General features: G+C 40.9%; 1 protein-coding gene across 1 annotated transcript; it reads right to left on the reverse strand.

Moving 5' to 3' along the window:
* Positions 1-14,824: 14,824 nt before the first annotated feature.
* LOC136863465 (fez family zinc finger protein erm-like) lies at positions 14,825-15,979 on the reverse strand. The gene has a single exon (XM_067139870.2). The coding sequence runs from the start codon at positions 15,977-15,979 to the stop codon at positions 14,825-14,827; it is 1,155 nt and encodes a 384-aa protein (XP_066995971.2).
* Between the last annotated feature and the right edge of the window lie 128,200 nt (positions 15,980-144,179).

Raw genomic sequence — 144,179 nt, forward strand, 5'->3', positions numbered from 1 at the left:
AATGTTAGATGATTTGAAATTTAGGAAGAGAAAACAGCATATTCACTTGATTGCCACTTCATTTTTGGTAGCTGTCAATGCAAGGTTACAATGAGCACTTGTAATTTGAAGAATATGAGATTTTTTTAAACTGACCATAGTAAAGTAGCGAGAATGCCATATTCGTAACTTTGTGTTGCTATTTTCATTTTACTATTTATTTTTGACGAACGACGAAGTAACGAATACGCTACATTTACGTATTTTCTGTAGTTGCTTTTTCTTCTGATTACTAAGGTCTTGATGAAAACTAATCAATGGAACCTAGTGAATGTGTCATTGAATTTCTGATATATCTGTTGTTGAGTTTTTGAAATCTCTTTGTTTCCTGACCCATCGTCGCCATAAGACCCATCTGTGTCGGTGCGACCTAAAGCCAATAGCAAAAACAAAATCCCTTTGTTGAATGTTCAGTGAATTGTTTATTGAAAATACTCTTGAAATATTGATAAACAATGCTTTTTGTGTATGTTAAAATTGGAGTTTTGACTATTTGAATCTTCCCACATCAGGTAGGTTATGATTCACAATTACAGAGAGAAAAGGGTGACCATATATAGAAATTTCTTAAAATATCCAATCCACTGTGTTAGTCCTTAGAACAGTATAGAACAAAGTAGTATAGTCTCAGATTTCCTACGTGTTCCGTTATACTATACTTTATGGTGCTGTAATTGAACAGTACAGCAAAGTTTAAAGAGTGGACAACATTCTGAAAAATTTTCCAAAATGTGAATAGAAAGTTAAAGCATCCAAAAGAAAATTATGTATGTAGCTAAACTTTCAACTATTCCACACTACCAACAGCAAACATTCTTGAAAGGAAAAAGGAATATGACTGGATGATAATTGCATTACGATATATCGGAATTTATTTTTTTTCATATAATGTGTAGTAGGATTGTTGCCTCCAAGGTCAAAACTACAGGATTAGCAATGACTCTAAAGAAAACGAAGAATTGTATACTGTGCATCCCTATACTTTCCTACGCAAGAAAATCTTTCCTTTTATACTACCTGCTTCATGTCGCACCAACACAGACATTTTTCGGCTTTGCTGGGAGATAAAAGGTGTGGAAGTGTATGAAAAATTAATTCATTAAAATAAATAAATAAATAAATAAATAAATAAATAAATAAATAAATAAATAAATAAATAAATAAATAAAAGTAGATAAGTAAAGCATGTCTATGGGGATAGGTGGATTCATTCTTTCCTTTCCAACCTCTTTCGCTGATATTTTTGAAAGGCAGTGACTATCGTAAGTGAAGTGCAATGCTTGTTTTAACTGTCTGTGGCTATAATAATGATTCAACTGCTACTCACGTGTAGAGTGAAAGGGAGAATAACATGGCGAATATTGTGAATGATTTGAAATTTAGGAAACGAAAATAGCATATTCACAAGTTTGCCACTTCGTCTTTGGTACGTAATTGAAAACATACGTTATACGCAGTTTAAAGGAAGGAATATGCCGAACTTTATTCTAATAAGGGCCTAGTCAAACTGAAGCTACTCTGACAGTTGTAACGTCGACCGCTGTCGTAGCCAAGAAGCGGGGAGCGGACAGCAGGGCTCCCACCACAAAAAATAAGGTTTCCTGAAACAAGAGCGAGATTCAGCCGTTGTTTTACGAACAAATTAAGAACTTTCGACGAAATTTTAAATTAACGTAGCGACAAAGAATCTACTAGCATGGCTCAGTAGGGCCATATTTAATTCTCGATGTCTGTACTGCTTGAAGGAGCTTGAATGAAATTAAAGCACTTAGGATTGTGATGCGCGGGAATATTTCCCTGTAGACGCCTCAGTATTGGGAATATAACTGTGTGTTGACAAATATCAAGAGACGAGGAAAAGGGCAATTAGCAAGGGATTACTCTGTAGGGGGCCGGAACGTGACCACGGAGATAACGGTGGTCACGGCCAGAAATAGTTGCAAGCTTACAACATCGTGTTAGCTTTTGTACATCGGTTCCAGGAAACAACAATATCCCAGGGACCCTGGCACGGCATGGTGGCGATTGTCGGGTTGTACCGTGGTCGAGAAATGGGCTGTATTTAAGATGCAGTGTTGCGAAGACTGTGACAGGATTGTGAGCTACACGTTAGTTCCTCATTTTGTGCCATGATAGTGACATTGTTTGAAGATGGACCGTGTTTTCCATAAAGAAGCCAGAACTATGTACATCCTCGGTAAGATATGAAAAATTTTTTTTTTTTAACTTCTAACAGCAGCACTAGCATGTAGAAGCAAGACAAGTGGATGCGTGCCTAAGTTCTACAGGTAGGCCTGTCTGTTTTGTCAAATGCCCGGGGACAGACTGGAACCTGAAATAGCACCATCAAAAAGTGCGGGTAACAGGTTTGTAATTGGCAGGCGTGATAGCTCAGTTCCGGCCATTCTACCTTCTCATCAAGACGGCCGAGGCTTGAATCGCAGTCGGTGCATGCAGATTTTTTAAAATGGGAAGTCACGTCCTGTTGAACGTAGATCCCGTCTCTTAGCTTAGTACTTTTGAGCCCTCACTGCATCATTTATGGTGGTGTATTTTGAAAATCCAACCATTTTTCGGGTTTATCTTGTACCTTAAATGGTGTGTGGATGCAGTGACGTACCCAGAAAATAATTTCCGTTGAGGGCAGGGGGGGGGGGAGTATTAGTCCAGGCCAGTAGCGTGGATACGACTTTCCCTTGGGAGGGGATATGAAAAAAAAGCCGGTCGTCCGAGTACGGTGACGGATCTTTAGCAGATATTTATGGTTTGGATGTTACCATAAACTATATCCGACAATCGAAACCATAGTTCCTGTACTCTTAACATAAACCGGCTGCAATATTGAAACTGTTCGTAAAATTAATATCATTCTTCGTTTGTGAGAAAGTAGAATCTTCATTTGATTTGTCTTCTTAAAAAAAGGAACCACTTTGGAACGACTTCCAGGTCGTAGATATTTCGATTACGGGAGACTCAAGGCCAACTCTATTTCACCCACAAATAAGGCTGAATCTTCCCCATCCCATGTATTTCTTGACTCTATCAGTTGCAGGAATCGCATGCAGGATGCCTTAAGTCAAATAAGAAGACCTAGAAGTAAACAGCCGGTCCTGTGGTGTAGAGGTAGCGTGCCCGTCTCTTACCGGAGGCCCCGGATTCGATTGCTGGCCAGGTCAAGGATTTTTACCTGGATCTGAGGACTGGTTCGAGGTACACTCAGCCTGCGTGATTATAATTGAGGGGCTATCTGACGGTGAGATGGTGGCCCCGGTCTAGAGAGCCAGGAATAGAGGCCGAGAGGATTCGTCGTTCTGACCATACGACACCTCGTAATCTGCAGGCTTTCGGGCAGAGCAGCGGTCGCTCGGTAGGCTATGGCCCTTCGGGGCTGTTCCTGGTTTGGAAAAGTAAACAAGGAAGCGACAGCCCTGCAAGGTACTTTAGCTTCCAGCTGATTCTTCCGTTCGGTGTGGTGCATTTAGGACAATTGGAAAATGTACGAAATTCTCCTCATAAAGCCTTGTAAAAATATTAACTGCATCTATTTATAACAAATGCCTCTTTTTTATGTGGCTCAGTTGGTTGAGTCACTGTTCTTCTGAGTCTGAGTTCGCGGGTTCAAATCCCGGCTAGGGTCGATGGTTCTTGAAAGGGTGTTTTAATGGCAACAGCTCCATGTCGTTGGTTTCTTTCAGAAATAACTACCATACTCCTATTGACGAAAGAAGCTCTGCACTATGACGGCCTAAGTTTGGAATAACCACGGGGAGGGGGACCCCAAGGTGTCCAGACACCCCAGGAGTTTTAAGGAATGTACTTGTATTAAGCATATTATATACACTCTTACTTGGAGCCAAGGATACTCATTTCCTTATTAGGTATTCTATACCACCTAAACTCTCTGGTAATTTGGACACGTATCAAAATAATATTCTGGATGAAGAAATACCTTCATGCCTCCCCCCCCCCGCCCAACCGAAATCCTTGCTACGCTATTGACGTCGTCCACTTCAGATGTAACCCAAGGTAAGTCGAAGTAAATTTAATGGACTATTCTGTTGAGAAGAGACGATTTATAATATCGCACAGAAAGGTTTTTTGCTCTCCTGAACTGTTGGGAATTTAATGTTCATTAGTTTAACATGGTGGTGACGACATGTCCAAGAAATACATAACGCCGGAAGCAATGTTCCTTGTCACCGTTGGCGCACTTCATGAACGTTTGCTGACAGCCATCGTCCGAATCACACTGCTTTTCAGCTTCAAACACTCTGTAGGGTAGTATCTGGAACCTCTGTGGTCTGACGCTGAAGTCATCATAGCATTCGATAATAATCCAGGGATATCTAACGAATTATACGAAGACAGGGAAACAAAATGTTTATGAATTATATACATCGGCAATGAAGTTGAATCCCTTGAACAGTATTAAGGACGCAACGATTTTCAGTCCGCTTCTTCACAGCCTTGAGCCGCTGAAAATAAAGCACATCGAGTGGCTGAAGGTAAGGTGGAGTCGAGGAGGGATGATCCCGACCACAGATCGCTATACATATATGGATTCTATCACAATATGTTCCGGTCGAGAAACTGCGTATGATAAGATGTTGCGACATGCGCTATTTCGTGATTACGTTGGACTTCCAGATCCCCTGAACAAAATGTTGTAAATTTAGCATGTGGAACGTCTGGGGATTTTATACAGCACTGCTGCCTTGTCGTGATGGCACCGATGCCGGGAATCGAACCAAGATATATTAAGTCCCATAGCATATATTAAGTTAAGGAGATTAGAATTGAACTAGTGGATCCCCAGTACAGGAGACCACTAGGAATGTATAAACGAAAGGATAAAGAGTTTTCTTACAAGAAGAATTATGGTTATTAATTGTGTAAAATGTGCTACTTTATATTTGAAACATTTAGAATTGGATATGTGAAATTACTTGTTCTTCAAGTCCTGCTACGGAAGGCTTATGAGTAACTTGTTATTGAGTTGTAATCTTATCTATGTAAACTGACCAAGGGTTGAGTAAATGAACAGTGGCTAGCTACAAGCACAAATCCATCATTCAGAATAATTAGCATTGGGAGAGACAAGGAAAGAATACATGACTCATGGAAGGATGGAGCATCGGAAAATCTCCACTTCATGGCAAAACATTCCACTCAGTGAGAGATATGAGTTAGGCTGAGTGAGACAGAGAATAAGTGGTTCTGAGATTGACCACCATAGCACCACCTACTGGAGAGGGATCCCAGTTGGGGGTAGACTAGTACTAGGGTGGGAGTTCCCCCTCTCACTAGTTAGCAAGGGCCAGACCAGGATATATATACAAGCTGCCGAGGCTTAAGGGATATCTTTAGTCTTGGACAGGAGAACGCTCTACGTAGGTCAAGAACGTCGGTAATAAGACTGGAGGTGCTTACATTCAGAATGAGAGAGAGGAGTAGGACATAGCCGCGTTAGAAGTGATATTGGAAAGACTTAGTCTCTCAGACAGTAGTGGGAGATGCGGACTTAGGCTTAGAGACAAGCTAGAGGGCAACTCTCAGGTTTTCAACATAGACTCTACCCAGGTCGGAAGTCAGTATTCTAAAAGCTTCCGGAGCAGGCACATCACTGAAGTATGCTGTAAATAGACATTGTAAATATGTACGGTAGTTGGGAAGTCAGAGTTGAATTCAAATATATATCATATTAAATGGGACTCAGTACTTCATTTAATGGTTCAGGGCACCCAACCCACAGATTCTCCAAGCCGCTCGGGAGAACAAATCGTCCAGAACATCTCGGGACAAGGTGAGTCACGACAGCCTCTTAGATATCACTCCACTAACTTCGTCGACCATAACAGATATATTTATATCCTGGGTCAGTGCACAAGCGGACTGCAGTTATGGTGTTAGGCATCTGACTTACAACGTAATGTGTGCATGTCTGAAATGCAAACGTAAACCACAACTTACTTCGATTACTGATCGCCGAATCGAATCAAGCTGCTGCGCTACCTCTACCGTATATTATAGCGGACAAAACTTGATAAAGAAAATTATAGGAAATATACACTCTCTGAAATTACATTCCAGCGTTCGTAAATTACTATCTACAATTTTTCTTCTTATTTTCTTCCACTTTTCCCTCACCTTGTCGTCGCACGCATGGACTTGACCCTGCTTTATAGCCAGACGCCCTTCCCGACGCCAACTCTATTTTGTTCAGTATTGTTTGTTTATGGTGGTTCGTACTTGGTGTGTTGTGTATATATGAAGAGGTGTTCAAGACAAACACCCTGTCCTAGAGCCACAGCAATTAACCATACGCGGCTAAATACAGATCCAGCCCTCTGAACCGAATATTTACCAGTCAGCCAAAGAGTTAGACCCCATAGTTACCTATTAAGGAAGGCTAATGTGAATTGTTAGGCAGTCCGACTTATTAGCTGAACGGTCAGCGATGAAACCTTCGGTTCATAGGGTCCCGGGTTCGATTTCCGGCTACACAATTCGCACCTGCGGCCTCACAGAGTGGGAAAAGCGGTAATAGAAAAAAAAAAAGAAAATGTGAATTGTAGTACAGCGGAAGTAATACAACGTACTTACCTTACAATTCTAACTCAAAACTACTTACCTCCGATTCACTCCAAGGAGCAGCTTCTCTGCGACGTCCCAGTCACGTGGCGTTGGGTTGTTTCTGGAACCTTTTTATGAACTTCTGTATAATTCAGATGTTCACTGAGCTTGGGACAACAAGGGCCAATTCTGATGTGGAATAAGCCCTGGTGTGAGTCTGAATGAGCTGTATTCAGACTATTAATGACAGGTGTGTTAGTTACTCGGTAATTATCATGTATTCTGGAGATGGTGTGTTTGAACCCCATTGTCAGGAGCCTTGAAAACGGTTTTCCATGGTTTCCTATTTTTCACTATAGGTAAATGTTAGGACTGTACCTTGGTTAAGACCACAACCACTACCTTGTCAGTTCGTTCAGCCTAGCTGAAAACTGACTTGTGTTCGTGTGACGCTAAACAGTCAAAAATAAAGCACAGCTATGACATTGTGAGTAAATGTTTGGGAGGAAATGTTTATAATAACATTTCAAGGAAAATAATAAATTTGTTTTTTCCGCTTTGTGATGGATAGTAGTCTATTTTATCGTGTATATGTATATAATATAAGACCATGTTACCTTGCCTTGGTGGGGAGACTTGCGAGCCGTAGGTGCAACCATATCGGATAGCTGTCTGTCGAGAGAGCACACTAACAAACGGTTAATCGAAAGGTGGGGGAGTAGCAGCCTTTCGGAAGTAACAAGGGCGGTGGTCTGGATGATTGACCGATATGGTCTTGTGATAGTATTTAACTTGCCTTAGCTGTGTTGATAATGGTATACGGCTGAAAGCAACGTGAAACTACAGTCGTAACTGATTGCTCATGACATGCAGCTCTCTCTGTATGAATGAATGATGTGCAGATTATGGCTTATTCCCAGGTAAAATATTCCGGAGGTAAATTAGTCCCCCATTTGGATCTCTAGATGGGGAGAGCCCGTGAGGGAGCAATCATCAGGAAGATGAATGCTGAGACTCACCGAGTGGGAGCGTACAATGTAAGAATTTTGAATAGTTGTGGTAGGTTAGATAATCTGAGAACGGAAATGGATAGACTAAAGTGAGGTGTAGTTGTTATAAGTGATGTTGACAGGAAGAGTAGGATTTTTGGTCAGGAGACTACAGAATTATCAACACAATCAAACAGGAAAAGTGCTGGAGTTGGTTTAATAAGAGATAGACGATTTAACACAATATGTGAAAGGAGACGAGAATATTTAGTTATTGTGACAGAAAATGAAATGGCGTATGGCTTTTAGTGCCGGGTGTGTCCTAGGACATGTTCGGCTCGCCAGGTGCAGGTCTTTTGATTTGAATTCCGTAGGCGACCTGCGCGTCGTGATGAGGATTAAATGCTGATGAAGGTGACACATACACCCAGCTCCCGTGCCAGCGAAATTAGCCAATGATATTTCAAATTCCCGACCCTGCTGGGAATCGAACCCGGGGTCCTTGTGACCAAAAGCCAGCACGCTAACCATTTAGCCATGGAGCCGGACAGTGTGACTGGAGACTGGAATGCAGTGGTATGCCAAGGAAGGGAAGGGAACGCCGTAGGACAATTCGGACGGGAACATTGGAACGAAAGAGGAAGTCGGCTGGTTGAATTCTGCACTGATCATAATTTAGTCCTTGATAATACTTGGTCCAAACACCAAAAACGACGGCTTTATACGTGGATGAGACCTGGAGACACAGGAAGGTATCAGATAGACTTAATTAGAGATTCAGAAACCAGGTGTTGGATTGCAAGACCTTCGCAGGAGCTGACGTGCATACTGGCCATAACTTAATGGTCATTAAATGTTATCTGAAGTTGAAGAAATTGAAGAAAGGACGGAATGTAAGAAGATGGAATTTATATAATTTGAAAGAGTGTGAGGGATTTTTTTTAGCGATATGTAGAACAAGGACTAAATGAAAAGGATGAAAGAAGATGATGAAGAGTGGACAGTCACGAAGAATGATGTCAGTAGGATTTTGAAAAAAAAGTTACGGTGAAAGTTAAGATCAAGTGGGAATCAATGGATAACTCTGGAGATATTAGACCTGATCGATGAACGACAAAAGGACAAGAATGAAAAATATGAGGAAGGAAGAAAAGAATACAGGCGATTCAAGAATATCATAGATATAAAGTGCAGGACAGCTAAGGAAGAATGGCTGAAAGAGAAGTGCAAGGATGTTGAAGGTTGTATGATTGTAGGAAAGGTGTTGCTGCATGAAGGAAATTCAAGGAATCCTTTGGAGAAAGGAAAACTAGGTGTATGAATAATAAGAGCTCAGATGGAAAACCACTTCTGGGAAAATAAGACAAGACGGAAAGGTGGCAGGAACATATTCAACAATGGCATGATAAGATTCTGGAACAAGGTGAGGCTGTTTGATGCTGGTGAAATGGGAGAACCAATTTTGAGGTCAGAATTCGACAGAGCTTTGAGATACACAAATGGGAACAAGGCACCTGGCATGGATGACATATCTTTAGAATTACTGCCTGCCTTAGGAGAAACCAGCAGGGCAAAGTTATTCCATTTAGTGTGTAATATGTATGATAAAGGAGAAGTGCTGTCCGATTTGAGAATGAGTGTTGTTATACCTATTCCCAAGAAGTCAGATGCTGACAAGTGTGAAAAATACCGCACCATTAGTATAATATCTCACGCTTGCAAGATGTTAATACATATTATTTAGAGAAGAATGGAAAGACAAATTGAAGCTGAGTTGAGAGACGATCAGTTTGACTTCAGAAGAAATGTAAAGGAGATCAGAAAGGAATTCGGAAAAGGAATCACAATCCAAGGGGAGGAAATCAAAACTCTGAGATTTGTCGATGATATCATTATTTTATCTGAGACTACAGAAGATCTGGTGAAATTGCTGAATGGTATGAACAGAGTCTTGAGGAGGGAGTACAAGATGAAAATAAATAAGTCCAAAACAAATGTAATGGAGTGCAGTCGAACGTAGTCAGCTAACGCAGGAAATATTATATTACCTAATAAAGTCTTAAAGGAAGTACATGAATATTGATACTTGGGCAGCAGAATAACTAATGATGATAAGAATTAAGGAGAACACGAAATACAGACTAGCACAGACAAGGCCTTTCTTAAGGAAATAAATGTGCTCAATTCATACGTTGATATACTGTCGTAAATTAAAAAGACATTTTTGAGGATATTGCATGGAAGTGAAACACGGGTGATACCTAGCTCAGAAAGAAGCTTTTGAAATGTGGTGGTACAGAAGAACGATGAAAGTGAGATGGGTAGATCGAATCACGAATGAAATGATACCGAATTGAATTGGTGAGAGGAGAACGATTTGGCGAAATTTGACCAGAAGAAGAAATTAAATGGTAGGACACATCTTAAGACAATTGTTCTCTTTTTACAACTTGCTTTACGTCACACCGACACAGATACTTCTTATGGCGACGATGGGGTAGGAAAGGTCTAGGAGTGGCAAGAGTGGAAAGGAATCGGCCGTGGCCTTAATTATGGTACGAATGGGAACGGTCCCGGCATTTGCCTGGTGTGAAAATGGGAAACCACGGAAAACTACCTTCAGAGCTGCAGACAGTGGGGCTCGAACCCACTGTCTCCCGGATGCAGGCTCACAGCTGCGCGCCCCTAACCGCACGGCCAACTCACCCGGTCACATCTTAAGACACCCAGGACTTGTTCAGTTGGTTTTTGAGAGAAGTGAAGGTCTGCCATTCCGCATTCAGGAAAGGAACGAGAACTTTAAATAATATATTTGTTATGAAAATAATAATGGGCAAATATGTAAAGGGAAAAGGTGGTAAGTTATACATTGCAGCTATCGATTTACGAAATGCCTTTGATTCTATCAGCAGACGGGGGGGTCATTGCGAAACTGGGTGGAATAAGGCTGTCACACAAAAATATTACTGCTATAGGAGGAGTACTTACAGGGCTTAGATGTACGATTAAAGTGAAGGAAGACTCATAATAGGAGAAATACAATCAAATACTGGACTAATGTAAGGGTACAATCTATCACTTATTAGGAACATATGTACAACGTATTTTTGACCATTTGTTATTTTTGTTATTTACTTCCAAATTTAATAAATTAATCACAGTGCAAACTGTGAAATCCATACAGAAAATTGACAATGATAAACGAGGTAACAGATAAAAAGCTAATTGATTACGAGTTTTGGCTAGGTAACGCTAAGAAATGTTTTCTAAACGACACGTATTATTATTATTATTATTATTATTATTATTATTATTATTATTATTATTATTATTATTATTATTATTATTTCAGAGCATTATTAGTTCTTGGAGGTAGTGAACTACCTGCTTAATTATTGGTCTTTGGAATCCAGTAACATGAAACGTGCATCGTGAGGAAAGTTATTGGAGCACTACTGACGGGAGAAGATAAAGAAAAGTCATTATTTTTGCTAGCTCATTTTTAAACAAGATTATTGAGGCTGTTATGATATCTCAATAGGCAGGATATCTCGTTTTATCCGTAAACTTAAAGGAGTGGGGAAAGGAACAAGGCTCGTCTTACGGTGTCATATAGACTATATGATACCAATAACAAAATGATACAACATTTGAAAGTGTTAGGACAGTAAAGACAAGGTTTATGAAGTTCTCTGGTGAAGTACAATCAACAATATACTCTCTTGTACTTTCACTTAAATATATGTTCTTTATAGTAATTGAAACATTGCATGTTACAATTTATCACAGAATTCAAATATTTGGCATTTAAATGATGACATACCCAGCTATTCCCATTTTTTAATGAGAAGTATTTATGTTATAATCCGTATTGTAAACTTCTTTAAATCTTCTTGCTGCTGGGTGACTTTGTAACATGTCCTTTCTTTTTCAGACCAAGAAAGGTAACTTAATCGGAGGAATACATTTATATTGGAGTTCATTGGTTTTGGCCTTATAAGACGGAAGTAATCTTCCTTTATTTTTTGGCTGCAGTTGAGTATGTAATTTGTATTAAATTAAATGTTTTGGAGCTCTGTCTTTGCTTTGACGTACAGATCAGTGATCCTGCCTCAAAATATCGACCATTCCATACATTCTGTTGTTGACTTTAGATAATAGTTATTCTTCCTATGAGGGCATCGTTTCAATTAACAACCACCTCTCCTGCTAATGAAACTGATTTCATAACTTGTTCTATACCCTGGGAAAATTATTTCGACCAGTTTTCCCCTCAACAGTTACGTCGGTTTCTTCGTTAGCGTTAGTCAGATGAACATAATACATTTCATGCACCAAGTATATGACGAAAGTACTGTAATGTACGTTCAATTTTGGCTTCATTACATCATTTCATTTCATTAAATCAATATAAATTAATTAAAGGTCGATCTCCCTTGATTTGAAATAATAACAATGTCCACTTCATAATAGATGGGAGAAATATGATTCTGTTCTGTACAAGGAGAAAACGTTACATAGTTTGACTAACATTACATTAAGGAAGCATTTTTTTGTTGACGTCTTTTCATATGGTTTAGAATTCTCTTCATTGTTAAAGCAATAGAACTGCACTTTTCGTTGTAACAGGAGTAAAAATAAAAAACAGAGGTCTCCTTTGGAAATTAATAACTTTTAGATGTGGTGGGTGGTCTTTCACAGCATTCAAGGCTGACTCACAAAGAGGAAACTTAGAGTTATATTGACACCGAACAATAACAAAGAGTTTACATGATGAGGGATTCAGCATTTAGAAGCACTCAAACCCACTTGGATTCTTCACATATATTCTCAGTTCTCTTACCAACGCATTCTCAAGAAAACTGGCGTCATAATGAAGCACTATAAGCGAAATTAACAACCTGTTCTTCACATTAAGTTATCACAGGGGTTGTGAACGAGGCTAGCTTATATATTTATTTCTGGAACAGAACTGCCTTCTGTAAAATAAAGGTACGTTATACTTCTTATTTGTTGAGACAGGTATCCGATATAGATGGTTTACTGTAGATATGTCATTTTCACATAGAATTTCCTTTGAAAGCTGTTTCTGTTTGATACAATTGCAAAGCTCACTTATGATAAGAATGCAAGCAAAGAGAGTGCAAGATGACTTTCTGAAATTCTTTTCTTTTGGATGCGAAATTTATTGCACGACTGTGTCTGAGGCATTTTCTACCGTTAGTGTCCGGAGATATATAGTTGCGCCGTTGCCGTCTTAATCTAGTTTCATTGCTGTCCTCAGTTAATATAGAAGAATTTCCAACTGCTTCGCTTCCATTTTATAGTCAGCTGAACATTGTTTGTAATTAGTATTCCACATACAAAAAGTGAGGCATACCATTCCAGGAAGAAGTTACATATGTTACAGAATCTAAAAGGAATCCTCTTCTGGTTCTTCACTGCAGATATTCCATGTTAGTTCCATAGTCACCCTACTTGTTAAGAAATCCTCAGCGATGGTCATCACGGTCAATTATTATGGAATCATTCTTAAATTTAAACTGATAACATGGAAAATATTTTCCCTGAGATGCAGTGTATTGAGAAAAGGAAACTTTACATCAAATACAGCTAACTTACACAACGTTCGCGCAAGAAACATCTAAATACAGTATCGGAACATTGATTTTTAAGCAAGTGGAAAATAGTGGCCAATTTGATGCCTGAAAGTTAACTCTAAAAGTCAGTTAATTTACCTGCTGAATGCACAAGTATGCTGTACTTGATGCTTCCTTAAATAAATTCATATTGTTTTCATCATTGTTATCAAACGTTCCCTTTCTCTAATATTAAATAAATATTACACTTTACAGAGATCAGTTGAGGTGCATTTCCTAATATTCATCAGTTACAGAAACAACATATCCCTGGTTGAAACCATTTCTTTCCCTATTGCACTTAACTTTGAAGTACTGCACATACTTCCAAAAACTATATATATATACATACACATATTCTTCCAATAAGTCATTTTGATCAACATTCAAAAAACTGAATTGATTTCGCATAACTTTTATTCCATAGATGATGTGGCATTTAACATAAAACTTTCATTCTGAAGGGCCAGAAAGAATGAACGAACAAGGTTAAAAATTTGGGAATTCTTTACTCATCAATGACGAAAGAGTATTGCAAGGATTGTTTTTTTTTTAATTGTCTTTTGCAAACCAGATATTCTACTCCTTGTAGGTAATCGCAACCTACACTTGATCAAGGTACTGCATTCCTCCTTTTAGAAAACACGGTCACATAATTTTAAATACACCAAAGGACTGGGCTGAGAAAGAATGACGGGTCAGTTAAATACACACTTGCTTGATCTTTACATATATTTGTGGAGTGTGGAGACAAAGAGTGCTCCATGCAGAACACGAATGATATGTGTTGTACGGGACTTGGAGTTCATTCATCTTCTCACTGGAAGAATTACAGCGGACTATTTCCTCTTGTTTCACAGTGATTAATTTTCTTCTACAAAACTATAGATACCTAGTCCTCAAATGTTCGATAGACTAGAGACAAGCGTCCGTGTCCCTTATTTCTATATAGACTTTGGTATTATGGCGTAATGATACGATCACGCATTTTAAAACAAATAGTAGTTTCCGTCACTTTATATCAAATAATTGTTCGACATAATAAAACATTTTTCTGTCTGTCTTTATAATAATCTATGAACACCGTACAAGTAGGCATCTATTTACAAGTCTCGTTCTCACATTGTTCTTTATTAAAGCACCATATAATGTACTTCGTCTTGTATATTGCACAATATTACCCGGTACCGGTCGGGTACGCTATTGTATAGATGAAGGCTGAAGCTGGAGCGGCTTTTCTGCCAGACTGGAGAAGTAGAAGATTTAATCCTACGCCACAATGGAGCCTTGGCTCCCGCTGTTAACGGGGGACAATCAATACACGAAGCTAGTGGGGCTTGCTCGATTGTGCTACTTGCCCGCCTGCCAAGTATTCATAGCAAGGACCGTATGACGGCTGGAAAAAGTCGATCATTTTTCCTGAAAAGCTCTCCTTGGGTTATTTTCTATAGTGAAAGAATTTCGAGCCTCTAGGCGTTTTACATCAATGTGGCAGCCTCGATGAATCGTCGTGTTATTTCTCCCCAGTAAGAGTGGTGGGGTGGTTGTCGTATTAGTCTTGGCGTTACAGCACAGGTGGCTGGGTCACAAGATCTTGGAGATGTAAGCCGGGCCCGGAGGTGGTAACAAGAAGGGCGCCAGGAAGGCGTGGCTACTGCCAGCGGGGACGGCTGGGAACGAGGACGGTGGAGCTGGGCCCAGACTGCTGCCCGGACCGCTCGCTTCATGCAGTTTTCGCATGTGCTTTTTCAGATCAAAGTTTCTGCAAAAGCCTTTCCCACAAATTTTGCAGGTGAAGGGTTTCTTGTCGTTGTGCGTATGCATGTGAAATGTCAAGTTGTAAATCTGATGGAAAGCCTTATTGCAAATCGTACACTTGTAAGCTTTCTCGCCGCTGTGTGTCAGTTTGTGGTTCTTGTAATTGCCTTTTTGGTGGAAACCCTTACCACAGTACTCACAAACGAACGGTTTATAACCCGCATGTATTCTCGCATGCGTGTTGAGTGTCGAACTGCGGTTGAAGGCCTTGCCACAGGTGTGACATTTGTGCGGTTTTTCTGATGTATGGATGATCTTGTGGCGACACAGCGTCGACGCCTGTCTAAACCCCTTTCCACATATCTTACAAACGAACGGTCTGGCTCCTGTATGAACTGGCATATGCCGTGTAAGGTTGTAATGTGCGTTGAAGATTTTACCACATTCGGGGCACGTGAAACTCTTCTGTTTGCCGGATGCTGGAACACCCTGACTGGACCTTTTAGTTGACACTGTATCTTGGGTATCTTGAGGTTTGGGAGAACGCGACTCTCGTGGTACAACACAACCCACCGTTCCTGGACCGGAGTTAGAAGATACGTTAGGAGCCCCACGAACTTCAGGAACGGCCAGAGGCACTGGGGTGGGCTCAACTCCAGAATTGCTGGTCGGATAGGAGACCCGCAGCAGTTGGTTGGGGTGATAATACAGGAGAGGGTACTGCTGTAGAAAGTCTTGAGGCCGAAAGGTCGGAACATATTTCTTGAAGGCCGAGTCCAGCTGCACTGGGTACGGCAGCTGCGGGAAGGAGATGACTGGCTCTGCTACACGCTTATTGTCCGGCTCCATGATTTTGGCGATGGAGAATGTCAGCGACCGTGCATTGGAGCTGGAAGAGCTCGGTCGGCCGCGCTCCGACGCCACGGTCGCGGCGCTCACTGAGGACTCACTGGGCATCACGCCGGTCTGGAACGGCTGCATCACAGCACCCCACGCTGGAACGAAAAACCGCCATAATATAGCACAATGCTAGGAAATTCATTATATATAATTCTAAACAGCGTTTGATTTTGTTTATGGACACTCCATTAAATGAAATATTTGCTATACTGCTGAGCTACAACTTTTTTAGGATACCATAATTGGCCTTAATTTAGTATAGCCTACTTTACATTAGTTTCTTTTGTTTTTGTAATTAAAACTATTTGAACTATTGACCTGTTCCTTCTCTATAAATCCTCCTGGAGTTTGTATTTCATTTGTGGTCAACAGAGTTGATTGAACGATCTCGTACAGTCCCACTAACTACTTTTACGGTTTTCAGAGATGCTAAGGTGTCTGAAATTTGTCCCACAGAAATCCTCTTGCTTGCAGGTAAAATCTACTGGGACGATGCTTGTGCATCTCCTCATACCACAGGACTGAGTCGGGATCGAACCCGCCAACCTGGGTTCAGAAAGCCAGTGCTCTACTGCCTGAACCACTGAGCCCGGCGTGTTGAATGTACTGGCATAAGTGACGGAACATTAACTACAATTTCAAGGTAGTGCTGCATCTGCAGTTGTTCCATTTGTGAGTTGAAATATCAGTTTCTTGTCCACTGAACATTCTGGCGAAATGAAAATCGCACGTGTCTGTAAACCAAGGAAGTTCTGGTTTGAGTCCTGGCAATGTAAAATATTTTAAATTCAAGTAAAAGTAAGAAACAGTGCAGCCCACCTTGTGGCCATGATCGTGCTCTGACACCGTGGTTAGCCGGTTCGAGTCCAATTTTTCAAAGAAATCACCATTAGAATGTTTTTGCTATTCGCTTTATGTCGCACCGGCACAGATAGGTTTTATGGCGTCGGTGGGATAGGAAAAGCCTAGGAATGGGGAGGAAGCGGCCGTGGCCTTAATTAAGGTAGAGCCCCCGCATTTGCCTGGCGTGAAAATGAAAAACCACGGAAAACCATCTTCAGGGCTGCCGTCAGTGGGGTTCAAACCCACTATCTCCCAGATGCAAGCTCACAGCTTCGTGGCCCTATCCGCACGGCCAACTCGCCCGGTCATTAGAATGTAGGGTAGGAGAGGCGGTGGTAAACAGCTTCTTTTTTTTTTTTTTTTTTGCTAGTTGTTTTACGTCGCACCGACACAGATAGGTCTTACGGCGACGATGGGACAGGGAAGGGCTGGGAGTGGGAAGGAAGCGGCCGTGGCCTTAATTAAGGCACAGCCCCAGCATTTGCCTGGTGTGAAAATGGGAAACCACGAAAAACCATTTTCAGGGCTGCCGACAGTGGGGTTCGAACCTACTATCTCCCGAATACTGGATACCGGCCGCACTTAAGCGACTGCAGTATACAGCTTCTAATCACTAGATTGAGTGCCATGAGCTTTGTTTCTATTCCTAACCTTTCTCCTCGCACTCCGGTTAGTAACCAATGTGGGAAATTACAAAATGAAAGTAACCGAGATAAATTACAATTACCTGAGAAACATTTTACCCAGTTAAAATTACAAATTACTTTTTCAAAGAGTAATCAGTAAATTACAGTTACTTCACAGAACGCCAGTCGTGAGGAAATCACTGACAGTTTTTCACGTGGGGAGGGATACAAAGTTTGGAAGGAAAAAGACACTAATCCACTTCTTTATAGCATAGAAGCATTAACGGGCTATCATCACTAAGCAAGACTAAAGAGACTTTCAAAATGTCTGCTCCAAGAGAAGATTACATATCACATTCTTGTTTTAAATATTCTCAGGGCAAACTAGTTCAAAATGTTTATCCAAAACTTGTCGACTTATTACACTTTGAACATAAAAATTTTGCTTCATTTTAACAATCATTATTTTCGCAGTATGTCTTCTATACAGAATGTTCCGAAACATGTATTAAGTACTCGGGCGGTGGGTAGCGCACCGAAAAACATATCACATCACATGTTTGTCCTGGTTCTGATCTAGTACGTGATTACCAGTAATCCTAATCACAACGTGTTGCAAGTGTGCGCCGTATCCATGGCTTTATGGACCTACGTTTGACACGACGCCTTGCGAGTTCTGGGGCTCCAAAGTTGGCAAAGTCTACATGCGATGCATCCAGAATGTAACAGGTACTAAAGTGTAAGAATTAAAATGTAATTTCAAGGAGTAAATAACGAGTAAAAAATACATTTCGTGAAAATTAACGATTACAAGTTTTAAAAAAATACTGAAAAGTAATCGTTTCTAGTAATTCGATTACTTTTGCTCAATTACTTCCCAACTCTGGCAATAACTGCTAAACCATCGACCGTAGGCCACAAGGGACTTCGTGTGCTACCCTCCCCCGAGTACTTACAGCATGTATCGAAACACCCTGTATAGAAGAATTAATGTGAGATTAAACATTGTTAAAATGAAGCAAACCGAGCTCGATAGCTGCAGTCGCTTAAGTGCGGCCAGTATCCAGTAATCGGGAGATAGTGGGTTCGATCCCCACTGTCGGCAGCCCTGAAGATGGTTTTCCGTAGTTTCCCATTTTCACACCAGGCAAATGCCGGGGCTGTACCTTAATTAAGGCCACGGCCGCTTCCTTCCACTTCCTAGGCCTTCCCTATCCCATCGTCGCCATAAGACATATCTGTGTCGGTGCGATGAAAAAAAAAAAAAGCAAAATGTGTATGTTCAAATTGTAATAGGCCTAAGTAAACAAGATGTTCATCATTATTCAGCATCAACAACCATTTCAGTTGCATCACTCCCAGTTGAAATGGGCAGTAGTAATTTGCACTGGAAAAAATAAACGAAGAATTACTTAGCATGCAAACTGCACGGGGAAGCGAAGACGTAAATTGCAATGAGGAAACATGATAATTTTTCGATTTGCATTCAACCTTCGAAACATCTTATTTCACTTCAGTATCATAAGGCCATTTAAAACCGCCCCTATATCATACATACAGCTACTTTTTCAATAGTAGTCATATTCGCTTTTTTTCTTTCTCCCTTTCTTTTCTATTACTTAAATTTGAAAAATATGACCACGTGCTTGTAACGAATTCAAATCAATTAATTTGGCGCTGTTCATAGCAAACGATTTGGTTCTGAAAGTATACGAGAGAGTCATTTCTTCTCGACCGACATTGAGGATTTATGCCCAAAAGTGTTCACTAAATGCATGAAGATAACAAACTGTACAATTTACCTCCTCACGTATTACTGATGTAGTGGAGTTTACATTCTGGATTATAGACCTCCAGTGCAATTTACAATCGCCGGTTGGTACTATCTGATATATATATATTTACAATTCCGCTTTAAGTAGTTTCGACACAAAAAAGGTCTTATTGCGACGATGATACATGAAAGGGCTAAAGGTGGGAAGGAAGCGGCCGTGGCCTTAATTAAGGTATAGCCAGAGCATTTGCCTCATGTGAAATTGGGAAGCCACGGAGAACCATATTCAGCACTGCCGACAGTCAGGTACGAACCCACTATCTCCTGAAAGCAAGCTCATAGCTGCGCGCCCCTAACCGCACAGCCAACTCGCTCAGTTAATAAAATACTTAGGCAAGTATGAGGTGGTTACCGCGGTAGTAGGCCTACTGTACTTATCAATCAATCAGTCGCTACTGATCTGCAGTCGCCCAGGTGGTGGATACCCTATCGGTTGTTTTTTCCTAGCCTCTTCTTAAATGATTTCAAAGAAATTGGAAATTCATTGAACATCTCCCTTGGTAAGTTATTCCAATCCCTAACTCCCCTTCCTATAAACGAATAGTTGCCCCAATTTGTATTCTTGAATTCCAACTTTATCTTCATATTGTGATCTTTCCTATTTTTAAAGACACCACTCAAACTTATTCGTCTACTAACGTCATTCCACGTCATGTCCGGCTCGATGGCTAAATGGTTAGCGTGCTGGCCTTTGGCCACAGGGGTCGCGGGTTCGAGTCCCGGCAGGATCGGGAATTTTAACCATAATTGGTTAATTCCACTGGCACTGGGGCTGGGTGTGTGTGTTGTCTTCATCATCATTTCATCCTCATCACGACGCGCAGGTCACCTACGGGAGTCAAATCAAAAGACCTGCATCTGGCGAGCCGAACTTGTCCTTGGGCACTCCCGGCACTAAAAGCCTACGCCATTTCATTTTTTTCATTCCACGTCATCTCTCCACTGACAGCTCTGAACATACCACGTAGTCGAACAGCTCGTCTCCTTTTTCCCCAAGTCTTCGCAGCCCAAACTTTGCAACATTTTTGTAACGCTACTCTTTTGTCGGAAATCACCCAGAACAAATGGAGCTGCTTTTCTTTGGATTTTTTCCAGTTCTCGAATCAGGTAATCCTGGTGAGGGTCCCATACACTGGAACCATACTCTAGTTGGGGTCTTACCAGAGACTTATATGGCCTCTGCTTTACATCCTTACTACAACCCCTAAACACGCCCATAACCATGTGCGGAGATCTGTACCCTTAATTTACAATCTCATTTATGTGATTACCCCAATGAAGATCTTTCCTTATATTAATACCTAGGTACTTACAGTGATCCCCATAAGGAACTTTCACCCCATCAACGCAGTAATTAAAACTAAGAGGACTTTTCCTATTTGTGAAACTCACAACCTGACTTTTAATCCTGTTTATCACCATACCATTGCCTGCTGTCCATCTCACAATATTATCGAGGTCATTTTGCAGTTGCTGACAATCTTGTAACTTATTTATTACTCTATACAGAATAACATCATCCGTAAAAAGCCTTATCTCTGCTTCCACTTCTTAACTCATCACTGATATACATAAGAAAGCACGAAGTACCGGGCGAGTTGGCCGTGCGCGTAGAGGCGCGCGGCTGTGAGCATGCATCTGGGAGATAGTAGGTTCGAATCCCACTATCGGCAGCCCTGAAAATGGTTTTCCGTGGTTTCCCTCTTTCACACCAGGCAAATGCTGGGGCTGTACCTTAATTAAGGCCAAGGCCGCTTCCTTCCAACTCCTAAGCCTTTCCTATCCCATCGTCGCCATAAGACCTATCTGTGTCGGTGCGACGTAAAGCCTCTAGCAAAAAAAAAAAAAACAAAAAAAACACAAAGTTCCAATAATACTGCCTCGAGGAAGTCCCCTCTTAATTATTACAGGGTCAGATAAAGCTTCGCCTACTCCAATTCTCTCAGTTCTATTTTCTAGAAATATAGCCATCCATTCAGTCACTCTTTTGTCTAGTCCAATTGCACTCATTTTTGCCAGTAGTCTCCCACGATCCACCCTATCAAAATGCCTTAGACAGGTCAATCGCCATACCGTCCATTTGACCTCCTGAATCCAAGATATCTGCTATATCTTGCTGGAACACTACAAGTTGAACTTCAGTGGAATTAATTAATTTCGCAAACTTGTCTCATGTAATCAAAAATAATGCTTTCCCAAAGCTTATATGCAATGCATGTCGAACTGACTGGCCTGTAATTTTCAGCTTTATGTCTATGACCCTTTCCTTTATACACAGGGGCTATTATAGCAACTCTCCGTTCAGGGAGATAAAAGTTCATCTGGTTCCTTGGCAAAATAGTTTGTTAGTTTATTAGCCACCGACCACCACAGCAACTTGCAATAATGAACACATTCCTCTGGATAGGCTTGGTGTCAGGAAAGTCATCCGGCCGCCAAACTAAATTTAATCCACATACAATGCCGAACCCAAGCAAATGAAAATCTCCGCGGAGTAGGGAAGCAAGCAAGAAATCAGTACTTTTTCAGGAGAGAGGAAAATTATTTTTGTGGTGTACAAATGTGTTCATCTATCAAACACAATACGTATTTTATTGTTATAGCCTAACTTAAGGTTTTAAAAATGATGTATGAATTAAAAAATAATACAATGGAAAATAATCTGTAAGTATGTCTTACGTTTGTATATAAGGGAAGGGAAATCCTTGGAACAAAAATGATAGGAAATAATGTTAGTGTAGTAATGTAAATTACATTTAAAATATTTAAAAAAAATATTTCAACATATAGACGTGATTTCGTCTATGGCCTTTATTTAAATGATCTATTACACCTGGTGATGAACCAACATAAGCACTGTCCACCATCTTGTCTGATGTTCCATCCTTACACCATGGAGGACGAAGTTCTGCTGGCTTTAAACCAGCTTGCAGATCAAATGTGGCTAGTGGCTTTACGTCGCACCGACACAGATAGTTCTTATGGCGACGATGGGATAGGAAAGGTCTGGAAGCGGCCGTGGCCTTAATTAAGGTACAGCCCCAGGATTTGTCTGGTGTGAAAATGGAAAACCACGGAAAACCATCTTCAGTGCTGCCGACAGTGGGATTCGAACCCACTATCTCCCGGATGCAAGCTCACAGCCGCGCGCCCCAAACCGCACGGCCAACTCACCCGGTAAGTTCAAATGTAAGACATAAGATGACACCACAGCATAGAGGCGTGATGGTACACCCTATTTGCATTGAAATCTCACTTTTCAAAAAATGTTTGGTTACATCTTTATTCCGGGGAGGTCTTCAATTGGGAAAAGACCAGGAAGGAGGAGAAGAATGCACGTTATGAATCACGCACTTAAGATATGGGAACTATAAAAGTAATTTTTACTTATTCGTCTTACGTTCCACTAACTAATTTTACGGTTTTCGGAGACACCAAGGAGGCAGAATCTGTCCCGCAAAACCCACCGACGTGAAACTACCGTATTTCAGTGCTTTGAAATGCTACCGGACTGAGCTGGGACCGAACCCATCTCTTTGGGCTCAGAAGGCCAGCACTCTACCGCCTGAGCCACTCAAACTAGCTGAAGAGGAAGTACTTCTGGTCCATATACTTGTATGTAGGAATAACAAATTGGAGAAATGTCTTAGTATTTATTGAATGGAATGCATATCCGTGTGAAATACGGATTACAGACCGCAAGTCGGGAAGATTGCAGAGTGGACTGTCAAGGTCCGACAGTTTAAATCGCACGAAAATATTCATGGACTCCTTTTTTAATCTCCTCCAGCCTGTTACTGATGATGCCATAAAGGAAGCGATACGGTTGAATGACCAATTCTGTGTGTATGTTCTGTATGCCGAAGGATACAGTAGACGATAGGGGAGGAAAAGACAAATATTTACTCTCTCCAGGACGTAACGTCGAACCTTGTGACACATCCACTCTGTTTCCCCGCAGCCATTATCCGTGAATACCGAGAGCGTCTCCTTTTTAAACATTTTTTTGTTCAATTCCATTTCGTAATGAACGTAAACGTGAAGTGTCGGGATATTGTTCATAAGACAAAACGCCAGAATATAACCTTTTGTGTTTGCTACACCACACAGCTCGAATCACGTTGAAGATTGTCCCCCACCCCTGTCCCTGCAGTCCCGACAACCCCAGCCCTGTTGATCTTCAATTGTGACGGCCCAATGAATGGGATAACTTCCGCAGCGCTAAGCGCTAGCATTGCACGCCACAATAGCGGCGCATCACTCCCTCGACCATCAGCACCATTCAATTAAGTCTCTTTCCCCTAGTCGGCCGTGTACATGCCAGATGACGACATATGTTCTAGGGCGTTTTACCACATTTTGTTTCAGCCTATAGTTAGTGCTTATGCTGATTCATAGAAAGATAACACGTCACAATGGTAACAACGTGTCATATCGTAACCTTCAGTAGGCAGCTCCACGTGGCTACATACGAACTTGGCCCCAGCGAGAATGGTTATCCTAATTCTGCCCCAATACCTTTACTATCTCAGCCCTGACTATGCTCACATAACGTCTCGGATGCCCTTATACGTACACAAACAACTAATTGAACAACTACATTTTAAAAATGAATATAAAGGGATAGACTCCGAAACCAGTGTATACCGGGCGAGTTGGCCGTGCGCGTAGAGGCGCGCGGCTGTGAGCTTGCATCCGGGAGATAGTAGGTTCGAATCCCACTATCGGCAGCCCTGAAAATGGTTTTCCGTGGTTTCCCATTTTCACACCAGGCAAATGCTGGGGCTGTACCTTAATTAAGGCCACGGCCGCTTCCTTCCAACTCCTAGGCCTTTCCTATCCCATCGTCGCCATAAGACCTATCTGTGTCGGTGCGACGTAAAGCCCATAGCAAAAAAAAAAAACAGTGTATGGCATAGTTCCAGTGTCTTCTTCTTTCTCTACCGCTTTTCCCAAACCTGTGGGGTTGCGGGTTCGAACTGTATAGCGCATGTGTTTTTTGGCCCTGTTTTACGACAGGATGTCCTTCCTGACGCCAATCCTATGTGGAGGGATGTAATCACTATTGCGTGTTTTTGTGGTGGTTTGTAGCGTAATGTGTCGTCTGAATATGAAGAGGAAATTGTTAGGACAAACACAAACACCCAGTCCCCGGGCCAGAAGAATTAATCAGAGGCGATTAAAATCCCCAACCCGGCCGGAAATCGAGCCCTGGATCCTCTGAACCGAAGGCCTCAACACTGACCATTCAGCTAATGAGTCGGACAGGCTAGTTCCAGTGTATGGGACCCTAACTAGGATTACTTGATTCGAGAACTGGAAAAAATCCAAAGAAAAGCAGCTCGAGTTGTTCTGGCTAATATACGACAAAAGATTAGCGTTACAAAAATGTTCCAAAGTTTGGGCCTGGAGACTTGGGAGAAAGGAGACGAGTTGCTCGACTAAATGGTATGTTCCGAGCTGTCAGTGGAAAGATGGCGTAGAATGGCGTAGAATGGCATCAGTAGACGAATAAGTTTGAGTGGTGTTGGAATTCAAGAGGACAAATTGGGGCCAATGTTCGGTTACAGGAAGGGGAGTTAGGGATTGGAATAATTTAGCAAGGGAGATGTTCAATAAATTTCCAAATTATTTACAATCATTTAAGAAAAGGCGAGGAAAACAACAGATAGGGAATCTGCCACTTGAGCGACTGCCCTAAATGCAGATCAGTGGTGATTGATTGATTGATTGATTGATTGATTGATTGATTGATTGATTGATTGATTGATTGATTGATTGATTGATCGATTGATAAGTAAAATTCGCAAAAGTGTTTTGGGCTACCACTGCTAAAACCCGGAGAAGTGGTTGACAGTTTTGCCGAGGATTTTGTTTCACGGATGCTAAACAACACGCAAGTGGAACCAATTTATAAGTACACACTGGAAACCTACTGCATATAGACCAGAGGTGCTCAGCTGGGCGCCCGTTGAGGCTAGCCCAGTGCGGCCGGGCTGGCGTGACGTAAATGCAGGCAGCTTACGTAGCAAGCATATGTCACAGTGATGCGAGAGAGCGAACAAACTCTTCAGGCAAATGAGGGAGCATTGACGTTCGATTGTGATTGGGGTGCAGTATTTAAAATAAAACGCTATAATCGCAACAAAAATAATCCTGACTTTTTCAAGATATTCCGGTTGGATTTATACTCCGCTCGATATAAACAGTCAGTTTTATTTTCTTACATTAATTCATTCAAATTTTATAATTTTTATGTTACAATCTACAAAGGTACAGGGTTTAAGCGTACAAGCTACGATTTACAATTAGTTGGATGGGAATGACAGTATTTCCATTTAAAAATGTAAAATTCCGCGTTATTCATTAAGCAAAAAATGATATAATTACATAATTCAACAAGTTTACTGCTTGACTTTGTACAGTGCTGTAGTGTTGTGTGACTTTCCCTGTTCACTGAATTTCTGAAAATAATATTTAAAATTTAACGGGCGTCCGATGATAATAGGTAGCCTGTAAATGGCGAGAGGAGTTTCATCACGAGTGGAGGCATAGCAGGATTAAAGTTCAACAACAATGTAATTGTACCTACCAGATAGATGTGCAGTATACCTGCAAATAAATAACCTCACTGATTTTATTACCAGTAAGCCTGATTGGAATGTTGGTGAGTTTATCAAATAATTCAAACCCAAACAACCACAACCCACAGCTTATCCACCTTAACTCCATATTATATAAGAAATATTTCTAAAGCAACTCTTGAAATGTAATAGTGAAAATTGTAATTCATTACGTACATTATAAAAATATTTGAGGTTGTAGGCCTAACTCTTTATTGTATCCGGTCAAAATACATAAACTGTCATGAACATAAATAACTTATTCCTGACAACGTAAATTGAAAATGGCGTGGATTTCTGCCTCTATTTCATACTCGGGTATCGTCGCAATGATCGAGAGTGACTGGGAGAACTTCGCCCAACCCTCACGGCCTGTGACGTAGCCGCAACGTCACTGTTAGCCCGCCCAAGTACTGTGCCAGGCACCCGCGGGACGGAATGCCCAGCGTGAGCACCTCTGATATAAACGGAAGAAGTCCCTTTCCTCCAATAATGCGGGCAGATTTCACTGCAAACACCATGAGCACCACAAACAACCACTTAGAAATATTTGAAAATTGTTCAGTGTAAGATAAATATGAAACTGTGAAAAAAAAAATACATAACGAGGCTTTTTTGCTAAAGGCTTTACGTCGCGCCGACACAGATAGGTCTTATGGCGACGATAGGAAAGGCCTAGGAGTTGGAAGGAAGCGGCCGTGGCCTTAATTAAGGTACAGCCCCAGCATTTGCCTGGTGTGAAAATGGGAAACCACGGAAAACCATTTTCAGGGTTGTCGACAGTGAGGTTCGAACCCACTGAACGCAAGCTGAGAGCTACGTAACCCAAGCCGCGCTGCCACTTGCTAGGGGTCACTTAAAATTAGTCATTCAATACATTTTCACTTTACATTGTAACTACATTTTTACAACAAATTAAAAAATGCAGCCTGGCTCCTTGGATGAATAGTCAGCGTAATGGTGTCGGGCTCGGATGGCCCCGGATTCAATTCCCGGCCGGGACGGGGATTTTAACCACGTCTGGTTAATTCCTCTAGCACGGGGACTGGGTGCTTGTGTTCGTTTTGATACACATCCTCATTTACATACAGCACACTTCATTGCAAATCATCACAGAAACATACAATAATGAATACATCCCTCCACATAGGATTGACGTCAGAGAAGGCAAGCGGTCGTAAAACTAGGTTAAATTCATACATTATGCTGGCCCTACGTAGTTGAGGAAAGGCCAGGAAGCAGAAATAGATGAATAATAATAAGAAGAATAAGATTAAAAATAATAAGAATAAGATGGTTTATAAAATGTACCTAAAATGGTTTTAACCATACCAATGCTGACGGTCGTAAGTCCAATGCGAATATTGGAAACCACGGAAAACCATCTTCAGGGCAGCCGGCAGTGGAGTTCGAACCCACTATCTCCTGAATGCAAGCTGACAGCTACGTGACCCAAACCGCCCAGCCACTAGCTAGGTCTAGTCTGCATTAGTGATATTGCTGATTTTATTATGCGGCATCTAAGAGGCTACCTATTCGAGACAATAAAAGCATGCTCGTTTCATACGGAAGGACAAAAGTTCGATTCCCTGGGAGGAAGTTAAGAAATTTATACTTGAGATTTCTACTTCTAGACACCTCTACTTCAGGTATTCACTCAGGCTTCAGCAAAAGTAAATTCCAGACTAATTACTGCGTGCATAGGGCTGACCACTCTACCTCACTAAGTACCGAAGTTACGAGCCAGCATCTTACATTCCTCTGATAGTCTGATATCGTATTGAGCACCGTTGGAGGTTGTAATCTCTTTCGGGTTATGTTCTCCTTAAAGAAAGAGGCCTGGCCCTAAGTTCCTGCCCCAACATTTGCATGGTGTGGAACTAGAAACCAAGGAAAGCCATCTTGAGAGCTGTCAACGGTGGGGGTCGAACCGATCATCTCCCTAAAGCTATAGGAGTGTAATCTGACGTTCATTTTTTGCTATTTGCTTTACGTCGCACCGACACAGATAGGTCTTATGCCGACGATGGGATAGGAAAGGCTTGGGAATGGGAAGGAAGCGGCCTTGGCCTTAATTAAGGCACAGCCCCAGCATTTACTTGGTGTGATAATGGGAAACCACGGAAAACTATCTTCAGGGCTGCCGACAGTGAGGTTCGAACCCACTATCTTCCAGATGCAAGCTCACAGCTGCGCACCCCTAACCGCACGGCCAACTCGCCCGGTAACGTTCATTGATACTAGAGGTCAGAAATATCCACTTCAGGCAAGGTAATCTATGCAGCCCTCAGAACTACACAGTACCGGCTTACACGTGCATATACACAAAATTAGTCACCACTGATCTGCATTTAAGGCAGTAGCCCAGGTGGCGGATTCCCTATCTGTTGTTTTTCTAGCCTTTCCTTAAATGACTGTAAAGAAAATGGAAAATTATTGAACATTTCCCTTGGTAAATTATTCCAATCCCTAACTCCCCTTCCCATAATCGAATATTTGCCCTAATTTGTCCTCTTGAATTCCAACTTTATCTTCATGTTGTGATCTTCCCTACTTTAAAAAACACTCAAACTTATTCGTCTATTAACCTAGTAACGTACTAACGTAGGCGTTGAATTACTTTTATGAGGATACTTATATGTCAAAAACTGAAGATTTTACAGACATGAAGATTTGTATTTGGAATTTTCTTTCTAGGTAAAGAAACACATAATCTTTTGTCTTTGGAAAATCCACTTAAGGGGCTGAATTAATTGAAAAATTAGATGAATTATTTGTATGAGGATACTTATATCTCATAAACTAAATATGTTACAGGCATAAAAATTAGTATTTGGAATCACCTTTAAAAATAAAGAAACACGCATTTTTGTGGGGGGTGGGGGGAAATCTACTTTGGGGCGAGGGCGGTGAAGAAAAGGATTTATTCTTTTATATGAGGATACATATATCTCAAAACTGAAGATGTTACAGTCGTGATAATTGGAATTCGGGAGCTCCTTTAAAAATAAACAAGTTTTTTTGGTTTTCGGAAAATTCACTGAAGGGGGAAGGGTGAAAGGAAGTGAAAAATTTAATTCTTTTTATGGAGAAACTTATATCTCAAAAATTTAAAGTTACCCAAGTGAAAATTTGTATTGAGAATCACCTTAAAAAATAAAGAAACACGCATTTTTTGGAGGGAGAATCAACTTAACGAGCTGGGTTGTAAAATGAGTTGAATTCTTTTTATGAGGATACTTATATCTCAAAAGCTGAAGATGTTAGATGCATGAACATTTGTATTTGGAATCTTCTTTCAGAGTAAAGAAACACGTATTCTTTTGTCTTCGGAAAGTCCACTTAAGGGGGGTGATTGAATTGAAAAATTAGTTGAATTCTTTGTGTGAGGATACTTATATCTCAAAAACTAAAAATGTTTAAGACGTGAAAATTGGTATTTGGAATCTTCTTTGAAAATGAACACGCATTTTTGGGGAGGGGGAATCAACTTAACGGGTAGGAAGGGGAGTGAAAAAGGAGTTGAATTATTTTTATGAGTCCGGCCCCGCGGTGTAGGGGGAAACGTGTCCGCCTGTCAACCAGCGGCCCCGGGTTGGATTCCCGGCCGGGTAGGGGTTTTTAATTGTAAATGATTGATATCCCTGGCCTGGTTGGGTGTTTTTGTCGTCCTTAATGTTCCTTTCCTCACATTCAACACGTTATACCTCCGCCATGTACATAATAAACACAGGTTCCTCACATATGGTGTAAGTAGTGGCAAAAGTTATTCCTAGGTCGACGCCGCGAGCAAAGAAAATCCTTATATCTCAAAAACTGAAGATGTTACAGACGTGAAAATTAGTATTTGGAATCTCCTTTAAAAATGAAGAAACACGCATTTATTGCTTTCGGAAAATGGACGTAAGCGGGGTGGGGTTGAAAAGAAATATGCAAGGAGTTGAAGTACGTTTATGAGGATACTTTATCTTAAAAACTGAAGCTGTTACAGACATGAAAGTTGGTATTTTGAATTTCCATTCAAAGTAAAGGAACAGGTATTTTTTTTTTTTGTTTTCGGAAAGTCCACTTAAGGCGGGAGAGGGGTGGAAAGAAGTGAAGAAGAAGGAGTTGAATTACGAGTATACATTTATCTCAAAAACTGAAGGTGTTACAGACGTACAGGCATGAAAACTGGTATTTGGAATCTCCTTTAAAAATAAAGGAATACGTATTTTTTGTTTTCGGAAAATCCAGTTAAGGGGCTGAAAAGAAATGGAAAAGCGGATGAATTTTTAAAATGAGTACCGGTATATCTACATTATATGTAAAAACACTGAACATGTTAGAGACAAGAAACTTGGTATTTGGAATGTCATTTAAAAATACATGAACCTGTACCTTTTTGTTTTCGGAGAAGGTAATTAACAGGACATGAAAAGAAGTGAAAAATAGTTTAATTATTTTTATAAGGATACTTATATCATAAAAACTGAAGATGTTACAGATGTGGGAATAGATATTTGGAATCTCCTTTAAAAATATAGAACCGGGCGAGTTGGCCGTGCGCGTAGAGGCGCGCGGCTGTGAGCTTGCATCCGGGAGATAGTAGGTTCGAATCCCACTATCGGCAGCCCTGAAAATGGTTTTCCGTGGTTTCCCATTTTCACACCAGGCAAATGCTGGGGCTGTACCTTAATTAAGGCCACGGCCGCTTCCTTCCAACTCCTAGGCCTTTCCCATCCCATCGTCGCCATAAGACCTATCTGTGTCGGTGCGACGTAAAGCCCCTAGCAAAAAAAATATATAGAAACATGTATTTCCTTTTTCATCGGCCCCGGAAAGACAGAAAGAATTGCTGGTTTACTATACAAGAAGGCGTAAAGGCCCAATAACACTGCCTTTGAGGAGCGAATGAGCTAAGATAAACATGTCAACTCAATGAGTGTCAAATTGTCTTTTTCCTTTGTAATTCCTGTGTGCTACCTGGCGAGTTGGCTGTTCGGTTAGGGGCGCCCTGTTGTGAGCTTGCATTCGGGTGATAGTGGGTGCGAACACCACTGTCGGCAGCCCTGAAGGTGGTTTTCCGTGGTTTTCCATTTCTACACCAAGCAAATGCTGGTGCTGTACCTTAATTAAGGTCACGTGATCACTTCCTTCTCACTCCTAGCCCTTTCCTATCCCATCGTCGCCAAAAACCTATCTTCGCCATAAGACCTATCTGTGTCGGTGCGACGTAAAGCATATTGTAAGAAAATGTTAGCGTTCTCGGCCATGACTTTAGTATCAAAATACTATGGCACTCAACCACTGTAAGAAAGAATTGCCTTTATTTTCGTCAATATATGCCCAATTAAATTAAAACACTTGAATACATTCGCGAGCACTGTGAAAAGAAGAATTGATATGTTTTGCATTAAAATACGCACGGATATCAAACTTGAACGAAAGAATTTATGACAACACAAGGTGACCTTCACTAAAAACACAGTAAGTCTCTTCATGCTTCATTTAAAGGCATACCCTTTTACCGAAATATCATACTATGATTTCTCTTCATATAATTATGGGATATGGGAGAGAAATTCAATGGCATAAAATGATGAATGAAAATAAGAGACGGAAACAATGTTTACGCTTACAAAGACTAGTAAGTTATGAATATTATTTCTTTCTTTTTTCCTTTCTTTCTGCCTTTCTTACTTTCTTGCTTAATCCGTTTATCCTCCAAGGTTGGTTTTTCCCTCGGACTCAGTGAATGATCCCTCCTCTACCACCTCAAGGGCAGTGTCATGGTGCGTGAGACATATGATCGGTGATTCAGTTGGTAAGGAGGACCAGTACCTCGCCCAGGCGACCTCACTTGCTATGCTGAACAGGGCCCTTGTGGGGGATGGGAAGATTGGAAGGGATAGGCAAGGAAAAGGGAATGATGCTGCCGCGGCCTTAAGGTGGGTATCATCCCGGCATTTGCCTCCTGGAGGTGAAGTGGGAAACCACGGAAAACCACTTCGAGGATGGCTGAGGTGGGAATCGAATCCCTCTCTACTCAGTTGAACTCCCGAGGCTGAGTGGACCACTTTTCAATCGAACCCGGGTCTCCGGCGATGGCAACTAACCACTCCATCACAGAGGCGGACTAAAATACTCTTAAAAATCGAAAAAGGAAAAGAGAAAAGAATAATGTACCTGTAATATATAAAAATAAAATATTCTCATAAAATCATAATAAACTGTTTTAAAGGAACAAAGTGCATATTTAAGAAAACAGCAAATAAATAAAATGAATGCTTCCTACAAACGAAAATAAAAATGTCCTCTTCATTGAAGACATAGAAATGAAAGCTATAGGGCCTACCTTTTGTATATTTCTTTCCTTTTTTTTCCTTTTATTACAAGTTGCTTTACGTCGCTCCTTGATAGATAGTTCTTATGGCGACGACGGGATAGGAAAAGTCTAGGAGTTGGAAGGAAGCTGCCATGGCCTTAATTAGGGTACAGCAGCCCTGAAAATGGTTTTCCGTGGTTTCCCATTTTCACACCAGGCAAATGCTGGGGCTGTACCTTAATTAAGGCCACGGCCGCTTCCTTCCCACTCCTAGCCATTTCCTGTCCCATCGTCGCCATAAGACCTATCTGTGTCGGTGCGATGTAAAGCAACTAGCAAAAAAAAATTAAGGTACAGCCCCAGCATTTTCCTGGTTTGGAAATGGGAAACCACGGAAAACCACCTTCAAGGCTGCCGACAGTGGGATTCGAACCCACTTTCTCCCGAATATAAGCTCACAGCTGCGCTCCCCTAACCGCACGGCCAACTCGATCGATACATATTTCTGTTTTATATACTGTATTCTTTGAAATGACTACTCATATTTATTCAAGGATTATTCTTTGACTACCTGTAACTATGGAAACAATGAGATTTCTTCATAATGAAATCACAGTTAATTGGTTCCTTGATTAGGAAGAGCCGGTGTAGTCAGATTGTTTAGTTATATAAACATACACTCATTTCCCGAGAAAATGCCAGTCCAGTAGGAGTGATCAGTGAGTGGAAGACGAACGCATGTGATGTTCCGCTTGTCATTTCTCTATCCTCAGAGTTGGCCAAAATCTACGCCCAAACACTACCTGTTTCCTTTATCACCTCGAATTCTTCTGATCGGTAGTTTTACATTTTCTCCGTGCTATCAATAATCTCTTGAATTCGTTATTACAAATCTTCTAATTATCATAAAGACCTTCGTTATAAACTAATGGACCAATCTGCTTCAAACAGAACATTGGCCCTTAAGGCGGCGGCCCTGATAACACAGTATTACATTAAATTAGCCCCATTAACTCCGTTAGACTGTTCAGTTAGTTGTTATTGTTAACATCATGACATTAAATTGGATATAAATTGGTATCAACAAGAAGGAATTGATTCTCATTGACTGTTGAAGTGAACACGCAACATTGCCAAGTGAGCAGTGATATCAGAGCTAGTCTGGCCATTCTGCTGAAGCTAATATCTGATTGGACAGGAATACAAAGCTGTACGCTAAAACACTACATACTAGAAAATTCTACATTCTAAGATCCTAGTTGGTAATAAGAAATTTTCCCATAGTAGAGACGTTACTTGAGATGAAAATCATGAATTTGGTGAGTTATGAGGTACGGTTTTCGAACTTCTTTCGGATGTTCATATACAAACGCAAAAAGTTGGGAACTCGAAACCGTAACTCTATCTTCAAGCCGTATGGTCAACCAGTTCCACTAAGATGGTCTAAACGAAAACATCGCACTTAAACTTTGTCATCCTATGTAGCTAATCGTCTCTCAACACAGGCCCGTGGGTGTTTCCATAACACAAATTGATGTACATCTAGTATATACCTCAACACTTCGAATACACTATTCATAGTGAGTGACCACTTAAAAATTACACTGGTATTAGAAATTAATACCACACAAACATACACAACACACGTTCGGCAAATGCGACTTCAAACACCGAGATAATAACCTAACAAAAAATAAGAAATACACTAACTCATTGTTAAGCAACCTTAACTGTGGCCACCCCCTGGATGGGTGACCACTTACTCTCACTGCAGATGACTGTCTAGAACAGAAGCAAGACTTGTTCAATTCACAAGCACTCCGGTACTGTGCTTTAAACACCAAATATTGGACCACTGTAAATACATTTCCAATTATATTCAAATATCGAGTCCGGAAACCAACCTCCCCATTCCTTACCTCCCTTCAGCAAGGGTTAGGGGAGAGGGGAAACAGTGGAGAATTAGAAGACAATGACTCCACTTCCCTTCAGTGGGATAGAGTGGTTAGCTTTATGCCCAGGGCTGCCTTTGCCTTGAGGAGTTTACCTTATACTCATTTGTAGAGTTGGCTGAGGAAACCCTAAGGCCATGTGCCTCTCTAGAAGAGGAAGTTTCATTTCTGAATTTTTTGACCTCCAGACAGATAATTCCCACGTCCTCCCTAGTGAACCGAGCCCACCATTACCGTCTTCGCTAGGCACCCCTTCGCCTATATTAAATCCGTTGCACCACAACATATAGGACCTTGGCCTGCTCGGCCTGCAATTACTGAAGTTCCCCCTGATCAGCGTGATGACAATCTCAGCTGTACTGCTGTTCTTTCTTGATCAGGTCCACTGTCTCTCGTGTCAGACAGCTGCTCAGCTGCCCTCACTGGGGGGATCGAGCACCGTTCTTGCCACAATTCCAGAATGAAGGTCCCTAGACTGGTCGGAAATTATTATTATTATTATTATTATTATTATTATTATTATTATTATTATTATTATTATAAAACAACATCTTTCACACGAGCATGTATAATTTATCTTGTGTTTTAATAATTAATACGCCAGCCCTCTGTGTATGTAGTGTGCCTATCCAGAGGTCCGGGTTCGCTTCGAGCAAGTCTTGGGATTTAATTTCTGGACTGGGGTTTCTTCTTCTTCTTGCTGCTTCTTAATTTAAGGGGCCTAACATCGAAGGTCATCGGCCAAGGACTGGGATTTGGAATAGGATTCACTCACCCGTTGAGACCAATGAAGGAGCTATCTGATACGAGAGACTGCGGTTCTGTCACGAAAGCCAAGTAATACAGCTGTGGATGTCATCATGCAAACCACGTGGAATTCCAAAATCTGATGGCCATCTGGCTGGGTAGCAGCTGAATTGGTAGGCAAAATCCCACAAAGGGCTGTTGCGCCGCCGGTTTGTTTGTTTGTTTGTTTGTTTGTTTACTATAAATACTACAAGTTCTTCTTCCTCTTCTACTTCTACTACTACTACTACTACTACTACTACTACTAATAATAATAATAATAATATTAATAATAATAATTGTACCGGGAAGTACACCTCAACCCCGAGTATTTAAAAGAAGCGCCTTAAATAATGTTATCTATCATACAAAACTTGAAACAGCTAGTGCAGGAAGTTGGGACATTGATCAACAGATGTCACTACTAAAGAGATAGATTAATGTGACATTTTAAGGTTGCCTAAAGTGACTAAATTTCTTTTGTTTTTGGTTGTTTGCCACAACTATTTCAAGAAGTTTTGGACTTTTCTCCATAGATATCTCTATTAAAAAACTGATGTCATGCACTCTGGTGAAAAGTGGATCAACTCGTAATTGAAAGAAATTTTGTGTTCATGGGTTTTCTGATCTGAAAGGACTTTCTTAGTTTTAGATATTTCAAAGTTTGCAACCCTTCTTATTCATCCCGCCAACGTGGGATTCTAAACAATCACAAATTTCATGTATTTTTTTCAGCCAATCATTCGCTTCTTGTACCTATTTTATCCGCCAATAAAAATGAGAGGGTGTGTCCGGTTTTAGTCCAGAGCCTTCTCGAACCCTCCTCTCGGGTATAGAAGCTGACGCGTTTTCGAGTTAATTGTCTTCCTGATCGTCGTCTTACTGAGTGTGTGTGTTAAGACAGGAGGAGGGGGCCTCATTCTTCGGCAGGCAAAACATCAGCTAAGGTAATGGTCAACAGTTTTTCCATCTAAGTAGTTATCTCCGCAAGCTGACCCGAGGAGAAGGTTCCAGTCTTTAACGATGTAACTGTCAATTTCCTAAAATGGAAAATTCTTCCTTCTAATGTAAAAGTTCACGTAAGTCGAGTACTTAAACTGTAATCCAGGGATAGTGAGTGCGTTACCCTCTCGATTTCCACTTTCAATTAATTTTGAGGTGACGATGATTTTGTAACCGTTTCCGCTTGTAACTTGTAAGTTAACTTGTCCATCTAGTCACCTCAGTAGTGTGGGATTAGCCTCTGTATCATCGGGCCACAAGCCCGAGAAGGGTTTTAACCTCTTAATTTCAAGGAGTGCAAGTGTCCGCCTCCGTACATTTTGATTTTGGGGCCAGTAATTATACCTGTTCATTTCCGTAAGGGCGCAGTAGAATAGGTACGAGATACCCCGGTGTAAACTAATCTATATGGTGTTGTAAATTGTAGGTTGTGCCTAGAGAGGCCTGAAGGTGTAAGTTTATTGAGCAATGACGGTCTAGTAAAAGCATGGTTGCCTTGAGTACGCTGTAAGAGTTTTTGAGAGCGGTCTCCTTGGCATAAATTGTAGAGCATTGAGGCTCTTTCCTTCAAATGTAAATATATTTGTGTGATATTGAATGGTGCTTTTGGAAGGCTATATCTTGTAACCTCTGGGGCAATAGTGCTCTTGATAATTGTAATAAAAAATTTCCTGTAAAACAATTGGGAAATTCGTCTCCTTGTCTATCTGTCTAACGCAACAGTTGCGATATTGGGATCTTGGTAAATGATGGGCTTGAAGCTCAAATGATAACTAGTCTTTTCTAGGTTTTTCCTGTTTTTTCCTATTTTGTACTTAACTACTTGTACCTGAAATCTTGTTGTTTGTTAGAATTTGATATCTAAAAATAAATATGACCTTTATTTTAAAGTCTTAAATTAATCTTGCCGGGCTGAGTGGCTCAGACGGTTAAGGCGCTGGCCTTCTAACCCCAACTTGGCAGGTTCGATCCTGGCTCAGTCCGGTGGTATTTGAAGGTGCTCAAATACGACAGCCCCGTGTCGGTAGATTTACTGGCACGTAAAAGAACTCCTGCGGGACTAAATTCCGGCACCTCGGCGTCTCCGAAGACCTTAAAAAGTAGTTGGTGGGACGTAAAACAAATAACATTATTATTATTTAAATTAATCTTTGACTCTCGTAGATAGACCCATTCCAGCCCGCACCTTCTTTCACCTCTGTGATTCACAAAAAAACGGTAATAACAATAATAATAATAATAATAATAATAATAATAATAATAATAATAATAATAATAATAATAATAATAATAATAATAGCCGGGCTGAGTGGCTCAGACGGTTGAGGCGCTGGTCTTCTGACCCAAACTTGGTAGGTTCGATCCTGGCTCAGTTGGGCGGTATTTGAAGATGCTCAAATACGTCAGCCTCGTGTGGGTCGATTTACTGGCACGTAAAAGAACTGCGGTACAACATTTCAGCACTTCGGCGTCTCAGAAAACCGTAAAAGTAGTTAGTGGGACGAAAAATAAATAACATTATTATTTATAATATAATTTTCAATATTTAAAATCATATTTCATTTAAAAAATAGTTAGCGTGCTGGCCTTTGGTTAGAAGGGTCCCGGGTTCGATTCCCGGCAGGGTCGGGAATTTTAACCATAATTGGTAGATTTCGCTGACACGGGGTCTGGGTGTATGTGTCGTCTTCATCATCATTTCATCCTCATCATGACGCGCAGGTCGCCTACGGGAGTCAAATCGAAAGACCTGCATCTGGTGAGCCGAACTTGTCCTCGGACACTCCCGGCACTAAAAGTCATACGCCATTTCATTTCATTTTTTCACTTCTCAAGGAACCATCCGTAAATAAGTTTCCAGCTAGGAAAGTAGACGGGAATCAACTCCTAGCTTTGGTTCATTGTTACATTTACAACTAAATTTATATCTACAATAACTAGACTAGTAAAAAGCCATGCATGGAAAAATATAAGGGGCAGTAGGAAAATATCTTCTAGGTAAATTATTTAACCTAAAACCGAAAACGTTGAAGTGGATATAGGTTTACCTAAAACGTCTGCTGTTTCCTGGTTGGAGGAATGGAATAAAAATTTCCCAATTAGATATGTTCAACGGCCAGGGTGTTAGAGGGCTTTCCGATGTGTTTTTCCAAAAAGTCGGCATTTTGAGATTTTTAAAAATTAACTCAGCCAAAGCCTTCCAGTGACTTAAACATTACCGAGCGAGTTGGCCATGCGGTTAAGGTCGCGCATCTGTAAGCTTGCATTCGGGAGTTAGCTGATTCGAATTCCATCGCTGGTAGCCCTAAAGATGATTTTCCGTGGGTTTCCATTTTCACACCAAGAAAATAAGTAAGGCCACGGCCGCTATAATCCCATTCCCAGCCCATTCCCATCCCTCCGTCACCGAAAGTCTTCGTTGTGTTATTGCAACGTTAAGCAAAGGTAAGAGAGAAATAACTTAAAAATTGTTTACCTAAGCTCTGTAGAAGCGTTAACGAGCCTTTTATATAACAGTATATTGATGTTATGCATTGTTGAAACGATAAAAGTAACTCATAGCCTTTTAGGATCGGCTAATACTAGACAATGACGTAGTACATGAAACTCAGGAACATGTTGAGCAAGGAAAATTTAGCTGTTCATGGCTGACCTTCACTACAATGTGATAATAATTATAATTCATTGTCGTTATCTTCGCAGACTTTTTTAAATCATTTTTTGAGTGGACATCATCTCCAACTGATACTGCGACATCCAGAACATACCAGAACATACACCTTTGAAGATGGGAATCAAAATAATAAGGTGGAATTTTTAACAGCATTCAACCCAGAAACAACATCGAACACACATATATGTACAACCTACCTGGTGTATACAAACTCAAAACAGTGAATATAACAAATTCTACATTTAGAAAAATAATTGAAACTTCAATGCGAGCTACACAAAACACACAACAAAGCACTCAGTTAACATAGAATCGGTATTTGTCAACACTTACTAAACACAGGACACGTATATGCAGACATGAAAATAAACATGGAAATTTTTCCACATCAGCCCAAAGGGTCACACACCACTAACATCTTGGAACAATTTAAAATTCTTACACACACCGTATCTAAAACTACCAACCTACTCAATGAACACACACTATTCATATCACATACATTACACGGCCATATTATAAAATATGCCTTTATGATTGCTGTGTTCTTAACAGACATAAATAATCCAGTGTTCCTTATCCGAAAGCCAGATTCTGATTGTGAGTACGGCCGCTGGAAAAGCGATTGAAAGCACTCCTATGAGGTACTTCACTTTCCAATGTAAGCAGCTAATTTTGGATAATTAATCGTACATATTTCTTTTTCAATTTGTCTTTACATCGCTCCGATATAGACAGGTCTTACGGGCGACAATGGGGTAGAAAATGGGCTTGGACTGGGAGGGAGGCGACCGTGGTCTTAGTTAAGGTTACAGCCCAAATATTTGCTAGGTGTGAAAATGGGAAAGCACAAAAAAACCATCTGTAGTGCTGCCGACGGTTGAATTCGAACCCACCATCTCCAGAATGCAAACTCACAGGTACGCGACCCAAACCAACCGGCCGGAAATGGAATCTGAGACCATCTGAAACGCAATCCTCAACGGTGACCCTTTAGCAAAGGATAGGGATAGTAATAATAATAATAATAATAATAATAATAATAATAATAATAATAATAATAATAATAATAATAATAATAATAATAATAATAATTTCCTTTCTTTCTTTCTTTCTTTCTTTCTTTCTTTCTTTCTTTCTTTCGTTCTTTCTTTCTATCTTTCCGGGGCCGATGACCGATGTTAGGCACCTTAAAATAACAAGCAAGCATCATCATCATCTTTCTTTATTTATTTATTTATATATTTATTTATTTATTTAATAATTATATGGACTCCATTTTAATGTCATGCAAAAGACTTTAAGAGTCCTCGCAGTGCCGTGAATTTACCTTGAAATGAGGTTGTACAACGCGCCTTTACACAGCCTCTACTGATACGAGTTTCTCACATTTAAACACCCATAAATGCCACCCAGTTTCTTCAGGACCGTATTCACTGACTTTGAACATAGAAGCTAAGAACTCAACCAAACTACGTTCCCCAGTTCCCTTATATAAATCAACTAGCAGTTACCCGCGGCTTCGCTCGTCTGGATTTTGTAAATTGATAAAAGTAATTGTCCCTCGGTGCTGCACTAAAACATTATCTGAAAATTCCTAAAGTATAAAAACTCACCGAAAAATTGAGTTTGATTTTACTCCACAACCTTTTTGTAAACCACGTTTGTGGCATTGTTTTTTGAGGTTAGGATGACCAGGCTACTGCCGTAGCTAACTCTTGAACATGGGACATAGAACTGTTCATGTGAGTAGTCCTTCCTCAAGGCGAAAACAAAAAAAAATACGTGTTTCTTTACATTTAAGGAAGATTCCAAATACCTATTTCCACATCTCTAACGTATTCAGTTTTTGAGATATAAGTATCCACATAAAAAGAATTCAACCCCTTTATCGGTATTTCCCCTCACCCCACTTCCCGGCCACCTAAGTGGATTTTCCGAAAACAAAAAAATACGTGTCTCTTTTTTTAAAGGAGATTCAGCGTTTGAGATATAAGTATCCTCATAAAAATAAATCAACACCTTTCTCAATTCTTTTCATGCCCGTTAAGTGGATTTTCCAAAAAAAAATATCTACATGTTCCTGTATTTTTAAGGGGCATTCCAAATACCAATTTTCACGTCCGTAAGGTGTAAAGTTTGTTATATATACTGTAGATATAATCTTCTCTTCTTCTTAATCTTTTTACCCTCCAGGGTTGGTTTTTCCCTCGGACTCAGCGAGGGATCCCACCTCTGCCGCCTTAAAGACAGTGTCCTGGAGCATGAGACTTTTGGTCGGGGATACAACTGGGGAGAATGACCAGTACCTCGCCCAGACGGCCTCACCTGCTATCCTTGAACAGGGGCCTTGTCGGGGGATGGGAAGATTGGAAGGGATAGACAAGGAAGAGGGAAGGAAGCGGCCGTGGCCTGAAGTTAAGTACCATCCCGGCATTTGCCTGGAGAAGTAGGAAACCGCGGAAAACCACTTCGAGGACGGCTGAGGAAGGAATCGAACCCTCCTCTACTCAGTTGACCTCCCGAGGCTGAGTGGACCCCGTTCCAGCCCTCATACCAGTTTTCAAATTTCGTGGCAGAGCCGGGAATCGAACCCGGACCTCCGGGGGGGTGACAGCTAATCACAGTGACCACTACACCACAGAGACGGACGTAGATATACTCATTTCTCAAATTCACCCAGTTTTTCAATTATTTTCACCCCCTCAAGTGAGTTTTCCGAAAACAACAAAACACGTCTTTCATTATTTTTAAATAAGATTTCAAATACCAATTTTTACGTCTGTAACATCTTCAATTTTTTAGATATACTACGTATGTATCCTCATAAAAAGAATGTAACACAATCTTCACTTCTTTCCAAAGCACCCCACCCCCTCCTCTTAAGTGGACTTCCCGAAAACAAAAATACGTGTTTCTTCATTTTTAAAGGAGATTACAAATACCAATTTTCACATCTGTAACATCTTCAGTTTTTGAGACATAAGTAATCACCATTAAAGGATTCAACTACTTTTTCAGTCCTTTACATTCCCTCCCCTTGCCTCCGTAGCGTAACGATTAGTGTTATTAGCTGCCGTCCTCGGAGGGCCGGGTTCGATTCCCAGTACTGCTAGAAATTTAAGAATAGCAGGAGAGCTGGTATGCGGTTGAAATGGTACATGCAGTTCACCTCCTTTGGGGGCGTGCCTGAAGAGAACTGCACTACCTCGGGATGAGGACAATAGTTTACTTTACTTTTACCCCCTCCCCGTAAGTGGATTTTCCGGGGGAAAACTTGTTTCTTTATTTTTAAAGGAGCTTTCATGTACCAATTTTCACGTCTGTAAAATCTTCAGTTTTTCATAAAAAGAATTCAACCTCTTTTTCAAAATTTCACCACCTTAAGTGGATTTTTGGTCCGCCTCTGTGGTGTAGTGGTTAGTGTGATTAGCTGCAACTACCTGGAGGCCCGGGTTCGATTTCCGGCTATGCCACGAAATTTTAAAAGTGTTACGAGCGCTGGAACGGGGTCCACTCAGCCTCGGGAGGTCAACTGCGTAGAGGTGGGTTCGATTTCCTGGATGTGGATTTCCCTGGTTTCCCACTTCTCCACCAGGCAAATGCCGGGATGGTACCAAACTTAAGGCCACGGCCGCTTCCTTGCCTATCCCTTCCAATATTCCCATCCTCCCGCAAAGGCCCTGTTCAGCATAGTAGATGAGGCCGCCTGGGCGAGGTACTGGTCATCCTGCCCAGTTGTATCCCCCGACCCAGAGTCTGAAGTTCCGGGGCACTGTCCTTGAGGCGGTAGAGGTGGGATTCCTCGCCGAGTCCGAGGGAAAAACCGACCCTGGAGGGTAAACAGATAAAGAAGGAGCAGAAGAAGGAAAGGTGGATTTTTGAAAACAAAACAAAAATACGTGTATCTTCATTTTTAAAGGAAATCCCAAATACATATATTCACGACTTTAAACTCGTAAGTTTTTGAGATGTAGATATACTCTTTTTTAAATTCAGCCTCCTTTTCACCCTCTTAGCGAAGGAATATCCAAAAATCCTCCCTTTAGTGAGCACCTACTCTCTAATATAAATGTATCCCCAAAATTTAATTTCTTTATGTTCAGTAGTTTTGGCTTGGCGATGATGAATCTGTCAGTCAGGATATGCCATTTTACATATACTTCTTCTTCCTCTCCTTTATATGTTTACCTTCCAGGGTCGGTTTTTCCCTCGAACTCAGCGAGGGATCCAACCTCTTCCGCCTCTAGGGCAGTGCCCTGGAGCTTCAGACTTTGGGTCGGGGAAAAAAACTGGGGAAGATGAACAGTAACTTGCCCAGGCGGCCTCACCTGCTATATGAACAGGGGTCTCGCCGGGGGATGGGAAGATTGGAAGGGACAGACAAGGAAGAGGGATGGAAGCGTCTGTGGCCGTAAGTTTGGTACCATCCCGGCATTTGCCTGGAGAAGTGGGAAATCACGGAAATCCACTTCAAGGATGGATGAGGTGGGAATCGAACCCACCTATGCTCAGTTGACCTCCCGAGGCTGAGTGGACCCAGTTCCAGCCCTCGTACCACTTTTAAAATTTCTTGGCAGAGCCGGGAGTCGAACACGGGCTTCCGGGGGTGGCAGCTAATCACACTAACCACTACACCACAGAGGTGTTTATTTTACATATACAGTGTGATTCAATATCGTTTGTTGCAGCCCAACTAAGGTGCACATGGTTATAGGTGTGCTATTCTGCTGCAGGCGAAATGTATGGTACTAATGTTCAGTGAGCACATTTTGCACACGATTCTGAACCCCTGTGAAATGTTATATCATCATCATCATCATCATCATCATCATCTGTTTACCCTCCAGGTTCGGCTTTTCCCTCGGACTCAGCGAGGGATGCCACCTCTACCGCCTCAAGGGCAGTGTCCTGGAGCTTCAGACTCTTGGTCGGGGGATACAACTGGGGAGTATGACCAGGACCTCGCCCAGGCGGCCTCACCTGCTATATGCTGAACAGGGGCCTTGTGGAGGGAGGGGAAGATTGGAAGGGACAGGCAAAGAAGAGGGAAGGAAGCGGCCGTGGCCTGAAGTTAGGTACCATCCCGGCATTCGCCTGGAGGAGAAGTGGGAAACCACGGAAAACCACTTCCAGGATGGCTGAGGTGGGAATCGAACCCACCTCTACTCAGTTGACCTCCCGAGGCTGAGTGAACCCCGTTCCAGCCCTCGTACCACTTTTCAAATTTCGTGGCAGAGCCGGGAATCGAACCCGGGCCTCCGGGGGTGGCAGCTAATCACGCTAACCACTACACCACAGAGGCGGACTGTTATATCATCCGTTCGCAAAATATGTCACCTTGAAATCATGTAGTAACGCATTTTACCATGTAACTAAGTTAATGTGTCGTGCCTCGTGACCGGGTGTAACGAAGAGGGGAATCAATGCATAAAACTAGGTAACAGTATCTACATACATGGCGTATGTACTCTGCTCTCGTCATACTACCAGCATGCTTGCAGCAGTGTAGCGTAGCGCATGTGGTTAGGCGTTCGCCTCGCGATCGACGGAATGTATCAGCGGCGATTCGAATCCTGTATCGTTCTCGTATTTTTGCATTGGTATGATGTTTAATTACGTAAGCACAGGCCCACGTTTGCCACATTCAAACAGTAAAATGACGCTGTTATTCATCTTGTGCCCTGCGCATACTCCACTGGTTAGGGCCTGAATGTACTGTAATCTCTGTTGTCATTCGGCATGTTTTCCACAGAGGAATACGTTGACATGCTCCTCATTTATGGGGAAGTAAGACAAAACGCATGCGAGGCACTACGTCTGTATGAGGAAAGTTGTCTCGACTGGCGACACCCGGCTGCTACGACATTCCGCCGTGCTGAAAGACCCCTAAGGACAACAGGCGTTACTTCCAAACAGTCACCAGTCCGCGATAGGCCCTTTACATCGGGTGAAACAGAAGAGGCCATTCTGGAGGCAGCTCGTATTAATCCGCACCTCAGTACAAGGGCGATTGCACGATAGGTAAACACCAGCCAGCTGTGCGTCTAGCGAATACTGCATGAACATAAATTTCACCCATACCATCTTGAGCTACACCAAGAGCTCCATGGGCGGGATTTAGAAGCTCGAATGGAGTTCTTTCCGTGGCTATTGGGCAGGTATATCTTGTTCTCGGACGAATCGCGCTTCCACAATAATTGGAACGTCAATAGCCACTATGTGCACTATTGGAGTCCGGACAATCCTCACTGGGTGCCACAGGCGGCCCATCAAGTACGATGGGGAGTGAATACTTGGCGTGCTATCTTGGGGGATCGCTTGATTAGACCTTATTTCTTTGAGAGCCATTGGACGGGCCCACGAAACCTGCACTTTCTGCGTCAGGAACTCCCACTGCTCCTGGAGAATGCGCCCTTTCAAGATCGTTTGACGATGTGGTTGCAAGAGGATGGAGCTCCACCACATTCGACTTTGCCCGTTCGTAACCATTTGAACGAGGAACCTCCAGGGAAATGGACAGGACGAGAAGGCCCTGTTTCTTTGCCTGCCAGATCACCGGGTTTAACGACGTGAGGCTTCTCCTTGTGCGGACATTTGAAGAACGTCGTTTACACTCAAGTGCCGGAAAACCCCGACCAGCTCCGGCAACTCATCACGGACGCCTGCCGATCAATTATGCCTGGAATGCTTCAGTGCGCAAGATGATCTATTGGACACCGGGCCCGAATATGGATAAACCAAAACGGCCATCACATCGAGCATTTGCTGCGATAAAACATTGTCAGGGCAGTTGTGTTCCTATTATTCTAGTCTGTATATTTCCGGCCTGCTAACTAATCGGTCCTTCTTAGGGCCACAAACAGATTCATTCACACACAATTTGCATGAAAGCGGCTGTTGAACTTACGATGCTTGCGGTACGTATTAAACAAATATTTCAAAATTTCGCATTTTTCGACCCCGCTCTTGAACCTCGCACCTGACATGCAGTTCCTCTTCGCCGCGTTTTTACCACCTACTCTATGGGTCTGTACGCCACACTCGGCAGCTTATAGCAAGTATTAGGTTCACTGCGGTCACAGTATCAATTTAGTGTTTCGCCGGCGTGTCAGGTTCATATGAACTAGAAGGCACACGCATGTCTTCCAGTGTTTAATACGAGTATAACATTAAGGCGTCCTATCATGGTGAGGTGGCACATACCAAGATATCCGGTTGCGTTGTCTGAGTATACCGGCAGGGCAGATGTTTTCAGGACGGAGTGAATATTGTGGGTTGCATAAAACTACACTGGAAGGGGTGGCTGAATCACGCTGTATGTAACAAATATAACGCACATTCAAATGTCATCTTAATCGTCACTGGTCACTGTCCGGAAAGCCCCTTGCTCCTTTCAAAGGTGTACCACAAATTTAAGACTGATTTGAAAGGCCTGATCAGGGTCCAGTCACCCTTGTGAGGATAACTGCGAAGCTATCTAATTCTTAAGTATAACCACATTGAGAGAATTGTGACCTGTCTTATTGGCCCTGCCCCAGGGAGAGGGAACTGGAGTCGTTGACTTCGACAACAAACCTCCAAAATCAACAACCCTCATCATCATCATCACAAGAGAAGACAGCAATAGGTTTTCAGCCGGAGTTCTCATGAATACTTTAGCACTGTGGGGTTTGTCCTGTTTTCTTTAAACATTATTTGTATTTACATTTTTATTTATTAGTTTTGACTCTGTTCAAGATCATTTAGGACCGGGCGAGTTGGCCGTGCGCGTAGAGGCGCGCGGCTGTGAGCTTGCATCCGGGAGATAGTAGGTTCGAATCCCACTATCGGCAGCGCTGAAAATGGTTTTCTGTGGTTTCCCATTTTCACACCAGGCAAATGCTGGGGCTGTACCTTAATTAAGGCCACGGCCGTTTCCTTCCAACTCCTAGGCCTTTCCTATCCCATCGTCGCCATAAGACCTTTCTGTGTGGGTGCGACGTAAAGCCCATAGCAAATAAAAAGATCATTTAGGAGTTAGACAATGCTGTAATCTTTCATTTTTTGGTTCATAGTTTACATGGATCATCTACTGAAAGGTATAAAGTGGCAGGGGGGATTTTTTTTTTCTAGTGGTTTAATGTCGCACTAACACATCGAATGGTTTTCGGTGACGTAAGGATGGGAAAGGGATAGGATTAGTAAGGAAGCGGTCGTGGCCATAAGTAAGATACAGCCTCAGCATTTTTCTGGTGAGAAAATGGGAAACCATGGAAAACAATATTCAGGGCTGCCAACGCTGGGATTCGAACGCACCATGTCCCGAATGTAAGCTCTCACCAACGCAACCCTAACCAGGTGGCCAACTTAATCGGTGGGCAGGGATTCGGTTAGGTGGAAATTTATTAAGCAGTTTGGCCTGTGCACACGATTTGGTCTTAATGGCAGACTGCGCTGAAAGCCTGCAGTTCAATATCTTGGAGCTTTAATATAGGTGCAGTAAGTATGAAATGAAAATTAGCTTTACCAAGGCTAAAGTGATATCAGTGGGGAAAAACCTAAAAGAATTGATTGGTATGCTGGGAATACAAAACTGGAATAGGTAGATCATTTCATGTGTTTAGGATGTATATTCTCCCTGGATGATAATAGAATAAGTGAGATTGAATCAAGGTGCAACAAAGCTAATGCAGTAAGCTCGCAGTTGCGATCAACAGTATTCTGTAAGAAAGAAATCAGCTCCCGGGCGAAACTATCTTTACTCCGGCCTGTTTTCAGACCAATTTTGCTGTTCGGGAGTGAAATCTAGGTGGAGTCAGAATATCTTATTCATAGGCTAGAAGTAACAGGCATGAAAATAGCGAGAATTATCGTTGGTGCAAACAGTTGGGAACAATGGCAGGAGGGTACTTGGAATAAGAATATAAAGGCTAAGTTAGGAATGAACTTGATGGGCGAAGAAGATGGAAGAAAAGTAATATTCCTGTTATTAATTTCATAAACCGGCTTCGGTGGTGTGATCATGTGAGGCGAATGGAGGAGGATAGGTTACGTAGGAGAATAATGGACTTGGTCGTAGAGGGTAAGAGAAGTAGAGGAGGACCAAGGTGACGACAGTTAAGTTCAGTTTCCAATTATTTAAATGAAAGAGGTGTGGAACTAAACGAGATCTCAGAGCTACAGTAGTTACAAATAACTTAGAGGATTGTGGATTCGGTTAGTAAATTCACAGAGGTTTGCTGACTGAACGCTGGATGTCATATCATTCTACACTGAAGATGTATGTATGATCGCTCACATCCTCATTCCAAATACATCCTGCAATTATTCCTAACTGTTTGTGTACCGGCGATCATTATATCTTTACATGCGGCGAAGTTGAGGCTCTTGGAGCTCTCTTAAACTTAATCATATTTTGTTTATAGGTTAGATTGCCTCATTATTTCAAATTAATAATGTGATGATGATGAGGAGGAGGGAGAGGAGGAGGAAGAGGAGGAGGAGGAGAATGTAAAAAGCGAATATCATAATACTGTACATTGAACCATTCCATATGTTCAACTAAATAACTGTGCGTAATAATGGCGATACTGACCGGAATAAGAAAAAGCGTGTATCTTGAAACATAATATTAATGTTATTCGTCATTCCAACTAACTACTTTTACGGTTTTCGGAGAAGCCGAGGTGCCGGAAGTTTGTCCCGCAGGAGTTATTTTACGTGCCGATAAATCTACCGAAATGGGGCTAATGTACTTGAGCACCTTCAAATACCACCGGACTGAGTCACGATCGAACCTGCCAACTTGGATTCAAGAAACTAGCGCCTTAACCGTCTGAACCACTCAGCCCGGTAACTTGAAACATAGCATGTACCATTGCATTGCTTCTAGAGTTACGTAGGTGACTGATGATCTTCGTGATTTAGTGCATCGTAGTACAAGTATGAATCCATTATTGCTCAGAATCATTTGTTATTTCGAACAGTTTTTCTTGTGAAGTAACAAAACTTCTACGGCTGTGGAAGGATGCTGAAAACTGATGGCAATCTCAGTGGCCACAGCATTATAAGAGATGCCAGACAACGGCATTACACTAACTTTTAAAACATAAAGTGAACTTCCCAAAAGAAATGTTGGTGAGATATTAAAACAGGAATTAAATTTAACAACAAATCCTACGTATTATACCATAAGAAACAGAGTTGTTCAGCTGAACCCAGTGTGACCGGGTTCGCATGTCTGAAACGCGGGTAGTTTACGTACCAAGCGTATGCCACAGTCAAGCGAGTGAACTGTGACGTTTGATGCTGACTACGAAGCTTTCCCGCACCATTCAACGAAATGTAGAAGTACAGTGTTTAAAAAAATACACAATCGTAAAAAAACTGGCCTTTTAAAAATATTTTGGTTTGGTTTATACTGCGCTCGATGTTAACAGATATGGTTTAATTTTCTGATATTTACAAAGAAGACTGACTCGTAACAAGTTTCGTTACGATGTATAAATATACGGTGTTGAAGCGTGCAAGCTACGATGTACACATTCTTGACTGGGATGACAGAATTTCCACTAAGGAAAGTAACATACTGTTATTCAATCTGTAAAACATAATCTATTTACGTACCTCAACAAGTTTAATGCTTGATTTTGCACAATGCTGTAATGCTATGTGACTTACCCTGTTCATTGAGTTTCTGAATATAGTACTTAGGATGTCCATCGATAATAGCTAGCCTCTAAATAGCCAGTGAGTTTCATCACTAGTGAAGACAGTTGTCTACTATCCAAGTACAACCATGTAATTACAATAAAAAGTAGATGTACAGTACGTCTTCAAATAAATAATCTAACTAATTTTATTCTCGGTAACATGATAGGATTGTTGATTAGTTTATCAGATTTATTTAAACTCAAGTAAGAACAAGCCGAAGCTTATCTGCGTTACTTGTTATATAAGGAATGTTTCTAAATGATACTCCTCTTGAAATATAATAGTAAACATTGTAATTCATTACGCAGGGTACCAAAATATTTCGAGGTATCGGTAAACTCTTTATTGTATCTGGTCAATATATGTACACTAAGCAGAACAGAAATAACTAATGTCTTACATCGTAAGTTGTATTGAAAATTACCTGGACTTCCGTCCACTGGAAATAAAAAATATAACGCTATTCTGTTAATACTCAAGTGAACGTTCACCGTTCACTGACCTTCACGACCTGTGACGTAACCATAACGTTGCTATCGCTGAAGCGCATGCGCTGATCGCTCGCCCGCCCACTTGCATGCTGTCTGCCCGCGGGAAGAAAAACCCAGCGTGAGCACCTCTGAGGCTATGTATGTAGGCCATAGGCAGGCACAGCAGCGAGTTCAGGCAGGTAAAGAAGCAGAGTATAACAGCTGCTAGCACGGCTCTCAGAGACAACGAATGAAGGGGTGGGTACCCAAAAAAATATTTAAACTTCGTACAGTTTTATTGTCTCGTTCTATTCAGTGCAGAGAAAAAGAAAATAAGTTATTTTGTGTACCAACACCATGTGCTAACAGTAAGTAAATGCATTTAATTATATTCATTTCATTACGTTACGCGTAGGACACAAAATTCATTATTTTGACATGTCATAATTAAATTAGCGTTCCCGTCTGTTACCTGGAGGCCCCGAGTTCGGTTCTCGGTTAGGTCATGGATTTTTACCTGGATCTGAAGGCTGGTTCCAGGTCCACTCAGCCTACGTGATTACAATTGAGGAGCTATCTGACGGTGAGATGGCGGTTCTGGCCGAGAAAGGCAAGAATAACGGCGGAGAAGATTCGTCGTGCTGACCACACGACACCACCTGATATACAGGCCTTCGGGGCTGTTGTACCATGGGGTTTTGTTTGTTTGATAACTAAATGTTTCTTTGACTACTACCTGCACTCATAGGACTACTGTAGGACAATATAAAAGCTTGTTTAGGAATACAGTATAAACAGGGAACGACAAAGGAACTGCACGATAGTATTGCGAAAACATAATATAGTCAGCCAGGTTCACTGCTGTGGCTTTGCTTGAGCTTTGACTCCGCATATCGCCATCTACTCTTTACAGCACAAACTATTAGAAGTCAGCTGCTCTCGGCTCTTCCCACGCTCCTGCCGTTAGCTGAAGGAGCGGGGCTCTTATGATGCAGACCCTCTCAATATCATACTACACAATGTCACATCTGTACTACGCAACAATATTGACTTTAGCATGAAAGATTGCGACTGAAATATATTTAGAACAGATGCAAATACGAACAGTAATGCAAACTTAATATTTTAATGGTCTAATGGAAATACTTAAGTACTTTGCATTCATTTTCACATTCAGCCTTGCACCCATGCATTCATACGAGCTAGCTACGCCCTTAGGAGGAAACGCCAGCAGGATATTTTATAATTAGTAAAAAAACCGAAAAACCAAACCCCAATGACTAACAGCCCTGATGGGCCTTTGCCTACCAAGTAACCACTCCTCAGTCCTAAGGACTGCATATTACGAGGTGACGCGTGGTTATTCTTGGCTTTCTAGACCGGAGCCTCTACCTCAACGTCAGATAATTCCTCAATTGTAATCACGTAGGCTGAATTGACCTCACACCAGTCCTCATATTCAGATAAAAATCCCAACCTGACCGGGAATCGAATCCGGATAAGATGCAGACATACTACTCCTACACCACGAGGACGGCTTTATAATACTATTAAATTAAATTCTGAATACTTAAAAAACCTCCAGCTTCTCATTTTCCCCTGGGATTTATTATTCTCGCTCATTTCCAGCGCTAAATCCCAACCACAGAACGACAGGATCCCTTAAGTCTAGAAGATAATAAAAAATATGCGTTAATAGACGCTGTTCTTGCTAAGTTTTCCCCAAGTTCACTTTTGTTTGTATGTTTGATTGAGTCGCTGTCTCCGTAATTAATTCTCGCGATTGGAGTGGTTAGCCAACTCGCAAGCCCCATTCAGGCTCTGAATAGCGGCATTGTCAGTGAAAGATTGCCACCAACTCCACATGAAGCCATCAGCTAGATCTTGATGGACTTAGTGCTTTGACTTTTCTTTTATTTTCTTTTACGCAACTTGGGGTATTCTTGGCGTCTGGTGTGCTGGATGTGAACTCCAAGCTGAAAACGTATCACACCAAAAATGATGTCGAAAATAATTCTTTTTTCCAAAGTTCATGTATGGAACACTTTGGTTTGAGTAGTTTGTGTCTAAATTATTGCTATATTATAGATGTGATAGCAGAGTGAATCATCACTGGCTTCACACTAAGGCATCCGCGGTTCGTTTGACAGTCAAGGCATTTGAGATTTTGAAAATGATAAGTCATGTTCTTGAGGTTAAGTTTCTACGTAAAACTAGCGATCCCATGGCTATGAAGACGATGCCAACAGTCTCATTAGACTAAAAGCTTTCTTTCTTGACTCATCTGTCCATAAAGTCCACGTCACCCTCCCCCAGGGGTTGGCAGTGCGATGCTCGTCGGCACCATAGTGACCTCTTAGCGTATTGTAGGCACCCAACGTACTGTATATTTTACAATGTTTTACATTTTATTTTATATATTTTCGTTTGATAAATAACAAGATGATTGTCGAGTATTATTTCAAATTAAAACTTCTTCTTCTTCTTCTTGCGTTAGGGCCTACTAGGGACCACATTCCAATTTCAAACCTTCATCCTTTTTTGTTGTTCCTTCCTTTTCTTCCAATATTCCTTCATTGTTTCACTATGTTTCTCTTTTCTTTCTTCAGACCACTTTGTGCCGGTTTTCTTTGCCTCCCTCCCTTTGAATCCTTCCATCTTTAAAACTTTCTTCTTGAAAATGTATCTTTCCAATACTTCTTCTTCTCTGATGTTGTTTCTTTCCAAGTCTTTCTTTTTTGATCTCTTGAATCCAGGTGGTTGTTGACTTTTTCTTCCAGAGATACGTGAAGATCTTTTTGCTTCGTCCATTGTGTAAATATGTCCAAAAATAGCAGTCTCCTCTTCCGTATTATTATAGATTTGTTTTCTATGTCCTGATAAATTTCGTTATTACTTCTTAATATACAAAATTCTGTAGCTTTTAGAGGGCCTAATATTTTTCTTTTTTGTACTTCCAATCTTTCAAGTTTATGATTGAGTACTAAGCATTGTCTGGCATATTAGCATTCTGGTTTCACAACTACAGTCGTCTACCCTTGACGGGGCACGGCGGTGTTCATGATTTTACTGTCCTAGTTTTTCTGTGGAGCAACATTCCGGCAACTTGACGTCTCCCAAAACCATAAAAGTAGTTGGTGGGACGTAAATTACTTATTATTATTATTATTATTATTATTATTATTATTATTATTATTATTATTATTATTATTATTATTATTATTATTTATTTACACAATTTCCTTTCTGTCGCACCGACACAGATAGGTCTTATGGCGACGATGATGGGATAGGAAAGGGCTAGGAGCTGGAAGGAAGCGGTCGTGGCCTTAATTAAGGTACAACCCCAGCATTTGCCTGGTGTGAAAATGGGAAACCACGGAAAGCCATCTTCAGGGCTGCCGACATTGGGATGCGAACCCACTATCTCCCGGATGCAAAATCACAGCTGCGCGCCCCTAACCGCACGGCCAACTCTCCCGGTAAAAAAATTATTACTATTATTATTATTATTATTATTATTATTATTATTATTATTATTATTATTATTATTATTATTATTATTTATGATGCTGCTTGTTGTTTAAAGAGGCCTAACCTCTAGGTCATCAACCCCATTATTATTATTATTAAATCATATTTACGAACTATACCTCCACCCTATAGCTGTCATTGGAGAACTTCATATCTGATTGGCCAAGTAGTCATTCTTTTTAAAATAAAATGACGGAGTGGTATCATAGAAAATGAGATAAGCTGCGACCAATTGCAGACATGCCTATTCACTACCATAATGGATATTCTCGTCTCATCGCAATTTATATAAAATAGCCTAGTTTATTCAAATTATGGCGATAGCTCACATCATGTAATTACTACTATTATAGCGTTCAATAAATATTTGAACTGGGCCATAATCCCGTAACAAGTACCTTAAGGAGTTTTTCGGATTGAAAACTTTCGGTCTCCTTGCGAATACATCATTTTGCATATTTAATTTTTATTTTTATTTTTTTTGATAGATAGAATGATTCGCAAAATGTGCACTCTTTAATTATCTATGTGGAATTATGAATGGTAGATACACCTGGCTTCTTAGAGCAGTGAGGGTTCAAATCATCGTTTTTTCTAAACTTTATATTTTCATTTTGTACTGGGATAGGCATAATTTATGAAGAATTGACATTTCTGATATCTCAGTTACCCTTATAATGAAATTATAATAAATGAAGTAGACATAATAAATATCACAACCTACAGCAAACACCAAATACGAATAAATGCATTGTGTATCCTACTGTCGGCATTTTGCTGGACCCATTCTATCAAGTAATAGGTACATACTCTACTCGTTGGGAATGGTTACCACAATCGGGAAAAGTGGTATGATTCAATACACTGAAGTCGTTGCAGAAATACAAATCTGTCTATAAATTCTATTAATTTTACGTGTATTTTAGCTATTGTTTTAACGTCGTACTTTCACATCGAAGATTTTTGGCAACACATGGATACGAAGGGGCTAGAATAGTGCCTGCAGGTTCGAGCCATAGTTCTTGTGCAGGCTACCTCTACGTGTAGGGTGATGACTACGTGGATATGTACTGCTCTACAGAGAAATAAGATGTAATGTTTGAGAGCCAAAATGCTTATACCAAGATCGATTTCCTGGATGAAGACTACTGGTTTTCTACACTTTTCCAAGGTTTAAAAGACGCTGCTTGGAATGATGTCCGTCGGAAAGGAACTAGTGTATTTGGGACCAACAGTGATGTCTGATGATAGCGAAGAAGCGAAGAAAAACCCACACACCAGCTCATAAGCCATAGCACGTGCTCTGAAAATCGATGATGCTTGTTGTTTTAAGGGGCCTAACATCGAAGGTCATCGGCCCGCTCTGAAAATCAGCCAGGCGTCTGAACCGCGCATATTGCATCGCAATAACTGGGCAATAATTGTGCTATTTGATAATAATTACTGTTAGTTTTAATTATTGCGCCTCACGTGCGATTGAAAAAATATTTAAAATATTATACCTCCGAACAAAAGATACAGCATTGGGCCATTAACGCCCTCAGTTACGGAGATGCTGATTGCTGGTGTTCTAATACAGTAATATTCAGTGTCAACGCAGTTTTTTTTATTAAAGCGGAGCGGTTTTTTTTGTGGTTTTATGTAGACTATTCGTTCATTTTTACCTCCTTATCGCTCGTCTGTCAGTAACGAATACGTATTTCAATATATGTTCCTACACTAGAAGTTATTATTGGACGACACAGATGTTCTCACGTTGGGTTTTGAACTGCAGGATTGCTTAAATCCGAAGAAATAGGGGCGGGTGATTTACAAAGTATAGTGCTCATTAGCTGAGCAATTAGAAACTCAATTCCATTGTACTAGCTTCAGTGTCCGGCTCGTTGGCTGAATGGTCAGAGTAGTAATCTTTGGTTCAGAGGGCTCCGGGATCGATTCCCTGCCGTTTTGAGATTGTAACCTTAAATGTTTAGTTCCATTGGCTCGGGGACTGGGGTTTGTACTGCTTCTGATATGACTGCAACCCACACACCACACACAATACTATCCTCTGCTGCAAAAACAAGCAGTTCCCATACACGGCTGTTTATTCTCACCCTTACTAGAGGGTTTGCCTTACAAGGGCTGCACTAGGCCAGGAATAGTCTCACGAATTGAAACTAGCTTCACTGTCAAAATACAGACCAAGGTTAACAGATTTTTATCTCGACACCTACTTCTGTACAGTAATAACGGCGTATGGCCTCCGAAGAAGTCCGGTGCAGGTCTTTTGAATTGACGCCTCGAAGCGACCTGTGCGTGGGTGAGGATGGTGCCCTACCTATGATGAACTGTAATATTGAAGACGACTGGGAATCGAATCCAGGACTCCTTGGACCAGAGGCTATTACGCTGACCATTTAGCTATGGAGTTCCTTATAGTGATCTCTAGTTATAGCCTATTTCTGACATCAGGTTGGCTGACGCTAGATAGTGTCAATTAACGATATCGGTACTTAAATAAAGTCCACAGTTATATTCATGCTAATTCGAAATTGTATTAAATAATTCCATTAAAGCCTCCGTGGCTCAGAATGCAGCGCGTCCACCTCTCACCGCTGGGTTCCGTGGTTTAAATCCTGGTCACTCAATGTGAGATTTGTGCTGGACAAAGCGGAGGCGGGACAGATTTTTCTCCGGGTACTCCGGGTTTTCCTGCCATCTTTCATTTCAGCGACACTTTCTAATTTCATTTTTTTCATCTGTCACTCATTAATCATTGCACCAGAGGAATGCGACATGCTTCGGCAGCTGACATAATTCCTATCCTCGCCGCTAGATGGGGCTTCGTTCATTTCATTCCTGACCCGGTCGAATGACTGGAAACAGGCTGAGGATTTTCATTAAATAATTATCTTAATATCTTCATAAATTAGTGTTAACATAGGCCAACTTTGTTACATGCCTCAATATTTGAGGCTCAACAATTTAAGACTGTAGAAACATTAAATTACACTTAATACCAGTATAGTTGGTCCGTTATTGGACGTTATAAATTTTCCAGCTAACTCATTCCTGGTTCCCATCGTTTCGCCCCAGTGTGCTAATTTGAACTAATCAATTGGTAAATAGCACACCTACCAAGACGCACGGCTAGTGCATACCGTGGAGGCCAGTGCGTAGGCTACTTGGAGCCACCGGCAGTGCCGATTTTGTTTATTATATTTAAAATAAATTTGTTATCAACTTATCAGTTCTTCTTTCTTTTCTTCTTTTTCTACCGTTTTTCCCACACTTGTGGATTCGTGGGTGCGAACTGTGTTGCACATGTGAATTTGGCCTTGTTTTACGGCCGGGTGCCCTTCCTGACGCCAACCTTATATGGAGGGATATAATCACTATTGCGTATTTATGTGCTGGTTGGTAGTGTACTGTGTTGTCTGAATATGACGAGTAAAGTGTTGGGACAAACACAAACACCCAGTCCCCGGGCCAGAAGAATTAATCAAAGGCGATTAAAATCCTCGACCCGGCCGGGAATCGAACTCGGGACCCTCTGGACCGAAGGCCTCAACGCTGACCATTCAACCAATGAATCGGACTTGTTCTCAACTTGTCACTAATTCACAGAAAAGTAAAAGATGAAAATGCAAATACGAAAACGGCATTGTGCTTGGCACCCCCAGAGTGAAATACATTTTGGAAAATAGCTTAAAACGTCTGCATCTAGTCTATAACATTTCCATGTTTGCGTAACTATTGCAGCCCACATGCACTCTACTTTTATGGCATATTCATGTCTATATCCTCTCGTTCAAGACTTTCTTTAGACTCTTCCCTCCATTAGCCTACAAGCTTTATAAACCTATAAGTTTTGTTCAGAATTCATCAAATTGACTTCTTCACAACAACACGAGTTAATCTCTCTCCATTTCTAAACCTGTTAACCTATCCCCCATTCATCATCATTCATTTAACAAGACACCAAATGTTTAAAGTGTCTGTTAAGTATATCTACGTCTTTCTCTCGGACTGCAACTATCGAGCTCGGTAAGACATAGACACTTTTTGAGACTGACATCGAATCACTTTGAAAATTTGCTGCAGCTGGTTTCTTCTGCCATACAGTGTCAGGACACAGTTTATCGAGATGCATTACCTGCCTCTATAAAGCTTGAGTTAATGATCAATTTTTTTGCAACTAGAAAGGGCCACAGGACTCCGTCACTTTTTTCTCAGTACCTAAACCAACTACTGTATACGCAAACTTGCCTGAAGTAATTCATGTAATTTATGAAAGTCTTCAAGACCACGAGTTTCTATTAATATTGTTCTAATAGTTATTACATTCTATTTCATTAGTAACATCAGTATTTGACTTATTTTCTTAAAGGGAAGCAATGGAATAGGCCATCTATAAACAAGTCAATTATAACAGTTAAAAGGTTCCAAATGAGGAAATATAAAGCAATTCAGCTTCCCTACTACTAGTCCTTAATGCTCTCCACTTCCCTTTTACAATGAACTGGTACGGGAGAGAGTGCCAAAGAAAATGAAAGGGTGGTAGTAGTGGTGGCGGCGAGGAGGGATAGCAAATAGCTCGCCTTCAAATCCACTATCGTGCTTCAAACACTAGGTCTAGTACTGTCCCAGGATTTACGTAATGGTTGTAGCTCTGTCACTATAAAGGTAGACACTACCCTAGATTCTAGCCTGGGGCCGATGACCTTCGATGTTAGGCCCCTTAAAACAACAAGCATCATCATCATCATCATCAGATTCTAGGCTGATGTTTACTCGGCTTAAGAAGAGTTCTCCGCACATCAAAACTAAACAAAATGTGCATCTGTTTTCCAGGGGGAGTGTTGAAAATAAAAGAGCAGGGAACTACTGAGCAAGAAGAAAGAAAACCGTACGTGAGAAGTATAACGTATATTATTACTTCTCCCTCCTTTTGTATGATTTACTCCCAAAACTAAAAGGAACTGCTTAGTATTTAGCACGCTGAGAAAACATGTCAACGTCAGAGCTGAAAACACATACGCATACTTCTATGTTATGGTAATCATTGCCAAACTACATTCCCCTTGTTCTCATTACTGACAATGGCTTGGAGCTGCACGGCAAGTCACTTCGCTATTCAAAAGCCGACCTACTCAGCAGGAAGCGTCCTATTCAAAAGTAACATAGAAATCGCGTATTTCCCGCTTGACCATCGTTTCCTGTCTATAGCAAAGTCTTGCATGGTATTTCGTGAGCCGAGTTCAGCGGTGCAGTCAGCCAATCGTTGTCCTGTTCACAAGAAAGTCGGTTCGTTTCTCCCTGATGTCACGTAAATTACACAAATAGTCGGCCGGCCTGGGTTGCCCAGATGGTAGAGCGTCGGCCTTCTGAAGTCAAGTTGGTGGATTCGATCCCGGGCTAGTCCGGTGTTATTTGAAGGTGCTCAAATATGTCAGCCTCGTGTCGGTAGATTTACTGGCATGTTAAGAAACTCTTGCTGGACGAAATTCCGGCACCTCGGATCTCCTTAATCTTTAAAAGAGCAGCATTGCATAGATGCAAAGGAAAATTTACCTGCTTGCTATATATTCTCTTAGTCTGCTGTGCTTCACAAGTCAGCGAAAGTGTAGCTTGCAGATGAACTCGACTAGATGTCGCTAGCATAGCAATATAGTATAATGATGTTAATGCGTCTCTGGATTGATAACCTTCGCTGTCAAGATAACTGTTTTTAAGTGTTGAATCAGGTCGATTGGAAGAAATCTGGAGTGCTGTAAAATAGCGTATTATCAAATATGTTATTATTCTTTAAGTAGCCTATTATAACTTACGAATTTAATACTGAATAGGTGGAACTTTAATAATAATTTGTTTTTAAGAATTATTTTTAATATGTTTCAATATTATTCTCTAAGTAGTATCCGGCTCCATGGTTAAATGGTTAGCGTGCTGGACTTTGGGCACATGGGTCCCGGGTTCAATTCCTGGTAGGGTCGGGAATTTTATCGATCATTGGTTAATTTCGCTGGCACGAGGGCTGGGTGTATGTGTTGTCTTCATAATCATTTCATCCTCATCAAGACGCGCAGGTCACCTACGGGCGTGAAATCAAAAGACCTGCACCTGGCGAGCCGAACATGTCCTTGGACACTCCCGGCACTAAAAGCCATGCGTCTTTTCATTTCATTTTCATTTCTAAGTAACAGGCCCTAAGTGTTCCTCTTTTGTTTTTCTTTTTCTTTTTCGGCATTTACAAACTCTGTGTTGATGTAACCGTATATTTATATACCTAGACAGTGAACGTAAAAATGATTAGTAAAACGATGTTTATCTCAGAGAATTCCTTAACATGGGGTCATGCCCTAAGATTGAATTGTGGTAGTAGACACGGCAGCTAATTGTACAGCTATGAATGTATGCAAAATATTAAAACTCACAATATTTTGACTTTCAATCGACAATTTTTTAAATATTTTTTAATTATGCGTTATTTCTGGAATGAAAAAATATACTTGAACGAACTAATAAATTGCGCATTTAAAGGCTATTTCTTTGCTGGTGGTTTCAACTGCGCATAAACACATCGAAGGTCTTCTGCGACGCAAGCATGGGAAAGGGCTAGGATTGGAAATGTAGCGGCCGTGACCTTAATTACGTTACAGCCCCGGCGTTTACCTGGTGTGACAATACGAAAACATGGAAAACCATATTCAAGGCTGCCGACGGTGGGATTCGAAACCACCAACTCCCAACTACGAGCTCACAGCTGCGCGCCCCTAACCGCACGGCCAACTCGCCCGGTCCTTCTATCATCGTTATTTATTATACATTTTTTTGCTATTTGCTTTACGTCGCACCGACACAGATAGGTCTTATGGCGACGATGGGAAAGGGAAGGGCTAGGAGTTGGAAGGAAGCGGCCGTGGCCTTAATTAAGGTACAGCCCCAGCATTTGCCTGGTGTGAAAATGGGAAACCACGGAAAACCATTTTCAGGGCTGCCGACAGTGGGGTTCGAACGTACTATCTCCCGAATATTGGATACTGGCCGCACTTAAGCGACTGCAGCTATCGAGCTCGGTATTTATTATACTACCCAAGTAGTAATCTTAACCCCGCTCCAAATTACAATACGGCAGTCGATTTTCAGAAATAATTCACACGAGTGAACCTTACTGTATAGTAAAGATAGGGGAAATAATCACAGGAAAATGTAGTTTCAAGATGCTTCTCAAAGACCATGAAGGGTCCTGGAGAAGTGAAAAGCAATGTTTTCCACTTCCCATAAACATGCCATTAAGTGGGATAGAATTGTTACTTCTGTGTCCAGACACTTGGTACTCACTTCTGTTGAAACCTATGGCCGTATACTTCTCCAGAATTTGACGTCTCGTTTATAAATTTGTCGAAATCCTTGTGGAGAACAGAACCCACAACCTCCCCCGTGAAGCGAGCACTCCTTTACACAACCCGATATGTTCAATGTAGGGAATAAACTTTCATGCAAGACAGTTACCAATAAGTTGATCTGGAAAGGATGAAAAGAAGGAGTTCGAAGTAATGCCACAAAGTTCTAATTCCTGCGTAATGCACTGAGCAGACTACGTCGAAACACGCGTCCCACATAATCTGCGCCAACGAAAATAGACGTACGAACCTTGAAACGTAGAAGCACACTGACTTAGCAAATGTCACGGGATAGTCACTTAATAGCGTGTGGGGCCTCCTCTTGTAACGTTCCAGACGTTACAGTGTAATTATGTTAATTTTATTATGTGTAATTAATTCAGGAATTTAACGTCATGATATTTATTTTGGTATGTAATTGTATTATAATTCATGTTTAATCATTTGCTCACTATCATTTCATTACTTTGTAACTACGACCTGTAAACGAGGGCTGAATATCCTCATATTCACTTAGATTCTTGCGACAGTCGGTTAAAATTAACTTGCAGTAGATTTCCTTTATCTTGCCACATCACCGAGGAAGTTGGAAGGACAAATTTAGACACCAAGTTCTGAGAAATGCGAGCACGTGTTCACGCGTCCTAACGTAAGCTACCGTATTTCGACCAGAATTATTCGAACTGATCAACGCCTATATTTTCAAAGGAGCGTCATGTTGCCATGGATAATGAGTGAATGGACCAATAGAAGAACAGTTAATATCAGAGTTAAGACCCGTCAACTCTAATATCTGGAGTGGGGAGAGACGTGTCATCTGATTGGACCACGTGTAAGCGACCTGTAATTAGCGCGAGAGAAGGTTATAAAAGGACGTGTTGGAGCTCGTGGCATCACTTATTCATTCTTATTCGCTCTCTACATTATTCTACGAGTTATTCTACAGCTTCTACTTGATTTTCTACTTGATTCTTCGTCTCGATACTTAGAAATTCTGAATGAGGGATGTAGAGCCACTCTCATCAGTAATTACGTACAGCACGGCTACAAGACCGGTATGAACCAGTCTAAGTCAATAGGTAGTATTAATCTAGATAGAAATGAAACTACAGAGAATATTTTCAGTAAAGTTGGAAGGATTCTTAATTGAGTATCCTCTCCAAATAACCCAAGGTGGTTCTACTAACTATGACTTAGGGCTTATCTCCAATATACGGGATAAAGCATAATAGGGAGTGTTAGTTTTGAAGTCATCTTCCAATTAGTGGTGGGTGCAATTTGCAAGGCAGGAATGGTACTTCGCTGCAGATGAAGAGATATCAAAGACGACCGATGATGTTCCCGCTACAAGGAGGGAAGCTTTCCAAGGACCAGCAGAACAAGACGACATGGTGAGCAAGCGAGTTAAAGATATTGCAAGTTTTCGCGAAGTAGAGTCATTCAATTTTTTATTAAATTCATTTTCTATTTTAAATTCAGTTCTCGTTAAACCGTCGTCATTTATATTAAATATAATAAATAGTATTTTTCTAGTTTACTTTAATCAATTTGCCTTAATTAGCCTTTTAATTTCTAATTCTCCTGCTTAATGATTAGTGCACTATCACCTCACCCCTGTGATAAGAGTCTGTCCAAGCTTGATTATAAATTTTATCTTTAAGTCCTCAACTTAAAGATTGGCGCCCTTTGCTTGCTTGGTTGCATTTCTCATTTGATGATTGTTCTCCGAGAGGGGAAGTCACATAAATGCCGCTCCAACGTGTGGCGAGAAAATCATTAAGTACGGAGCAGTTAATGACAGTAACGATATCAGAATTCGTATTATGGGCAAAATTTGGATATCCACGTTTCATTAAGAGTGTTTGATTGTGGGAAGGGTCATGGCTGATCAGACGAAAGAGGAGAGGATGTTGCGCAGTGGACGGGCGATAAAAGGCAATAATGTATTGAGTTCAGAGGAAGAGCTGTGTAGTCTTGTAGAGGAAATTGAAGATAGAAGTGTAAGTAGTATGGAGAGTGAAGGCAAGCAGAAAGAAGTCAGTATGGAGTCAGATGATAGTAGGATGGGGGGCGAAGCGGAAGTAAACACTAACAATGAAAGTAATAATAATGATCAGTTAATGGGAATGATGCAGTTAATGTTAAGTAAGATAGAGGACAGTAAATCTGAAATAAAAAATGAATTGGAACAAATTAAAACAGATGTAGAACAAACTAAATCTGAGCTTAAAAGTGAATTAGAACAAACTAAATCTGAACTTAAAGAACAGTTAGAACAAACTAAAGCTGAATTAAGCAGGGATATGAGGGAAAATAAGGAGGAAGCGAATCGGAGAATGGACGAACACAGTAAGCAGTTACGCGATCTGGTGGTAAAAAATGAACATTTTAGTAAGCGATTAGAGGACCAGGAAAGTGAATATGTACGGCAAGGGAAAAAGGTAGAAGAAAAGTTTGCGGAACAGAGAAGTGAATTCCTGGAATTAATGGGGAAGGAAAACAACTCTACTAGGGAGGAAGTAATGAGGCACGTCACTAGTATTGATAAGAGAGTTGAGACTCAAAGAGGGGAAATACGGGTATTTAAAGACCACGTCCAACAAGAGATTGACACGGTAAAGCTTAGAATAGAAGATGAGACCCGGGCAAGGGAAGAAAGGTTTGCGATAGCTGAAGAGAATAAGATTGAAATTAGGACATTGAAAGAGAAGCAGGTTAACTTGGAGAGCGAAATTGATAAGAGAGACAAAGAGGTAGAATGCCGGATGGAGAAAGCAGAAAATCAGTTAAAACAGGTGGCAAAGGATAAACAGGTTTTCACGGGAAGGCAATGTCTAGGAAATAGCTACATTAGGGAAATTGAACTACCTAAATTTAATGGGAAACAAACGAACCCGCTAGATTTCCTTAAGATGATAGAGAAACGGTTTGAAAAGCGTCTAGAGGAAGGGTCTATGGACTGGGAAGACGTTATGGAAAATATTGACCATGCTTTTGTAGGAGAAACTCGGTCTTGGTTCATGGTATATAGGCAGACGATGACGAACCTGAAAGAATTCAGAAATAAATTTAGAGAGAAATTCTGGAATGAAGCGATACGAGCTAGGGAGAGAGAAAGGGTGGTATTTGGGAGGTACAAACAGCATGAGGGAGTTACTATGACCGAGTACTTCCTGGCACATGTCATGATTTGTCAGAACTTAGATGGTATAACCGAGGGGTCTGATGTAGTAAGACTACTTTTGAGACATTTTCCGGACAGGGTGAGAGAAGCGGCCTGTATGCAAAAAGTTGGAACTATTCAGGAGATGGAGAACCTACTAGGCAGTTTTGATGCTTTAGGTAACCTTAGGAGTAGAACGGAGAATATTCAGAACTTTAGTCATCACAACGGAATGAGACATAACGGTAGTACACAGAATCACGAAACTCGCAATCAGTTCAGACCTCAGCAGAACAGCAGGAGAGGAGCATCTGAATATAGGACAGGAAATTCCCAACGGAGGCCAGAGCAATGTACTAATGAGTCCAACGTCAATACACAAAGGGAACCTTTAAACTAACTAGAGGCTGTAATGTTAGGTCAGAATTCCAGCCTAGTGCGAAGGTAGCGAAGTGTCTTGCCATGAAAGTGTTACCATATGACCTCGATGTTAGAGACGATTTGTTGTATGAACCCGAGCAGAATAATGGAGATTCAAGTAATAAAGTAGTCAATCTCGTGGTTAAATTGAAAGTTTGGGGGGCGTGGGTTAAAGTTTTGATTGATTCTGGTAGCCAAATATCATGTATTAGTTCTCAGTGGTATGAGTCATTAGTGAAACAGGGTATTCAGTTGGAGGAAATGCCTGTTAAGTCTACTTTCATCATTACGGCTGTTGGAAAGAGGTCTAAGCAAATTTGTAAACAAGTAGCTGTCCCGATCTGTATTAATAATTTTATTAGCGTTCAGATATGTTTGGTAATTCCGCATTTAATATTTGATCTTATCTTGGGATCTGACTGGTTAACGTTAAAATTGGCTCAGTTAAATTACAATGATCTAGTGCTAAATTTGAGGTGGAATAATGAGGATATTAAGGTCAAGTTTGAGGAGGAAATTCAGAGGAAAACGGAAGTTAGTACAGTGTGGAGAATGAAAGAGGTTTCTAAAGTAAATGAAGAGGCTAGTGAGGGCCTGAAGTTGTGTCAGTTGTGGATTCATGAGGATAAGATATGTGGCTTGAAAGAAGCCGTAAGTAGTAATGAGTTAAATGAAATCCAGAAGGACAAGTTATATGAAGTGTTGTGTGAACACGTAGAGATTTTTTTCCGAGAAACCTGGTGTTACCCATCTGTATGAACATTCTTTTTCTGTGCTGGATAAGACTCCATTCAGCGGACCGCGGTATCCGATACCACACAAATATGCAAAAGCTGTAGAGGATCAAATTCAAGCTATGTTAGCAGACGATGTGATTGAATTATCAAACAGTCAATATGTTAATCCCTTAATTGTCGTGCCTAAGTCTGATGGATCAATACGTTTGTGTATTGAATGCGAGAGCGTAGTGAGAGTGTTAGGTTTGCCTGAGGAACCACCTCGTAATGCTGAATTTTACGTCCGACTGGCACGGGAGAACCTGATTAAATCTGGAGATAAACGTAAAAGGCAACAGAAACGTAAGGTACGGGATAACTTTGAGGTAGGTGATATGGTTTTGGTGAGAGTTCCCATGTTGTCAAACAGTGAGGATAAGGTAACGAAGAAATTTTTTCTTTTATATCAAGGCCCGTATAAAGTACATAGAAAACTTGGACCCTGTGCTTACAAGTTAGCGGATGGCGAGAGCGTAATGAATGGTTCATATAACATTAGTAGTTTAAGGAGATACCTGTCGTGTGAGGTGGCTGAACCGGATTGTGAGATATAGGTCAGTAACTCGGGGAAGTTGCTACTTGTTATGTCAGACTACGAGCGGTATGTGTTTACGTCTCAATCGTGGTGGTATTTCCTAGTTGTGTTTGTAAACAAGGGAGATGTTTTGTGTGGCGGTAGATTTACGCTCGTTCATTGACGATAGATCATCTGTTTTCCGTATGTGAGGCCATGAAATTTTATATATATTTGTTTTCTGAGATGTTACAGAAGGCTAATTAAAGCTGACGACGGCAAATAATTAATTTTCCCGTATGTGCATTTCTAACTTGCAATAATTTTACCGTGAGCTTAAATCACGTGTGTATTTGTGTGAAGTGTATTACATCCTGCTTCAAGATAAGGTTGAAACATTCGAAAGAGTGATAAAAGTGTAAATTGTTTGTATCATATGTTTTCCATTTTTTTTATGTAAAAGATTGGAAGAGAACGTGTTACTGCTATCTAGCAAAGAATGTCGGAAAGATGGGGAAAAAGGACAAAAAGACACTCGGCAGAGTTTGTAATCTGAATTGTATATATTATGTTATATTCTCTAGGATAATCTTGTTTTTTTTTTACAAAAGTGAAAAGTTGCTTATGATGGGCATAATTTAGCATCTAAACCTCAAGATGAACTGAAATAACAGACAGTCGCAATGGGAAGCAGTCTAAGAGAGATATGGAAAGAGTGAGATATAATTAATTGTATGAAAATAATGTCGCTCGTTATGGGCAGGTAATAGAGGTATTTCAAGTCAATGTGGGAGTAAGTGTGTGAGTTCTCAACTCATGTGATATTTGTTAAGAACTCATGGGGGCGTATGTAACGTTCCAGACGTTACAGTGTAATTATGTTAATTTTATTATGTGTAATTAATTCAGGAATTTAACGTCATGATATTTATTTTGGTATGTAATTGTATTATAATTCATGTTTAATCATTTGCTCACTATCATTTCATTACTTTGTAACTACGACCTGTAAACGAGGGCTGAATATCCTCATATTCACTTAGATTCTTGCGACAGTCGGTTAAAATTAACTTGCAGTAGATTTCCTTTATCTTGCCACATCACCGAGGAAGTTGGAAGGACAAATTTAGACACCAAGTTCTGAGAAATGCGAGCACGTGTTCACGCGTCCTAACGTAAGCTACCGTATTTCGACCAGAATTATTCGAACTGATCAACGCCTATATTTTCAAAGGAGCGTCATGTTGCCATGGATAATGAGTGAATGGACCAATAGAAGAACAGTTAATATCAGAGTTAAGACCCGTCAACTCTAATATCTGGAGTGGGGAGAGACGTGTCATCTGATTGGACCACGTGTAAGCGACCTGTAATTAGCGCGAGAGAAGGTTATAAAAGGACGTGTTGGAGCTCGTGGCATCACTTATTCATTCTTATTCGCTCTCTACATTATTCTACGAGTTATTCTACAGCTTCTACTTGATTTTCTACTTGATTCTTCGTCTCGATACTTAGAAATTCTGAATGAGGGATGTAGAGCCACTCTCATCAGTAATTACGTACAGCACGGCTACAAGACCGGTATGAACCAGTCTAAGTCAATAGGTAGTATTAATCTAGATAGAAATGAAACTACAGAGAATATTTTCAGTAAAGTTGGAAGGATTCTTAATTGAGTATCCTCTCCAAATAACCCAAGGTGGTTCTACTAACTATGACTTAGGGCTTATCTCCAATATACGGGATAAAGCATAATAGGGAGTGTTAGTTTTGAAGTCATCTTCCAATTAGTGGTGGGTGCAATTTGCAAGGCAGGAATGGTACTTCGCTGCAGATGAAGAGATATCAAAGACGACCGATGATGTTCCCGCTACAAGGAGGGAAGCTTTCCAAGGACCAGCAGAACAAGACGACATGGTGAGCAAGCGAGTTAAAGATATTGCAAGTTTTCGCGAAGTAGAGTCATTCAATTTTTTATTAAATTCATTTTCTATTTTAAATTCAGTTCTCGTTAAACCGTCGTCATTTATATTAAATATAATAAATAGTATTTTTCTAGTTTACTTTAATCAATTTGCCTTAATTAGCCTTTTAATTTCTAATTCTCCTGCTTAATGATTAGTGCACTATCACCTCACCCCTGTGATAAGAGTCTGTCCAAGCTTGATTATAAATTTTATCTTTAAGTCCTCAACTTAAAGATTGGCGCCCTTTGCTTGCCCATCGGCACAGTGCAGTTGAAATCGTGATTCGTCCGACCATATCACGTTACGCCATTGTTCCAATGTCAACCCCTGGTGACTGGCGACAAATGCGCGTCGTTGTGCCCGATGACGTTGGGTTAACAGTGGCACCCGTGTGGGGTGCCGGTTCCCATACCCCATAGAACCCATGTTCCTATGGATTCTCCACTGGGAGACGTGTTTAGCACGGCCAGTGTTGAATGGAGCCATGATTTGTTGCACGGTTACCCGTCTGTCACTATTGACAATCCGTCTCAGATGTCGCCGGTCACGATCATCGAGGGTGGCTGGACGGCCGGTCGTTCGTCTGCTGTGGACGGTGACACCCGCATTCAACCATTCACGATACAACCTGGACACGGTTGATCGTGTGAAGCCGAATTCCCGCACCACTTCCGAAATCGCACTTCCCATCCGTCGGGCACCGACCACTATACCCCCGAACGGTATCAGCTCACGACGACGTTCCACGTTACACCTGTCATATGCACAGCCATTGCTCACAAGGTCTCCTATACAACTGCCGCTGGGACAGGGGGCGTGTGTTGCGCAGACAACACACCTGCGCATCAGTGCTCCGCTATCCCATGACATTTACTCAGTCAGTGTATATTGTCAGTGGATTATGACAAGGTTGGAAGCCACCTATATCTTTATTATGCCACTGACTGAGACCTTGCGATTTATTCGTATAGGCCTAATGTTTTCAGGGTAATTAACTTTTTTTTGTGGTTTTTTTACGTGCATCGACATAGATATGACTTATGACGACGATGGGATAGGAAAGTGCTAGAAGTGGGAAGGAAGCCACCGCGGCCTTAATTATGGTACAGCCCCAGCATTTGCCTTTTGTGAAAATGGGAAACCATGGAAAACCATCTTCAGGGCTATTGACAGTGGGATTCGAACCCACTATCTTCCGAATGCAAGCTGATAGCTACGTGACCCTGACCGCGCGGCCACCAGCTCGCTGTGTAGCTAACAAAATGAAACGATAATGTAGGCCTATCTCACCCGCAACACGAGATGTGAGATAAAGATGAAGATTGATAGTTACAGGGGGATCAACAAACAAACTAGTACACTACAAATACCGTTGAATACAACCATAGCCCACTTATCAGTAATTTCAAACGTATTTAATCAATGTTTACAGCTGGACTTCAGTCTGCCTCTGAAACAATGATCCAATTGTGGTTTAATTTGATAATCTTTTGAATATTAAATTATATACAGTAAATGTGATGTGCTGTTTCCCATTTTAACCTCTCCCTTCATTTGTATAAAAGACCTTGTATATATTTAACTTTTTCTTCTTAGTTTTTAACCTTCAAATAGAATAAAAGTTTATTCTGTCCAAATTATTAATAATTTGATAGTATTTCAAACACATGTGCATGTGATCGATATTGTTCCTACATTCAAACCCCCGTCCCTATTTTCATAGAATACCATTTTGAACTTCTGTTCTTCTTAATTTTAAGGTTTAAAATCATTAATTTTTCTTTATTCTTACTTTGTGATTGTCTGTCTGTTAGGTCATCAGCCCAGAGGCTGGTTGGATCCTCAAATTGCACCACCAAAGGTTATGCGGTTATACGGAAACCCCAAAAACCAATGGTAGCACCAAAATGAGGCGTACTAGGCAGGATGAGGAGTGAGGTAGTTTGCCATTCCTTTCCTCACTGGGTCAGAAAGTACTATTGCAGCACGACTGACCCTATGAGCAGCACCTTTCATAACACTCAGAAGCACTAGTCATGCTCTGAATGTCATTACTCAGCACTACCCATACCCCAGCAACTTCCATATTGTCACAGCCATGGATGTTTACTGGGACTTCGGTGGAAAATACACTTTACTCCGGCATGTGCCAAGAGATGGATGCAAAAGTACTGTATCCATCAAGAAATGACAGCAGGCAGACTTTGTGATTAGCAATAATTTTTAGATAATTATTGTTTTAAGTGCTTTATTTATAATCAATCCTTGCTGATTTTTGGCACACAAACCCATTTTTGTTTCAAGAAAGTGGTTCATGATACATTAATCAAAGTAGTGTCCTTAAGAAGCTAGAACATTTTCCCAATGTTCGGGTAAAATAGATTCCACAGTAGAAGATTACATGTTGCTTTGAGGTGATCGAGCCATTCTTGGATATTTGTGAAAGAACGGAAATGCTGCTCAGAATACCATGTTGTAGCGACCGAAGAAATTGATGATATGACGAAGCAATGTCCGGAAAATAGCGCATGTGGGGTAAGACATCCCATTTAAGTGCCTACAAGATTTGACGATATGCGGTCTGACGTTATAAGGGAAAAGAATAACCTTGTTAAGTATTGTGGAATATTGCGGGCATTTGTCGGCGAGTGCACGTTTTAAATCGAGTAATTTTCGTCAGTGTCGTTCGGTATTGATGGTTTCGCTCCATTACAGCTGCTCACAATGCATGACACTTACTTGGCGGTGAGGTTGGCTGTTCTCCGGGCGGCACCCATGATTTCTTGCGCCTAGGATTGGCGTAATAAATCCAGTTTTCATTACTAGTCATTACTATACAGTATGTGAATCCGTTTAGTCATTGCAGCAGCAATTCATAAATAATTGAATGTTTAACAACGTCTCTCGTGCGCGTAGAGGCGCGTGGCTGTGAGCTTGCATCCGGGAGATAGTAGGTTCGAATCCCACTATCGGCAGCCCTGAAAATGGTTTTCCGTGGTTTCCCATTTTCACACCAGGCAAATGCTGGGGCTGTACCTTAATTAAGGCCACGGCCGCTTCCTTCCAACTCCTAGGCCTTTCCTATCCCATCGTCGCCATAAGACCTATCTGTGTCGGTGCGACGTAAAGCCCCTAGCAAAGAAAACAACGTCTCTTTCCCACAATTCACGTGGGATCCGGTTCCGAGCTTCTGGATCATTCTCATTCAGAGGAGTGTTAACGGTTGATTCATCGACATACATTGTTTCTGAAAAGTCTTTGAGAATATGACGTGAATCATCTTCCAGTAATGCTTGACCAGGGTGCTCTTTGTTCTTCACGTCAAAATCGTTGTCCTTGAAGTTTCGAAACCCATCTCTGCAAGTTTTCCTGGTAGAGCGTGCTCCCAATAGCCTTCCACTGGTAAACGATGACTTTCAACATAGGATTTCTTGAGATGAAAGCAGCACAGAAATGCTTTCCGCAAATACTCCCTTTTGGTAGGAAAGCTGACATCTCCAATGCGATAAATCTTGTGTTCTTTGCAATCCGACCGCCTGCCACACGCTGCTTCTACGTACATGCACAGTATCTTTCGGTCCAGTTAACATCGCAAAATTGCTATTCACTATTGGGCAACAGCGAGAATGAATTCAAGTAATGAAAATTCACAGCCTGTTTCCAGTCATTCGAACGCGTCAGGAGTGGAATGAATGAAGCTCCCATCTAGCGGCGAGGATAGGAATTGTGCCGGCTGCCGAGGCCTGTCGCACTCGTCTGGGGCAATGATTAATGAATGACAGATGAAATGAAATGATATTAAAAACTGTTGCTGGAATTAATGATGACAGGGAAAACCGGAGTACCCGGAGAAAACTCTGTCCCTCCTCCGCTTTGTCCAGCACAAATCTCACATGGAGCGACCGGGATTTGAACCACGGAACCCAGCGGCAGCGCGCCTGAGCCACGGAAGCTCCAATTAATTCAAGTACCTTCAAGTATTTGTTCTATTTGAACTGTTTTGTTAAAATGTTATGTATTGTTAGTGTAATCAGAATGTAAGCTCCGTTGTAGTTACATATAAACAAAAAATAAAATATTATCACACTGAAATCATCAAATTATTGGAAATTGCTCATGTACTTTCGCATCAAAATAATTTCCTGAAGACGTTTAAGCAACCCGCCTTCCACGCCCTTTTGTTAAAACTGTGTATTAGACCAACTTGCAACTTGCCTCACGTCTCTCTATAACTGACACTCAATAAGGTACGGAAGTGCTATATTTAATACTACAAGCCTTCTACGAGCTCTGCTATAGATATTCGTAGATTGTTCAGCAGTATTTTAATCTTCAAGTAGCCTATTACCCCCTGTGGGTGGGGGACGCACATGAAGAATACACCCGCGGTATCTCCTGCCTGTCGTAAGAGGCGACTAAAACGGGCCCAAGGGGCTCTCAACTTGGGAGTGTGGGTTGGCGAACACGGGGCTCTTAGCTGAGGCCTGGCATTGCTTCTACTTACTTGTGCGAGGCTCCTCACTTTCGTCTATCCTGTCCGACTTCACTTGGTCAAGTCTTGTTCTGTTCCGACCGCGACGGTATTAGAGCCTTCGAGGCCTAGGGAGTATTTTATTTTCACGCCCTTCGTGGCCCTTACCTTTCTTCATAAGATAGGCCTACTTCATTTTTCGAAGTGATGGATCCCTTCTTTTTCTTTTTCTCTCTGTCTACCCCCTGTGGGTAGGGGATGCAAACGAATAATACACCCATGGTATCCCCTGCCTGTCGTGAGAGGCGACTAAATGGGGTGACCAAGGGATGATTGTATTAGAACCATGAAACTAATTTTGATTACTGCGGTGCCATCATGCGGGGAACACCAAGGGTCGCCTTTACTTGCGGGTAGTACCAATTAGGTACATCAGAGGTTTGTGGTTAGTAGTAGCAGAAAGTGGTTCACTGGGGGGTTTCCAGTACCCGTGATTAGTATCATTGTGAAAAACACCACGGGTCTGGGCGTTGCCTGTGATTAGTACCACTATATGAACGACACCGTTGGTCTGCGTTGCCTGTGATTAGTACCCACTATATGAGGAACACCACGGGAATACCGGCGTCCGTGATTAGTACACGTAGGTGAGGAACACCATCGGTTTGTGTTGCCTATGAGTGGCGCCATTATGTGAGAAACACCATAGGTCTCTGCGTTGCCTGTGCGACGTACTATACTTGTGAGTTGTACCATCATGTGTGGAATACCGTGAGTCTACGCCACTTTTGATTAGTACCCCCAACATGACAAATACCATGGTTCTACTTTACTAGCGGTGAGTACTATTATGAGGGGCCGTTGACCTGGATTTTGGACCCCTTTAGCCAACAAGCCTCCTCGATTCAGCATTGTGCATTAGAAGTGGTCCCTGGGTCAGTAATACTATTTTCATGCTAGTTTTTGGGTCGGATCCACTAATTGTTTTAATTTCACATCCCACCATTCATTCTTCATGACATTTTTTATTTTAGTCAGTGGATGATTTTGAACTTTTAATTTGTCATTATATTTCATACCATTAGTGGCCGATGACCTAGATGTTAGGCCCCTTTAAACAACAAGCATCATCATCATCAATCTTCTAGTATTAACTACTAACGATTGTATTCAAAACCAATGATCTGCAGTTAGGGCTGTCGCCCAGGTGGCAGATTCCCTATCGGTTATTTACCAAACATTTTCTCACACATTTTCAAAGAACTCTAAAATGTATCGAACATCTCCCTCGATAATTTATTCCAGTCCCTTATTCCTCGTCCTATAAATGAATATAAGTTATGCCCCAATTTGCACTCTTGAATTCCAACTTTATCTTCATATTATAATCTATCTTACTCTTTAAAGCCCCGCTCAAGATTTTTCGTCCACTTATATCATTCCACGCCAACTCACCACTGGCAGCTCGAAACATACCACATAGTCGAGCATCTCGTCTCCTTACTCCCAAGTCTTCCCAGCCCGAAGTTTGCAACATTTTCGTAACTCTACTCTTTTGTCGGAAATCACCCAGAAGAAATCGTGCTGCTTTCCTCTAAATTCTTTTTCAGTTCTCTTATCAAGTACTCCTGGTTATGGTCCCATACACACAAGGTATACTTATCTTGTCCTCTTAGGCTCCCAGATATGGTATATGATACCTTGGTTTAGAAATTCATTTTGCCACTGACCGTGTTTTAGAATCCGGAATTCATGGCATCATATACGATATTTCATGTGGAATGCTATTTTTACATGGTTTAAAGTTTTATCATCTCGCTGATGGATGTTAGAGGTACACAAGATGAATGCTGATGACTATTCATTCCCTGGATATATACAGTATAAATAAAGGCAAACATATCTTAATTTCTTTCTTTTCTGGGTGTTTTGATCTCATATGTATCAATTAAGCATGTTAACCTTATTAATTATACTGGATGACTGAAACATGCATAATATACGAACGGTATACAGTTTGGAAATTAGTTTATGGTATTTCTGGGTTATGGCATAGCCAAGTTAAAATGTTGACATTACTTTGACAATTTTACTTCTCACGTGTAGGACTCAGAGATGACGAAGTGGCCGCTATAGCGAATCAGAGAGACCCACATGTATCTGATTTTGAATCTGAAGACAGCGAAGATGAGTTTGAACAGAATTTTATGCCCAAGTTACTGCAGTGCAATAAAAATAGTATTTTTTGTAGTAAGTATGAAGATCGTAATGCTGTGGTAATTGAGTTCTCTACCACGGAAACAAGTGAATTATTCTGCCATTCTATTTTTACATTGATCTTTGACATATTATTGCCAAATAGTTGTTTCCATTATTGTTATTGGATGATTACGAATTCTTAACTCCTCAGACCCATGGGAAAACACAATCGGTTCACTCGCTCGTGTGATCAGTATTACCAACTAAATAACATGTTTCGAAATTAACCATTCCAACACGATGGAGTTTTCAGAAACTTCAGAGGTTATTGAGCAACAATTCTTGCACGATTACTTAATAAATGTATACGTAATATAAACTGCATTTTTTCAATATTTCAATAAAAGGACTCGTTTTATACCAGAGTCAACAGGTGTAGTGTTAGCTCTCCAACTGGAAAGGCTGAGATTCAGTCCTCACAAGAGGTCTAACGGTCCCGCACTTCCCATGCTGAAGTAGTAACTTATAACATTAGGAAGGGGAGAGAGGCTCGTGGATTAACCACAGATTGCTTGGCCCCTACCTAGGGAACTAAGTGTTTCATTACAAGTCAGCTTCTACTCATGAAACAAGATAAATTACACGTAAATGTACTCCTGTGACTCACGAAATGCATTGTCTCCCCCTGCCCGTTCCTCATGAATACTTTCAAGAATTCTCATCAGTAGACATTATATGATCTCACATGAACCGGGGGTACTAACGGTCAGCGCATTGATAAGGACAGGGAGCAACTGCAGTGACTTTTCAGATGTGGAAGTTCCGTTTCTGCTGAGAAAATTATTTCCTCAAAGTAAAGAAATACATGGTGATCGACAAGTTACGTGACGCTTGGCAAATTCACGCTTATGTTATTTGTTTTGTTGCAGGTGGCTATCGTTGATAACTGGGTACAACAGAAACATGGTATACGCACTGGAGAAAATAATTTTAATTTTGGAAGACTACATACGCAGTTTAAATTACGCAACCACCCGTGAGCTCTTTGCAAATGCTCACCCCGAAAGGCACCTCCGAATAAATCAAGCATTAAACGTCATTACGATAAATTAAAGAATCTAGGAACGTGCCACTCGAAGTGGCAGACCGAGGACAAATTGACGGATATCCGAGGCACAATGGTGAAGTGTCCAGAGGAATCACTCTGTAGGTTGTCTGATCTAGTCTTACGGCACAGCGCGTATCGTTGTGAGGAGATCGTTACACATGTTTCCGTACCAAGTGAAAGCTTCTCATGAATTATTGCCAGGTGATGCCAGCCGTCGTTCTGAATATTGTCATCAGTTCATGGAACATGTTGTCCTCGGACACTCCCGGCAATAAAAGCCATACGCCATGTCATGGAACATGTGACACGGGATGGAGAGGAATTGGACGCCTGTTGTTGGTCGAACGAGGCTTGGTTTCACCACGTAAATGCACAGAATACGCTTGAGTGGTTGACTGAAAATCCTCATGTGCTGCATGAGTCTCCCCTTCATGTCCAAAATATCGGCGCATGGAATGCCATGTCGCGAAAGAGACTTTTCATTCTCTTTCAACGCAGCGACCAACAGTCTACGTTATATTGCGCTGATCAGGCAATTTTTCGTTAATCTGACGGAGGAGAAAAAGGAAAGGACATGGTTTCAGCAGGACAATACAACCTCACCTACTGCTCGCGTTACCATGGAGAACTTGGAATCGGTGATACCAAGGCGCATCATTTCTAATGCACTGTCGCCAGCTTGATCTCCCGATCTTTCTCCCTCAGACTTTTTCTTATGGGTGTACGTCAAGTCACCAGCGTACTGTACATCACCCATAGTCAGAATTTGGAAGACCTAAAGACCAATGTTAAATGCGCTGTGGACAACATTTCACGTGGAACGCTACGGGACGTGTTCATGAACATGATCAGAAGGAAGCACAAGTTATTTTAGTACCTCCATGGGTTGTGTAACTTTTGCCTCACAGTGTATATACGGAACAGAGATGGAATAGTTGGACATTTCAGTGCTTTATGTTATTTAACATTTCCCCACATTTTATATTTCATCTGCATTTCCTTAGGTTCATTACGGCCAGCCCCGTGAGACAGAGCTAACATCCCTGCCTCTTTCTCAGAGACGTGCAGAGCGGCGCACTTGTGGATCAGCGAGATGCAACACAGGTTCATTATTGGAATGCAGGACATTCAGAGGTCTTATGCCTAGTGTGAAAATCGGAAACCACCGAAAACCATCTTCAGGACTGCCGATAGTGATTCATTTCAAGTGTTAGAACGTCAAAGATTAAGTTTTGGCTGACCATTGATGGAAAATATTTCACAACTCGGCGAGTTCTACAGAACGTCAGACATCTTTTCTGAGAAATATATGAAGTGAATGGGGCAGCCAGATAAGATTTATCATGCAGGAATATTTGTTTCGCGACAAACACGTTGCATACAAAATATCAGCTTGTAAGACCGTATTTTAAAATAAGGACTGAAATATCATTCTCTCAGGTGCTTCCGTTCTGTATCTATTATTATTATTATTATTATTATTATTATTATTATTATTATTATTATTATTATTATTATTATTATTATTATTATTATTATTACTGTCCGACTCGTTGGCTGAATGGTCAGCATACTGACCTTCGGTTCAGAGGGTCCTGGGTTCGATTCCCGGCCGGGTCGGGGATTTTAATCTTCATTGGTTAATTCCAATGGCCCGGGGGCTGGGTGTTTGTGCTGTTTCCAACATCCCTGCAACTCACACACCACACATAACACTATACTCCATCACAGTTACCTACACATGGCAGATGCCGCCCACCCTCATCGGAGGGTCTGCCTTATAAGGGCTGCACTCGGCTAGAAATAGCCACACGAAATTATTATTATTATTATTATTTATTATTACTATTATTATTATTATTATTTCTTCCCTTCCTTCTTCCTTTTTTCCTTTCTTTCTTTCTTTCTTTCTTTCTTGCTTTATCCGCTTAATTTCCATAGTTAGTTTTTGCCGGACTCGGCGAGGGATCCCACCTCTACCGCACCAAGGACAGTGCCCTCGAGCGTGAGACTTTGGTTCGGGCATACAACTGGGAGGAGAACAAGTACCTCACCGAGGCGGACTCATCTGCTACGCTGAACGACCTTCTGGTGGGGATGAGATCGGAAAGGATAGACAAGGAAGAGGGAAGGAAGCGGCCGTGGCCTTAAGTTAGGTACCATCCCGACATTTATCCCCTGGAGGAGAAATGGGAAACCAAGGGAAAACCATTTCAAGGATGGGTGAGGTGGGAATCGAACCTCCTCTACTCAGTTGACTTCCCGAGGCTGAGTGGACCAAGTTCCACCCCTCGTACCACTTTTCAAATTTCGTGGCAGAGCCGGGAATCGAACTCAAACCTCCCAGGTGACAGCTAACCACACTAACCACTACACCACAGAGGCGGACATTATTATTATTATTATTATTATTATTATTATTATTATGTCCAGCTCCTTAACTGAATGATCAGAGTAGTTGCCTTCGGTTCTGAAGTCCCGAGTTCGATTCCCGTCAGGGTCGGTTATTTTAACCTTAAATGGTTCATTCCCTTCCATCAATCAATCAATCAATCAATCAATCAATCAATCAATCAATCAATCACTACTGATCTGCATTTAGGGCACTCGTCCAGGTGCCAGATTCTCTATGTGTTGTTTTCCTAGCCTTTTTCTTAAACGGTTGTAAAAAAAAAATGGATTTTATTGAACATCGCCCTTTTGGTTATTCCAATCCCCAACTCCCCTACCTATAAACTAATATTTGCCCCAATTTGTCCTCTTGAATTCCACTTTTATCTTCATATTGTGATCTTTCTTACTTGTAAAGACAGCGCTCAGACTTATTCGTCTACTAATGTCATGCCACGCCATCTCTCCACTGACAGCTCGGAACATACCGCTTAGTCGAGCAGCTCGTCTCCTTTCTCCCAAGTCTCCCTTGTCTCGGGAACTGGGTGTTTTTGCTCTCCCCAACATGCTTGCAACTCGCATAGGTTACCACACACACAACACTACCCTTTACAAGGGCTGTATCAGGCTAGAAGTAGCCACATGAAGTTATTATTATTATTATTATTATTATTATTATTATTTGGTGACGTTTACTAGTAGTATTCGTTTCATTATGAGTTAAAGGTAATGGGGATAGTGCACATATTTACTACTTCGGGTAAATATATATTCTCCTACATATTTCTGATTCATTATCTCGTTTAAAGTCTTTTTTTTAAGATTTTAGGCCATTTTTAGGCATTTATTAGGTTATCAAAATCCGGGCCCTGTCTATCATCATCATTACAAATTGCATATGAGAACACACACACGTAAGTTACAATGTTTTAGGATTTCACGTCCCAATTTGTGTTGTTAAAAGGTGGCAACCCTGGTCATGCATAATACTACAAGAACTGCAATGAAGCAGGTTTTTGTTCCTCATTTTGTCATTACAAACTAGGCCTTGCTTGTTTTCAAAATAAACAGTATGTAGATCAACAACAGCCTGAGTGGGTCTGTTCACAAGAAAGCTAGCAGTCATACCCCAGTAGATTAACAAGAGAATGTTGGGTGACGAGTGTGGATGTTGATTGAAGTAAATATTTCCGTCCTTGATGAACCCCTACCACTCGACACAGCCTGCACGTTCTGGGACTTCACATGAGCAGCCTGCATTGGCTGACCCTCCCGAACCCTTCCCTCGCGTGTCCCCCCGCCCCAACCCACCTCTCACCAGCAACAAGAATCTGATACCTAACTGTGACTAAGCGCTCCTATTTGTTCATATTTAATAACCGGGATATGCCTCTTACCTTATCTGTTCATACATCAGGGAAAGGTTTTAATAATGCTTCAGTTAAGCTTCCACTTGATATGACCAACTGAGAATGATATATTACCTCACAGTATCAGCCACTAACATCACATTCGTGCCCCGGTTATGAAAGGAAAATATCCTCTCAGGAATTTCGATAATAAAGTGAGAGAGACGGGAGTGCTGCGGACTTCATTACTGGATGGGCGAAGTCAGGTTGAATCGTGTTCTCCGTTCAGCTTACGAACAATTCACATCTGTGCAATACAACTACCCTATCATTACATGAGTGGTCAGCGTTTGGGCCTTGGATTCAAAGGATTTCGGGTTCGATTCTCGGCCGGCTTGGGGTTTTTAATCCCGTTTGGTTAATTCCCCTGACTTGGGGACTGGGTATTTTTGTTTATCCCAGGAGAACCCTGTTCATATGCACACAATACACCACACTATAAACTACCACAAAAACTCATAATAGTAAATGAATCCCACCACATAAAGTAGGTGACAGGAAGGACATCCAGCCGTAAACTGGGACAAATCTACATGCGCGACACAATTAGCACTCTTGACCCCACCAGGCTGTGGGATAAATTGTAGAATAAGAGGAAGAATAAATCCTAAATGATCTACAAATTGTTAACATTCCTTAACATACAATACACAATATTCATTCAAGGCATTCGAAAATAACAGTGTATACCTAAGGTATTGATGATGATGATGACAGATTATCCAATTGTTTTTCAAGTATTTGTATAAAAATTAGGTGAGGGAAAATATTTTCGGCTAGCCAGTTTCCAGTGTAATTAAAATTTTATATGAGGCGTATTTAGCTTCCAACAATATTATGAGCAATTGGCACCGAGTTGTAATTTAAATTACATTTGAGGATCCAACCCACCTTCAGGTGGTGGATGATTTTTGTTTGTTATTCACTATTTTGTGTATAGTGTGTGAACAGCTTAGGTCAGTTGGTGTATAACACGAAATCTAGGGACACTAGTTTACAACCAGGTCATACTTATGGATCCAAAGTTGGTTATTCTTGAATTGTGATTTGTATGCATAATTAACTGAGAAATAGTTAAATGTAGTCATGTGATTTCTATAGTTGGTAAAATGGAAACCGAAAGAGTGTAGGCCTATGCATTTCACAGTTTAATATTTTGATGTAAACTGACACACGTATTCGAAACTGAACCTGTTGAGTAAAACTGGACTTACTGGTGTTTGTCAATTAACTAATTAACTAATTTTAATTAATTTGTAGGCCTATTACATTTTTGTCACATTGTTGGTATTATTCGGTGATTAAGTAAATATTGTGTTCTTTGAACTGATTATTGTATTGGTCACTATCATAACATTTTCAGAAAATTATGTAAATTAAGGTTGATTTTGTTTCTGGTTTCTTAAATTCAAATTTTACCCAGTTAAGGTTAGTTTTAGCCATCAACAAGTCTGTGATATAAAGTTGCATCCATACTATTGAAATTACATACTGAGTCAAGTTTCATTTCATTTATCTAATTATGTCGAATAAATACTTTTTTCTTTCAGTTATTTAATTAATCAGATATTTAAGGGTTGGTCACGATGACTACGAGCTAAGAATTTATAAAGGTTATGACAGGACTGATTTTTAAAGGAAATAGTTTTATTGCGCAGACGCGAGAGGGCTTATTTGTGTGCTCAATATCAACATTTCTTCGTAAGCTGAACGGAGAACGTGATTCAACCTGACTTAGGATTACCATCCAATAATTAAGTCTACTACACTGCCGTCTCTCTTATTTTATTATCGAAGTTCCTGAGAAGATATTTTCCATTCATAACCGGGGCACGAATGTGATGTTAGTGGCTGATACTGCGAGGTAATATTATCATACTCAGTTGGTGATATCAAATGGTTACCTTATAATCAAGTGTGTGAATTGAGTTTATCAGTGATTACAAATAATTAATATTTGAATTATTGTTCAATTTTGATTTATTTTTATTTCATGAGTAATTGTTTGTCTCGTTATAATAACAATGTTCAATCAATATTCACGTATAAATTAACAGAATGTGAAATAATTCAAATAATTATGATAAATATAAAGTCAAAAGCGATTTTTTTAAAATTATCAAAACAGTTGAATGTTAATTTCAAACAATGTTATTATTTTATTTTGAATTAGTCTATTATATTCAAATTACATAATTTAAGAGTTTTTAGGAAGATTCGCGCTTAAATTGTCGAAAATAATATCATTGTGAACATCCTTTTTTAATTTATTATTTTTCATTTATCGAGTTTGATCTTCTTAATTTCTTACTTTTCAATGAATGAATAGTTAAAAGAGACGAGCCTATTTCATTTCTGTAGTTTAACCGTGGTTATTAGCCTTCTTGCACCCATTAACTGACGTGTAGGCATACTGCGCCCTGAGGTGAAGAGGAAGGACCCATTTTTTGTAAGTAGAGAAAAGCGCCGAGCTAACATCTACAAGACCCGAGTCATGCTGTAAGTATTAAAAGGGTGCAGTGTGGTTAATTGTTAGTGCTCGGGAACTAGGTGTTTGTGTTTCTCCCAACACGTTCACACAACACATCACACTACCAACCACCAAAGAAACACCCAATAGGGTTGGTGTCAGGAAAGTAAAACTTGGTCATATACACATGTATGACATAGTTCGCTCCCGCAACCCCACCAGCGTGGGAGAATTGTGAAAAACATTTGTCATCAAGAAGATTCATAAATTAGAGGTTCTGTATACTCCTTGTTCCGGGGCATCTGTGGAACACAGAGAGGTGAAAGAAGGTGCCGGGGTGAATGGGTCTATCTACAATATCAAAATTAACTTAAAACTTGAACTGAACGTTGTATTTCTTCAAAAGCAACAACTTAAAACATTTTCACTTGGTGAACATAACAACATGCCAGGTACAAAAGCAAATAAGGGTGGAACATCCCAAGAATAGGGAATTTAACAACTTTGGGCTTCAAGCCCTCGATTTACAGTTTCTGAGCTACGAGCTCAACTTTACAAAATTTCAATTAAAAATGAGGAACAATTTAGTCAAGGGCAGAAATCCCCTATTTCAAGAGCACTTGCTCCCTAAATTACAATATCTAGCCTTCCAGAGGCAATCTTTACTATTACAAAACTTTGAAAAGAGCTAACAGGCTCTCAGTTTCCTCCAGCCTACTCAAAGCAACATTACATCAAAATCTTACAATCTCTTGCCTCACAAGGCACGACTAACAAATTGAAATAGTTTTACACAGGGGTATCTAGTACCCAACCTACAGGACCTTTGCGAAAAAAAGAACAGGTTAAATGAACGGCCCAAACACAAACTGAATGGAGGCGTACACTGCGCTCCCAGATAATGAAAAATTAAAACCTACAGGGCTCTCGGCCGATGAAACAGGGGCTAGTCCCAAACTACTGAGGTGGCTCGCATGGAAATAACTTTAATACATTACAGGAAGAAAACAGTTATGAAAACGTAGTCACCTCAAACCAAGATGAAGGGGAGCTCGAGAGGGTAACTCACTCTCTATCCCCGATTTACAGTTAAAGACTTTATGAAATATTACATTAGCCGAAAGAAGATTTACATTTTAGAAAAGTTGGTTACATCATTAAAAATTCGAACCTTCCCCTCGAATAAGTCTGCGGATGTAGCTATAGAAAATAGGATTTAGGTGGCCATACCTGGCTGATGTTCTGCCTGCCGAGGAAAGAGGCTCCCCGCATCCTGCCTTAACACACACACTCAGAAAGACGATGATCAATTGACAAGGTAGCCAGAAAGCCGCAGTTGATATACCTTCAGGGAAGGTTCGAGAGGATTTTGGACTAATCCGGATACACCCTCTGAATTTTATTGGTTGAACTCAAAGGTTACACTCAAAATTGAACAGGAAGCCTGTGATGGGCTGAAAATGAATAACCGAAATTTTTCATTGACCAGATTCAAAACTGGCGGAACGAGGCAGTAGTGTTGCAACCCTAGAATGACATAAAAAACAAATAAAAGTTGGGAAAACCTATAAAAACAAAATTTATTTCAATAACAGCTTCCTTTACCTTGCACCAGAGTGCATTATCATAGTTTTTTGGTAGTAAAATCTGTGGAAAAATGTCCAAACTTCTGGATGTATACTAAAACAAACCAAGGATAAATTCAATCAGTTTAGGAAACTTCAAATTAACGCAATTACTTAATATTTCAGTAGTGACATCTTCTGATTAAAGTTCCAAGTTCATGTAGTATCAGTTTCACGTTTTGGTCGATAGAGGAGTTCATTAAGGCGCTTATTTTGAATGAGCGGAGTTGAGGTGTACCTCCCGGTACACTCCTGAATCTGACAGACAAAAATGTAAAGTGCTTCAGATTTCCATGACACATTCGTCTGTAGGCAAATTTTATTTCATCTTCAGCAACTTAATTAATATGACAGGCAGCGTTTAGAGTAACTTGTAACTAATATTAGATCTACCATTTAAACTCGTAAACTGTGTAAGTGTATCCTTTGATTGACAGGGTGTAGATGAACCTCTGTATATTAGGTATCCAAGAAATGTCTATGATAATGTGCCCCTTTCTTTCAGGCGTGCATATACTCAGAGACTTAGTATTTTGTTTTGCTATTGGCTTTACGTCTTATGGCGACGATGAGATAGGAAAGGCGTAAGAGTTGGAAGGAAGCAGCCGTGGCCTTAATTAAGGTACAACTCCAGCATTTGCCTGGTGTGAAAATGGGAAACCACGGAAAACCATCTTCAGGGCTACCGACAGTGGGATTCGAACCCACTATCTCCCAGATGCAGCTTACAGCCGCGCGCCCCTAACCGCACGTACTTAGTATTTCAGCCGATCACTTTTTGTGTCAGGAAGTGTACAAGAAACATAATCGGAGTAACGACCTGAGTGACACGTTGTTCTGTGTCAAGACAGGACATTTGAGGGCGTTTAAATGCAACAGCCCCGTGTCGTTGGCTTTTAGCGTGTTGAAAACTCCCAGGAGGCAAATTATCCGATATTCTGGTGTCTTACAGCAATTGAATGGACATTTAAAGTATTATTACTATTATTATTATTATTATTATTATTCCTAGCCTTTCCCTAATATATTTGGGTCGGCAATTGACGTGGATTTGGGCCATTTTTACGGTTGGGTGCCCTTCCGGACGTATTCACTTTTACGTGTTTCTGTAGTGGTTGGTAGTGTTCTGAGTTTTCTGTAGACGATCCATCCTAGACGTCATACATAAAGGATTGAAAAGTGCAAGTTATTTAGAACTTTCTCTAGGTCACGCTGCAAAAAAATGGCCGAGATACAATCTTCACTGACATTGCGTGTGTTGTATCTGGTTCCACTAACCTATATAGTATCTTAACCACCATTCTCCTCTCAACTTCAGATATCAATGCGTATTGTAAAGAATAAAAAGAATAGAACGAATAAAACACGCTGGAATAAAAAACCTAACAGACTTTCGCTTTATTTACATTCCTTTGGGATGAATGGCCTTGACCAAGATGTCTATACAGGCACGCGTGCCAAGTTGGGAGCGCGCAACTTTTCTCCCCACATCTGCCCCGTTCATTTGACCAACGGTAACTTACGCCCCCCGCTGAATGGAACTTGGCGGCAAAACCGTTAGGACTATAGAAAGAGCAATGGCACGCGTCGTACCGCGTCTTAAGTTTCAACGTCTAATCCAACCTACTTCCTCTGCATTGTGACGCCGATCCCGAAGAAGCGGGCTGGAGCGGAAGCGAGACCCCAGTCTGAAGGACACGTGCGCCATAGCACAGCCCGTCTTCCTGCTCTTTGTACATTACTGGCCCGGTGTCACTTCTCTGCTTCTTGCCTTCATTCGTCGGGCTGGAGAAAAAGACCAGACTGCTGCTAAAATTTCTCAGGTTTATCTTCTTGCGGGCTGGGGAAATGTGTGTCCTAGTTGTAGTTTGTTGAGAGCTGTAGTTGTATGTGTAACTCTATTTGGGTCTAGAATTGGACCTGTGTCCAATGGCACTGACTTTGGGGGGCAAGGCGTTTTCTGCCTCCCCCCCCCCCTCCAGCAATGATCTTAGGGGGTAGAGTGCCATTTTGCCTCCCCCTCCCCAAAAAAGTAGAGCTTGGTAGTCTACGGAGGCTGCTAAGGCGTTAATTCTGGAGAACGTGATTGATGGTTTTATACCAAGAAATAAGATTAGAAAGCGGGCATTTCTTCAGAGACCGAGCTCGATAGCTGCAGTCGCTTAAGTGCGACCAGTATCCAGTAATCGGGAGATAGTGGGTTCGAACCCCACTGTCGGCAGCCCTGAAGATGGTTTTCCGTGGTTTCCCATTTTCACACCAGGCAAATGCTGGGGCTGTACCTTACTTAAGGCCACGGACGCTTCCTTCCCACTCCTAGCCCTCTCCTGTCCCATCGTCGCCATAAGACCTATCTGTGTCGGTGCGACGTAAAGCAACTAGCAAAAAGAAAGAAGAATTTCTTCAGAGAACTACATTTCCCAGTGCAGACAGTTCAGACGGTACAGCTGGTGGTAGAGCTTTTCACATTTCATATCATGAAATGAACAATATAAAGTAATAGGATATTTATTAGAAAAAGCACAGCATTTATGAAGCAACTTCCATTATTTTCCTTGTGATTATTTTTCATGGCTTCGTACATAAAACATTCCTATACAATATTTTTATTTATGAGTGAAGTTCTATTTTTCTGTATAGCTGTGGGTGTATTATTGAAAACCCCGTGCATAAAACTAGTTCAAAAATGTATTTGAGAAACAAACTCTACTTTGTTCTGTTTTTGTGTTTGTGAATATTGTTATTATATAGGAAAGAGTGCATTAATAGTTGTTCCTTATTTCACATGCCTGTGTTCATGTTAATCATGCCCCCCACCAGCCACAATAATTGCCCGAAGTCAACGCGCCTGCCTGTGCCTCAAAACTTGAACTTCTGTTGACGGTTGTGATGACATTGTTGCTTAAGGATCGATTTCAAGAACAAGTCTTCGAGGCAAACTCGACTTTTTTTTGGCCACCAGAGTCACCAGTTTCCCATTCATAGTCGAGACTTTGCGGAAAGTAGACTTTGCGCCAAAGTCGCCCATGCCCCGTACTTTGACTTCACTAAGTCGATTGTAGGGGGTAATACAATGGCGGGCATTCTAAACATAATCCAGTTTCTAAAATATTTCGAATACTTCCAGGAGATTATCCAAGCTCCGCATATTCCTCGTCGAGTTATAAGAGATGTGCAAACCCGGCTTGAATTTTGCAGGGACAACCAATTCAACATTAGGTACACATTCTATAAACGAACTTACGATGTTCGGCTAATGACGGAAATTCGACGAGGATCACCTATTCCTCCAATACAAGTGCTTTAAGTTATTATGCCGTCAGTGAATGTGAATTACTAGAATAGTTAATTTATTATTTATTTTAATGCTAGTACACAAAACTTATTGAGGTCATGTTAAATGAATAAGCGCAATGTTCTAGTTATAGAACTAATTTATTATTTTGTTATAGGCAATTTTCCACTAGTTTCTGGTTATCTGCGAAGTCAGCTAAACTACCAGCAAAATAACTAGAAGAGTATATCTACCTACTGCCAGGGAAAGACCTCAGGTTTTTTAAGTCTTCTTCTTCTTCTTAATCTGGTTACCCTCCAGGGCTTGTTTTTCCCTCGGACTCTGCGAGGGATGCCACCTCTACCGCCTCAAGGGCAGTGTCCTGGAGCGTGAGACTGTGGGTTGGGGGATACAACTGGGGAAGATTATCAGTACCTCGCCCAGGTGGCCTCACCTGCTATGCTGAACAGCGGCCTTGTGGGGGACTGGAAGACTGGAAGGGATAGACAAGGAAGAGGGAAGGAAGCGGCCGTGGCCTTAAGTTAGGTACCATCCCGGAATTCGTCTGGTGGAGAAGTGGGAAACCACAGAAAACCACTTCGAGGATGGCTGAGGTGGGAATCGAACCCACCTCTACTCATTTGACCTTTGGAGGCTGAATGAACCCCGTTCCAGCCCTCGTACCAATTTTCAAATTTCGTGGGAGAGCTGGGAATCGAACCCGGGCCTCCGGGGATGGCAGTTAATCACGCTAACCACTATAACACCGAGGCGGACTTTTATGTTTTCACAAACTGAAAACTTTCTTATTTTCTTTTATGATTGAGAAAATAAAAACACGAGAAATTACGATACGCTAGGCCTGATCGGATATAACTAAAAGTGCTTGACGGAAGTTGCTCTTCTCTTGTTTTCTATTATTATTATTATTATTATTATTATTATTATTATTATTATTATTATTATTATTATTATTATTATTATTATTATTACGGACATTATCATTGCCAACCTCAAATACAGTTCATAAAATCTCGACTTTGCAAAGTCTACTTGAGCCAAAGTCGACTTTGGAGGTAGTAGCGTCTATGAAACAGATTAGAGCAAAGTTAGACTTTCCTATCAAAGTAGACTTGGTAAAGTATCCGCTCAAAGTCTTGTTCTTGAATACATCCCTAAAAGAAACTATTCTAAAAGTGTCGGGCGAGTTAGCCGTACGGTTAGGGCCGCGCAGCAGTTAGCTTGTATCCGGGAGATAGGGGAAAGTCGGGAGGTATCGGACAGTTTAACTTTTCTGCCATAATTTGTTTATGGAATAGGAAAAAATTCATGTAATGCATTTTATAAGCATCTATATTCTTGTATCAACGTACTCACTAGAATATATTTAATCACAATTAAAAACACGGATAATATTAACAAATTAAGGAGGTCATTACACTTTCGTAGGTTTGAAAAATGGAGGGTGGTATCGGACGGTCAATCTTTTTTAACAAAAATTTATTTTTTCACATTCAGAATAAAACAAATTAACGTTTAGCCATTCTGAAAAAATCACACTAATTAGCGTTGAAGATTCGTGATGGTTAAACAAATATTTAGTCACAAGATCATTTAATTTATCAAAAATAAGTCCACTTGCTCCTTGTTGAAGCCTACTGCTCGCTGCAAGCTGATAGACTCAGCCGTCCTCAAACGGAGGTCTTAATGCCTCTTCATAAAATCATAAAAAGGGTCTTTCCTGCCATCATTTTAGTTTTATTAAACCTATGTTCAGCTCTCGATTCCTCAGCAAATTGATGCACAAGTTTTAAAAATTATGTTTTGATGAGTGGCATGAGCTGGCTATCGGGGCCTTGATATGCATGTACAGGTCATTCTCTTCTTCATCTGAGAATGTTCTCTGAAAATTCTCACTGTTCGCCGTACACGCTTTTATTGGAATCTCTTTACCAGCTTCAAGAGCTTTAATTCTATCATATAACGTGCTTTTGTGGAACAGAGGAACATTGACTGGCCTTTCTAATACTCATTCTATTGTCCCTGACACTATTCACGGCTAATATTATATTGCTTTCTTCCCATTATCCTCGTATCTTCCCCATGATTACCTAAAACAAAGGATAGTACTATCAGTAACCCGGACGGAACTGCAACCTATGTGTCCGATACCGCACGCCAGTTTTGTGTCCGATACCGCCCGATTGACTCCCTTAAGAAGCAACTGGAACTGAACGAGAACGTTCGAAAAGAAACTGATTCTAACCCACGATATTACAGAGTAAGGAATACTGCTTCTGCTAATGTACTTAAAGTTCAATGCAACTTATTCGCGTTGCTGCTACTTCTTGGTAAAAATAAATCCGTGCCGGCCGAAAATCACACAAAGGACAAAAATACACCACCACTCATAAACGACCCTGCCTTTCGACTGAATAGGATGTACCCACCCGTCAAACATGCAGGCGGACCTGTGAGTAGCTAAACAGGTTCTGCCACATGCTGCTAACAAAGACATCTGTGAATTGTCCGATACCAGCCGCCGTCCGATACCTCCCGACCTTCCCCTAGTGGGTTCGAACCCCACTGTCTGCAGCCCTGAAGATTGTTTTCCGTGGGTTCCTACTTTCACACCAGGCAAATGCTGGGGCTGTACTTTGATTAAGGCCGGGGTCGCTTCCTTCCTACTCCTAGGCCTTTCATATCCCATCGTCTCCTTAAGACCTATCTGTGTCGGTGCCACGCAAAGCCAATGGTAAAAAATAATCTAAAAGTATTTCTGCTAAAGGACGGGCGAAGGTCCTCCAGCAATTTCAGGGACCACGGACAAACTCGACCAGGCACAGTTTCCTTCTTGACTTTCCCAACATTTTGGGTTCGACACGTGTTTTTGTTTAGGCCCAGTTTTACGGCCGGATGCTCGTCCTGGCTCCAAACCTATGTTGGGGATGTATTCACTGTTGCATGTTTCTGTAATGGTCGCTAGTGTGAAATGTTCAGAGTAGATGAAGAGAAGTGTATTAAGACAAATAGGTCTACAAACACTCAGTACCCGAGTCAGAGAAATTAGCCATAAGCAGTAAAAAAAATTCCCGGCCTGGCCCGAAAGCGAACGCAAGGCCCTTTGAACCGAGAGCCAGTACGCCGACCATTCAGCCAACGAGCTGGACGTATAGATTAACTAGTCTTGCTGAGTGGCTCAGACGGTAGAGCGCTGGCCTTCTGACCTCAACTTGGCAGGTTCGATTCTGGCTCAGTCCGGTGGTATTTGAGGGTAATCAAATACCAGCTTCGTGACGGTAGATTTACAGGCACGTAAAATAAATCCTGCGGGACTACAGTCCGGCACCTCGGCGTCTTCGAAAACCATTAAAAGTAGTTAATGAAACACAAAAACAAATAACATTATTTATCACCTCTCAGGCTCACTTTTGCTTGGAAATAATGTATTATTATTATTATTATTATTATTATTATTATTATTATTATTATTATTATTATCACAACTAACCACCAGCAGCGTTATCATTAATCGCTCTGTTGAAAGTTACATCCATCGAAATAATAATAATAATAATAATAATAATAATCATAATAATAATAATAATAATGTCCACCTCAGTGTGATTAGCTGCCACCCCCGGAGGCCCGGGTTCGATTCCCAGCTCTGACACGAAATTTGAAAAGTGGTACGAGGGCTGGAACGGGGTCCACTCAGCCTCGGGAGGTCAACTAAGTAGAGGTTGGTTCGACTCCCACCTCAGCCATCCTCCAAGTGGTTTTCCGTGGTTTTCCACTTCTCCAGGCAAATGCCGGAATGGTACCTAACTTAAGGACACAGCCGCTTCCTTCCCTCTTCCTTGGCTATCCCATCCAATCTTCCCATCTCCCACCAAAGCCCCTGTTCAGCATACCAGGTGAGGCCGCCTGGGCGAGGTACTGGTCTTCCTCCCCAGTTATATCCCCACGACCCAAACTCTCACGCTCCAGGACACTGGAGGGAACAACCAACCCTGGAGGGTAAACGGATTAAGATAATAATAATAATAATAATAATAATAATAATAATAATAATAATAATAATAATAATAATAATAATAATGCCTCTGTGGTGTAGTGGTTAGCGTGATTAGCTGCCACCCCCGGAGGCCCGGGTTCGATTCCTGGCTCTGCCACGAAATTTGAAAAGTGGTATGAGGGCTGCAACGGGGTCCACTCAGCCTCGGGAGGTCAACTGAGTACAGGTGGGTTCGATTCCCACCTCAGCCATCCTGGAAGTGGTTTTCCGTGGTTTCCCACTTCTCTTCCAGGCGAATGCCGGGATGGTACCTAACATAAGGCCACGGCCGCTTCCTTCCCTCTTCCTTGCCTATCCCTTCCAATCTTCCCATCCCTCCACAAGGCACCTGTTCAGCATAGCAGGTGAGGCCGCCTGGGCGAGGTACTGGTCATTCTCCCCAGTTGTATCCCCGACCAAGAGTCTGAAGCTCCAGGACACTGCCCTTGGGGCGGTAGAGGTGGGATCCCTCGCTGTGTCCGAGGGGAAAGCCGACCTTGGAGGGTAAACAGATGATGATGATGATAATAATAATAATAATAATAATAATAATAATAATAATAATAATAATAATAATAATAATAATAATAATAATAATAATAATAATAATAATAATAACTTGTGAATTAGGTTCATGGACGGTTCATGTATTAGTATGCCTGTATTCGAGAGATCGTGGTTTCGAACCCCACCGTCGGAAACCCTGAAAATAGTCTTTCTGTGATTTTCCATTTTAACACCAGGCAAAGGCGGCTGTTCCCCAAGTATCGCCACAGCCTCAATGCCCAGTTCTAAACCCTTCTAGCCGAAAGCCTGTACGTGCTAGTGCGACTTTAAATAGATTGCAGAAAGAGACATATTATTTATTTAATGCTCGACTCGTTGGGTGAGTAGTCAGTGTACTGGCATTCGGTTCAGAGGGTCACGGGTTCGATTCTCGGCCGGGTCGGGGATTTTAACCTTCATTGGTTAATTCCAGTGACTGGGGGTTTTGTGTTTGTGCTCTCCCCAACATTCCTGCAACTCACACACCACACATAACCCTATCCTCCACCACAATAACACGCAGTTACCTACACATGGCAGATGCCGCCCACCCTCATCGGAGGGTCGGTCTTACAAGGGCTGCGCCCGGATAGAAATAGCCACACTAAATTATATGTATTTATTCAATGTTCTTTCTTTTGCTATGGATTTTAAAAGAAGCCGATTTTCACAAATTTCTTGAAAGTGCCGCAGATCAGTGACACTCATTAAACACCTTCAAATACTTGGGATCTCAGCCAGAACCGAACTTGTTGTCTTGGGAACAGAAGAAAATGCCGGCTAATCGTGTCCGCCACTGAGCTCGGTGTAGTTTAGAGAAATTCGAAGTAATGCACACAATGCCTGTTGATTTCCAGAAATCTTCATCGCGTTTACACTGTGTTCTTTTTCAGGTATTAAACGCATTACTAAAATCAAATAAGGCAAAATGACGTCAGTCAACTACACTATTTCTATGCGAATAATAGGCTTATGTCTGAAAAAAATGGACGCGAAAATTCAATGACACACAATATGAACAATATATTACATTTAACAAATAGAAATTCTGATATTACAGATTCGCATAATGGAAACAATATAAACTGGAATAATTAAGTTGATCATAACCTTTCAAGTGGCAGTGAACTGGAAACAGCACAATAACGTTACACCTTATGGACCTGGCATTAACAAAGAGAAACAAGAGAAGTTCAAATAAACTTTCATTACATTAGGCCGTGTAAACTCGTGTCCTCACCCCGAGGTGGTGCAGCTATTTTCAGGCACACCATCAATGGAGGTGAGCTGCATGTACCATTTTAATCACACATACCAGTTTTCCTTCCGTTCTTAAATCTCAGCCAGTACCGGAAATCGAACCGGGGCCTCAGATGACGGAAGCTAATAGCAATAGCCCTTCTGCTACGAAGGTGGACTGCATGTGCAGTAGCACCTGCCGAAGATATGTTAGGTACAGAACAAAAGTCACCAACCTCACACTGGTCATTCAATCGCTGTTGAGCTATATTGACCTCGACCTTTCTTGTTCTGAGCTTCGGACAGTACATATATTATAGAATGCATACTATTCTGCCGTGGGCCAATCCAGTTTTTTTTACTATTTACTTTACGTCCCATCGACACTGATAGGTCTTATGGCGACGATGGGATAGGAAAGGGCTAGGAGTGGGAAGGAAGCGGCCGTGACCTTAATTAAGGTTCACCCCAGAATTTGCCTGGTGTGAAAATAGGAAACCACGGAAAACCATATTCAGGGCTGCCATTCCAATTGAACAATATGGTCGTGAAAGCGAATATTCAATTATGAATCAATTGTTGCTTATGGATGATACATTAATAAGTTTAGAAGACATCAGATCTAGTTTCGCTGTTCTTGCTTTTAGTTAGTGTCATGCAACTTCGAGGACATCAGCCGCGTGTACTCTCTCTCTCTGTGTGTGTACGAACATATAAATTTTTAAGTTTTATTTCCAAAATTGTTCAGTTAATTCTCGTTTTAAAAATGTTATCACTGTTCCTTTTTTAATTAATGTTTCACTAAAACGAATGAAGAAGAGGAGAACTTAGGAACAGCAAAAGACCAGCCATGGCCACTATAGTCAAAGCATTAGCATGAAAATGCATGAAATATCGTCTCGACGGTGTTAATGGAAGAAGGAAACCAAATAGTACGTCCGCAGTTTCGTGAAAGTATGGCTAAATTTTATTATTACAATTCATGGTGCAGAAAAGTATCATTTCACTCGGAAAATCTCACATGCATTGACAGAAATACGACCAGAAAACCCCTTAGGGACCACTGAACTATCATGTGAAGCAGTCGGCTTTCATTAGTGTCTGTTATTTTCAGGTGATAAGGGGGTTGTGGATGTTACACAACAAAATGTCTATCATAACATCATCAATTTAAAGAAACTCCTCGCAATAACGAACTCCATTGAAACCTTACAAATCAGCTATTCAGTTCCGGACTGTTGGCGGGCATTGCGTGTATTCATTACGCACATACTCCAGGTATAATTAGAGTCACTAATCACTCTGTCACGGTGAATCACCGATCTGATTAAGGATACCACAAACCGAAAACAGAAATTATCTTCGCATTAGATGAGGGAGCGGTGAAGTAGGGCGTGTTAGTGACATGACGGAAGGAGGGGGCAAGCTTATATGCACATACAGATGGAAATCGCCCTTCTGATCTTTGGTGTGAAACTACATGAATAACAATACCACAGCTGCTAATCGGGGGGAAAACAGCAAGCCAAGTGACACACCCCACAACCCCACTTCTCATGTTTATGGATACATGCAATCGCGATGGCTTAAACTACATCATCGTCTTCACTTATCAGCTTAAAGGCAAACACGTCTCCACTCACAGATCCATCGAGTAAAAGCAATCATGTAACAAACAAAACTATTACTGTTGTTTAGTAAAGTAGGGCCCACGAGAGTTGAAGTCTGACGTTTAGCGCCACCGGCGAGAAAAAGTTAACTAACGCTGCTCGAAAATGGCCTGTTGCTATGGCAACGATAACAGAGTTGCAACATTTTAGGACGCTATCACCACGTGGGTTGGCTTGCTCTCAGTCACTTTTGTCATTCATATTCTGACTGATTTCTTTTCTCGATGAAGTATCGTCTTCCTATTGTCTTTATTATAGCGTAGATTATTTCTTAATTGTACAGGTACCGTTAACAATCTGAGTTAAATAATAAAAATCTATCAATGTGGGTAGTGTTGTTCTATTCTGTGATTAACATGTGCATTTGTTGAGGTTATTGTCAGAAACTGATGATTTTGTCAGTGATTATGAAACCTTTAATATATATCGATAATGTCGTGTTCTGTCTTAAATGCTGGAATTATTAACACGAGCTTAGGAACCGGTCAAGGTAAATGAATTGTATTAGGCCTAGGCCTACATGTTTTATTTAACACTCAGCCTGTTTGAAAGGGTGGTAGGCTGCATATGGAGGTAACTATGACAACGCAGCGTACTTCGTAGTTACAGATTTCGCCGCTCACCTGTCAGACTTCAACTCTCGTGGGCCCTACTATAGGGAATATTAGGAGCTGGGTTGCATCAGACATGCACAAACTACAAGCCAGAAATGTGAGAATTATAACTCTCATGTGTTAACTCATTAACCACCGGCGTATTTTGCATAAACATTGTGTTTATGTGGAGGGGCCGAACTCTGTATTACACAGATACGTGGGTTCGAACTCCACCGTCGGCTGTCCTGAGAATTTTTTTTTCTGATTTCCCATTTTCACTTCCAGGCAAATGCCGAGATAGTTCCTATGCACAGGCCACAGCCGATTCTTCCTAATATCTTACTCAGTTTCATTCACCGTTACTTATTTCAGTTTCATTAGCTCCCCAACTGAGGTTGGTGTCAGGAAGGGCATCCAGCCCTAAAACATGCCATATAAATTAATCTCATCTCATTCCCGACCCTGTATCAAGAAACGTGACTAAGGGGTAGAAATAATAATAATAATAATAATAATAATAATAATAATAATAATAATAATAATAATAATAATAATAATAATAATAATAATAATAATAATAATAATATTTTATAACGATTTTTATTGAATTTATCACTTTATATTAAATAGAAGGTGAAGCAAATTGCCACTTTTTAAACACATAGGCCTACCCGATAGTAAGGTTTTTATTATACATCTAGTACAGAAGGGGTATTCCATGTGAAATAGGGCTGCAAAAATTGAAGATTTGCGACAAAAATTGATGTCTCAGAACATTAAAGTTCTTGGAGGTAATCATTTTTCTTCAATATCATCTTCCTTTGATAAAAAAGTTTTCGAATATTAAATGTTGAATGCAGTATCTTTTTCGTCAGTCAACGTTCCGCCGAAATACTAGTCTATGAACAAACTATTTTGTTTTTGTTGTTGTTGTTGTTGTTGTTTGGGTCATCAGCACATAGAGTGGTTTGATGCAGCCCTCCCTGCCACCCTACCCTAGTCTACGTTACTACTACATCCTACATCTGCTGTAATTTGCTTGTTATAATCATGCCTTGGTTTTACTCCCACCGTTCTTATTGCCTACACTTCCCTCAAAAACCAACTGTACAAGTCCTGGGTGTCTTAAGATGTGAACTATCATTCTATTTCTTCTTCTGATCAAATATATCCAAATCGATCTCCTCTCAGCAATTCGATTCATTATCTCTTCATTCGTGAATTGATCTACCTTCAGCATTATTCTGCAACGCTACATTTCAAAAGCTTTTATACTCTTTCTTTCTGAGCTAGTTATCGTCTACGTTTCACTTCCATACAATGCCATGCTCCAGACGAAAGTCTTCAAAAACATATTTCTAATTCCTATATCAATGTTCGAAATGTATTAATGATAGGAAATGTGTTTCGTTACTGTGGTAAATACAATGCTACACAAAAAACAATAATAACTCTCTTAAGAATGTAGTTATTTATTAACATGTTCTGGAAACAAATTTATCAATTTTGTCAAAAATCTACCAATTTCAAAAAAAAAAATTAATGTCACCACGGTTTCCTCTTTAAAGCAAGCGACAGACTGCGTTTATACAACTTTTCCTGTAAATTGTATGAAAGTGAATGTATTTACGTTTTTGATTCTTGAGCATTAACTTTATGCAACCCTACACGAATCGTAACCGAAAGGAGTTTGCAATCTCTGCGCACTACAGCAGAACACGCGTTGCGAAGTTACGCGCATTTTGAGGGAGCTCAGCCTCACCAAAGTAATAAACACTCTTTCCATCGGGAGATTCTACTGTATGCCAATTGAATCAGTCATTTGTAAAACCACGTGAGTCCACCTTTTCACGAAAATAAGTTATCGGTACTATAACAGTCTCTGGAGGTAGACGTATCATTTCCAGTATAAAGAACTTCAGTCATTACTAGGGCCCGTATTTTTAAAATGCATATGCGCATATGCAAATGCATATTTTGAAGGTTAGTGCAGATTTTGAACTTAAGTGCATATACAGATATATTTTTCTCTTATGTTGTGATTGATTATCCAAGATTTCTAAACGAAATGAAAAATCTAATGAACTCTGTATGTTGTACATCCACTGGCAACACGAGAAGCCTTTCCCGATCAAGGAAAGTGCTTTCAGTGTCGCAATACAAGCAGGTAGACGGATAAAGACCCTTTTCACAACAGCTATTTCCACCGGAACCTATCAAGATGGGGAACTTGGTTATCTGCAGTATCGTTCTACCAGGAGAACTTTAATCAAGTAAAAGATGTACTTAAAAGTATTGATGATAGTCATACTGCGTGTGTTTGTGAAGCAAAGTGCGCATTTGAATCTGAAACTGTATATAAAGATATGAGTTTCATCTATGTACATTATTCATCACTTTAGATGGCGATTAAGGACGTAGAAACTCGCGGCGCACCCCTACACGAATCCCTTCAATTAAATCAAAACACCATTGTTTCTTTAAATGATGTTCCTGGTGAAACTGGAGAAAAAGTTAAAAGGAAACTCAGTGCGGTGTTGGACTCAAACCCAGGACTGAAGAAGTTAAGTAACTACATAAGTGGAATCAGACAGTCTTTGCCGAGCAGTCAGTGCCAGTGTACTAGTGTTGCCTAGTTACGTCCGTCGACGTAGAACGCTCATTTTCAACGTAAAAATTAATTCTGTCCGACAACAGAAAGTCACTGACCCCTGAAAACATTGAAAAACAGTTGATAACCTACTGGCATACATCATTTTGCAAGTAATTTAACTGTTTGTCAGTTTAGCACTGAGTTAAAATTAAATAATGCGTTTGTAAGTGTATTCTGTTATATTTTTAGAGCATATTTTCGTGCATATTTTCACGAAGCACTGCTGTATCATGCACGCTCCCGCTGTTGTGGAAACATCAACATGCCCCACAACGGGCGACTTAAACGCACTCTACAGTGTGCTAGCAGCAGTGCCAGACCTGTAGCTCAGATCCTTTCAAACAGAACAAAGATGGCCTAGACCACCATAGCTCAATTGGTAGAGCAACCGATGCGAAATCGGGAGGTTGTGGGTTCGGATCCCACTGGTGTCCGGCTGGCCATTTTTGTTCTGTACTTAACATCTCTTCAACACGTACTACATGTACGTAACACGACCTAATACGTTGAAAGTCTGTTTCGATCAACCTATATTAATGGATTAGTAAGTAATTGAACTCGTGTCCTCATCCCGAGTTCGTGCAGCTCTTTTCAGGCACACCCCCAATGGAGGTGAGCTGCATGTACCATTTCAACCACATACCAGCCCTCCTGCCGTTCTTAAATTTCTGGCAATTCCGAGAATCGAACCCGGGCCTCCGAGGACGGCAGCTAATAAGACTAACCGTTACGCTACGGAGGCGGACTAGTGGATTAGTGACGGGATGTCACTCAAGATACCACCACTGCCTACAGAAAAAGCATATTCTTCACCGGTGCCCATTCACGAAAACAAGATGCAGGACATAGGGAAGATCACTCAGTAAACCCCACATCAACATGTTGATTTGAATAACAACATATTGCAGAAGCCGATACACTCACAAGCCATGGAGACAGAGGCAGTAGATTATTAAGTAAACTGAATGTGTTTTGTATGGATTTGTAATTTTTTGTGTAGGAAAAGGAAGCAATTATTCACTTACTGTTGGTGTACACTTACACGTTTCCACTAAACATATGGCGGAATGGTTTCAATACTGTGTAAGAACTTTACAATGCAGGTTGCGAGGCTGTTATGAATGATATGAATTGACGGGAAAACGTAAAATAAAGTATCTTATTGTACCCGCTCAAAGCCTGAGTCCCAACCAGCATTTATCCCAGGGAGTGTTACGGTCCGAATCTATCGCAACTAATAAACAATAAAAAAATATATATTTTGAGATATAAGATCTCAAACTAAATGTAAGGGCGCCATCCAATCAGTACTACAGGGTTGAACGGGACACTCTAATCTTTAACTTTAGGGCTCATCATCAAACATACAAATTATATATATATATTCAGATCAAAGGAAAATTATGAAGGCTCCATCCTAGGGATGGGGACGGATATTTAAACGGTCACCAAGGGTTTACTATTTTTTTTTTTTTTTTTTTTGCTAGGGGCTTTACGTTGCTCCGACAATTTACTATTCTACAAGAACAAGAACCTGGAACTGTTTCCTTGCAAATGCTAAAGGAGCATTTTATTTAAGTAAACAAAATAATTTTTACATACAATCAAAATCTGTTGACCCTTGATTTGCCGGTAATTTGGCAAATTATTCCTGAAAAATGATTACATAATATTTATTACTTTTGACCACCCTTCCATTTGGGTGGCGGAACCGTTGATATCTGAAGGTATCAGATTTACCTTCGTTAACACCATGACCATATTTGGTCGTGGACCAATTACCTGTTGGCTAAGTGGGCGCGATCACATGAACTATGTTATCGCCTCCACTTTGATTGAGATGAGACCAACCCGGGAAACTACAAACTCTCCCCGGGTTCCTAACCAAGATATGCTAATCGTTAGTTGAAGGAAACGACAAAGCGACTCTAACCTAATGGCCCAGATGTAGGGATTTGCCTTCATTTTACAACTATTAACTTAACATATTATTCACAACACTTGACATTATTACGTTAATTCGCCAGCTGACTTCCCTAGTATCATTCATCATCAGCATCCGAAATAATAAAATAAAATAAAAAATATAAAAATATTATTATTATTATTATTATTATTATTATTATTATTATTATTATCAACATTATTATTAATAGTGGAAATCGTGATTATCGTAACCCGTAATCATCCTCGCTATAATACTTCAACTTCTCGCTCTTATTATTCTCATCAAAAAAATAAAAATAAAAAAGTAGCTTCCTTTTTTATTCTTCTTCTTCTCCTTCTTCAAATATTCTTATTATTATTATTATTATTATTATTATTATTATTATTATTATTATTATTATTAGTAGTAGTTAAAAATCTCAAATTTCTCATTTCAACTCCCAACATCATTATTGTGTCAAAATATAAAAAAGTAAATTCTTCTTCAAAAAAAAAGTAGCTTCTTTTTTTAAAAATATTATCATTATTAAAGTGGTTTGAAAATTTCAATATTTTCTATTCAATTCCCACCCTCATTATTGTGTTCATAAATAAAATTCAAAAAATTCATCTTCTTCTTCTTCGAATATTTATTATTATTATTATTATTATTAATTTTAAAAAATTAATTTCGCTTGTTACACGGTAGTCCACTCTTAATATGTTTAACGCATAACCTCTTTTACAATTCCGATTTATTTTGGCACTAATCAATCCAGACATGATTTACTTGGAATATTATTATTAATATTCTTATGCTTTCGAGAATCTTTATTTTTATTCCCCATCTTTATAATTTAGTCAGATACGTTCTCTCCCAAACAGAAATCACCAAGATCCGAATTCACATCGGTCGGGACATAATAGTGTTCGAACCCGCAATCTTATTTTCGTACTGTCGTTAATTCATGGAGACTATATGCTCCTAAGACAATTCTCAAATCCCATAACACCTCGCGGTTGGGCAAATACCTCCAATCTCTGCAAGTGTTAAATTATTCCTTCCTTTTCCATTTTGAAGTTCATTTATCCATCGGAACTCTTCAAAACATTTTCACTAATTAACCCTCGGTGTGTGGACTCTATTCTGCCACTCAATACACCGGTATATAAATACAACCTCTATGTGGGCCTTAAGATCCATCTATTTCTTCATCAACATCAGTACAATTCACTTTCATTTCGGGCCGGATTTCTGTCCCACAAACTCCAAATCTCAACTTTTGGCTCAAATCACTCTGGGCCTCAGACATAGCGTGACCATATTATCAAAATGCCTATCCCGTTTCTACCAAAATAATTTATGATTATTATGGAGTCCAAAAACGTTAAATCAACAATTAGAGTTAAAATCAGATTCAATGCCCAAATTAAATATTCATGCCACATAATATCTCCACATTTAAATTACTTTGATTTGCAATCATTCTATCCAACTAGGCCCGTGCCTTTATTCTCAAAGATTATTATTAAACACGCCTTTACACATTACCCAATATTAATGTTATACTTCGACACTTGTACAGATTATTATTATTATTATTATTATTATTATTATTTTGTCCACTGGCGAACTTTGCGATATTTACAAACAAATCAATGGACTTCATTCCGTCCCACAACAATTTATATCACTTGGCAACCCTACCTCTGGATTATCTTAACAACAGGCCTTAATATCTATAAAAGTTCCGATACTGGAAAAACATTTTGGAAGCACTTCTAAATGAATATTAACATTATCTTTACGTGAAACGTGCTCCGTATCATATCAAACAACTCAAGCACTTGAATGAACAACTCAACCCTACTATACTCTGTTTAATAATCAAAATTATGATGAGTGCTCGATCTAATCATGTACATATTAATTTGTCCCTTTGTCTATCTATCTTTGAATTTATACGAGCCGGAAACGGCTCGTTTCACAATCAAGTTACCATGATAAAATAATATGATTTCCTCCCCCTAACGATAGCAATCTACAAATATTTGAAAAGGTTACTCATCTCTTTTTTGTAGTCTGCTAAGCCGGACGAGAAGCACAGGCCCCGTCCAGTCTTAGCCCTGCATTCCACTGGTATTCATGCCAGCTTGAAGAATTAATCCTTGACCCTTTTCAACTTTACACATTTTGAATAAAAAAAAAATAACTGTTGCACTCTGGAATAATTTCCACCCTAAATTCTACTCACAAATTTTACACTCTCGGCCTTGTATCTAGCCCACTTAATGTAGATATACATTCTTCATTCCTTTCCCGGACACTAGGAACATGGGATACCTCGGGATCCCCTTTACAACGGCCCGTGCGCGCACTTGAATTTCCCATCTCACGTTCGTGTAGCTGACCAGGTATCAGTTTAGAATCGACTGTTTACTAGGTGACATAAACACTCGTGACCGTTCTCACGTAACGCACTTCCTAATCTGTTGGTAGAATCTCACACTCCGTAAGTTATGCTTTACTGAGTCCTGTCTATTTGAAACACTTCATACTAGTATACTGCTCAAGACTGTAATATGAGCTACATCACGTCATGAATCACTGTACTATGTAACAATATAATACTTCGAACCGTACTCCACGAATAAGTACACACACGCACTCCTGGCGTAATCACGGCTCGAACAAATTATCAGAAGTTGTCACGCACCCCAGGCGTGGTATCCGCTCGAGCGCTTTGTCCAAGTAGTTTTTAGTCCTTGTCCTCGACCTCCTATTTATACTTGTATCCCCTCTCTTCCGAGTTCAGAGGAGGTCATCTTAGGACGCGCAGTCCAGATATCTTCATACGACAATTTGCGGTTCGGCCCTTTGCTTAAATAAGATATCCAATGATGTAATTATGATCTCAAAGGCTCTATACCAATTCTCAACTATTATCGTTCGCTGGTAAGTGATATATTTGCGAATTTAGCTGCCGTATCCCGGCCTGGGATTTCGCGCTCTATTGTGGCGTCCTTTGCCTCCAGCCAATCATCGGATAGCATTCATGAATTCTCAGAATTACACCATGCAATCTCCCGCAATTATTAAATTTTTATAAGTTTTATAATATAGTAAGGCTCCTAAATTCCACCTTATTCTAAATTGATATCTCACTTCCTTCTATCAATTTAATCCGGGGAGTTAGCCTCGCTAGTGCTTCTTACAATACGAAGTTGTCGCCTTGCTTTGGTCAAGTGAATTTTTCCATTGGTCCACCTAAGCCACCTGACCGGGAAGGCTCATATTTTTTCTTCCAGTGCCAACCCCGCGTTCAACTCGCGCTAGTACATGGAGATACCCTGCCTCATTTCTTAGAAATCTGCACCCGGCACTCTGCGCTGTTGCTACTACCTATTCTGCCCGGGGCTATGACAACTTTCCGCAACTAGTCAACAACTCGTGCCTTTCTCTTTCCCCCTTCGTCACAATTTCTGAGAATTCTAATTCTGCCGTTCATTGTGTTTGTTAATCTCAGTGGAGACAATAGTCTGTCCATGTTTCACCATACCATCTCGGCCTGGCCTGCTCTTACTGTATGTACAGTAAGATATTCTTTATTCTGAAAATGAAATATATATTCCTCAATAAATAATTACAATTGCATGACGCTTATCACACCTCCACCAGGGCGCATTATATTGTATTGACCAATACAAATTGATTCAAAACCTAATAATATGTTGCATAATATTGTATTAGATTTATTGTGCTGTTGTTTTGGTTGCTTGTTAAAACAACAAGAGTCCATGAAATTAAAATATATTTTAAGGTGACATGAAGTGAGATAACCAACATACATTGCTATTGTAATGAAACATATTCATTTGTGGACTTCCCATCAAAATTTCACAGAGCTAACTTAAAATTCATTGGCTATAGAGAGCTTTTTCTGTTTTTCTCAAAACTTACTTTTTGTGACTCATGTGATTTTACAAATGACTGATTCAATTTCGAACAACTTCAAGAGCATCAGACCTAAAGTTACCGCATTTTCTCTCAGTCACAATCCTTTGTTAATTTTTTTATTCGTACATCATCCACGGCCCCATAAATTTGACGCACAGATTTATTTCAGTTCCGAAACTAGAAACACTGTCGTATTCATATGTATTTCCACGTTTGGAATGGCGTTTTAATGACGATTTGAAAAGTATTTTGAACAACCCGCGTGACTTCTGTATGATTGAACAGCCTACATTAGACTATATGTGTGAAAATAAAATCTCATTCAGTCACCATTAGGTTATTCCTCACAAATACTATTGAAGTTACAGTACGTAATACTCGCATTTCTTATTGTATTTCCTTGTGTACATATAAAGAGTGACCTTTGTATCTTGACTGCCAATAATAACTTCGTACTGGAGTTCCAAATGAAAAAGTGTTTCATACAATAACTGGACGGGCGAATTAATACTTCTGGTGATTAGCCTTAGATCATTATTTATTAGTGAGATGTGAGCACTAATATCAGTTTTTTAAATGGTACTGAATACGTTTTAGTCAAAATTTCTATGAAGCGCTTCAAGACCTATTCAATAATGTACCGCGATGTATACATTTCATAAAACGAACATTGAATACGAAACAGAAAATAGGGTCCATTCTGCCCGTTTGTAGTCCATATGGGTACTGCGAGGCGTAGAATATTCACATTCGATGTTCAAAGTGGTGACCATTGGCAGCGATACACATGTTCAGTCGCAAGATGGATGACAACTCTAATCAAGCGTTGCCTGCTGGTGTGTTTTACAAGCACACAAACTTCTGCATGTTCTATGGAGTTAACGACATAATCTCGATTCGCAGCGCCATTGAGACCGAGCAGGCCACTTAAATGATCCACCACGACCAATATACCTACCAGGATATTTTCGGTCCGGATCTGGACTTGCACATACGACATTATGTGCTGGGCATCCATCATGCTGGTACCACATTATCACGAAACAAGGGCCTATAACTTTATTGCCAACCATCCCACGCCAGCCGTTAACTCGCCATTGACTCTAATGGCCCACTTGTCGAAGCATCACTGTCTGTTATGTTCTCCGCTTTCCCACAAGCTCGCCTCCCCGTGCTCCCCAGTGATCACTCCCTGATTGACATTCTCTCCACAAGGAACGCTAGTAGGTTGACCCTCGCAGCAGCGTTTCCTCGTCAGTCGGCATTCACTGCTCTTGATGTTACGGATGTTTTGATAATGTACAGTAAAAGATATAGTGCTGTTTCTAGAAGTGTTTGCGTAGGTTTTCTTTCTTTCCTTTTTGGTACATATTAAAATCTGAATCGGCGTATTTCAGTAAGTTGTTTGAATTCGTAATTCTCAATTGTACCCGTAGCAGGGTGTATTAATTGAGAGTTTCTTTAACTTGAATCATTCCGCATGCACTTGCAATGTTTACCAATTAGCCATAATATTTAACTGTCGTAGGTAATTGACAACAACCGAAATGGTATAGTGTTGCGTTCCATACTGCAAAATTAAGAGTGGAAAAACTAAAGGTATTTCATTCCACGAATTCGCATGTAATCCAGACCTCAGACAGAAATGGCTTAATGTAATTTATAGACATTTTTGCGCCTAATTTAGAATCAAGATCTTCTCGTGTATTCGGAAAGCATTTTCTTGATTTGCACTTTCATCCTGGCCTGAAAATTAAGAGGTTGAAAATGCTTTTCCCAGAATATATGAAGATTATCCCGTTTACAAAGTTCCTGAACAAAGTCATGTAGGAAGAAAAATTAATAAATATGACAAGAGCCTTGGAATGAAAAGAAAGAGAAATGATGAAACAGTGGATATTGCAATCGAAAGTGATGTTTTTACTACTGAATGAGAATTAAAAATCTTCTCAAACATCAAACGAAGGGTAACTGATTGAGATGAGAGATAATCTTAACACGTATATCGAGCTTCAGACGGAAAACAACGATGAAAATATGTGTATTCGAGCAGGAAAGCACGTGTCTTCTCTTCGACTACAGCTGTGGAGTGCCAACATGAAAATAAAGAAACTAGAAATGGAACTGAATGCCAGAAAAGACAAATGCAGCAAAATGATAATTAGTATCATGCATCTTTGATATTCTTAATAATAACGAGCGTGATCCTACAAACGCAGAATGTTAATTTATTTAGAGCAAGGTCTAAATTTCGGCAAGAAATCACCTAGATGGTCAGAAAACGCAGTAAAGCACTGTGTGGTGCGGGAATTAAATTCCCTAAAAGGGTACATTTAGGCCGGGAATAAATGGTTTAAATTGCCATCGAGGAATACGCTTAATCGCTGTATTGGAGAAATATTATGTGAGACAGGCATTACACATCCTGTTCATTAGAATCTGAATTAATGAATGACGTTGAAAACATGTGCTCTTTAACTGTTGACTAAATGTCATTGAGGCAAGAGTTACAGTACGATAAGAAGTTAGACACACTTTTTTTGGTGTGAACATGTCGTAGCCCTAAAGATTAATAATGCCTCCCCGGAGGTGCCCACTTAGTAAGTTAGTAAGTTAGTAAGTTACGGCAGTTATTGCGAACAATTTATTGTGTTTTTTGATATGCGGTTTTTGTCTACTCGTTAGAGAATTCCTGTGGCGTAAGTTTTCTCTGAAAGACTTTCGGGTGTAGATCGTCAAGCTTTAACACTGTGGTAATGAAACGTGTGGATACTTGTGGGTTTGTGACTTTAAGAGTAGTTACTGATACTCATAAGATAAACGCAAATTTGATGAGAAGATTATCCATCGGAAAGGAAATAATGCACCGAAGATGCCATCCAGAAGACCAAGTCAGACCCGGTTTCTGGCTTCCAACCAATGCCATATCCTGAAGAATGTTAGAAACACACTGCTAGGAAATAAAATAAAATAAATAAATGGAGAATATTTCAACCATATTTATCAAAAGCAGTGAAAGGAAATTGTTAAGCCTGTACCATTTTAAATGGGAAAAATGTCGCACCATCCAACTTCGAAAAGATCAATATGAAAAGGGCGAATGAGATATTTTCTACTGAGTTGATAACTGCTTTAAAGTGTCTGGAGGACAATTCCACGCATTTTAAAGCGCAAGCCTTTCAGAATTGTAATGTGCCTTTAACGTTCTTGAAAGTAAAAATACTATTGGTTTGATACTCGTGATGTGAGTAGTTCTAATTTCCATCAAAAGCAAGGGGAAATGCACATCGTAGACAGGGAAGACGAGAGGCTATCATGGTTGGAGAAAGAATTTCCGGCGTACCTGGCACAGATCAAAGAATCCTGCGATAAACTGGGGATGGATTTGTGTTTAGTAAAGATACTTATGAAGCCATTCTACTGACTGGTACTTCAAGAGTTCAGTGTATTAAGTATCTGATAGTTTCTCGGCTTCATTTTGTCCTTACAAGAGCATTTAACAGTGACTCGAGTGAAAAAATTTCAGCAAATTACGGCACATTTCATGAAGCAATGACATGTTCGATTATAGAACAGTTGTATTCAGCACATACCACGTATTAAAAACAGGCTTATTTTCAATGGCAACCCATTCACGAAGAAGGCTGATGATGATGATGCTTGTTGTTTTAAGGGGCCTAACATCGAAGGTCACCGGCCCTCACGAAGAAGGAAGGAGAGACTTACAGATAAAGTAGAAGCAAGTGGGACAGGAACTGAAGAAGGCTACAGTTCCGGATTCAGGGAAGAATATTTTAAACAACGTTAAATAATCCCCAAGTAAGTTCAAATATCCACTTGATTCTTTTGCTATCTGAATGAAATGTCTTGTTATTTGCTTTACGTCCCACTAACTACTTTGACGGTTTTCGGAGACGCCGAAGTTCCGGAATTTAGTCTTGCAGGAGTTCTTTTACGTGCCAGTATATCTACTGACACGAGGCTGACGTATTTGAGCACCTTCAGATACCACAAGACTGAGCCAGGATCGAACCTGCCAAGTTGAACCACTCATCTCGGCAAACGAATTGTCTTAAGGTAAGTATAATTTCCATGCAATAACGCTTGGGTAAATTTGCAGGTCTTTGGGTCGTTACAATGGAGCAAACAACAATGACATACATAGGATGTTTTTATAGTTCTGCAAGTAGAGGAATAGATAAACTGTGAGTTTTGTCCTGGTGTGGTAGGTAGAAGTAAAATAACTTCCCCACTAACAGATCTTATTTACAATATTAATGTAACTTAGTTAATGTAAATGTGAGGCTTTTCAGTCTGTCAAAAGCACTAATTAAAACACATATAACATGCCAGTCAAAAATACGCACTGTTAAACAAAGAATGGCATGTTTCGTTCTAACAAATTCTTACAAGTTCTGACAAGTTCTTAACAAATAATTTACAAGAGGGATACTTTTGACAAGCTTTATTACCCTACCGAGCACCTTGTGCGGATTATGACAACAATTTTTCTGTTTGTATATGAAGCGGGGGCATTAATGTCCAGTAGAGCGTGTGAAACGTTGATTGGAATTGTTCTTCCTGTTTTACACGAATCAACTTCACCGAAGTGCGCATCATCTGACGGTTGTCATAAAAAATTTGTTGAGCAAGCTTATTTGTGAATTACATTTCCAGTTTTTCTTGATAAAATTGGCGGCAAAGAGAAAGAACGCTTTGAACATGATGAATACAGTACCTCAATAACAAGCCGATTTGTCGGAAGGTACGTCGTATTTAAGCCGTGCGCTGTGCTGTAAGAGGGTCAACCTGCTAGCGCTGCGAGGTGAGTAACGGAGAAGTTTAGCATTACTACTTGTACGGGCTATTAGTTTTAGTGGGGAGGCGTTAAAGGCATAACAGACGGCAATAGTCGAAGTCATCGTGGGTTCTAGATAGCTCGTCGTATTCACTTGGCCTGAGTTTGAGAGCGAATATTCATCGGTAAGAAAAAAAAACCATCCGAACAAAAGGTCAGGTTGGCGCTAATTTGATGCTGTGCCCATTCACAGAACTCTACACCATTCTGGATACCATTCCCGTGCAATTTTGTAATACTTAAGGTACGTGTTGTAATGTTAAGCTAGTAGTAAGATCAGCCTATGCTATTGTAAACCGTACTGTTAAGTACTGGAAATACTGAAGTTGTGTGTGAATTTGTGTATGATGATCCTGGATTTAGAATGTTAAACTGCCGGGCTCAGTGGCTCAGACGGTTGAGGCGCTGGCCTTCGTACCCCCAACTTGAAAGGTTCGATCCTGGCTCAGTCCGGTAGTATTTGAAGGTGCTCAAATACGACAGCCTCGTGTCGGTAGATTTACTGGCACGTAAAATAACCCATGCGGGACTAAATTCCGGCACCTCGGCGTCCCCGAAAACCGTAAAAGTAGTTAGTGGGACGTACAGTCAATAACATTATTATTAGAAGGTTAAACTAGTGGTATTTTTAAATAATTTCTTTCCATGGAACTGCTTGTTGTAGGCCTACTCTTGTAGTTGTAATAGTAGTCTAGTAGTAGTAGTAGTTGTTGGGTAATTGTGTTTTAACTTTATTTTAATATCACAGTTCCGTACGTGGTCATTGTCACCGGGTTATTTACCAATTCCGATGTATTTGTTGATAATAATAATTATTGGTAAGTGTAGGCCTACACGATAGGGATGGAAAGTGTAACACTCAAGGATGCGATGTGCACTCATTTCTGGAATACCGAGCTCGATAGCTTCAGTCGCTTAAGTGCGGCCAGTATTCAGTATTCGGGAGATAGTAGGTTCGAACCCCACTGTCGGCAGCCCTGAAAATGGTTTTCGGTGGTTTCCCATTTTCACACCAGGCAAGTGCTGGGGCTGTACCTTAATTAAGGCCACGGCCGCTTCCTTCCTACTCCCAGCCCTTCCCTGTCCCATCGTCGCCATAAGACCTATCTGTGTCGGCGCGACGTAAAGCAACTAGCAGAAACATACATACATACATTATCATTATAGACTGTTATGCCCTTCAACGTTCAGTCTGCAAGCCTCTGAGAATTTACTAAACGTCGCCACAATCCTCGATTTGCAACTAGTGTTGTCGCCTCATTTAGTTCTGTACCTCTTACCTTTAAATCGTTAGAAACCGAGTCTAACCATCGTCGTCTTGGCCTCCCTCTACTTCTCTTACCCTCCATAACAGAGTCCATTATTCTCCTAGGTAACCTATCCTCCTCCATTCGCCTCACATGACCCCACCACCGAAGCCGGTTTATGCGTACAGATTCATCCATCGAGTTTATTCCTAAATTAGCCTTTATCTCCTCATTCCGAGTACCCTCCTGCCATTGTTCCCACCTGTTTGTACCAGCAATCATTCTCGCTACTTTCATGTCTGTTACTTCTAACTTATGAATAAGATATCCTGAGTCCACCCAGCTTTCGCTCCCGTAAAGCTAAGTTGGTCTGAAAACAGACCGCTGTAAAGATAGTTTCGTCTGGGAGTTGACTTCCTTCTTACAGAATACTGCTGATCGCAAGTGCGAGCTCACTGCATTCGCTTTAGGACACCTTGATTCAATCTCACTTAATATATTCCATCCTGGGAGAACACACAACCTAAATACTTGAAATTATCGACCTGTTCTAGCTTTGTATCACCAATCTGACATTCAATTCTGTTGAATTTCTTACCTACTGACATCAATTTAGTCTTCGAGAGGCTAATTTTCATACCATACTCATTGCACCTATTTTCAAGTTCCAAGATATTAGACTGCAGGCTTTCGGCACAATCTGCCATTAAGACCAAGTCGCCAGCATAGGCCAAACTGCTTACTACATTTCCACCTAACTGAATCCCTCCCTGCCATTTTATACCTTTCAGCAGATGATCCATGTAAACTACAAACAGCAAAGATGAAAGATTACAGCCTTGTCTAACTCCTGTAAGTACCCTGAACCAAGAACTCATTCTACCATCAATTCTCACTGAAGCCCAATTGTCAACATAAATGCCTTTCATTGATTTTAATAATTTACCTTTAATTCCATAGTCCCCCAGTATGGCGAACATCTTTTCCCTCGGTACCCTGTCATATGCTTTCTCTAGATCTACAAAACATAAACACAACTGCCTATTCCTCTCGTAGCATTTTTCAATTACCTGGCGCATACTGAAAATCTGATCCTGACAGCCTCTCTGTGGTCTGAAACCACACTGGTTTTCATCCAACTTCCTCTCAACGACTGATCGCACCCTCCCTTCCAGGATGCCAGTGAATACTTTGCCTGGTATACTAATCAATGAGATACATCGATAGTTGTTGCAATCCTTCCTGTTCCCTTGCTTATAGATAGGTGCAATTACTGCTTTTGTCCAATCTGAAGGTACCTTACCAACACTCCACGCTAATTTTACTACTCTGTGAAGCCATTTTATCCCTGCCTTCCCACTATACTTCACCATTTCAGGTCTAATTTCATCTATTCCTGCTGCCTTATGACAACGGAGTTTATTTACTATCCTTTCCACTTCCTCAAGCATAATTTCACCAACATCGTTTTCCTCCTCCCCATGAGCTTGGCTGTTTGCATCACCACCATGATGATTTCCTTTTACAATGAGAAGATGTTCAAAATATTCCCTCCACCTCTCCAGTGATTCCCTGGGATCTATTATGAGTTCACCTGAATTACTCAAAACACTGTTCATTTCCTTTTTCTCCTCCCTTCCTAAGATTCTTTATTACTGTCCAGAAAGGCTTCCCTGCTGCCTGACCGAGCCTTTCCAGGTTATTACCAAAATCTTCCCATGACTTCTTTTTGGATGCAACAACTATATGTTTCGCTCTGTTTCTTTCATCTACGTACCAATCCCTGTCTGCCTTGGCCCTTGTTTGGAGCCATTTCTGATAAGCCTTCGTTTTACGTTTACAGGCTGCTCTCACTTCATCATTCCACCAAGATGTTCGCCTTTTCCCATCTTTACACACAGTTGCTCCTAGGCATTCCCTTGCTGTTTTTACTACAGCATCCCTGTATGCCACCCATTCACTTTCTATATCCTGAACCTGCTTACTCTCTACTGTTCGAAACTTCTCACTAATCATATTCATGTACTTCTGTCTAATTTCCTCGTCCTGGAGATTTTCTACCCTTATTCGTTTGCAGACAGATTTCACTTTCTCTACCCTAGGCCTAGAGATACTTAGTTCACTACAGATCAGATAGTGGTCTGCATCATCGAAAAATCCGCGAAAATCTCGTACATTCCTAACAGATTTCCTGAATTAAAAGTCTGTTAAGATATAGTCTATTATGGATCTGGTACCCCTAGCCTCCCATGTGTAGCGGTGAATAGCCTTATGCTTGAAGAATGTATTCGTAACAGCTAAACCCATACTAGCACGGAAGTCCAGCAAACGCTTCCCATTCCAATTAGCTTCCATATCTTCCCCACATTTACCAATCACCCTTTCGTATCCTTCAGTTCTATTCCCAACTCTCGCATTGAAATTGCCCATTAGCACTATTCTATCCTTGCTGTTGACCCTGACCACGATGATCACTCAATGCTTCATAAAACTTGTCAACTTCATCCTCATCTGCACCCTCACATGGTGAATACACGGACACAATTCTTGTCCTAATTCCTCCAACTGACAAATCTACCCACATCATTCGCTCATTTACGTGCCTAACAGAAACTATGTTGCGTGCAATTATATTCCTGATAAAGAGTCCTACCCCAGACCCTGCCCTTCCCTTTCTAACACCCGTCAAGTACACTTTATAATCTCCTATCTCTTCCTCATTATCTCCCCTTACCCGAATATCACTTACTCCTAGCACATCCAGGTGCATCCTCTTTGCTGACTCAGCCAGTTCTACCTTCTTTCTTCCATAAGCCCCATTAATATTGATAGCTCCCCATCGAATTCCATTTCGTTCGTCAAGTTGTTTCCAAGGAGTCCCTCGCCTGTCAAATGGGAGTGGGACTCCATTACTCCCATAGGTCCGAGGCTTGCTTAAAGTGTTCTGAGCTCGGTAAATTCATGAAGCAGGATGCTGCCCTACTTGCACATAGTCCAAGTGAGGATCTCTCCTCTAACGGGTTATGGACCACCGGTGAATTGTATAGTCCTAGCCGCCTGAGCACAAGGAGGGCCACGACTCAGAATATGTCCGAGATGCCCACTCCCATTCCATAGCAGAAAAAAAAAAAAGAATTTCTGGAATGCGAATTTCGACTTCAAGTTGGCGTGTGATGCTACAACACCGAGAACAGCAATCTCGGCAACTTCATCTGTGTGAGTTCTACGACGATTACTTTGCTGTGGGTTAAAATTACCCGTTTCACGAAGATTCACGTCTGGACGGTGTGTTCTAGTCAGGGTAGCGTTGCTCCACCTAACTAGCATTATGCCTTCCTTCAACATAATGAAGGATGAGTGAGTAAATCAAGCGGTTGATAGTGGCAACACCGGGCGAGTTGGCCGTGCGGTTAGAGGCGCGCGGCTGTGAGCTTGCATCCGGGAGATAGTGGGTTGGTATCCCACTGTCGGCAGCCCTGAAGATGGTTTTCCGTGGTTTCCAATTTTCACACCAGGCAAATGCTCGGGCTGTACTTTAATTAAGGCCATGGCCTCTTCCTTCCCACTCCTAGGCCTCTCCTACCCGACCGTCGCCATAAGATTTATATGTGTCGGTGCGACATAAAGCAGATTGTTAAAAAAATGTACTTTGCAGTAACCTAATTATTCAGCGTGTGAAACAAGGTTGCCATCGATGCCTGGAGTGTTCGAACGTGTCCAACAATCAACGAGGCGGCGTGTTCAGACGTGCATTCAAAGGCATGGCGGACACTTTTTGTAGGCCTGTCACTTGTATAGGCATATACTGTATACTGATGTACTCTACCTAAAGTTGACGAATAGTTATTCATGACCTTAACACTAAATCATAACGTGTTTGGAAGAGATAAGATCGTCTATTCTGTAGGAGAAAAACGAGTAAGCCTATGTAAAAGTTTGAGTACTTGTTGCATGCTGATGGCAACACCAACCAAACACAAAATAGATAGATCATTTCTGCTACTTGCTTTACGTTGCACGGACACAGATAGGTCTTATGGCGATGATGGGAGAGGAAAGACCTAGGAATGGGAAGGAAGCGGCCGTTGCCTTAATTAAGGTACAACCCCAGCATTTGCCTGGTGTGAAAATAGGAAACCGCGGAAAACCATCTTCAGGGCTGCCGACAGTGGGATTCGAAACCACTATCTCCCGGATGCAAGCTCACAGGCGCGCGCTCTTAACCACACGGCCAACTCGCCCGGTATAGATGTTTTTATAGGCGTAGTTAGAGCCATTAGGGCATCTCTTACATTAAACCAGTTACTGTACGCTGGTATCATGATTATTGCTACCGTAATTAACACATTTTTGAACAGGACTTTACGAGCTTCAATCAAACTTTGACCAATACATACTTAGTGTGATGTGCATTATTATTATTATTATTATTATTATTATTATTATTATTATTATTATTATTATTATTATTATTATTATTATTATTATTATTATTATTATTATTGTTATTTGTAGTAGTAGTAGTAGTAGTAGAAGGGCTTATTATTATTAGTAGTAGTAGTAGTAGAAGGGCCTATTATTATTATTATTAGTAGTAGTATTAGTAGTAGTAGTAGGACCTATTGTTATGATTAGTAGTAGTAGTAGTAGTAGGGCTTATTATTATTAGTTGTAGTAGTAGAACGGCCTAGTAGTAGTAGTAGTAGTCGTAGTAGTAGTAGTAGTAGTAGTAGTAGTAGTAGAAGGGCATATTAGTAGTAGTAGTAGTAGTAGTAGTAGAAGGGCTTATTATTATTAGTAGTAGTAGTAGTAGTAGTAGAAGGGCCTATTATTATTATGATTATTAGTAGTAGAAGGGCCTATTATTATTATTATTATTATTATTATTATTATTATTATTATTATTATTATTATTATTATTTCTTAATCTGTTTATTGTCCAGGGTTGGCTTTTCCCTCGGACTTAGCAAGGGATCCCGCCTCTACCGCCTCAAGGGCAGTATCCTGGAGCTTCAGACATCGGATCTGGGGATTCAACTGGGGAGAATGATCAGTACCTCGCCCAGGCGGCCTCACGTGCTATGCTGAACAGGGGCCTTGGTGGGGGATGGGAAGATTGGAAGGGATAGACAGGAAGAGGGAAGGAAGCGGCCGTGGCCTTAAGTTAGGTACCATCCCGGCATTTTCCTGGAGGAGAAGTTTCAAACCACGGAAAACCACTTCCAGGATGGCTGAGGTGGGAATATCGAACCCACCTCTACTCAGTTGACCTCCCGAGGCTGAGTGGACCCCGTTCCAGCCGTCGTACTACTATTCAAATTTCGTGGCAGAGCCGGGAATCGAACCCGGACCTCCGGGGGTGGCAGCTAATCACACTAACCACTACACCACAGAGGCGGACATTATTATTATTATTATTATTATTATTATTATTATTATTATTATTATTATTATTATTATTATTATTATTATTATTATTATTTACATGCCTTTGCTGGCGAGATGTAGTGTTTACAGTGCACTATGTCTTCTGGTATGGGCTATATCAAATTTGTTACTTTCATTGACCTGTCTCAGACTCATCCTTGGCTTTGACAATATGAAAGTGACTGAGGTATGAGTGATGCTAGTAACACCATTGCTTATGCAGCCACTCCCTGTTATGAATGGTGTGAAAATATCGCTCATAGGGTCGGTTGGTGCATGCATTTCAGTGGGCTTGGCAGACTGATATGTAATAGCAACGGCTGGCTCGGTGAGGAAAGCAACGGGGAAGCTACGTCACTCCTCATTTCCCTAGTACGCCTCTTCAGTGACGCCTAGGCTATTTATGACAGCTGTTGGTGGAGCTGCAGAGGATCAAACCAGCCTTCGGGCTGAATACCCAACAACATACTGTACATACATTATTATTTACTTCATCCGCTTACCGTCCGGGGCTGACTTTTCCCTCAGACTCAGCGAGGCTTCCCGCCTCTACCGCCTCAAGGGCAATGTCCTGGAGAGTGAAACATATGGTCGGTAATACAACTGCAGGATAGGACCAGTACCTTGCCCAGGTGGCTTCACCTGCTATGCTGAACAAGGGCCTTGTTGGGAATGGGAAGACTGGATATGGGGCGAAGAGGGAAGGAAGTGGCCGTGGCCTTAAGTTAGGTACCATCCCGGCACTTACCTGGAGGAGAAGTGGGAAAGTACGGAAAACCACTTCAAGGATGACTGGGCTGGGAATCGAACCCGCTCTACTGAGTGGATCCCGTTCCAGTCCTCGTACCACTTTTTTTAAATGTCGCGGCAGAGCCGGGAATCGAATCCGGGCCTCCGGGGGTTGCATCTAATCACAGTAACCACTACACCACTGAGGCGGTCATTAGAAATATCAATGAGCAAGTCTTCAATTTTAAGAAAGTTTGTAAGATCTGAAACTTTGATTGAATAACTACACTTGCTGGAAATTGGAAATCGAATCCTAAGCAGGCGAGACAACCTCTTGACATTGTCACTGTAGTGGCTTCTAACCAAGGCAGCCGTGGTTTGAATCCTGGTCAATGCATGTTTAATTTATGTAATGATAAGCGACATAAAACTGGAAAGTCCGTGGCTCTGATCTCAAAATGAATATTCATGTATAAGTGCAAGCTTGCTTTCCTTATAATACTGGAGCATAGCTACTCTGACATAAACGAATGTTGTGTCATAAGCAGTACTAACACTGTAATAAAGTATACAAGAAATAGGATAAAGATTATCAGTCGAAAATAGTCGGTTAACTATTGTGTGCAGTTGAGTCCAACTCCTTGGCTGGATGGTCTGCGTTGAGGCCTTCAGTTCAGAGGGTTTCGGGCTCAATGCACGACTGGGTCGGGGATTTTATTCGCGTCTGGTTAATTCCTCTGATTCGGGGACTAGGTGTTTGTGCTCCTCCAAATACGCTCCTTTTCGTATACACCACACTATCAACCGCCTTAGAAACACGTAGGCAAATGGCGAATACATTCCTCCATATAGGGCTGGTGGCAGGAAGGGCATCCGACCGTAAAATAGTTCCAAGTCCACATGTTTGACACAGTTAGCAACCGCGACCCTCAGGGTGGTAGAGGAAGGAGACGATGTTTGTTTGCAGCTGGCAACAATTAATGTGTCAGATAAGTGGTAAAGACAGATTTGTGAGGACAATACTTTCATCAAATTCAGAATGTTCGTGCGAAACTGATTAGCAACAATGACCCTCACCACCACCAACACACGTACACACACAGCGAGACAGACATCTAGATTATTTAATCAATTGTCCGAATCGTTGGCTGAACGGTCAGCGTACTGGCCTTCAGTTCAGAGGGTACCGGTTTCGATTCCTTGCCGGGTCGGGGATTTTAATCTTAATTGGTTAATTCCAGTGGCACGGAGGCTGGGGGTATGTGTTGTCTTCATCATCATTTCATCCTCATCACGACGCGCAGGTCGCCTGCGGAGGTTAAATAGAAAGACCTGCACCTGGCGAACCGAACCCGTCCTGGGATATCCCAGCACTAAAAGCCATACGACATTTCATTTTTATTTCATCAATTTATTTCCCAGTTTTTGGAAAGTAGGCTAGAGACGAGTGCATGTGGACAATGACAGACCGGTCATTTTTACGAGCCAATTATACCCCATGGCTTCTAATGTACTCTGACATTAGTATAGCTACTTTATGAGCTCCAAGCAAATACCATTACCATTTATGAAATTTAATGTACCCGGAGCGCATTTACAATAACAAAATGCCTGAGTAAACAAACTGTAAAACTTGATGAATGTTGATTCTTCCATACGGTTGAAGACAATTACTAGTGAAGGGGAAGGCCCCTACCACTTAGGTTATAATCCTATTTGGTTTACGATTTTCTTTGTTGCGGGGGAGGAGAAAGGGGAATTAGCAGGGTTGCAAGGAATCGATGTTTTATTTAATTGATGTGGGGAATGAAGTGGATAAAGAAACAACTCAGCGACTGGCTGTGTGCTTTTGATAGGATGAGTAGGGAGCAAGGGGGCAGCCACTTACTGTGGGAGTTAATATTTAAAATACTGTATTAGTGATTAGGCCGTGCCAGATTAGTGTCTAATGCCCTTCACATTTGAAAGAACAGTGACGGCCCCTTCTTCTTCTTCTTCTTCTTCTTCTTGGCCTTTTACCAGATACTTGGGGTAGACAATTGATGTGGTTCAAGATCAGTTTTACGGCCGGATGTCCTTCCTAACCGCAGCCCTATCACTTAACTGGTGTCATACGTCTGTGAGACGGCTGCATAAACTCTCCCACGGCTACCCCTTCTCCTCCCACGGTCCTTCTGAATGTATAGCTATTTTCATGAAATAAAATAGTAGTGTAGCCTGCGAGAACGAAAACTATGCACTTAATAAGCATAGATTTTGGACATCAAAATGTAAACTTATATTTTGAAATTTCTACTTGTTTCCTCTTTTTTCCGATTCTAGGTTCTTAATAAGAGACAGCCCGTCTCCTTCGCTGAATGGTCAACGTAGTAACCTCCGGTTCCTAGGGATTTTGGATCGATCCCTGACTCGGATGTGGATTTCTACCACGATTGGTTATTTTTCTCTAGCTCGGGGGCTGGGTATTTTTCAATTGGCTTTACGTCGCACCAACACAGAATGGCCTTATGGCGTAGATGGGATGGGGAATGTCTAGAAGTGGGAAGGAAGCGGCCTTGGCCTTTGTTAAGGTACAGCCTGGTGGGAAATTGGGAAACCACGGAAAACCATCTTCAGGACTGCTGACAGTGGTCTTCGAACCCACTATCTCCCGAATGCTGGGTGCTTGTGATCGTCTTAATATACAACTTCATTTACGCGCAGCATATGACACTATTGTATTTAACAGTAACACGCAATAGAGAATACAGTACATCCCGCAACGCAAGGTTGGTGTCAGGAAGGGCATCCGGCCGTACAATTAGATATAGTCCACATTAGTAACGACCTCAGATAACTGGAAGAAAGGTTGGGGAAGACAGTAAAATACGGAAAAGAAGAAGAAGAAGCCTATTTATGATATATTGGTATAGCAGAGAAATGATCCTAAGCCGGCCTGAGTGGCTCAGACGGTTGAGGCGCTGGCTTTCTGATCCCAACTTGGCAGGTCCGATACTGGCTAAGACCGGTGATATTTGAAAGTGCTCAAGTACTGTACGTCAGCCTTGTGTCGGTAGATTTAATGGCACATAAAATAACTTCTGTGGGACAAAATTCCGGTACCTCGGCGTCTCCTAAAACCGTCAAATCTAGTTAGTGGGACGTGAAAACAATAACGTTATTATTTATACTAATATGTCGTTTTCTGGATTGCTTTTAGAAAAATAGGAAAAGAGGTTCATTTTTGTATTTTCTTTCGGGTTTGTATTTTTTTTTTGGAGGTTATACCACGACGTGATTGAAATGGTATTTCTGAAGGAATTAAGCCCAATAAATATATATATATATATATATATATATATATATATATATATATATATATATATATATATATATATATATATATATATATTGTACCCTGATGAGATAGGCCCTAGTTTCATGATTTGATTTTGATATGAGAAATACAGATATATAGAAATATTAAATGAATACAGTGTCAGTTTTGTGTGGACGGGAAAATTTTGACATGAGCTAGACATATCGCGACTCCCAGTCGCCACAGTAAGCTTGTCATTAGGGGGAAAAGGTTTCCTGGTCAGAAGATAAGAGGATTAAATCTAGAGCTCACAACAACAGAATAATGACTACCAGGAAGTAGAAGAGTATATATTTCGGACCAAGGCCGAGCAGATGTATCACCAATACCGAGAATATGACGTGCCAGTTTTTCCACGCCCCGAGGCGTTTGGTGTGGTCACGTTTCAAGGGAGAGATTTCAAACTAACCGAAGCGGTGTTGACCAATGAGAAAATATATCACAGGCCCGCAGATAAACCAACATAAGAAAAACTCAGAGTGAACTCCAGTTAGCTTCTCCGATAACAATAATTAAATTATTCCAACCACATAATTGAATAGAGGGGATTTTTGTGATATCGTTCCCATGTTGAATAATTGTAATCGTAATAAATTAAAGTAATGAATTCGTGGAAATGACCCACGCTATCTCGCCATTGGTCGAGATGAGCACGCCATCAGGGACGCCGAGTTAGCGCGCGAAAGGTGGAGGACAGAAATTAAGTGATATTTCCATGATCACCGAACGATAGGAGTTCAGAATACGACACATGAATGTGTATCACCAGTGTATTAAGTAGGATAAAGCAAGAGATCCAACTCCGCCTGCATATGCCGATTTGGGATAACCAACCCCCCTCTCCAGAAGTTGACCGCGGATGACCCCGGCGGGAAATCATATCGTCCATAAAAGTCCAGAGCGGAACTCACATCACTCAGTTCTTACCAGTCACCAGTCGTTATCGGTCACCAGTCGTGTCAGTCGTAATGAAGTAGTTGAGACTCGGACACGTTGACTCTGTAAGTCAGTACCTCGGGACGCATTCGAAGTCAGTTAGAGCTGAAAGTACGTGAATTATTAGGAGAGTGAATACGAACAGTGAAATTATCCATAGTACCGAGTGTGTATAATCAGCACAACTGTATGTTGAATTTAATGAATGTCATGTGTTTAAATAATAAATAACTAACGGAACGCCGATAGTACCTTTGGAAGGCAGTGTGCGGAGCCTGAAGTAAACACCTCAAGATAGACGGTGAATAACTATCCGAGCAGGGAACCATAGGAGCTAGGCGATTATCAAGACGGCTTAGAAATAAACCAGGAAGTGCCGGTTGAAGACGCGATACGCGCCGGTTCAAATGAACGACATTTCGTCGTAATGTGCCACGACGTGTGTTTCGGGCGTATATGAAGATTATATTGTGCGAGTGTCAGGGGTCTAGGAGCACCTATAAGTGTTTTTTTGTTATTAGTATTCCTGTGTAAAATAGTGTAATAAGGTATTAATCATGGGTAGTCACCCAGAAGTGTTTTATTGTGTTAAATTTGTATTGTGCGACATGATGGACGAGTAGATCACCATGGGGCCGTAAGGCCTATATTTCATCCGCTACGAGACAATGGAATTCTACATAGGAATGAGTACACAATTTTGATATTTTGGGGGATGTTACCGCGACTACACGGGGTTCAGTGTAAATTAATTATGGTTACTTAACATGGTCCGCTTCCCGAGTCCATGATTTTATTTTTTTGTTAGACGGACGAACTAATTTATATTAACGTAATAATGGGTTAGATTAATTAATTTGAGTATTTGTTTGTTGTATATAATGTAAATATGGGATATATTTCATTCAATTAATGCATGCTGTTTGTAATACTTTGAATTAAGTTCATTTCAAGTGTTAAATTCTTTTTTTGTGCTAACCCATTTATTTGAATTTCATTCACTGCGGTGATCATTTGTATTTTAATTAGGAATAATTTCTATTAGACAGCCAGATTATGAAAGAGCCAGAGTATGGAAGATTTGTGTTGCGTACGGAAGGTCATTAAAATACTAAAATAATCATGTTTGTGAGTCGACAAAGGAAAGTAAAATAATAATAATAATAATATTTGGGCGTGTGCAAGTTAAAGTATAATAATAATAATGACGGTGCTTTGCGAGTTAGCCAGTGCAAATATAATAATCAATGTGGAGATGACGTGTAGCGTTAAAGACTTTCATTCGCGTAGTCAGTTTGATTTTACGTAAATTTTTGATTTTACGTTTTTGGACTTTAATTTAACCATTAAAATTTTGTTTAAAAGCGATATAGGCACGTGAATTAGAATGGTCACGATATGTTAAAAGCCCAGAATGATTTGAGCCCATATTTAGAGTTGGAAGTCATGAGGGACGAATATCCGGCGTGAAATAAATTGAGCCGTATTGTTAGTAATGATGAAATAGATGAATCTCAAGGCCTAAGATGATATAAAATACAGATGCCGGTGTTATTAGTGGTAGAATCCACGCACCGAGGATTAATTTATGAATTAAATGTTTGAAGAGTTCCGATGAAAGGAAATGGACTTCAAATTTGAAGGAATAGTTTAGCAATCGCCGGCATTGGAGGTATTTGCCCAGCCGCGATGTGCCATAGGTTGTGAGATGTGTCTTGGGAGGACGTGTGTCCCCATATAAAATTAACGGCAGTACGAAATTGAAGGTACGGTCCCGAATACCGTGTTGTCCCGACCAATATAAAGCAGATCTTAGTGGTTCATAACGGGATTTAACATATGTGACTAAATTCTAAAGAGTGGATATTAAAATATCATCTTTCCATTTTTAATAATAATAATAACAATAATCATACTCCAAGTGAATCTTGTCTTAAATCAAGTGCTTAGTGCCAAGATAAATCGGAATTGTAAAAGGGGTTATGCGTTAAACATATTAAGAGTGAACTACCGTGTAACAGGCGAAATTAAGTTTTTTTAAATAATAATAATAATAAATATTAAAACTAAGCTACTTTTTTTTTTGAAGAATTTCCTTTTTTTATATTTTGGACATAATAATGATGTTGGGAGATGAAATGAAAGATTTGAGATTTTTAACTAATAATAATAATAATAAAAAATAAAATATTTGAAGAAGGAGAAGAAGAATAACCAATGAAGGTACTTTTTTTTATTTTATTTTTTTGATGAAAATAATAAGAGCGAGAAGTTGAAGTATTATAGCGAGGATGATTACGGGTTACGATAATCACGATTTCCACTATTAATAATAATGTTAATAATAATAATAATAATAAAAATGATAAATATATTTATGAGGAAGCTGATCATTATATTGTGCGGATAATAATTAGGAGGAAGAACGACCCTTCGTTTGAAACGTCGGCAAGGTTTGGCATATAATCATCCCGGATGACAAAGGATAATAATCAAATACAGGATTATAATTGAAATTAATGATAAAAATAAAATTAATTGATGGTAGTCAAAGAATATGATAATGATCAGATAAAGAATGGTAATGATATTATCTAATAATCATAGGAGGATATGCTAGGGACAGTCATCCTGTGTCGAACTGCTCCGAACCACATGTTGGGTTTTCACGGGGAGATAGCGGTAGATACGTAAATAACCCACGGACGGCACATGTTTTCATGGTCAGAGCATAGTAATGAACCTTTCCGTACGTCTTGTCGTATTGACAAGTGTAAATATTAAAGTAGCTTTTGAGTTAATGAACTCTACCTGGTGTGTTTGTGAATCTGGAAATAATAGGCTAGGGTTTGTCCGTATTATAAATTCCCGTTTTTTCGAGGCGATAACATTTTTCACGGTGGGTGTCCGGCTCACCAGAATGTACATACCGGAAGTGTCTCATGTCCAAACGGAACGAGGAGACGACAGTAAAAAGTTACTGTCGTGCCTTCGTCCCCGAAAGAAGATCTCCAGCGGTGAAACGTCCAATCATACGGATGTGAATTCGATCCCCAGTAACCAAGTGGGGCGAATTCGCCAGATGTTTTACACTACCAGATTAGTGAGGTAAAATCCAAGTATTATGTCATTTATTTTTCAGGATGAAAGTGTCCCAATGTAAAATTGTCATCATGTGTAGTATGCAAAATAAGTGAATAAATTGCTCTTCATTGCAATTTCAATAGGAAACAGTTTCCATATCTTTTCATTGTAGTTAGTCCAGTATGCCCATGGAATTTAAGTTGTCACTTCCCAGTCCTATTGTGGAGTCAAAAATTTGTATCCATGAATGAGTCGTCCCCCGTAACCTTAAATTTGCATGCCCCGTTCATCCCTGTGTTCATTTGATGCGCCGATATATATTTTTTTGATTTTCTTTATATAATTTTTTTTTATCGTTTTCGAACTGATCACCCCTGAGATAAATGCTAGTCTGGGACTCAGGAGGTGGGCGGGTGCAATATATATATATATATTTTTGCTACTTGCTTTTACGTCGCACCGACACAGATATGTCTTATGGCGACGATGGGATAGGAAAAGCCTAGGAAGTGGAAGGAAGCGGCCGTAGCCTTAATTAAGGTACAGCCCCGGCTTTTGCCTGGTATGAAAATGGTAAACCACAGAAAACCATCTTCAGGGCTGCCGACAGCGGCGCTCGAACCCACTATCTCCCGATTACTGGACACTGGCCGCACTTAAGCGACTGCAGCTATCGAGCTCGGTATAAAAATATTAAGAAGACATTATTTAATAGAGCAGTAAATATCTGATCCCAATTACGTTACAACGGTGTATGATACCAGTTGAGGGCTATGTGGATGGATCCATTCGATACTGCGTAGGATGGGATGGAAGTTGCATCAAACCAGTCAATAGACTATGACCCAAACAACATTATTATTATTATTATTATTATTATTATTATTATTATTATTATTATTATTATTATTATTATTATTATTATTATTATTATTATTATTGGAGAAGGTCCAAATATTGGCTAGGGATCAGATATAGGCTAGTGCTGATATAGAGGTTGCATGGCGCTGTAATCTGGCAGGGAGTGTTGGAGCTCATGAGTCTCATGTATTCTACACAAGGCAGGAATGGAAGCGGTGTCAGTCTGGTGGAAGAAGTGATCCACACATTTTGCATTGCAATGCTTATTAACCGCAACCACTGCTAAAATTTTTGCCTGTAAAAGTGAAACGTGCCGCCTCTGTGGTGTAGTGGTTAGTGTGATTAGCTGCCACCCCCAGAGGCCCGGGTTCGATTCCTGTCTCTGCCACGAAATTCGAAAAGTGTTACGAGTGCTGGAACGGGGTCCACTCAGCCTTGGGAGGTCAACTGAGTAGAGGTGGGTTCGATTTCCACCTCAGCCATCCTGCAAGTGGTTTTCCGTGACTTCCCACTTCTCCTTCACCTAACTTCACCTAACTTAAGGCCACGGCCGCTTCCTTCCCTCTTCCTTGTCTCTCCCTTCCAATCTTCCCATCCCCCCGCAAGGCCCCTGTTCAGCATAGCAGGTGAGGTCGCCTGGGCGAGGTACTGGTAATCCTCCCCAGTTGTATTCCCTACCCAGAGTCTGAAGCTCCAGGACAATGGCCTTGAGGCGGTAGAGGTGGGATCCCTCGCTGAGTCCGTGGGAAAAGCCGACCCTGGAGGGCAAACAGATAAAGAGGAAGAGTGAAATGTAAGAGACATCGAGTTATATGATAAGTGATAAGAGCTTTCAGTTGGGGAAAAATCTAAGTTTGACTCTAGACCACCACAACTGTTCAAATTTCACTGGGCTACAATGCATGGTCAACCATGGGCTAGTAGCCCATATTCGGACCGCATTTCACACCAATGAAGGAGGCTCTTTTTGGTATAGTGTGCATAGATCGCACCTCGGCGTCTCCGAAAACCGTAAAAAGAGTATTTAGTGGGACGTGCGACCAATAACATTATTATTATTATTATTATTATTATTATTATTATTATTATTATTATTATTATTATTATTATTATTATTATTATTATTATTATTATTAGAAGAAGAAGAAGACGTTTGGCACTCTCATAGCATCGATGTACTGTATTTCTATAGAATATTCCTGGGACAATGCTGCAGTGTTTTAACATGAAAATCCTCTTTTTCCCACACAAGCTACAAGAACTAAGTTAGGTCGTAAACCCATTCTTGGAGAGGTACTTACGCAGCTTCTCGTGTCATATCTACTCTCCATGGTGGTAAGTTTTTCGGATGTACTCTTGGCAAAATGGCGTATGGCTTTAGTGCCGGGATGTGTCCGAGGACTTCGGCTCGCCAGGTGCAGGTCTTTTGATTTGACCGTTGTAGGCAACCTTCGCGTCGTGATGTGGATGAAAGGATAATGAAGACGACACATACACCCAGTCCCCGTGCCCGGGGAATCAACCAATTATGGTTAAAATTCCCGATCTTTGCCAGGAATCGAACCCGGGGCCCCTGTGACCAAAGGCCAGCACGCTAACCATTTAGCCATGAAGCCAGACTGTACTCTTGGTGACCTCAGGAGAGTGGCCTTCCAGTTAGCAGTGAGGAATAATATAGAGCATCCTTTTCTGTCGACCGAAGCAGGAAGATCATGGGTGGATCTATTTCTTGAACGTCACAAAAATGTTCTGCCCCTCAGTAAACATTGCGGCATGCGATTTAGACTGCAACAATGAGAAAGTGAGAATGTGTTAATAGTGTTATTGGTTTTTACGCCCCACTAACTAATTTTACGGTTTTCGGAGACGCCGAGGCGCCGGAGTTGACTACCGCAGGAGTTATTTTACTCGCCAGTAAATGTACCGACATGAGGCTGGCGTACTTGAGCACCTTCAAATACCAACGGAGTGACCAACGATCGAACCTGCTAAGTTGGGCTCAGAAGGCCAACGCTCTACGTCCGGGTTACTCAGCCCGGCACAGTTTTTATTTTATGTATTTAGTCTTCTTCTAGAAGCCTGTATAAAAATACTTCGAAGACAGGGCCTACAACGTAAATGAAATAAATTATAAAGTAAAATACCGAATGCAGGAAGCGACCGTGGCCTTAATTAAGGTACAACCGCAGCATTTGCCAGGTGTGAAAATGGAAAACCACGGAAAACGCTCTTCAGGGCTGCGGGGTTCGAACCCACTATCGCCCGAGTGCAAGCTCTCAGCTGCGCGATCTAACCGCACGTCCACTTGCTCGGTAAGACATCATTTAACCCTCAAACACACGCGTATGGGGTGGAATCCACCCCAGGTCATTTTATTTCCTAGTGAAATGTACAAATAACTTTTCTGTGCTCTCCCGGCTCTTTTACCTTTCTGGCTGAATCCCCGCAGAAAGAGTCATTCTTACATAATCTACCTTAAAATATCCAATTAATACAGTAATTCATATTTTACAATACAATGATATGTGGGGTGGAAAGCACCCCCACGCGTGTGTATGCGTCCTAAGATCTGGCGCGTGTGGTTGATGTTCAAGAATACAAGGTATTTCAGGTGATCTGGAGCGGAAAGTTGAAGAATTATTCAGGGTGTTTTCGTGCAAAGTTCTCCTGCGATGGACAAAATGCCATTTGCACTACGACAGATTCTAAGAAAGGAATTCTGAATGGCTGCTTGAAAATTTAATTTTGCCGGGTGAAATACTCTTACTATTTGCTTTACGTCGCACTGACACAGATAGGTCTTTTGGCGACGTTGGGATAGGAAAGGGCTAGGAGTGGGAAGGAAGCGACCGTGGCCTTAATTAAGGTACAACCGCAGCATTTGCCTGTTGTGAAAATGGGAAATTACGGAAAACCATCTTCAGGGCTACCGTCAGTGGGGTTCGAACCCACTATCTCCCGAGTGCAAGCTCACAGCTGCGCGCCCCTAACCGCACGGTCAACTCACTCGGTAGGAAGAAATACACAACTCTGAAGCTACACTTTCAAAGGGAGTTGTGCCTGGCCCAAGTATGGGTAGAAAGGGACGTCCTAGGGAATTATTTATTGACAGCAGTGCTGAAAGTAAAAGAGGAAATGTGCAATCATTGCTACAAGCGACCAGTGGGTATTAAATTTCTTTCGCTGCAGAATCTAAATTACGAGCTGCCGGAAAGAGAAATGCTGCAGACATTTTCAAAGAGCTTTCATCAGCGTCTCTACAGACAACCACAAAAATTAAGAATGTGAGCGAATCGAGCTCTTCGTCAAATGCTGTACAGTATAGCGATAAAGGGGCACTGGCCTTTTTCCTCGATGCCAAACTGACTGTACATCAATATAAAGTTGTTCAGTCTCACGCAAAAACTAGAAGCTGCAATATTTATCCACCTTATTACAAAATTCAAAACTCAAAAATAGTTGTGTTTTCCGTCGACAGATGCCATTGCAGTGCAGCAATAGGAATTGCAAGCGCACTTGTGTTTATTTAAGAAATGATTGCACCTTCCTTCTTTCATTTTAGTACTGTTATGACTAGACAATTTCCTGGGACATAAATCAGTAGATACAAATTTCAGCCCAAGTCAAGAAGTCGATTTTTTTTTTCCTGTTAGGTAGGGAAAATTGCACACTGTGTGCTGTCATGCGCCAGCTGCAACAAACATACACTAATGCCGCTTCGTCTCTTCTCCGCTCCATACTCGAGATCAACTCAACACCTGTATTTTTTTTTCGGCTGGGGTGCCCTCAACTCTAAAATCGCAACCCAGTCGGCCCACACAAGCATAAATAGGCAGACTCCTAGTTGGTTGTCGCCTCCCCATAAAATCATGTATTATCTCTCCCTCATCACAGGTGTAGAAACCAGCCTATCAGAACATGTCATCAGGACCCAACTACGGAAAGCCGGCCTCCGAGTCTACGATGTCCGCAGACTCCTGGACAGCGCTACTTCTCAACCGTCTACGCAAGTCCTGGTCTACCTTAGAAATGACGTTGACGCATCAGTTATGGAAGTCGACGGAGCAAAAATAAACAACAGGATATACACAGTGGTACCAACCCCGGACTATATAATGCAGCAACTGGATGAAAACCCCAACACTCTTCCCACTGTCATAGAAAATCAACCCGCAACCCAGGAACCCCCACCACCTCCCTCCGCCATTTCGTCCATATCAATCAATAACCACTACCACTACTACCATCACTACCTCGGCCATCACTCCTACCCACACCTCTATCATTACTACCACCACTTCTATGCACCCCTCTCCCATAATGTCAATACCCATCACCCCCCTCAGTCCCTCACAACCTAGCACCCAGCAATCCCCTGTCAACAGAGTAGACGCAACCATCACACCTCAAGAAGAAGCAACGCCCAACCAAGTAGAACCAACCAGCACAGCTCAGCCAGCCATACAACAAGAAGAAGCAACTGCCACTCCACCAGCACCCCAGCAGCCAGCACCGAATTGTGTCATCCGGGGCATTGACCCTACAATAACCACAAGCGACATCCTCGAGCAACTCAAAACAGCAGGCATCCCAGCCCTCAGAGCATTCAGAATATTCAACAGGAACGGCCCGACATACATGGTCCGCTTCCATCTCCCTGCTGAAGAAGATGTACACCACCTCGTCACCACCGGCGTCCGAGTCAACTCTCAGTACCACCGAGTAGAGCAGTCCCGCTCCCCACCCCCACCCACCCGTATACCTTCTAACAACTCCCACCGCCGCCCACGCCCACCGCCACCCCCAACCCCTCCACCAGTCATCCATCCACCCATTCCTCAAACCAACTACTTTATACCACCCCTCCCAATACTAGACCTTCTCCGACTATTAGCCACCTCCATCACAAACATCACAACAACCCTCCACTTCCTAACATCCCAAACCTACCTTAACACCACGTCCAACCCGCAACCATACCACCACTTTATGTAAAACCTCATTGTAATCTCTATATGTATTTGTAATCTCATTTGTATTGTAAACCAAACATGTATTGTAACAAAATGTATCTTTAGTAAAAACTCAATAAAAAGCACAAGAGCAGGTACTGCACCCTTAGCCAGGAGGCCAAACACCCCCACCTCACAAAAACCTAACACCGCCCCTCTCTAACTTCAAACCACTCCAAATCCCCGAACCCCGCCAAATCTCCTGGCCAGAGAGAAGGCGTTACCTTCTAGGTCCTTGGTCCTAAGTGGAATCGTATTTTGAATATCGTCGTTGAACCTAGGAAAACCTCTATGTGATATAGCCTACAGTCGAACCTGAATTTCTTGAACCTCCATTACTCAAATTTTCATTATCTCGAAGGAACTTAAATTTCCCGGCCGTTTGTCCTATTCTGTACGTGTATTTATTTCTCTGTTACTCGAAATTCGGTTACACGAATTTCTCGATTTCTCGAAGCAAACATTTCCTCCCTCGAAGAAAAAAATACTCTGTAACACGAAATTTGTGCTACATTAACTGTGCAGTACTGCATTTGTGGTTTGTTATGAACAGTTAACAAGTAAAGAAATGTTTACCGTGATCTTGGGAGCTAATATGACAGGAACCGGAAAACTAAAACGTCTAATGATCAGAAAATCAGCGAAGCTTGGCTGTTTTTTGGGTGTGAATAAATTACCTGTCAGTTACGAAAGCAAGCCCCGAAGGCGCGGATGAAAAGCTCCATTTAAGAATCTCGGCTGCGTGATATTGACGAGAAGTTTCAAAGAAGGCAGGAAAGGTTAACAGTAACAAACAGAAGAGACTTGCGGATCTTTTCCAAAGGTGTTAACGAAGGTATGTTTTTTGTTTCACTACTCTATGTACTGAATCCTGTCTTCTGAACAGTTACTATAATAAGGGTTACTATTACCGGGCGAGTTAGCCGTGCGGTTAGGGCCGGGCAGCTGTGAGCTTGCATGCGGCAGATAGTGGGTTCGAACCCCGCAGTCGGCAGCCTTGAAGATGGTTTTCTATGGTTTCCCATTTTCTTACCAGGCAAATGCTGGGGCTGTGCCTTAATTAAGGCCACGGCCACTTCCTTCCTATTCCTAGGCCATTCCTGTCCCATCGTGGCCATAAGTCATATCTGTGTCGGTGCGACGTAAAGCAAAATAGCCATCAAGGGTTATAATAATAATGTTATTTGCTTTTCGTCCCACTAACTCGCCAGTAAATCTACCGACATGAGGCTGGCGTATTTGAGCACCTTCAAATACCACCGGACTGAGCCAGGATCAGGGTTATAATTAAAGTGATGCCGTAAAATAGAGTTTGTTTGTAAAGGCCTATTCTTAAATACAGTTAAAAATAATGTATTCAGTATAAGCCCGTAGATGCATCATCATCATCATCATCATCTGTTTACCCTCCAGGTTCGGTTTTTCCCTCGGACTTAGCGAGGGATCCCACCTTTATCGCCTCATGGGCAGTGTCCTGGAGCTTCAGACTCTTGGTCGGGGGATACAACTGGGGAGTATGACCAGTACCTCGCCCAGGCGGCCTCACCTGCTGTGCTGAACAGGGGCCTTGTGGAGGGATGGGAAGATTGGAAGGGATAGGCAAGGAAGAGGGAAGAAAGCGGCCGTGGCCTTAAGTTAGGTACCATCCCGGCATTCGCCTGGAGGAGAAGTGGGAAACCACGGAAAACCACTTCGAGGATGGCTGAGGAGGGAATCGAACCCACCTCTACTCAGTTGACCTCCGGAGGCTGAGTGGACCCCGTTCCAGCCCTCATACCACTTTTCAAATTTCGTGGCAGAGCCGGGAATCGAACCCGGACCTCCGGGGGTGGCAGCTAATCACGCTAACCACTACACCACAGAGGCGGACCCGTAGATGCATATGATTCAATTATGTGCTATACATGCTCAAAAACGATATTCTCTATTTCTCGAAATTTCGGTAACTCGAAATAAAATGTAGCTCCCGAGGTGATTCGAGATATCGAGGTTCCACTGTATTTCGGCTTATTACTCTAACCAGAAAGGTCTAAGGTTCAGTATTGCGTGGACCATATCAACGAATTTTCGATCTGTTATACGTGCGCTGCGGGACAGTATTTCTCCCCTCAATATTGTCACATAGCGATATTTCGAGGCGCAACGATGGTATGCAGTACCTGTTGCACTGTTATGCTGAACCTGCTGTTTTTACGTCAACTTCCCTGAATTTTCAAGTTTGCCCTGTATGCCAACTGATCACAGTTGAGTTTACCATAACTGCTATACAGAAGCTTTAACTTTTGTGTATCAGGTGATGAGATGTCAATAAGTTTCACGGGAGGTTTCCAATAATCTTGGTATCAGATTGTTGTAATAGGTTAGCTCCTCCCACGCGGGGCACGCCTCCTGTTGGCTGAGTGATGGAACTTGAGTGGATGGTGGTACTGTGTGGGTGTAGCTTCAGTTAATCAGGCCTTCTTGTCTCATCTTCTGTGTTCAGTTTTAACTTCCTTTCTTCAAAACGAAGCCATAACCCTCTGCTCAAAGCACGAATAATTATTTTAAATCTGATATACTACAATTGAAAAATATTCCGATTGCAGTTTTAGTTATCATAATAATAATAATAATAATAATAATAATAATAATAATAATAATAATAATAATAATTTCGTGTGACTATCGCTAGTCTTGTAAGGCAGACCCTCCAACGAGGGTGGGCGGCATCTACTTTGTATGGGAAACTGCTTGTTACTGTGGGGAATGGTAGTGTTGTGTGTAGTGTAGGCATTGCAGGGATGTTGCGGACAGCATAAACTCCCAGTCCCAATCCCAGAACCAAGGGAATTAAACATTTAAGGTTAACATTTCCGACCCGGCCAGGAATCGAACCCGGGGCCTTCTGAACCGAAGGGAACTACGCTTACCTTTCAGCCAAAGAGCCAGAAATAATAACAATAATAATAATAATAATAATAATAATAATAATAATAATAATAATAATAATAATAATAATAATACAAAACCATGCTGCATGGTAGCGTAGAGCCCATAACGACCCCTGCCCTGCTATTCTCCGGACCACCTTTTGAGCAGACTAAAGCGGAAGTGACGTCATTATCTCGTCACACTCGCCGTGGTTGCCAAATGAGCCGGCGCGCGATTCAAAGTTGTACTCCACCACTATAATACAGCACAGCTCACGGATTGAACCTCGAATGAATTTAAAATAATTAATACATTAACGTATGCGTGTTAGAATACCATACAGTTTTTAACGGCTTACATCTTTAAACAATTAATTTACTGAATTACATTTTAAATGTGAAAACCTACAATCCCTTTTCCAGTCAATGACCGGGTCAGGGATGGAATAAATGAAGCGCCATCTTGCGGCGAGGATAAGAATTGAGACGGCTGCCGAAGCTTGTCTCACTCCTCTGAGGCAATGATTAATGACTGACAGATGAAATTAAATGATACTGGAGAGCGATGCTGGCATGAAAGATGATAGGAAAGACCGGAGTACCCGGAGAAAAGCCTGTCCCGCTTCTGCTTTGTCCAGCACAAATCTCACATGGAGTGACCGGGATTTGAACCACGGAACCGAGCGTTGAGGGGCCGACGCGCTGCCACCTGAGCCACGGAGGCTTTCACAATTTTAATGTACTAACTACAATTTCACGCTTAAAGCACTGCGAACGAATTCTTTTGACATAAACAGTAAGCATTACATTCATTAAATTATTACTATTATTATTAATTGTGAATATATATATATATCATATATATATGACATGTCTGCCTCTGTGGTGTAGTGGTTAGTGTGATTACCTGCCACCCCCCGGAGGCCCGGGTTCGATTCCCGGCTCTGCCACGAAATTTGAAAAGTGGCACGAGGGCTGGAACGGGGTCCACTCAGCCTCGGGAGGTCAACTGAGTAGAGGTGGGTTCGATTCCCACCTCAGCCATCCTGGAAGTGGTTTCTCACTTCTCTTCCAGGCATTTTTTTTTTTTTTTTTTTTTTTTGCTAGTTGCTTTACGTTGCACCGACACAATAGGTCTTATGGCGACGATCTTCCAGGCAAATGCCGGGATGGTACCTAACTTAAGGCCACGGCCGCTTCATTCCCACTTCCTTATCTATCCCTTCCAATCTTCCTATCCCCCACAAGGCCCCTGTTCAGCATAGCAGGTGAGGCCGCCTGGGCGAGGTACTGGTCATCAACCCCAGTTGTATCCCAGACCCAGAGTCTGAAGCTCCAGGACACTGCTCTTGAGGCGGTAGAGGTGGGATCCCTCGCTGAGTCCGAGGGAGAAACCGACCCTGGAGGGTAAACAGATTACGATACGAAATAGCGTATAATATTTTATTATTTATTATTCACTATTATTATCTAAATATATGGCCTGATTCCTGATTGAAATGAGCTGCTACTCACGGGCGATTTATGAATAAGCGAGAGAAGTGAGAATTATGTACTACATATTATTATTATTATTATTATTATTATTATTATTATTATTATTATTATTATTATTATTATTATTCTCATGCAGGAGGTTTCAGCATCAGCTTGCCTTGTGCGGCAGTAATTAATCTGTGTCACTATCGAGCGGCTGCACACCCAAGTCGGAATCAGAGGCGGAGTCAGTACGCGAGGTAAACTAATCCCGCCGTCAATACTATTCGCTCGGAAATGCTTATAAATAGACAGAATCATATTTCTCTCGTCGGGCGTAAAAATCTTGCGTTTCTTCTTCAACTGATAACAGTCTGGTGAATTTTTGTTCGGATCCATTGCACAATAATATCCAATAACGAGTAAGAAGAAACCTACAAACGTACAAGGGACTACAAGAATTATGAATTAGCACACAATACGCACATCCACTGTTTTTGTAAAAGCGAAGCACATTGATAAAATTCTGTCTCTGCTGTTTTAAACAGACTATGTTTGGAACTGCACCCACGTGTTCAGGACATCCACTGAGTGAGTAAGTATGGCAGCTCCGCATTGACTGCACCATTGCCAAAACTCGCTCTAAGTAGCGCACCCTCCTTGCCCCCTCGTCATCCGTCTTACAACACCGTTGGCGCTGCCCCTGTCGCCCGCGCCATCCCCTGGTCTATACACTCACTTCCGCTTTAGTCTGCTCAAAAAGGTGGTCCGGAGAATAAGACGACTACTACTCAGCCAGATATCCTGCATATACTGGAGTATTACGTGGTCAGCGTAAAGACATATTATTTTGGTGTTATTAATGCAGTCAAATTCTATTGTCTTTCGTGTCGTTTTCAAAGGAGATTTCTTAACAATTCTTCTTCAGCCAAATGTCCCACATCCAGGAGGGATAATAATAATAATAATAATAATAATAATAATAATAATAATAATAATAATAATAATAATAATAATAATAATAATAATGGTAATAATAATAATGGTAGGCCCCTATTTGCTTTACGTCTCACTAAAACTTTTACGGTCTTCGGAGACGCCGAGGTGCCGGAATTTAGTCCCGCAGGAGTTCTTTCACGTGCCAGTAAACCTACCGGCACGAGGCTGAGGTATTTGAGCACCTTCAAATACCATCGGACTGAGCCAGGATCGAACCTGCCAAGTTGGGGTCAGAAGGCCAGCTAGTTTTTAAATAAAAATAAGAACAAGAATCGAATGGTCTCAGATATCGTGTAAAGCCATTTAAAATATCCCATGTAGGCCTACTGTTTTTACTCTGTCAAATGGCAGAGAAACCGGAACTCTATCGGGCGACCTGTTGGTATGCTATAATTTTGTCGGGTAAACACCGAATGTGTCCCCAGAAATTGTTTACATGCCGACATCGACATGGCACGATATGAAATTCTGAATGGATTATTTTCCGATCCACCTGTCTCTGCCGGGTTTGGATCCGTGATGCTGAGGTACGGAGTTGGACACTGTCTATGATCAGCAACTCAGACTGAAAGTTCCGGCTTCAGAAGAGTGCGTGCTTTGCGTATGACCGGCTGTGAAACGAATGGAGGGCGTAAAAGTTGCCTAGGAGATTAACAGACTTTAACATGGAAGGTAGAAAAATCTGAACGAAACCTAGGAGGCGATATACTCAATTATTTCAAGATAGTTGTAGAAGCAGAAAAGGCCATAGAAAAACTATCGCCATATTGGACTTGAAGGAAGGAGTCAAATAGAAGGGAACATCTTTTACCTTATAACGTGGGGAGCGAGCATTACAATAGCCCACATCTACCACTGTTTACAGTTACTGACCCCAGGGAACAAATTTTCCCTAAACGAGAGCAAAGCTCCAAGAGCTTTCAGCCATGGGTGCAATGGGCCATGAAGGATACAGCATTCCGCTTGGATGAACAGGGGGATCTCCGATATCGCCAAGACGACAACCATTGCCGAACTCATAGATCAATAACAATTTAAGCACAAGGCTAACATTTATGGAAGACACTGTGGCTCAGCAGTCAGGTCTTAGCTTCACAACGGGAAAGGCGCTGGTTCGATTCTCGATGGAGGCTAGTGGACGAGAATAGGCTTTATAACTGGCTTCTGCCTGAAACATCGAGATGTCCAAGTGAGCAATAATGAGATTTCCTCCATCAGAGAATTCGTTCCGGGAGCAAACGCTGGCCTATTATTGTGGTTCTTCCCCTGCATTGGCAGTCATGAAAGTAGGCCTATGGAACCTTCATATTCTGCATTCACACACATGCAGAGAATGTGTGTTTATTTAAGCACTTCATTCATATTGTGCTGTACAATAGGTCATAGGCGTAGTTTTATTTTCATATTATGATGACAGTGATCATCATACGCATTCGCTCGCTGGCGGTCTTCAGGGTCGCCGTAGAGGGATCCTTCACTGTAGATCAGTGGTTCTCATACTGTTATGCGATTACGTATACCCCTCACTCATGGCTGAAAGTTCAATGTACCCCAACAAAATAATTCCTATATGATAGGCTTAAACAATATGATTACCAGGCTAATTATGACTATTAAGGCATTTTAATTGATTATAAACCATGCCTTTAAATACAGATCGTAAATAAGATGAGATTGTGAAATTAAATACTCTTCTATAACACATCACAATAAATTTAGCAGTTTTTTGTCTGTATCAAGTAAAATGAGACCTACAATGACAAGAAAGTAACCCAGGATATCCTGTTTGTATGAAAGTTTCATAAAACTCTAAGTTTCATGAAACTCTAGGTTTCATAAAACGCTAGGTTTTAGCCTCAATATCAAGTAATAAATAAGGATGATTTTAAAAAAATCTTAATTCCGGAATTCAGACATTGCGAACCATCAACATTGCAATAGGATTGGTCTGCCTGCATGACGTGACACAGTTTTCTGATGTGTCGTAGTCCAGGTGAAACTTTCAAGCGAAGCGTGACCTCCTAATACAGATGTTTAACTTTCTTCTTATATATTTCCATATTTCAGTTTTACTTAATTTTTTTCCCTGAAGGCTGCTAGTGTAACCCTACGGGTACGCGTACCACAGTTTGAGATCCACTGCTGTAGATGACTGAAGAAATCAATTCTAGGACAACATGCTTGACACAAAGCTCCTTTTTGGAGAATCTAGAGATCATTTCTTGCTTGATTTTCTTCTTCATTTCTACGATCTCCTTTAGCAGACTTGTCCTTTGTCGGTTTTGTTGGAAATGTTCTGGACCCTCATAGTAAATAAATACTGTATGTCGCCACGTCGACCGATCAGACACCACATTACTTCAGTTGCCGATGAGGTAACTTTACCAAATGAATGGTGAGTTGCTATAGTAGCCCCTGGATATAAAGAAAAGGGTGATAGACATAAAGCTGAAAATTAAAGGCCAGTCAGTTTGACATGCATTGTATGTAAGCTTTGGGAGAGCATTCCTTCTGATTATATAAGACATGTTTGCGAAATGAATAACTGGTTTGTTAGAAGCCCAACTTGTAGGTTTCCAGCAAGATATAGCAGATATCCTGGATTCAGGAGGTCAATTGGACTGTATCGCGATTGACCTGTCTAAGGCATTCGATACGGTAGATCATGGGAGATTACTGGCAAAAATGAGTGCAATTGGACTTGACAAAAGAGTGCCTGAATGGGTGGCTCTGTTTCTAGAAAATAGAACTCAGAGATTTTCAATAGGCGAATCTTTATCTCTCCCTGTAATAATTAAGAGGGGAAATCCTCAGGACGGTATTATTGGACCTTTATGTTTTCTTATATATATATCGATAATATGTGTAAAGAAGTGAATCAGAGATAAGGCTTTTTGCAGGTACAGAGTAATAAATAAGTTACAAGATTGTGAGCAACTGCAAAATGACCTCGATAATGTTGTGAGATGGTCAATAGAGAATGGTATGATGATAAACGGGGATAAAAGTCAGGTTGTGAGTTTCACAAATAGGAAAAGTCCTCTCAGTTTTAATTACTGCGTTGATGGGGTGAAAGTTCCCTTTGGGGATCATTGTAAATACCTGGGTATTAATATAAGGAAAGATCTTCATTGGGGTAATCACCTAAATATGATTGTAAATAAAGGGTACAGATCTCTGCACATGGTTATGAGAGTATTTAGAGGTTGTAGTAAGGATGTAAAGGAGAGAGCATATTTGTTTCTGGTGAGACCTCAACTTGAGTATGGTTTCTGTGTATGGGACCCTGACCAGGAATACTTGATTCAGGAACTGGAAAAAATCCAAAGAAAAGCAGCTAGATTTGTTCTGGGCGATTTCCGACAAAGGAGTAGCGTTACAAAAATGTTCCAAAGTTTGGGCTGGGAAGAACTGGGAGAATGGAGACGAGCTGCTCGACTAAGTGGTATGTTCCGAGCTGTCAGTGGAGAGATAGCGTGGGAGGACATCAGTAGACGAATAAGTTTGAGTGGTGTCCTTAAAAGTAGGAAAGATCACAATATGAAGATAAAGTTGGAATTCAAGAGGACAAATTGGGGTGAATATTCGTTTATAAGAAGGGGAGTGAGGGATTGGAATAACTTACCAAGGGAGATGTTCAATAAATTTCCATTTTCTTTGCAATCGTTTAAGAAAAGGCTAGGAAAACAACAGATAGGGAATCTGCCACCTGGGCGACTGCCCTAAATGCAGACCAGTAATGATTGATTGATTGATTGATTGATTGATTGATTGATTAATTGATTGATTGATTGATTGATTGATTGATTGATTGATTGATTGATTGATTGATTGATTGATTGATTGATTGATTGATTGATTGATTGATTGATTGATTGATTGATTGATTGATTGATTGATTGATTGATTGATTGATTGATTGATTAATGTAACACTTCTTCATATCAGAATTAGAACACCTTTGTGCTATCCTCCCTTATTATGCTGTCCATTCCTCTACTGAGAAGAAATATTTGCGAAGTACCTGACTGATAAAGGTATAAAATTAAATACGATATAGGCTAAATTTCAGCTCTAATCAGTGCTTGTTGTACCAATTTCAGCTGCTTATAGCGGTAATTACACATGTTAATGAGCCTAGGTAGATATTAGTGTAATAATGAATACAACAGGAAACTCAGTTATAAATAATGAACATTCTACTCATTTTAATTGTCGTTACATATACATAAACATGATTGCGGGCCTTGATGTAGAAATATGTTTAAGCACATTGGTTGAATAATGCATTTGTGCAGTTGGGAGGTGAGCGACTGAATCGCCAGTGTCCCAGATAACGTTGTCAGGAGCGTCAAAGGTATCACATTCAACTGGAAACGTAGCTTTCTTCCAGCCATTCCTAACCATGTTATTCAATATGGTGGCACTTAATTGAATATGGATAAACGTACGATGGCTTATGATGGCGTTAGGGCTTTAGCGATCAATATCAATGTTGTCGAGTAAAACTCGTTCCCAGAAACGGTTAGCAAACTTCTTCCATTGTCGCAATAAAAGTGTTCATTCAAAGGCTGAACAAGGGAAGTTGCATCAGGTGGAACGGTTGCTATCTGTATGTGTTTATTCGGAATTACGAGCCGATTTTGTTGTTGGAGTGAACATGAACCGTTCAGTATGCATAGCTAAAACTTGCGTTACCGAGCTCGATAGCTGCAGTCGCTTAAATGCGGCCAGTATCCAGTAATCGGGAGATAGTGGGTTCGAACCCCACTGTCGGCAGCCCTGAACATGGTTTTCCGTGGTTTCCCATTTTCATACTAGGCAAATGCTGGGGCTATACCTTAACTAAGGCCACGGCCGCTTCCTTCCCATTCCTAGGCCTTTCCTATCCCATCGTCGCCATAAGACCTATCTGTGTTGGTGCGACGTAAAGCAAATAGCAAAAAAATAAACTTGCGTTAGTGGCTCATTTATGTCTTTTTACAAAATATGAGATAAATACCCGCCAGGCACTTCGCGGATGTTTTTTGTGAGAATACTAAACCCTTGAACTTACCGTTCCATCGTTGCTCGTCTGCCTCGGTTGCTTCACTACAGCAATATCGTACTCTTAGATCTTGGGGTCGTTGCGAGTTTTCTTCTGTCACTTTATCGACCAAATTATAGGATTCAGAGGAGAACATAACTACTTCAAATGAAGAGCAAAAATGTGCTTACGAAAATATTTATTCAATTTGAATCACTATAATTTATTAATTAGATTGGCAAGAAAAACCACCTAAAATTTTTAAAATATGTTTTAAAGCAGTCACAATGCATAACATGAGTGGTAAAGTTTTATTGAATTTACTATTGTCTTTCAAGGAATGAAAACGTAGTGTAAAATTCGTGGACAGCAAAAACCAGAAAACGAGAATAAAATCTGGAAATCGGGCACCATTGATCCAAACGATAACTGAGATTTTATCCACACGGTCAGTGGAAAATCTTACCTTCAATAAGTAGAATTTCAGATTTAAATTTAATTGAGGTTATCTACCAGCCTACTATCCTATCGGATATTGGAACATCCCCCAAATGGATCCTTAATCGAACAAAACCGATTCTCAGTTGCTTTGGATTGGTTGCGAAATATTACTAGAAAGCATGGCGTTCATTACAAGTTAACAGCAATTGTCACAATCAGAAATAAAATTCCACCCTGTGTTGTCATCTCGTGACGCCCTTAAGTTACAGAGGAATCCCGATGCTGAAACATGCATCACCCCAAACAGATGTTCAGAAGCAACCAACAACACTTGATCCAAGGGGATCTTACGTTACGTCGTCCTGAAGGAACAAAACTGCGAAATGCAGGGAAACATAAATTCATTATACATTTAGGCGGAATGACAAACACTAAGGTTAAAGAAAAGTGATAAGTCACTTGAAAATGTTCTTACTAAACCAACTTTCCGGTTATGAAACAATTACGTCGTTAAATTTGTTAAAATACCAGTCCACAATATAACACAAATAAAAGGAAATCTTCTCAATTTTCTATAACTGCGACTACAATTATTAATCTGTCTACCTATACTTGTCCCATTAAACCAAACTACTAGTGAGCGGTAGATCAACGTCACACATAAATAATGTGAATAACGAAAAATGAAAATAAAATATATTAACAACTCACGAATCGAAACCGCATTCTAGTGTACATCCTACATAAATCAACTAAGTGTCAACACACGGTACTATCATAACGTACCGGACACCCGAACAATACATCTGGAAGTAAAGAAAAACAAATAGAAAACAAAGTTCATCGAACTTGAACACGCGGGCTAAGTAGTAAGGATCAGTCTCCACTAGCCAGGTTAGCACGTGCCATTTCGGATGCAACGCTATTATGGGAGCACCTTCTGACTAGTAAGAATTGTGCCGGAACATGGCCTGAATAGACCTGCTAATATCCTTCACATTCGTATCCACTACTGGAAAGTCGATTCGCAAAAAATGCCTAACCTATGAGTTGACTATGTACAGACGCCCTAGTCAGCGTTACTGTGTCTACTCATCCTAAAGTTATATAATGCACGCGGCATCCTAAATCTATCGTTGAGCCAACGCTATGGTATCTACACATCATTCATATTGCCAGGCGAAATCGAAACTTTTAACACAACGTCCGGATATCTAAACTAATCCTCATTGAAACTCTAACACATGAAGTGAAATTCGCTACAAAAACTGAACTCGAACATGGAAATATTACTGTGCCCATTTCCTACAATAAAGCGTGAAATCGAAATTAAGTGACATGTCCGAATAATTGAATCTATTCCTCAATACAACCTCAACACATGCAGTGATGTTCACTAAATAAAAATAAACCGAACTCTCGTTTGATATTAAGTAATATCACTGCTATTGACTTTAGACTGGGGGTAGACTGGGGAAGGAAATTACAGTGTGCTCAGAATGCCTGTGTAAAATTTATCTGTGGACTTCGTTACGCTGACCATGTCACACCGTCTTACACGCGGCTTGGGTGGCTTCGCCTGCAAGAACGACGCACACTTCATACTCTTTGCTTCTTGCATACTATTCTTAAAAGTTCTCAACCAGCCTATCTCCGTGATCGAATGAAGCTCCTCTCCACAGACCATAACAAAAATACCCGATCCTGCAGCACCATGTGCTTATCCCTTCCTGTACACAGAACAGCAATCTACACGAAATCATTCACCGTTACCGCAGCCCGACAATGGAATCTCTTACCAGTGGACGTCAGAAGCATGTCCAGCAACTTACCTTTCAAACATGCCTGTGTCGAAATACTAGGTAAACATGCATGAATCATCAAATTATGACCTGAAAACACCTACTCCTACCGCCTCTTCATCATCATTTCCCTCTTCCTTTCACAGATACTCTTCTTATTCCTCTTCTTCTACTTCTTACTAATCCTTCTCTTCACCTCTCAACTGAAGGCGATATTTCGGTGCACTGTAGAAATGTATATATTTTCTAAACTTTTTCTTAAGTAGTTGTTATAGTACTCATTATTCATAATTATATTCTGCACTTTACGTACGATTTATATTATATAGATGATATGATCTTTTTTTTTAGTGTGGTTACTTTTGTTAATGGTATTACTGTTACTATTGTCCATATTATCATATTATTGTCATCAGTAGTTATTATTAAGTGTTCTAGGTTAAGACTGGTTAAGTGTAAGAAAGGGAGTACATCCCTAACTTTGCCAGGATAAATAAAACATATTACTTACTTACTTACTTACTTACTTACTTACTTACTTACTTCCGTTGCACAGACACAGATAAGTCTTATGGCGACGAGTAACATCATTGAAAACAGTAATCACTACCATCACGATATTCACGGTATAACTCACGTGTGAGGCGCCAACTGACCTACTATGTCAACATTCGACACAGGTATCACCGTGAACTGTCCAGTGAAGCAACTTCCCTTCAATATATTCAAGCTAAACTACCATTCTCATAAAATTCATTTTTCACACACGCAATGTTTCTAGTCAGCGATATTTACCGGGCGAGTTGGCCGTACGGTCAGGGGCGCGCGGCTGTGAACTTGCATTCAGGAAATAGTGCGTTCGAATCCCTCTGTCGACAGCCCTGAAGATGGTTTTCCGTGGTTTCCCATTTTCACACCAGGCAAATGCTGGGGCTGTACCTTAATTAAGGCCATGGCCGCTTCCTTCCTAATCCTAGGCCTTTCCTATCCCCTCGTCACCATAAGACCTATCTGTGTCGGTGCGATGTAAACCTACTAGCGGGGAGTCGGCGATATTTCGTCTCGTAAAGATACAGAATAGAATTCAACTTCCAAGAGTTAAGTATTATCTTGACCGTGTGTCAGAATGTATTCTGTTCGTGAGGTTGGCTCTCACAAAATGCACTTCGCTGGTATCAAATACAACTGTCAGTTAGACTTAATTGCCGTTACCTACGGTCTTACATAAAATAGTAATCATGGCAGAACATCAACTACAATGTTTCAATAGCTTATTTTGTCTTCGTTCACCATTTACCACTTGGTAAAATATTCATCCCTCAAGCTTTAGAGATTCAACAAGTTTATTTCACCCACTTTAAGTCTTTTTCTTAATGTTGCCTGACGTAGGAACATAGAATGACGACTGACGCTCCTGGTTGAGGACGGGGTATTTAAGCCTTTTCTGAGGGCCCTCTGGTTGGCGTTATCTACTGTGGTGCAAACATTCCAATTGACGACCTCTGGACCAATTTCTTCGATACTCACTCCCGAGATTCCACCTGATTTTCCAATCATGCTGGTGTTGTTTACCGACTTTTCCTGTTTCTTTAACGGGCGTAATTAATTAATTTCGCGCCGGAGAATTTCCGCGTATTTTTACTGTATGTCCTTCACACGTGTTTCTACTCTGCCAGTATGGATGCGAACTTTTCTCCAGGCCTAATTAAATACATTTCCACCCTGTGGACTTTACCTTTATCAGATATTTCCAAAATTCTTAATGACTTATTTCTTTGTTAATGCCAGTGTCGAAATCTCTCGCAATGAGGGTTATTATCGAGAATTTCATTATTAATTACCGGAGGTCTGCCGAAATGTTCCGACCTCCTCTCCACTGTGAGTTGCCACGCCACGGAACGCGAGATGAGATTGCAATGAAATATATGGTTGCACTCCATCTTGTAGTTGCAATTTTTAGCAAGGTAGAAGTATGGGTTCATAGATTTTGTTGATGGAGTGAATTTGAACCGGTCAGTATGGGAGCTAAAACTTGTGTTAGTGGCTCATTTATGTCTTTTTACAAAATATGAGTAAAATACCCGCCAGGCACTTCGCGAATGTTCCTTGTGAGAATACACCACTTAGTTTGGAAGGTGTGTGTTAGGCTTGCAGGCGACGTGGCTGGTCCACCGAAGTTGATGCCTGATAAATATCGCCTTACTGTTCGTTGTATTCGCCTCTTCCGAGGCACGGATTTTCGTTCTACGGGCCTGCCATTTTCCACTAAGAATTCTAAGACAGCGCTGATGATATTTCTCCAGTCGTATTAAACGTGTTCTGAAAGTAGCCTACTGTATACCAAGTAGTGGCGTACCCAGATATTCGTCAAGGGAAGGGAGTTTTCTTTTGAGGTTGGTTATTTGCCGGTATTATTATTATTATTATTATTATTATTATTATTATTATTATTATTATTATTAATACTGGTTGCTGCTGTTATTTAGAATGTTTGTAATAATTTTATTATATAGCCAGACTGAGTGCTCAGAAGATACAAGTGTTCTGTGGGCCCCAACTGGTAAGTTCGATCCTGCGTCAGTCCAATGTTACCTGTAGGTTCTCAGTTAGCCTACTTCAGCCTCCTGTCGGTAGATTTACCGCACGTAAACGAACACCTGCGGGACGAAATTCTGGCAACACGGTGTCTCCGAAAACAATAAAAGTAGTTAGTGGTACGTAAAGCCAATGTATTATTATTATTAGTAATTTATATTTCAATTAGTAAAGAGGAGTTGAAATGTTCTTGGGAGGTGGGGAAGGAGTTACACCCCGCACTGATTCCATGTCTCGCATTCAAAGGTAATATGTTGTTAGGCTATTACTTCTTCCTAGTCCTTCCTCATGCCTACCTTACAAGGGAACTATCAAAGAGCTCATATCGAAACATGCCTCCAAATTTTGATAATAT

Source organism: Anabrus simplex, chromosome 2, assembly GCF_040414725.1.
Source record: "Anabrus simplex isolate iqAnaSimp1 chromosome 2, ASM4041472v1, whole genome shotgun sequence".
Taxonomy (NCBI): domain Eukaryota; kingdom Metazoa; phylum Arthropoda; class Insecta; order Orthoptera; family Tettigoniidae; genus Anabrus; species Anabrus simplex.

Excerpts from the sequence above, each read along its gene's own strand:
- LOC136863465 (XM_067139870.2), bottom strand. The coding sequence starts at position 15,979 with ATGCAGCCGTTCCAGACCGGCGTGATGCCCAGTGAGTCCTCAGTGAGC.